This window comes from Heterodontus francisci, chromosome 38, assembly GCF_036365525.1.
Source record: "Heterodontus francisci isolate sHetFra1 chromosome 38, sHetFra1.hap1, whole genome shotgun sequence".
Classification (NCBI taxonomy): domain Eukaryota; kingdom Metazoa; phylum Chordata; class Chondrichthyes; order Heterodontiformes; family Heterodontidae; genus Heterodontus; species Heterodontus francisci.
In genome coordinates this window covers 9,142,389-9,286,567 of record NC_090408.1, presented here as the reverse complement: position 1 = coordinate 9,286,567, position 144,179 = coordinate 9,142,389, and the positions used below count along the sequence as shown (strand labels likewise).

Below are 144,179 nucleotides of genomic sequence, written 5' to 3'. Positions count from 1 at the left end.
ACAAAATTCAATTTGGGGATCCCTGGACCGGTACTAGCATTTAAATTACTGGATTGTGCTAAAGTGTCTCATATGGATAGACAACTGGTTCTAACTAGTGTTCAGTTCTTAGAGAGGGAGACCCTATTGAATCAAATGTCTGCTGCCTTAAAAAAAAAAGCCGGGGAAACCGCCATTTCTTTAAGCCTTCATGGAACAAATGAGACATTTTGCGGTGACACAAAGAATAGAGGACTCAATGATTGCCAGATTTCAAAATAGTCCAAACACCAGACGCAGGCATCAAAGCAACAGAATGATTGAAGACAGGGTGAAAACATGTTTAGCAGATCTGACTATTACAACAGAAGACAAATTGGAACAAAAATAAAGGGTGAATGAATCCTAGGAATGCCCAAGGAACAGTTAATAGGTGCTACAGCTGCGATTCAAAGTATCATTATACAGTGAATTGTCCAAAGCAAAGAGGCAGGGACCTCAAAATAACACATGATGCGGAGAATTCTGAGGAAGAGGACAAAGCAAATGATGAGTCCAAACAAATTATATGGGTCACAAGGTGTTTTAGTGATGTGATGAATGTGTTAGTCATGGACTGTTTTAACTGTTATCAAAGCTGAGGTCTTGGAGAAAATTTAGAGAGCACTGAGGCATCATATAAGAACATCTGAGGCAGAGTTCAATTCAGGAGATTTACTATACTATAAAAGAGAGGATCATAGGGAATGGAAAAGTCCTGGTAAGGTAATAGGTCATGAGGGTAAGAGAGTAGTTAGCCGACATGGCAATCAGAGTGTTAAGCTTCATTCCTCACGATTAATCAAAATTAATTACAAAATTTCGGCATCTGAGCAGCTGATAGAAGTAAACAAGGCACATTCTATTTCAAATGCTCATGTGTTTTGTGATGAAGGTTCTGAGGAACAAAATGTGGTAGATAAAGGGCTGGATAATGGTAATGTGAGTGATCATGACACACAGGACAGAGCTAGAACATCCACAGGCCAATTGCCCAGAGTGGGTACTCAGGTGATGTATGTTCCAGAGGTGCACTAGTGAATGGAGGGATGCAATGGACAATTGTGGAACATTCAGGAAAAGTTACTGGCAAGTTTAAACATTGGTTGAATATTCAGAATCATGGCCAAGAAGTGAGGTCCATGGACAGGGTGAAAGAGTGGCAAGTAAGAAAGCACAATGTAAGTATTGATAGTGGGTCCAGAAGTGACTCTTGCATCAGAAAATGATCACGTACCTGAGAGAGAGCTCCCGATTGTGCAAGACGGAGATCTTGCAGTAGTATTCCTGGCAGGCATATAAGTGCAAGTATAGGCTGTCACTTGAATAGATTAGACAATAAAATAAAGGACACAGAACTTTCTCGTGTAATAGAACTAGAAGCAGAAGTCCTCATGATTGTGAAGTTTTGGTGGCTGCCAATAAACTTAAAGATATACTAATTAAAGAGGCAAAACAAAGGGAGTTAGATAGTTGGAGAGAGTTTAGAGTTTATTCTATAGTACCAGATAAGGGTCAACCAGCCTTGTCACATAGGTGGATTTGTACTGAATAAGTCCTTGCAGAGGGGACTTATAAGTCTAAAGCGAGGCTATTTGCTCCGGGTTTTGAAGAATGCCTGCATGATACACATGTTAGAGTGGGTTTCCCACACCTGGAAAATTAATCTTAAAAATCTTTTTAGCTCTTTTGGCCACATTTTCATGGGAGTGCAGATCAATCGATATAAAAGCCACATTTCTACAGAGTGGAACTTTTCAGGGAGAAGTGCTTTTGAAACCACCTGAAGAGGCAGCAGATGCAGAAGGAAAACTATGGAAACTATATGTACTCCCAGCAGTACTGATGAGGCTACAGGTTACTCCAAACTGAACAACAGGACTAACCCCTTATGAGCTAATGACCAAAAGGACAATGAGACTCCGTGAGGGAGTAATAGCTGGGAATAGTGAATCAGGACCCCTGAAGGACAGAATTACACGGGACGTGACAAAACTGTGCAAGTAGCTCCAAGGAATGAAAGCAAACGTGAAGCAGCAGCAAGAAGCCACTGACAGGGATAGACAGGGACCCGATCTTAAGCTGCCGGAGTTCCCAGAGGTAGGGGACAGAGTAATGGTAAAGGTAATGCCATCTAAACAGGGACAGGCACCCCACTGGATGGTATCCTACACAGTCCTGATGACCAGTGACACCTGTATATGTTTGGACATGCCGGGAGGAGTAGATAGAAACACTGGTCTTGGGTTAAGTTATACGACTCACATTCTGTTTCTACCAATAGGAGGGCCAGCAACAGATCTCTTAATTATTTTGTTTCAGGTAAACCACTGGAAAATTGGCAGCCTGGTGAACGACAGTGACATTAATCACCCTCCTAACAACCGTGGCAGCATGGAAGGTGCCCACTGTTTATATTAGCAGTGACACTTGTGTGCATTCGAGGCTGGGAGCTTCAGCTCCCAAAGGGGGTAAGGGAGAATGCAAAAGAACCAAGACGGATGTGAGTCATGTATGGATAAGTGATGTGTTGACAGAATTTTACAAAACCAAGGTACTGAAAATAAATAAATCCTGGACCAGTCCTGCAGATTAACTAAGTGGGGATGCTCACAGGACCTGTCAGACCACTGTAAAAATGCCACCCCGAATGGGTGGTCTTTTACCCCGCAAGGAGATGACCACATGTAGGCTCTCGATTTGGGACCATACCAAAAAAGAACAAAGAACAGTACAGCACAGGAACAGGCCATTCGGCCCTCCAAGCCTGCGCTGATCTTGATGCCTGCCAAAACTAACACCTTCTGCACTTTCGGGGCCCATATCCCTCCATTCCCTTCCTATTCATATATTTGTCAAGATGTCTCTTAAACGTCGCTATCGTATCTGCTTCCACCACTTCCCCTGGCAGCAAATTCCAGGCACTCACCACCCTCTGTGTAAAGCACTTTCCTCGCACATCCCCTCTAAACTTTGCCCCTCGCACATTAAACCTATGTCCCTCGCCTAAAGGCTAGCAATGATACGAAGGGAGACCTGACTGTTATAAGAGTATATGGGAAGGTTACTGGAGTGGGCGAATGGGTATTCGCCTGTTCACAAGGACGAACCTTGGCTCTGGGTAACCGGAAGAGGTTGTGTACGATAAGTAAGGATGCTAGAGGAAGCATAAAAATCTCCTCAGGATGGACCAGTTTGCCCCCGTTTGTCTGGGAGCTGGGACTTGAGGGACAATGTTGTCAAGGATTGTGTACTGACGTTATTAACTGATAAGGATGTACTGATGTAAGATGGTTTAATCTAACAACATGGGGTTATTGGAAGCTGACACGATGTCCAGTCACTGTGTTGCCTCCCGAGGACAGCATGATATGGATAGGAAACCCAAAAATATTATTACATGATGTTGCTATGATCACATTAGCAGTGACCTGTAATTTGAGTAGTGTAATCCCTGCATTGAAGGCCAACTGCGATAACCATCCTGAGTCAGTTGTCTGGGCAGAGTGCAAATTGTGGCAGCTGATCAGTGACTATAAGAATCCGATAGCCTCTGAAACAAAGAACCCACGGGGGACGAAGAAGCAGAATGTACTTGGGGATGTAGGGGGCCTGTTCAGCAGTGCTAATTCAGTCCTAAAATTCATGGGGTATTTCTAATATCAATGATTATGGGAAAACGCTAAAGGCTTGCAATTTGCGGCCCGAGGGACAGAATATGTACTGACAGCGCAGGTTTACAAGGAACATGGTTAGTAAAAGGGTTAACTCTGTTGGGAGGAGTTACAATGAATTCAATTGATTCACAATCCAAGGGATGGGCCTGCAATGTACTGGCTCAAGACTTAATTGGCACTGTAGAATTGGATATTGAGGATATTCAATTCGGCACTGTGCCCAGACATGCACACAGGAAGGTTAGTGGCCTGAGTTTGATTAATTTGGAACCAGGTAGAGAAGAACTACTGATATCCCGACCAACAAGTGGCAGTAGGGAAAACACGCTCAAGTTTTTGCTGATAATGCCACAAGGCACCAGGACGATACATATCCAGGGGGATGTAGAACAGAATCTCTGGGAGTGGTCAAGGATGAATCAGTATATAGGGTGGGGTCACATGGATATGTGACAAAAGGCACTAATGGCACCTTGCTCGTGACCATGGACCAAATCACATTACGTAGTGTGCACATGTAACACTTTAAGACCTATAGATGGCAATTCCGCGGTAGTGGTTACGGTTGAGCCCGTACAGGGAGCTCTTAAGGCAGTACAGGCGTCTGCAACCCAGTGGTGTTTCCTGACCAATGAAAAGTGTTACCTCTATGGAGGATTGGTATGTGAAAATAATCACACGGTATGTTTTCAAGTCACTTTGGGAGGCTTTCACCTGGCAGGAAGGACCCTGACAGGTATGGTCTTTGGCCCTTGGTGGGATGATAAGTTGAACGTAGATGATGCACCCAGAAAGGTGGTCCAAGAAGCAGTCAAAAGGGCTTTGGCTACAGTCATAAATCATGTTGATCGGAGTCGGCAAGCCATCACACAGGAAAGGGTACAGGTGAACCTAACCAAGGGGACTGCTAAGGTATTGGGGGACTCAGCCAGCACTAGTACCATGACCAGCCGTATGCAGTACAGTTGGTGAGAAATAGGCAGAATGGCTGCCACTGTTGCTTCGGTACTCGTCCTGATCATCAGGATGTTGCTAAAAATTGATGATTTCGCTCACTGTATGGATGGTAATGATGTCCAGCCGGGGATACACCCCAGTATCAACCTTCCCGAAACCCCCTCCAGAGAAGGGGAACCAAGACAACATTTGTAGTATATAATTTGATTCACCATGTTCTGAGCCTAGTCAGGCATCAGCAAGATGACCAACAAAGCTGTGAGAGAATTCTAAATTATTGAGGATTTTACACCCACAGGAGTCCAGTGGGATGCCTGGATGACACTGTTGGCCGAGAATTCTACTAATAGGTTGTGCCCACCTGCGTCAGATACAATCTGTCTAGGGGCCAACAAGATGAACTGATGTGGAAAGTGAAGGGTTACCAGAGTTCATTCTGTTAAAGTTGTTTTTTTTCTCACTCTGTATTTTTCCATCAGGAACTCTGGGTGTGCTTACCTGTGTGTACGGGATAAATGTGATTATACAAAGGGACACAAATGTGATTATACAAAGGGACACATTCCGATAAGATGCTGTATGAATCGCCCTGTTGTAACTGATGATTTTTGAGACACTTCGGTCTGCTGAAGGCTCTCCCCCTACGTGCTTGAAATAAAGATTTTCTGATTTTGGCTCACTCCTGACTCTGAAGTGGTTTTATCCCACAACAGGAGTCAGGCTAATGGGCTTTTTAAATATATTGGTTTAAATACTTAGCGAAGTAGGTCTGGATTAACTTTAAATCAGTAATCCTTTCTAAAGAGTGTTATTTCCATCCCGGCTAATCGTGCTAGGTCATCATAGAAATATGCTGTTATATCTAAAGAAAAGGCAGAGCAACTGCAAACCTTGATTGGTCAGTTGAACTGGTTGTGCGCTCAGACAAGACCAGATGCTATTTTTGATGTGCTGTAACTACTACGATGAAATACCCTAAAATCCAGAATGTTTTATGAGCAAATAAAACATTAGGAAAGTTAAATCTGGATAAATGCATACTTAACTTCCAATCCTTAGGTGACTCAAAGAACAGGAAGCTAGTCATTTTCAGTCATGCTTCACATGTTAATCTTCCTGTCGACTATTCGAATGCAGCTGGTTTCATAATATTTCTGTTGGGTGAGAATTGGAAATGTTGTCCTTTAACTTGGGGGACTAAGATAGTAACAAGTGTTACTATAAGTACTTTGGCTGCCGAAACACTGGCTCTTGCGATGGCAGTGGATATGGGATTCTATTTGTCAAATATTTTAAATGCGATTCTGTACTATGGGCATACTGAAGACATTATAGCATTGAATGTTATGGAGATAATCGTTCATTGTGGGCTAATATACACTCTACGAAAAGTGTGAGTGAGAAAAGGTTGCACATTAAACTTGCTGGCTTGAAACAAATGCTGGAGAGAAAGGAAATTAAATGGATGGATGCATCAGCTGTCTGATTGTTTTACAAAAAAGAATACACATATGAAGAAATATCTAGGGGTCTTAGAGGAGGGGTGTCTCACGATATACTGCTTGTAATTTAATTTGTTTTGAAATTTTGGTTGACAATATAAACTTTATTTTTTACTTAGAGAGAGAGAGAAGGGAGCCTGTTAAGTGTATATTAATTGTACTTAATTGTGCACATTTTAATGTGTGTCTTTTTAAATAAATGCTTATAAAAGTGTGTAAAGATTGGCTCCAGTTCTATCCTTCACCATCCGGCTTTCTGGAATATAACAAGCTGACTAAGCCCGCGTTCCTGCCAGAGTCACCACTTGAGTTTGCCAAAGGTGGAGCTGATCCTGCCAATTCAGTCAGTGATGTCATTTTAAATTATATTTTTTGTGAGACAATGCTACCAAGATAGCAAAATGTAGCCATGACCTTAAGTGGTATGATACTGGATATAACCATGTGATCAGGTATGGGCAAGACTTCAGTCTTTTTTATGTTGATTGTAGTCTAAAACACTCATAGCAGTCATAGAGCAGCTGGATATCCTTGAGATCATTGGACATTCAATTGAAAAAAGCAGCTGGTGAATGGTTATCTGCATTACTTATGATTTTGCACACATTTAATAACTGTCTACATGTTATTAAATTTTGATTCACTTATCAGAGTTCTAGAATGCCTTGAGCAGTATTGCAGCAAATAGTAGGCTTAACAGGTTTGGTGCAAGATCTCAACTTTGTCTCACTCCATTACTGACTACAAATGACACACAATCTTAATCTATTACTCTGGCCATCATCCTAATGTGCAATTGCCAAGTAATCTTTTCAAGGGGCACCAAACTTTAGAAGATTAGCCTACGTCATGATTCACAGAACCAGATGACTTTGTCAATTCAACGAAAGTCACAAAGATTTTTGTACTCTCTTCTACACATTTCCTGGTGTAAGCTGGGGCTCAGTGGGAGCATTCTCACCTTTGAGCTAACAAGTCGTGGGATCAAGACTCACACCAGAGACTTCACAAAATCTAAGCTGACACTCCGGTGCATAAGTGAGGGAGTGCTGCACTGCCGTCTTTTGGATGAGTTGCTAAACTGAGACCCCACCCACCCCCCCCCCCCACCGCCCCCCTGCCCTCTCAGGTGGATGTAAGAGATCCCACAGCGCTATTTTGAAGAAGAGCAGGTGAGTTCTACCAGTGTCCTGGCCACTATTTATCTCTCAAACCACAACACTAAACAGATTATCTGGTCATTATCACAGTGCTGTCTGTGGAATCCTGCTTTGCACATATTGCTGGCCTGTTTCCAATATTACAACAGGGACTACACTTCAAAAAGTAACTCATTGGCTGTATTAGGGTATGAAAGGCGCAATAAAAATGCAAGTCTTTCTTATATGTCAGATGTTCTGCGACCATCCTGAAAACTGTGTCAACTTTCTGGGAATGTTTGTTCTGCTAATTGTTTGCCTAACTGGGAGAGCTTTATTTTAACATGCAGGAATACATAGCACTTTAAACACCACATTTAAAGGTAACTTTTTTTAGAAAAACACCATCTAGCTTTCTTGAAGATAACAGTGCTCATGTCCTTACACCCCTGTGCGCACTGATCTACATTGGCTTATAGTTATATTAATCCCCTCTTTGTCTCAGTGACTACAGCTTGTGGCTGTAAGGAGTATTCTAAACCTGTGTGAACCTTCATTTGTTTCAAACAAACCACTTAAAGATAACTTACTTTCCAGGTCTTTTTGACACTATTTTGGAGATGACATAAAATTGAGATCCTATCTCCACCTTTCAGGTGGATGCAAAATATCCCAAGGCACTATTCAAAGACGAGCAAAAATATGCTCCCTGTGTCATGCTCAATATTTATCCCTCAACCAACATCACTAAAAATAATTATTTGGTCATTAAAACATTTATGTTTGTGGGATCTTGCAGTGCGCAACTTGGCTGGCATGTTCACTACATACAACAGTAACTACACTTCAAATGCGCTTCATTGGCTGTAAAGCAATTTGGGACGTCCTGAGGTCATGAAAGGCACAACACTCAAGACTTCCTTTTCTTTTTGTGGGGAAAATGGAAAAAAAATCCAAAGTATGACACTTACTTTCTTATTGACATCATATTAATTAATTTCTTCAATGTCACTGGGTCAAAATCCTGGAACTCCCTTCCTAACAGCACTGTGGATGTACCTACACCACATGGACTGCAGCAGTTCAAGAAGGCGGCTCACCACCACCTTCTCAAGAGCAATTAGGGATGGGCAATAAATACTGGCCTAGCCAGCGATGCCCACATCCCATGAAAAAATAAAAAAAAATTCAGCTGTGTGGATAAGGAAAAACAGAGGTAGGACTTTTACAGAGAACTCCCAAAATTTACCACACTGAAACAGGCCATTCAGCCCAATTTGTCTGTGCTGCTGTTTATGCTCCACACAAGCATCCTCCCACCCCTCTTCATCTGACCCAATTAGTGTATCCTACAATCATTTCTCCCTCATTTTCTCATCCAGCTTCCCTAAATGCATCTACACTATTTGTCTCATACTCCATGTGGTAGCGAGTTCCACATTCTTATCACACTTCGGGTAAATAAATTTCTCTTGACTTTCCCATTAAATTTATTAGTGACTATCTCAGATTAATGATCTCTAGTTTTGATCTCCCCCACTAGTCGAAATAGCTTCTCCTTGTAAAACCCCTTCGTAATTTTAAGACCTCTATTAAGTTGCCCCTCAGCCATATCTTTTCTAGAGGAAAGAACCCAAGCCTGTCCAATCTTCCATAACAGTTATAACCTCTCAGTTCTGGTATCATGCTTGTGAATATTTTTTGCACCTTTTCCTTTTCATAATATAGAGACCAGATCTGTGCACAGTACTCTAAGTGTAATTTAACCAAAGTTATATGCAAATTTGGCATAACTTCTCTGCTTTTCAATTCTATCCCTCTGGACATGAACTCCTGTTTTCTATGGCCTAATTAACCTGTGTCGCTACTTTTAGTGATTTGTGTTTCTGTACCCATTCTTTCCCTTGCTTCTTCACCCTATTTAGACTCTTATTATCCAAGCAGTATGTGATCTCCTTATTCTTCTCACCAAAATGTAACCTGTTCTGATGAAAGGTCATTAACCTGAAACATTAACTCTGTTTGTCTCTTCACCGATTATGTCTGATCCGCTGAATTTTTCTAGCATGTTCTGTTTTTATTACGGTATTTACTAGTACCCTGGTACATGATACATACTTTCTAGCTGTATATTCTGGGCTTTAATAAAGGGTAGAAATAAAATGAAACATATATGCAAAGGAACATAATGGCGCAGATTTTGCAGTCAATGGTGAATCAAGGGTGCTCGATGTAAACCTCAAAGAAAACATAGCTGAGAGATTTATTAATCTCTGTGGTAAGAACTTTAACTCGCATGACATGCAATTGATTGTTGTGTAGGTTAATGGGGATTCCCAACATCGAGTTGCAGCAATGTAATCAAGCTGTCCAAGCAGCCAAACACAATAAAGAATTCTCACACACAGCCAACCAGGAAATGAAAGGCACAGAAATCAAATCACTTTTTAAAAAATTTACACAGCACGATATAAAGATTGGGGCATACACCCGGGGTTAAGATAGAAGCTGAAATATCATGAACAAACTTTACTTTTTAATTATTTCAAGTTTAATTTAAAAATCTAGTAATTAATCATGCTGGGGACATTTAACAACCTTCACCAAATATATATTTTTTTCAGGGCCAGATCAGTTGTTCATCAATAGATTACCGTTAAAAGCCCAGTTACACCTTACTGAACAAGTCTTAACTCTTTATAGTGTTTTTAACAGCAATGTGACAGCAGAAAAGGGGAAGGTCTTGCCAAATCAACTGATTTCACTGACTGCCAGCTCTGGTTGGGTGGGGGTGGCGGGGGGGGGGGGGGGGGTGGGGCGGGGGTGGGGGTGGCATCCATAGTGCAACCCGTGGCGGAGCTGTGATGACAGATCACAACTTCAGGATTTCCACATGAATCAGCATGTGCTAAATCCTGTTGTTTCAGTCAAATTCAGAGGAGTAAAGAAATCACAAGTGTGCAGGAAGTGTCTCCTGCTGTTTAAACTCGAGCTTAGAGTTTCCAAGCTTGAAGGGCAGCTGGAGTCACTGCAGCCTATCAGGGAGGTTGAGAGTTTCCTGGTTTGTATGTTCCAGGAGGTGGTCACTCCACAAGCAGTGTGAGTTCAGGATGGTAGATGGGTGGCCATCTGGACGAGTAGGAAGAGGCAAGAGTGTGATGATGTAATATGGAGCAGGAGGCTCTGGGAGGCCTTCCTGACCCGCTCCCACCCTCTGGTCAATGGTAACCCCCAGGATGTTGATAGTCAGGGTTTCAGTGATTGTAGTGCCACAAGTCGTGGGAGTCAGTTGCCAGCATTCGCCAGAGCTGGCGGGCAGCCATAAAGACAGGGCTAAATTGTGGCGAGTCGAAGAGACTTAGTAGTTGGCAGGAAAAAAGACAGAGGCGCAAGGGGAGAGCCAACTGTGCAACAGCCCCAACAAACAAATTTCTCTGCAGCACCTGTGGAAGAGCCTGTCACTCCAGAATTGGCCTTTATAGCCACTCCAGGCGCTGCTTCACAAACCACTGACCACCTCCAGGCGCGTATCCATTGTCTCTCGAGATAAGGAGGCCCAAAAGAAGAAGTGCCATTAAATGTCAAGGGGAGATGGTTAGATTCTCTCTTGTTTGAGGTAGTCATTGCCTAGCACTTGTGTGGCGCCAATTTTACTTACCACTTATCAGCCCAAGCCTGGATATTGTCCAAGTCTTGCTGCATTTCTATTCGGACTGCTTCAGTATCTGAGGAATCGCCAATGGTGCTGAACATTGTGCAATCATCAGCGAACATCCCCACTTCTGACCTTATGATTGGGCCTAGGACACTACCCTGAGGAACTCCTACAGTGATGTCCTAGAGCTGAAATGAATGACCTCCAACAACCACAACCATCTTCCTTTGAGCTAGGTACAACTCCAACCAGCGGAGGGTTTTCCCCCCGATTCCCATTGACTCCAGTTTTGCTAGGACACTTTCATGCCACACTCGGTCAAATGCTGCCTTGATGTCAAGGGCAGTCACTCTCACCTCACCTCTTGAGTTCAGCTCTTTTGTCCATGTTTGAACCAAAGCTGTATTGAGGTCGGGAACTGAGTGGCCCTGGCGGAACCCAAACTGAGCGTCACTGAGCAGGTTGTCGCTAAGCAAGTACCGCTGATAGCACTGTTAACAACACCTTCCATCACTTTACTTATGATCAAGAGTAGACTAATAGGGCGGTAATGGCTGGGTTGGATTAGTCCTGCTTTTTGCGTACAGGAAATAAATGGTCAATTTTCCACATTGCCGGGTACATGCCAGTGTTGAAGCTATACTGGCTAGGGACGCAGCTAGTTCTGGAGCACAGGTCTTCAGTACTATTGCCGGAATGTTGTCAGGGCCCATAGCCTTTGCAGAATCCAGAGCCTTCAGTCATTTCTTAATATCATGTGGAGTGAATTGAATTGGCTGAAGACTGGCATCTGTGATGCTGGGGACTTCAGGAGGAGGCCGAGATGGATCATCCACTCTGCACTTCTGGCTGAAGATTGTTGCAAATGCTTCAGCCTTATCTTTTGCACTGATGTGCTGGGCTCCCGCATCATTGAGGATGGGGATATTTGTGGGTCCACCTCTTCCAGTTAGTTGTTCAATTGTCCAACACCATTCACAACGAGATGTGGCAGGACTGCAGAGCTTAGATCTGATCCGTTGGTTTTGGGATAACTTAGCTCTGTCTATTGCATGCTGCTTACGCTGTTTGGCATGCAAGTAGTCCTGGGTTGTAGTTGCATTTTGAGATATGCCTGCTGCCGCTTCTGGCATGCCCTCTTGCACTCTTCATTGAACCAGGGTTGATCCCCTGGCTTGATGGTAATGGTAGAGTGAGGGATTTGCTGGGCCATCAGGTTACAGATTGTGGTTGAGTGCAGTTCTGCTGTTGCTGATGGTCCACAGCACCTCATGGATGCCCAGTTTTGCGTGGCTAAATCTGTTCAAAATCTATCCCATTTAGCATGGTGGTAGTGCCGCACAACACGATGGAGGGTATTTATTTATTTAGAGATACAGCACTGAAACAGGCCCTTCGGCCCACCGAGTCTGTGCCGACCAAGAACCACCCATTTATACTAACCCTGCAGTAATCCCATATTCCCTACCATCTACCTACACTAGAGGCAATTTACAATGGCCAATTTACCTATCACCTGTAAGTCTTTGGCGGTGGGAGGAAACCGGAGCACCCGGCGAAAACCCACGCGGTCACAGGGAGAACTTGCAAACTCTGCACAGGCAGTACCCAGAATTGAACCCGGGTCCCTGGAGCTGTGAGGCTGTGGTGCTAACCACTGCGCCACTGTGCCGCCCAAATTGCTGATATTTCCTGCAGTCCTGGAGCAAAGAACTCCCAATATGGTTCCCATTGAGGGAGAACACAGCAATGGGGAACACAGCAACAGAGATCCCACTGCTGGGAAACAGAGTGAATTACTGTCAGTGCCACGTAATAGCAATAGAAATAGAAAGATAGGAAGGATCTATGCCTGGCTTGAGACATGGTGCAAAAGGGAGGGCTTCAGATTTTTGGAGGCACTGGGACCAGTTCTGGGGCAGGAGGCACCTAAAAATTGGCTGAAGGACAGAAAACAGAGAGTTGTGGTAAACGGTTGTTTTTCAGACTGGAAGATGTTAGTTGGCGTTGTTTCCCAAGTGTCAGTGCTAGGACCACTGCTTCTTTTGTTATATATAAATGACTTAGATATTGGAATATAGAGTAAAATTTCAAAATTTGTTATCAGAATGGGCAGACAAGTGGCAGATGGAATTTTCCAAAGTTATTAAAGGATACAGATTTAGGTTTCAGATTGGCCATGATCTTGTTGAATAGTGGAACAGGCTCAGGAGCTAAATGGCCTACTCCTACTAAATGGCCTGACACTGAAAACTGACAGTTCATCATGAGAAACCCCGCAAATTCTGGGCTATAATAATCAAGACCACTAATTTACAGTATTCATGGAAAAATGGACAGTCATAGAATTCAACCCCAAATATGCTGGTAAAAAGCCCAGAAATTTGCATTAGCCTGATATTAGACAGTCTAATGAACCACTTATTATTTAACATACATATGGAAATGGAGAAAACTAGCTGATTAGCATTTTAATTACCTAAATCTCAGAGCTTTTTTTTTAACAATACACAATATTTTAAAACATCACATTTATAAGTAACTCTTTAAAAATAAAACCTTCATGTGGAAAAATAGTCTAACAAACCCAAACTGTGATGCCTGTATATGCCTACCTAGATCTCAGGAAGTACTTGAGCAGTGGTCTTAAAGGGACAGATCAGTTTAGCAGATAAACATTACCAACATGATCCAGAACCCAAAGTATCCAGCCAGTAGTATGGTCCATGTAGGGGTTTAGTGACAAGGGGAGAAATCATGGAGTGGTGCACACAAACACACATCCGAATCACCTCAAAACTTTACAATTGGGGTCGTAAAGAGATGTTGTGAGTGGTAGACCTGTTGGTTGGTAAGGAGATGTGTTTATCAGAAGTATAATCTGTAAATAAACGCTGGCCAACTGGTGTAATAATAATTATAATAACGAAAATTTCATTTTCTGAGGTAATGGGTTATTTTGAGAATAAATAGAATAGATTAGAAACATCATCTTGTACCTGAACAGAGCAAGAATGCAGAGACTAGTGAGGAACATAGAGGCAGCCATTTAAACTAAATGGTGGTAGAATGTGGCATGACAGAGAGGCAAATTGATCCTAAATGAGATTAGTAGAGTATTGGAGGTTAGCCAGCAGGAATTCACCAGCTCAGAGAAAAGAGGAAGAAAAGTTTGCATTTATTTAGCATGTTGCATAACCTCAGGAGATTCATAAGTCGACACAGCCAATGAGCTACTTTTGAAGTGTCGTCACTATTGTGCAATCAGGAAAAGAGGCTGCCAATTTGAGCAAAGCTAAGATGTAATAGGCATTGCCCCAACATTCCCCCAGTAAGTGGAGATGGATACAACACGGTGATGGGGGTGGTGCGAAAGAGCGGGTACAGAATGCTCAGGAAGGATAGAATAGATAGAGAAGGTGGGGAGTGGAATAGTTCCATCTGTCAATATACCCAGGAGGTAAAGGAAGTATATCCTGTAGGATGGGGAAAATGCCTTGTGAAATAGTGTGGCTGGAGATTTCTAATGCAAATTTGAGCACAGCTATTAGAGAAATGGTCAGTTAATCTATTTTTGGCATCTGAGGGATAAACACTGGCCAGGACACTGGGAAGAACTCCACTGCTTTTCTTTGAAAAGTGCCATGTGATCTTTTCCATTCAGCTGTGAGGGCAGATGGGTCTAGGTTTAATGTCTCATCCAAAAGATGACACCTTCGACAGTGTAGCATTCCCTCAGTACTGCACTGGGGGTGTCATCCTGGATTATGTGCTCAAGTCCCTTGAGTAGGACTTGGATTCATGAACTACTGACTCAGCCAAGGCTGACATCTAGAAATCCAGCCTCCAGCAACAGTCAGATACTGAAGTCACAAGGAGAAGGGAAATCTTTATTGTATGAATATGAGAAACAATCAGTCTCAAGTACTTGAATTAGATACAGTTGTGCAGTGGGAGCTAAGATGTAATTGGATTGCCCCAGCATGGATTCTGCCAGTGAGTGGGGATGGATACAACAGGGTACAGAGGGGGTACAGAATGCTTAGGAAAGATAGAATAGATAGAGAAGAGGGGGGAGATGGTATAGTTCCATATGTCAAAGACACTCAGGAGATAAAGGATGTAGATCCGGTAGTAAAGGAAAATACCCAGTGAAATAGCCTGGCTGGAGATCTCTAATGTAAGGAAACTAAAATAACACTCGGTTTGTTGCTGACCATCAGCTAGCTCCCAATTAGAGAAGGGACAGAATACTTTCTGTAGAAATAAGGAGAACATGTGAAAGCAGGGAAACTATACTAATGGGGCATTTCAATCAATGAAGTATAAAGAAGGAAGTAGTTTAGAGTCAGAATTAGTAAATGCAATGCATGAATCCACAAGACCCAGCACGTCAGCAATAATAGGGAAATTACAGAGAAAATGTATCCCACATGCCTAGCTAAAATGCACAGTTGATTGAAAAAATCAGAAGTGAAATGAAGAAGAAAAATTAGTGCCAAAAAGCATGGAGGAAGGAAGTGGGGGAAATGGGCTCTTGGTGGGTGATAGAAATTTCAGAATCACATCAAAGTTACATTAAAAGGAACTGAAAATTAATAAAGCTGTGGGTGCTAAATGTAACAACAAAAAATTCCTCCAGTACTGTAAGAATATGAAGGTTGTCAGGGAATGGGTAAGAACCAAAGGATGCCAATGGAACTAAAGATGAAGACAGAATATTTGTAACACTTAATGAAAGCTTACTTAGACTAATCATTACAAAAGATTTCAGCAACTTCCTCCTGTGATGAAAGTGATCAATACAGATTTAAGGACTCATCATCAACAAGATGGAAGGGTAAAGGGCTCAAAACAACTAAATCCCCTATCCCAAAGGATTAAGGGAGACATTTATGAAAAGCTAACAATCGTCATGAAACAGCCAGTGAATTAGGGGAGGTCCCATTTGCATGGAAATAAGCTAACAACAGGAAAGCAGACAAATCTCAACCAGGTAACTACAGACCCAATAGAGTAACATCATAATACTTGGTAAAATAATGGAATTGATCACCAGCAGTGAGCCTACTGAGACTCTGCATGAGAATGATCGAATAAATAAGTCAAATGGCTGTAGAAGCAAAATATTCTCTCCGACTGAACTTAGCTTTTTTGAGAAAGTGGTCAGTGGTAACATTAATAAGGCTCTTACTGAAAATGAAAGCAGTGAGAAAAACTGTTTTGTGGATAAGGAAGTAGCTGAAGCTTCTTTGGAGAATGATGTTATTGAATGGAGTGCTCCAGAGAATGGTGCCAGAACCTCTACTGTTCTCCAACTGTGCTAAAGAAACAATGCAAATAGATCAAGTTCACATGGTACTAAACTAGGAAGAGCTGTTGAGGTGGATGAAGCAGAGACCAACAATGGCTGTTAGCTAAAATTTGCAGTTGGGTATGTCACTAACAGGTGAAATTCAACCCAGACAAATACAATATGCTACACAGTGGGGGTTGGGGGGGCGGTGGGTGGGGGAACCAATGTAACAAGAATACTATGAATGGGATAGATATGAGAGAACGGGTTTGGTTTGTTACAATAGTTTTGTCGTGTAGCATATCAACTACAAACAACACCAATAGAATGTTCAGTTATAATGCTAGGTCAAATGAGTAAAATCTAAAAGATGTCATGCTTAAAAATAGTACACTTGCACAAAGAGGGAAAAGTTACTCCTGAATAGAGCAAACCTGAACTTCTAACCCCATAACCTCTCCATCATAAAGAGTAAAAGTACTGTAACGTCGATCACCAAGAGTGGTTCGATAGCACCACTACTGACCGAGCTGGCCGAGCCTAAAGGACATAGCTGCTAGACTGGGTCTGCGGCAGGTGCTGAGGGAACCAACAAGAGGCAAAAATATACTTGACCTCATCCTCACCAATCAGCCTGTCGCAGATGCATGTGCCCATGACAGTATTGGTAGGAGCGACTGCTGCACAGTTCTTGTGGAGACAAAGCCCGTCTTCACATTGAGGATGCCCTCCATTGTGTTGTGTGGCACCACCACCATGCTAAATGGGATAGGTTTTGAACAGATCCAGCAATGCAAAATTGGGTATCCACGAGGCGCTGTGGACCATCAACAGCAGCAAAATTGTACTCAACCACAATCTGTAACCTCAAGGCCTGACATATCACTCATTCTACCATTACCATCAAGTCGGGGGACCAACCCTGGTTCAATGAAGAGTGCAGGAGGGCATGCCAGGAGCAGCACCAGGCATACCTCAACATGAGGTGTCAACCTGGTGAAGCTACAACACAGGACTACTTGCATGCCAAACAGCGTAAGCAGCATGCAATAGACAGAGCTAAGCGATCCCATAACCAACGGATTAAATCTATCCTCTGCAGTCCTGCCACATCCAGTCGTGAATGGTGTTGGACAATTAAACAACAAACTGAAGGAGGTGGCTCCACAAATATCCCCATCCTCAATGATGGGGGAGCCCAGCACATCAGTGCAAAACAGAAGGCTGAAGCACTTGCAACAATCTTCAGCCAGAAGTGCCGTGTTGATGCTCCATCTCGGCCTCCTCCTGAAGTCCCCAGCATCACAGATGCCAAACCTCAGCTAATTCGATACACTCTGTGTGATATCATGAAACAACTGAAGGCACTGGATACTGCAAAGACTATGGGCCCTAACATCATTCTGGCAATAGTACTGAAGACCTCTGCTCCAGAACTTGCTGCCCCCCCATAGCCAAGCTGTTCCAGTACAGCTACAACACTGGCATCTACCTGGCAATGTGGAAAATGGCCCAAGTATGTCCTGCAACACATAACGCAGGACAAGTCCAACCCAGCCAATTACCGTCCTAACAGTCTACTCTCAATCATCAATTAAGTGATGGAAGGTGTCGTTAACAGTGCTATCAAGTGGCACTTGCTTAGCAATAACCTGCTCAGTGGTGTTCAGTTTGGATTCCGCCAGGGCCACTCAGCACCTGACCTCATTACAGTCTTGGTTCAAACATGGACAAAAAAGCTGAACTCAAGAGGTGAGGTGAGAGTGATTGCCCTTGACATCAAGGCAGCATTTGACCGAGTATGGCATCACATAGCCCTAGAAAAATTCAAGTCAAAGGGAATCAGGGGGAAAACTGTCTGCTGGTTGGAGTTGTACCTAGCGCAAAGGAAGATGGTTGTTGTTGTTGAAGGTCAATCATCTGAGCTCCAGGACATCACTGCAGGAGTTCCTGAGGGTCGTGCCCTAGGCCCAACCATCTTCAGCTGCTTCAATCATAAGGTCAGAAGTGGGGATGTTCGCTGATGATAGCACAATGTTCAGCACCATTCGTGACTCCTCAGATATTGAAGCAGTCCGTATAGAAGTGCAGCAAGACCTGGACAATATCCAGGCTTGGGTGAGGAGGGGTAAGTAACATTTGCACCACACAAGTGCCAGGCAATGACCATCTCCAACAAGAGAGAATCTAACCATCTCCCCCTAACGTTTAATGGCATTACCATCGCTGAATCCACCACTATCAATATCCTGGGGGTTACCATTGACCAGAAACTGAACTGGAGTAGCCATATAAAATCCATGGCTACAAGAGCAGGTCAGAGGCTAGTAATCCTGCATTGAGTAACTCACCTCCTGACTCCCCAAAGCCTGTGCACCATCTAATACGCACAGGTCAAGAGTGTGATGGAATACTCTCCACTTGCCTGGATGGGTGAAGCTCCAACAACACTCAAGAAGCTCGACACCGTCCAGGACAAAGCAACCCGCTTGATTGACACCGCATCCACAAACATTCACTCCCTCCACCACCGATGCACAGTGGCAGCAGTGTGTACCGTCTACAAGATGCACTGCAGCAATGCACCAAGGCTCCTTAGACAGCACCTTCCAAACCCGCGACCTCTACCAACTAGAAGGACAAGGGCAGCAAATGCATGGGAACACCACCACCTGCAAGTTCCCCTCCAAGTCACACACCATCCTGACTAGGAACTATATCTCTGGTCCTTCACTGTCACTGGGGCAAAATCCTGGAAATCCCTTCCTAACACCACCACCTTCTCAAGGGCAATTAGGGATGGGCAATAAATGCCAGCGATGCCCACATCCCATCAACGTATAAAAGAAAAATGTTTCCATCCATAACATCACCTGTTTCTACCCCTGCTTCAGTCTATCTTTTGCTGAAACCTCCAGACTAGACTATTTCAGTGCTCTACTCCCATCCTCCAGCCTCCATAAACTGCAGCTAATCCAAAACTCTGCTGTCCTTATCCTATCTTGTTCCAAGTTCCACTCACCCATCACCTTATCCTCACTGGCTTAGATTGGTGCCACAAAGTTAAAATTCTCGTCCGTATGTTCAAATCATGACCTCAAATCTATTTCTGTAACCTTCTCAAACCCTACAACTGTCTGAGAACTCTGTGTTTCTTGAACCCAGGGCTCTTGTTCATCACCATTCCCATCATCCCACTAGGGCAATTTGTGGAGATTTGTAACACACACCATGCCTCTTCCTTGCCAAGATTGCTGGGTTTATTACACATTGATAACAGTGTGGGTATTTTCCCAGCAAAATCTGATTTTTTTTTGTACTTTGATGTTTTATTTGCTTTTTATTTCCCTGGTTGTATTTTGTGAGTTTCTTAATTTGGAAAAAGCTGATCCTAGTGCTGTTTATTCATAAGTGGGTAAGTCCCAAACAAGAACACCAAGATCAGTTAGTATCAGCAACCTGAGATTTGCGCAAATTAAGGAGAACATTGTATATGTGGCTTGGTGGTGGAGACAACCCATGGAGACAAGAAACCTTTTTATAGAGACAGAAAATACTCATCACAAATCTCTTTGATGCTTTAGAAAAAATGTTAAATCTAAGAATCACACCGCCACTCACAGCAAGTTAAGGACCCTTCATGCCTGTGTCACTAACCTACAAAAGATGAGATTACTGGTACCTTGGTAGTACAGGGTACAGGTGCGCTACTGACCTGCAAGAACACAGCTTTAACTTTACAATTTACCGCACAGTAATTTCTCAGTCTTAGTTTCACCTTCTGAAAGCAGCAAAGTGCTTTCCCAGAATACAAGAAGCTGAGTGATTTCACCGGCTTGTTTATTTTAAAATTTATTTTGTGCCATTTTAATTTCAGATACGGTAAATGGGTCATGGAAATTATTTTGTTTGAGAATGTACTGTGTGTGGGCTGGGAGTTTTAATGCTGTAGGAGGTGTTTGGTTTCTGACCTTCTCAATGATCTCATAAATGGTTTCATATTTAAAATCTGAACGAAGATGCATACACATCTTGTTTTGTCACACAATGTTTTTTTTCTTCAAATATTCTACCCGACTTACACATGAATCAATTTTCAAAGGCACTATGAGATGGATAGTGGAAAACTGGAAATGGTCATTCATGCTGATATTTGAAAGAGATAGCTTGGATTTATATAGTGCCTTTGATAGCCTTAGAACATCTCAGAACATCTCAAAGCATTTCACGCTAATATTTTAATTGTAGTCACTGTTGTGTGTTGGCAAATGTGGCAGCCAATTTGTGCACAGCAAGCTCCCATAAACAGCAATGAGATAAATGACCAGATGACCTATTTTAGTGCTGTTGGTTGAGGGGATAATTATTGTTCAGAACATTAGCAGAACTCCCCGGCTGTCTTTCAAAAAGTGCCTTCTAAAGGAGCAGATAATGCAACAAAGCAGCATTCCCTCCATCCTGCACTGGAGTGTAAACCTAGATTTCCAATGGGAAGTTAAAATGAAAGCCCATCTGCCCTCTCAAGTGGATGTAAAAGGTACCATGGCACTGTTCAAAGAGCGCTCCCTGATATCCTGGTCAACATTTATCCTCAAACAACATCACTTTTTTTTTCTTTTTTACTAAAACAGATTACCTGGTCATTATTACATTGCTGTTTGTGGGATCTTGCCGTGCTTAAATTAGCTGACTGCTGTCCTACATGTTGCAATAGTGACGACACTTCAAAGGTTGTCTGGAAAGCCTTTGGGATGTCCTATGGTTGTGAAAGTCGCTGAAGAAATGCAAGTGTTTCCTTTTCTTTGCAAAATATTATTTTGTGAAGCCGATTGTATCTTCGGTCAATACAGGATTTATACTAAATAATATGTACACCGGCGAAAAGTTATCACAAGCCACATTTTGAACATTTCGGTGGCCAAGTGATCTTCTATGCGGTTTAGACTGGCCAAAGTTTCCGGCAGGGCAATTTCCACTTTCCATCTGAAGCGAAGAAACAAGAGTCGGTGCTGTTCCGAATCAGTCGCAATGGAAAATGTGCTTTGCAAAAGAAAAATGGGCGGTCCCATATAAACGGGTTTATCAAGATGGAAGTTCCCAGAATGTTAAAATAAAATGGTTCCTCGTTTCAGTTTTGGTGCGTAATTGGGGTTTCTAAAACCCAGGTATAAATTACAGAGACTGAAGCTGTACTGAGACTGAGCGAGCTTGTTGAGAAAGACCAGGAATGATTATGGGCCATGAAGATCCAGACTCCAAGGAGTTCGTCCACATTTTAGTGAAGGATTATTTAAGGTTTGCACTGGAAGGATCCCAGTCAGCTCCTGCAAGCAACACCGTGGCTGAAACTCTGCGAAGGTCTGGCTCCTTCTTACAAAGATATGAACAGAAATTCAAAAAGTACATCTGCAGACTCAACGTCGGTTCTATAGAGGAGGCGAAGCGAGCGTTTCCCATTCTGATGAGTGAGATCTACTCAGATGGGACTGATAACTGGGGCAGACTTGTGACTCTGTACGCTTTTTGTGGAGTATTAGTCAGACACTTGAAAAGCAAAGGCATTCCAGAGGAAGAACTGATTGAGGACATAGCTCAATGCGTGGCACAACACACCTGGACTCACAAAGCTGCGTGGATCAAGGAGAACGGTGGCTGGGTAAGGGATATTTTAAACTTCATCAGAAACTAAACTATCAGATTATTTTTATTTCCAGGTCGTGAAAGTTAGTGGATGAACCAACCTGTTCTTTAAGGAGCTCACTCATCATCATTTAAGTTTCAATATTTGGAGCAAATGTGCAAAAAATACTTGTCTTTCCATGGGACTAATTGTGGAATTTCATTTGCCACATATAGTCCTTGCTGAGTCATTTACTAATTATGTTATGATATAGTTGGCATATTTTGTTGAGGATATTCACTCAACAATGAAGGACACTTTTTCTCAGCTTACACCCCAGTCATTAAGTTCTGTGTCAAAGGAGCAAGCAGCTTGACAGCATTCACAAGAGATGTACAAAGGAGGGAGGTTATTTGGTCTGCTTTAATTCACTCTTCCAGAAACAAATCCTGTTTCCCCAGATAATTACATCTTGAATGAATTATTGCCAATCCATTCAAAATGATCGCACTTTGTACAAAGAAGTCTTTTCTGATATCTGCTTCTCACTGGTTTTCAGCCTATGATCCTCAGCCCTCATATTTTGCCTTACCTTGAAGTAGTGCTGTGGCCTTAGCTTATCTAAGTCATTTAGTGTCTTGTACACCTCTACAAGATATCCTCTTCAGTCTCCTTTCAAGCTGAAAGAGCTACAGTTTTTCTAATATAAAAGCAAAATACTGCGGATGCTGGAAATCTGAAACAAAAACAAGAAATGCTGGATTCACTCAGCAGGTCTGGCAGCATCTGTGGAAAGAGAAGCAGAGTTAACGTTTCGGGTCAGTGACCCTTCTTCGGAACTGACAAATATTAGAAAAGTCACAGATTATAAACAAGTGAGGTGGGGGTTGGGCAAGATATAACAAAGGAGAAGGTGCAGATTGGACCAGGCCACTTGGTCAGCTATGTGGCCTGGTCCAATCTGCACCTTCTCCTTTGTTATCTCTTGCCCAACCCCCACCTCACTTGTTTATAATCTGTGACTTTTCTAATATTTGTCAGTTCCGAAGAAGGGTCACTGACCCGAAATGTTAACTCTGCTTCTCTTTCCACAGATGCTGCCAGACCTGCTGAGTGAATCCAGCATTTCTTGTTTTTGTTACAGTTTTTCTAATCTCTCTTCACAATGCAATCCTGTGACTTCAGCGATCTCCCTTATGGCTCTTCTCTGCACTGCTGCAGGACTTCAATCTTTTACTGATGTCTTGGTGGCCAAAACTAATCACAGACGAGGTGTGACCAGGGCTTTGTACAGGTTTAACGTGACATAATCTGACTTACACTCATCTAACATAGCACTATAATTCAGCGTGGTTTTTTATTCATTGCTTTCATATGTTAAGTGACAAATCTACTAAATCCCTTTGTCACCCATGAAATATTCATTTTCCCTTCCAGTGGGCAGCATTTTGCACTTGACTTTAATAAATTTCATGAATTGGTGATGGTGTGAAAATTCAAATTCTTACAAACCTGCCACCTGCAAAGTGCCTGACCATTAAAATTTGCCCATTTACAGATTGTACCTAATTCCTTTTGCACTTCTGTCCCTGGTTTTGCAGTTCCTCTTTGGCCTGCTGCTGGAAGCCATGAAATGGCCACCAGTGACAGCATACCATTCAAATTTACTTTCACCTTGCAGAGAATTACCAATGCCTATTAGGTCCAACTCAGGCCAGCTGTTGAACAGAAGCTGTATTTCTCTACTTCATGGTTCTGTGTGCTTAGAATGGCAGACCTCTCCCCCTTCCTCATCTCGCTGTCCTTGGCAACACATCTGAAAAAAAGATACTGGAGAAATTTATTCGAAGTTGGGAGGAATTTTCTAGCTAAGAACCTCCTTACAGCGATACAGTAAAAGTCCCTTACTATAAAACTTCTTTTAAACCAAACTCAAAATTTGTCACCCTTCTATTCTACCTGATTTATATCTTAGCAAATAGAATGAAGTCAATATTCTGTCAATTTAAATGTTGTAGTATTTCACAGTTAATTTCTGTGTCCAGAAAGAATTTGCTCAAGAAGGAAATCTGCTAATTTTGAAGGTCAGGTACTTTGCAGGAGGCAGATTTGTAAGAATTTGCATTCCTTGAAGTTTTTAACACCATCACCAATCCATATAATCAAGATAAAGTTCATATTAAAAAGAATATCAGTCTAAGTAAAATGAAAAAAGAAGGATATCAAGGCAGCACAGTGGTGTCAATCCAGCATCAACTCCCAGCAGTGCAAGAAGTGATGCAGGTTTAACTGGCACCTCTGCTGAGTTCCTGTTCTTATTAGTACTCTGTGCGCCTCAGCTGGTTTAGCTGGTTGGTAACACATAATGGACACCCAGTAAGTTTTGGATCTTACCGACTTTCAGATACTTTCTCTGGGCTTAGGTAACTGGGATACATCCCTGTCAGTAGTGAGTGCACTCTATATCAGACAAGCAGTTACTCTACTCAAGGGAATCTTAGACATGGTTAAGTTTTTTTTTGCACGTCATTCAACTGGATAACCAACAAAAATTCATCCTGTTCTCTAAAACTGCTTCAAATGCTGATATTTCTTTCGTGCTTGCTTCAAGAGGATGTTATACTACTTTTTGTTGCTCAAGCAGTAATGTGCAGACCGTATTTTCAACTGACATAAAAAGAAAAAGGGTAATTATGGGTAAGTACCATCACTGACAGGTACCTACAAACATCCTGCCAGGCAATGAGTTAGTTGCAGTTAGTTGTGTGTTGCAGCACCAGAACACAGTGCCATGGAGCGAAGTACTCTGCTTGTGATGGCACTCTATGAAGTTATATGGCAGCACCAAACTGGGACATAACATGCAGAGATGTAATATTCATTGCCCAAAGCAATAGGCAAAAGATTCTTGCCAACTTTCCTCCTTTGCCTCTCACTGGGGATATGGTTCTATAGTCACTGAGCACCTTCCACCCAGCAGCCAAGTGATCCTTGATAGTAAGTGTCAGTGGGCTAATTGACCATTTGGCATAAGAGGCAAGTGCAATTGTGTCTTCAACAGATGATCCATACACCTGCAGTCCCAGTAAGAGTGACTAAATGGTGATGAGGAACAATAACTTGATATTTTTCCCCCTCTTAACTCAGGAATATTCTGTTTTTTGAGCATCTCTTCCTGCAGAGAAATGCAACAATTTACATACGATTACATAGACAGTACATCAGATCCTTCGCTCCATGGCACTGTGTTCTGGTGCTGCAACACACAACTAACTGCAACTAACTCATTGCCTGGCAGGATGTTTGTAGGTACCTGTCAGTGATGGTACTTACCCATAATTACCCTTTTTCTTTTTGTGTCAGTTGAAAATATAATTATATAAGAATTAAGACTATATTATGCAGTATGTGCCTTCTAATTTCTTTGTGGCTGCATAGCTCTATGTCTTGTTCACATTGATCATTGAATATAGATAACCAATTCACAATTATATACGAAACAGGTTGAGTGGGGAAAATTTTATAAATTAGTGCTTTCAATATATTGCTACACCCAGCAGGTGCACAAATCAAGAATGTGGCCAGGCTAGTCTTACACACACATTATTCACAGCCTGCATGACTTTCCATTCAATAAAGTAATTGCTGCAAACTCACGGCCTGCGAATCAGGTGTGCATAGACCTCCATGCCCAAACTCTCAACTTGCACTCTACCATGTAAAACTGCATCAGGATTACAATTATAAATTAACTACAAAACTGATCCTACTGTGCACATACAATAATGTCCTGAAAGCATGTAGAAACGTTAATGCTGCTGAATTCTTTTAACAAAATGTATTTTTTTTGAATAGGAAAAAGGGTTTGTGGAATACTTTCGGCAGAAAAGCCCCCGATTTTCTTATGCAAAGATAGCTGCTATCACGGGGATTGTTGCTGCATGTTCCTTTGTGATCTACCAGAACTGAAAACAGTGAGAGTGAGCTCTACATATGGGAAGCCAGACCAGCATGCGAACATTGAACCTTAAAATGATACCTGGTACTGGAGTTGGTTTAATTATAACCTTTTGTAAAGCTTGTTGAATCCCAGCAAAATACAAAAGGTGAAACACAGTAAACACCCTGACTTATATTATAATAAATAGAATGTACATTCTTTATTTAAATAAAAGTTCCAATAAGAAAGACTTGCATTTATGTAACACCTTTCACAACCTTAGGATGTTTCAAAGCAATTGACAGTCAGTGAAGTACTTTTGATGTGTAGTCACTGATGTAATGTAGAATATTCCCACCAACAGCAATATAATGACTAGATAATCTGTTTCAGCGATGTTGGTTGAAGGATAAATATTGGCCAGGACATGGGGGATAACTCCCCTGTCGAGTCAAAATAGTGCTGTTGGATTTTTTAAATCCACATGAGAGGGCAGCCAGGGCATCAGTTTAAGGGAGTGGAAGGATATCGGGGGTAGGTGGAAATGTGGAGTAATCAGTTCAGCCATGCACTTATTGAATGGTGGAGCAGGCTGGAAGGGCTGAGTGACCTACTCCTGCTCCTAATTCGTATGCTCGTATGTTCATAAAGTCTCATCCAAAAGACTGGGAAAGACATAGCACTAACATAAGAAATAGTAGGTATTAGGTGGGGTCAGAGTGAGAGGGAATGCAATAAGGTCTAAATTAGGTTTACTATTCATGTATGTGAACATGTGGAGAGTAGTAAATAAAGTTGGTGAGCTGCAGGCACAGATAGCCATGTGAGAATATGATGTTGTGATAAAGGAGACCTGGCTCAAAAATGGCAGGACTGGGTACTAAATATTCCTGGTGTTCAGGAAAGATAGGGAAGGAAAGAAAGGAGGAAGGGTAGATGTATTGATTATGGAGAACATTACAGTGCTGGAGAGAGATGATATCCTAGAGCGGTCAAGGACAGAATCTATTTAGATAGAGCTAAGAAACAATATAGGTACCAATATACTACTGGGTGCATTCTACAGGCTACCAACTAGCGGGAAAGATATGGAGGAAAAAATTGCAAGGAAATTACAAAGGAGTGCAAGAATTATAGAATAGTTATAATGGGGGACATTATCCTAATATAGACTGGGATAGTAATAGTGTAAAGGGGAAGAGTTTCTGAAGTGTGTTCAAGAGAATTTTCTAGATCAGTGTCTTTGTGGCCCAGCGAGAAAGGAGGCATTGCTGGATCTGGTTCTAGGAAATTAGGTGGGTCAAGTGGATCAAGTGTCAGTAGGGCAATATCTAGGGGACAGTGATCATGGTATCATAAGGTTTAGATTGGCTATGGAAAATGATAGGGAGAAATCCAGAGTAAAATAATTAATTGGGAGAGGACCAACCTCAGTGGGGTGAGAACAAATGTGGCCCAGGTGAATTGGAATCAAAGATTGGCAGGCAAAACTGTAATGGAACAATGGGCTGCCTTTAAAGTGGAGATGGTTTAGTTCCAGTCAAGGTACATTCCCACAAGTAGGGGGAAGGTAAGACAACAACGCCAGAGCTCCCTGGATGATGAAAGAGATAGAGCTTAAGATGAACCAGAAAAAGGGTCCAAATGACAGATAATGTGGCTAATACAATTGAGAACCAGGCTGAATATAGAACGTTCAGAGTGGTAATGAAAAAACAAATAAGAGATCAAGGAGAGAGTATGAGAAGAGACTGGCAGCTAACATAAAAGGGAATCCAAAAGTCTTCCATAGACATATAAATAGTAAAATGGTGGAAAAGAGGTGGGGCCAATTAGGGAACAAAAAGGGGATTTACACATGGAGGCAGAGGGCATGGCTGAGGTACTAAATGAGTACTTTGCATCTGTCTTTACCAAGGAAGAAGATGCTGTCAACTCCATATTGAAAGAGGAGGTAGTTGAGACACTGGATAGGTAAAAATTGATGAAGAGGAGGTATTAGAAAGGCTGGCTGTACATAAAAATTGATAAGTCACCAGGACTTTATCTGATGAATCCGAGAACACTTGGAGAAATAAGTTCTAATGAGTTCTAGTTATTTCTTGCAAAGCTTGGGAACAGTTAAAAAAAATTAATTTGAAGAAGCCTCAGAGAAACTTAATGAGTTTTCTGAACTGTGCAATCTGATGTGAGGGCGTGGTTGGGATTTGAACAACACATTGATAGTGGAACCTTGCAATCCAAAATCTCCAAATTTTATTCCTTCCCCCTATTCTATGGTTCCTATTAACTATCCGTGAGTCCTCCGAGAAAATATAGGATGGATTATTCAGCCCCAGATGAATGCTGTAGGATGTTGTTTTTGAGTCACGGTTGGGGTTACCCCAACCCTCCCTATATCATTCTATTCAGCTTGTGCCAAGTAATGGGTCTAGAGCTATTTGAATCCTCATTCATAGAATCATGGCACAGTTAGAGGTCATTCGGTCTATGTGGGCTCTTTGAAAGAGCTATCCAATTAGTCCCATTCCCTGCTCTTTCTACATAGCCTTATACATTTCTCCTTTTTAAGTAAATATCCAATTCCCTTCTGAAAGTTACCATTGAATTTGTTTCTACCATCCTTTCAGGCAGTGCATTTCAAATCATAATCCGCTGTGTAAAAAAGATTCTCCCCTCCCCTAATTCTTATGTCAATCACCTTAACTGTGTCCTCTGGTAACCTTACTGACCCTCCTGCCAGTGGAAACAGTTTCTCTCCATCTGCTTAATCAAATACCCCCCATAATTTTGAACACCTTTATTAAATGTCCTCTGAAACTTCTCAGCTCTAAGGAGGATAGTTTTTCTGGTCTCTCTACATAACTGAAGTCCCTCATCTCTGGTACCATTCTAGTAAATCTCCTTTGCACTTATTCACACCTTTTTTTTCTCTCAGGAAACTTGAGTTTGTCCTGGTGCTGTGACTCTCATGGCTTCACTGGTAATGTGGTTGGATGAATCTTGCTGCTGATAATGGCCATTGCTCAAGCCATTATGGCTTTGGTCAAGGTTCCAGATGGCGTAAGGGTTTGGACAGAGTTAGTTTTAGGGCTTACATCGGCTTTAGATTTAGAGTTATTACTAGAGTTTGTGTTAGGGTTTTAGTTACTGTTGGAACAGCAGCAAGTGAAAAGCATATTTTGGGTTTTGATGCGGGTTCAGGTTACTTTTATTATTCTTTCATGGGTTGTTGGTGTCACTGGCATTTGTTGCCCATCTCTAATTGTCCTTGAACTGAGTGGCTTGCTGGAACATTTCAGATGGTAGTTCATAGTCAACCACATTGCTGTGGGTCTTGTGTTACATGTAGGCCAAACCAGGCAAGGTTGGCATATTTCCTTCCCTAAAGGACATCAGTGAACCAGATTGGTTTTTACAACAATCGATGATAGTTTTATGGTTACTGAGACGAGCTTTCAATTCCAGTTTTTTTTAATTAATTGAATTTAAATTCCACCAGTGTTGGGATTTGAACCCGTGACCCCAGGGCATTAGCCTGGGCATCTGGATTACTAGTCCAGTGACGTTACCACTACACCACCATCTCCCCCATTTTTGTCAGTGGGAATCTAAAAGCTCTACTCTTTTAATTGGACCAATAACAATGGGTTGCCCAAGTGTCATCAAACAAAAGGTCGAACAAGTGTCCCCTTTTTAAAGAGGCACAACTAGCAAAAGCAAAATCATAAAAGAGACGAAAAGAATCTTATAAAATTAAATCCTCGTGTTATTTGCCATGTCTGCTAACACTGTGGTGCCCACTGGTTGCAGACTATTTGAATTTTTTCTATCAAAGGTTTTATAGCAGAGCACTTGGAGAACAGTGATAGAATCGGACAGAGTCAGCATAGATTTACAAAAGGGAAATCATGCTTGACAAATCTACTAGAATTCTTTGAGGGTGTAACTAGTAGAGCTGCTGAGAGGGAGCCAGTGAATGTGGTTTATTTGGACTTTCAGAAGGCTTTCGACAAAGTCCCACATTAAGAGGTTAGCGTGTAAAATTAAAGCGCATGGGATTGGGGGTAGTGTATTGCGATGGATAGAAAATTGGTTGGCGGACAGAAAACAAAGAGTAGGAATAAATGGGTTTTTTTCCGAATGGCAGGCAGTGACTAGTGAGGTACTGCAGGGATCGGTGCTAGGACCCCAGCTATTCACACTATATATTAATGATATAGATGAGGGAACAAAATGTAATATCTCTAAATTTGCAGATGACGCAAAACTGGGTGGGAGTGGGAGTTGTGAGGTGGATGCAGAGAGGCTTCAGGGTGATTTGGACAAGTTGAGTGAGTGGGCTAATGCATGGCAGATGCAGTATAATGTGGATAAATGTGAGGTTATTCACTTTGGTAGCAACAACAAGAAGGCAGATTATTATCTGAATGGCTATAAACTGAGAGAGGGGAATATGCAGTGAGACCTGGGTGTTCTCGTACACCAGTCGCTGAAGGTAAGCATGCAGGTGCAACAGGCGGTAAAGAGGGCAAATGGTAGGTTGGTCTGCATGGTGAGAGGATTAGAGTACAGGAGCAGGGATGTCTTGCTGCAATTTGGAAAGATGTAAAGGTAACAGGGTTGTGGTGGTGGGTGATTTTAACTTCCCCAATATTGACTGGGACTCACTTAGTGCTAGGGGCTTGGATGGGCAGAATTTGTGAGGAGCATCCAGGAGGGCTTCTTGAAACAGTATGTAGATAGTTCAACTAGGGATGGGGCCATTCTGGAACTGGTATTGGGGAATGAGCACGGCCAGGTGGTCGAAGTTTCAGTGGGGGAGCATTTCGGGAGCAGTGACCATAATTCCATAAGTTTTAAGGTACTTGTGGATAAGGATAAGAGTAGTCCTCGGGTGAAGGTGCTAAATTGGGGGAAGGCTAATTATAACAATATTAGGCAGGAACTGAAGAATTTAGATTGGGGGCGGCTATTTGAGGGTAAATCAACATCTGACATGTGGGAGTCTTTCAAATGTCAGTTGATTAGAATCCAGGACCAGCATGTTCCTGTGAGGAAGAAAGACAAGTTTGGCAAGTTTCGGGAACCTTGGATAACGAGGGGTATTGTGAACCTAGTCAAAAAGAAAAAGGAAGCATTTGTAAGGGCTGGAAGGCTAGGAACAGATGAAGCACTTGAGGAATGTAGGAAGGAACTTAAGCAAGGAGTTAGGAGGGCTAAAAGGGGTCATGAAAAGTCATTGGCAAACAGGATTAAGGAAAATCCCAAGGCTTTTTATACATATATAAAGAGCAAGAGGGTAACCAGGGAAAGGGTTGGCCCACTCAAGGACAGAGATGGGAATCTATGTGTGGAGCCAGAGGAATGGGCGAGGTGCTAAATGAGTACTTTGCATCAGTATTCACCAAAGAGAAGGACTTGGTGGATGATGAGTTGAGGGAAGGGAGTGTAGATAGTCTCAGTCATCTCATTATCAAAAAGGAGGAGGTGTTGGGTGTCTTGCAAAGCACTAAGGTAGATAAGTCCCCAGGGCCTGATGGGATCTACCCTAGAATACTGAGGGAGGCAAGGGAAGAAATTGCTGGGGCCTTGACAGAAATCTTTGCATCCTCATTGGCTACAGGTGAGGTCCCAGCGGACTGGAGAATAGCTAATGTTGTGCCTTTGTTTAAGAAGGGTGGCAAGGATAATCCAGGAAATTATAGGCTGGTGAGCCTTCCGTCAGTGGTAGGGAAACTATTAGAGAGGATTCTTTGGGACAGGATTTACTCCCATTTGGAAACAAATGGACTTATTAGCGAGAGACAGCATGGTTTTGTGAAGGGGAGGTCGTGTCTTACTAATTTGATTGAGTTTTTTGAGGAAGTGACGAAGATGATTGATGAAGGAAGGGCAGTGGATGTTATCTATATGGACTTCAGTAAAGCCTTCGACAAGGTCCCTCATGGCAGACTGATACTAAAGGTGAAGTCACATGGGATCAGAGGGGAGCTGGCAAGATGGATACAGAACTGGCTCGGTCATAGAAGCCAGAGGGTAGCAGTGGAAGGGTGCTTTTCTGAATGGAGGGCTGTGACTAGTGGTGTTCCGCAGGGATAAGTGCTGGGACCTTTGCTGTTTGTAGTATATATAAATGATTTGGAGGAAAATGTAGCTGGTCTGATTAGTAAGTTTGCGGACGACACAAAGGTTGGTGGAGTTGCGTATAATGATGAGGATTGTCAGAGGATACAGCAGGATATAGATCGGTTGGAGACTTGGGCGAAGAAATGGCAGATGGAGTTTAATCCGGACAAATGTGAGGTAATGCATTTTGGAAGGTCTAATGCAGGTGGGAAGTATACAGTAAATGGCAGAACCCTTAGGAGTATTGACAGGCAGAGAGATCTGGGCGTACAGGTCCACAGGTCACTGAAAGTGGCAACGCAGGTGGATAAGGTAGTCAAGAAGGCATACGGCATGCTTGCCTTCATCGGTCGGGGCACAGAGTATACAAATTGGCATATCATGTTGCAGCTGTACAGAACCTTAGTTAGGCCACACTTAGAATATTGCGTGCAATTCTGGTCGCCACATTACCAGAAGGACGTGGAGGCTTTGGAGAGGGTTCAGAGGAGGTTTACCAGGATGTTGCGTGGTCTGGAGGACATTAGCTATGAGGAGAAGTTGGATAAATTCGGATTGTTTTCACTGGAACGACGAAGGTGGAGGGGTGACATGATAGAGGTTTACTAAGTTATGAGCGGCATGGACAGAGTGGATAGTCAGAAGCTTTTTCCCAGGGTGGAAAAGTCAGTTACTAGGGGACATAGGTTTAAGGTGTGAGGGGAAAAGTTTAGAGAGGATGTGCGAGGCAAGTTTTTTTACACAGAGGGTGGTGAGTGCCTGGAACCTGCTGCCAGGGCAGGTGGTGGAAGCAGATACGATAGCAACGTTTAAGAGACATCTTGACAAATATATGAATAGGAAGGGAATAGAGGGATACGGGCCCCGGAAGTGCAGAAGGTGTTAGTTTTGGCTGGCATCAAGATCAGCGCAGGCTTGGAGGGCCGAATAGCCTGTTCCAGTGCTGTACTGTTCTTTGTATACAGGGCCTTGGTGAGGCCACACCTGGAATATTGTGTGCAGTTTTGGTGTCCTTATCTGAGGAAGGATGTTCTTGCTCTAGAGGGAGTGCAGCGAAGGTTTACCAGACTGATTCCTGGGATGGCGGGACTGACATGAGGAGAGATTGAGTCAGTTAGGATTATATTTGTTGGAGTTCAGAAGAGTGAGGGAGGTGTCGAAGATATTTTAATAACTCGTAGTGAGACTTCGAGATTCGTTACTAGGAGTTTATTTGCGTGATATGACGGAGAGCCCGTACAGTCCGCACTGTAAGCAGCACTCTCTCGAACAGTGAAGAGTGCTTATATTTATACACCAAACTAAACAACTTTGCGCTATCAGTTCACATTCCCTGACATTTAGCATCCCAGACCCCATCAATTGTCCTTGAGTCTTCCTTTCATCCTTATCAAGCTTGCATTCCTGAGTGCTTCGTGCAATCTGCAGTTATATCAAAGCAGCTGTCGTATACTCTGATAAGAGGGGCCCTACATTCCTTATCAACAGGAATTGACAGCATACATTTCACAAGAGCCCATTGTTCCAAACCACAAAGTGTTACATGATTATACCACAAAGGAACAGATGTCCTTATAATTACAGGAATCACAGGCGTCAGCTAGTCTACTTTAACTATTTCATACCCACTTAGCAAGCATAATGCTTTTACTTATTTCCCATGATTATTATTTTCTTCCACAGGAGGATCTCATAGAAACCTATAAAATTCTAACAGGACTTGACCGGGTAGATGCAGGAAGGATGTTCCTGATGGTGGGGGAGTCCAGAACCAGGGGTCATAGTCTAAGGATACGGGGTAAACCTTTCAGGACTGAGATGAGGAGAAATTTCTTCACCCAGAGAGTGGTGAGCCTGTGGAATTCGCTACCACAGAAAGCAGTTGATGCCAAAACATTGTATGTTTTCAAGAAGGATTTAGATATAACTCTTGGGGCGAAAGGGATCAAAGGATATGGGGGAAAGCGGGAACAGGTTACTGAGTTGGATGATCAGCCATGATCATAATGAATGGCAGAGCAGGCTTGAAGGGCCGAATGGCCTACTCTGCCACTATTTTCTATGTTTCTATGAAGTGTACCGGTGGACACTTAGGTGTAGGGTTAGAGCAATGAGTCAGATAATTTCGGGTTAGAACCAGTAATAGGCTAGTGTTTGAAAGCAGTGAGGGAAATGTAGCAGTCAGATGAGACGAACACATGGAGAAGGTGCTTGAGACATGACAAATTCAATTTTCCACTTCTTAGCTGTGAACTGCAGAACATTACTAATATATTAGGGTGCAATTGCTCGGGCACAGTCAAGGTATAGTCTCATAAAAGGGAAAGGTAGGGCAAACAAATCTAGGGCTATCTGGATGATGAAAGAGATAGAGATTAAGATAAAGAAGAAATATGCTTATGACAGATGTCAGGTGGATAATACAAAAGAGAACCAGGCTGAATATAGACGGTTTAGAGGGGAAGTGAAAAAAGCAAATAGAAGCAAAGAAAGAGTATGAATAGAGACTGACAGCTAACATAAAAGGGAATCCCAAAGTCCTCTTTAGGCATACAAGTAGTAAAAGGAGGAGTGGGGCAAATTAGGAACCAAACAGGCGATATATGCATGGAAGCAGAGGCATAGCTGAGGTGTTGTATGAATGCTTTGCATCTGTCTTTACCAAGGAAGAAGTTGCTAACCAGGTCATGGTGACAGAGGAGGTAATTAATACACCAGAAGGATTTATAATTGATGAGGAGCTACTGGATAGGCCATCTGTACTTAAAGTAGATAAGGCACCAGGATCCAAGGATACTGAGGGAATTGTGGGTGGAAATCGCGGAGCCACTGACCATAATCTTACAATCCTCCTAAGATACAGGGGTGGTGCCAGAGGACTAGAGCATTGCAAATGTTACAACCTTATTCAAAAAGGGTGTCAGGATAAGCCCAGCAACTATAGGCCAGTTGGTTTAACCTCGGTGGTAGGAAAGCTTTTAGAAATGATAGTTCGGTCCAAATTAACAGTCACTTCGATAAATGTGGATTAATTAGGGAAAGGCAGCATGGATTTGTCAAGGGAAAATTGTGTTTAACTAACTTGATTGAGTTTTATGTTGAGGTAACGGAGAGGGTTGATGAGGGAATATGCTTGAGGTGGTGTCCATGGACTTCCAAAAGGTGTTTGATAAAGTGTTACATAACAGGATTGTCAACAAAATTAAAGGCCATGGAATAAAAGGGACAGTGGCAGCGTGGATATGAAACTGCGAAGTTGTTTTTTGGACTGGAGGCAGGTATACAGTAGGGTTTCCGAGAGGTCAGTGTTAGGACCACTGCTTTTCTTGATCTTATATTAATGACCTAGACTTGGGTGTTAAAGACACAATTTCAAAATTTGCAGATGACACAAAATTTGGAAGTATTGTGAACTGTGAGGAGGATAGTGATAAACTTCAAGAGGACATAGGCTCGTGGAATGGCAGATGGAATTTAATGCATAGGAGGAACGAGGAGAGACAATATAAAATAAAGGATACAATTCTAAAGGGGGTGCAGGAGCAGAGCGACCTTGGTGCACATGTGCCTAAGTCATTGAACGTGGCAGGACAGCACAGTTAATAAACATACAATATCCTGGGCTTTATTAATAGGGCATGGAGTACAAGAGCAAGGTGGTTATGTTAAACCTGTATAATACACTGGTTCGGCCTCAACTGGAGTATTGTATCCTGTTCAGGGCGTCGCACTTTAGGAAAAGATGTGATGGCATTGGAGAAAGTCCAGAAAAGATTCACGAGAACAGTTCCAGGGATGAGGAACTTTATTTATGATGATAGATTGGAGAAGTTCGGAAGGCTGAGAGGTGATTTGATGGAGGTATTCAAAATCATGAGGGGTCTGGACAGAATAAATGGAGAGAAATTGTTTCCACTTGTGAAAGGATCAAGAGGGCAGATTTCAGGTAATTGGCAAAAGAAGCAATGGTGAGCGAATAGCTGGGATCTGGAACACACTGCCTGAGAGTGCAGTGGAGGCAGGTTTGACGGAGGCATTCAAAAGGGAATTAGATAGTATCTAAAAAGTTAGAATGGGTAGCATTACGGGGAGAAGGGGAAATGACACTAGGTAAATTATTCTTTTGTAGAGCCAGTGCAGTCACAATGGGTCGAATGGCGCTGTAACAATTCTGTGATAGGGCTCACAATGTATTGTTGGAGGTTCCAGTAGGGCGTGGGGCGGGGCCACAGTCAGGGGCAGGCTCCGGGGGGGGAGGGGCCACAGTCAGGGGCAGGCTCCGGGGGGGGAGGGGCCACAGTCAGGGGCAGGCTCCGTGGGGGGAGGGGCCACAGTCAGGGATAGGCTCCGGGGGGGGGGGGTTCTGAGGGAGGGGCCACGCCTACCCAGGCCTCGTGGCCAGTCTGCGTGCCCCCACTGCTAATGGAAACAGGGCCTGCGCCGCTTCCTCCAAGCCCGGGAAACATGGCCGCGGTGAGAGCCGCCAAGAAGGCGCTGCGCCTGGAAATGAAGCGGAGGGTGGCGGCGCTCAGCGACACTGAGAAACGGAGACAGACGGAGGCCGTGAGCCGGCGGGTGAGTGACTGCAGAGGGCGGCCTAGCCACCGCCACGTCCCGCTGCTCGGGTAAGGCCACCCGCCCTGTGACTGTGGAGCGTTTCCAGCAGCTTCCATTATCACCGGGAAGCAGCAATAGGCTCCGGCCAGCAAACCCCTCCCCCACACGGGCTGCGCCCCGACCCCTTCACAAGCTCCTTTCCTACTCGCCCCTCCTCCTAATGACCTCCTCCCCTCCCATCTCGGGCCCCTCCTCCTCTCCCATCTCGGGCCCCTCCTCCTAATAGGCTCCTCCCCTCCCCTCTCAGGCCCCACCTCCTAATGGGCCCCTCCCCTCCCATTTCAGGCCCCTCCTCCTAATGGCCCCTCCCCTCCATCTCAGGCTCCTCCTCCCAATGGGCTCCTCCCCTCCCATTTCAGGCCCCTCCTAATGGGCACCTCCCTTCGCATCTCAGGCCCCTCCTCCTAAGGGGTTCTTCCCTTCTATGCCCCTCCTCCTCTCTTCCCATCTGAGGAAAGGTCGATAGAATCATAGAATTGTTACATTGCAGAAGGAGGCCAGTCGGCCCATCGTGTCTGCACTGGCTCTCCAAAAGAGCAATTCACTTAGTGCCATTCCCCCAACCTCTCTCGGTAACCCTGCACATTCTTTTTTTTCATCCAGCAGCCTAATTTCCTTTTGAATGCTTCAATTGAACCTGCCTGCACCACATTCTCAGGCAGTGCAGTCCAGACCTTAACCACTCACTGCATGAAAAAGTTTTTCTTCACGTCATTTTTGCTTCTCTTCCCCAGTACTTTAAATCTGTGCCCTCTCGTTCTCAATCCTTTCACGAGTGGGAAAAGTTTTTCCCTTTCTACTCTGTCCAGACCTCTCGTGATTTTGAATACCTCTATCAAATCACCTCTCAGTCTTTTCTTCTCCAAGAGAAACAGTCCTAATTTCTCTGATTTATCTTCGTAACTGAAGCTCCTCATTGATTGCATAGAATGTACAGCACAGAAACAGGCCATTCAGTCTAACTGGTTTATGCTGGTGTTTATGCTCCACACGGGCCTCCTCCCACCCTACTTCACCTCGTTCCATCAGCAGAACCTTTCTATTCCTTTCTCTCTTGTGTTTATCTAGCTTCTCTTGAATTGCATCTATGCTATTCCCCTCAACTACTCATCCCTAGAACCATTCATGTGAATCTTTTCTGTACTCCCTCTAATGCCCTCACATCTTTTTTAAAGTGTGGTCCCCAGAACTGGAGACAACACTCCAGCTGAGGCCAAACTAGTGTCTTATAGAAGTTCAACATAACCTCCTTGATCTTGTACTCTATGCCCCTATTACTAAAGCCCAGGAAACTGTATGCTTTATTAACCGCACTCTCAACTTGTCCTGCCACCTTTGATGACTTGTGCACATATACCTCCAGGTCCCTCTGCTCCTGCACCCCCCTTGGAATTGTACCCATTATTTTATATTGTTTCTCCATGTTCTTCCTACCAAAATGAATCATTTCACATTTCTCCACATCAAACTTCATCTGCCACCTATCCACCCATTCCACCAACTTGTCTATGTCCTTTGCAGTTCTACACTATCCTCCTCACAGTTCACAATGCTTCAAGTTTTGTATCATCCGCAAACTTTGAAATTGTGCCCTGTACAGCAAGGTCTAGGTCGTTAATATGAATCGGGTAAAGCAAGGGTCCCAACACTGACCTCTGGGGAACTCCACTACAAACCTTCCTCCAGCCCGAAAAACATCCATTAAGCGCTATTCTTTGTTTCCTGTCACTCAGCCAATTCTGTATCCATGTTGCTACTGCCCCTTTTTTTCCATGAACTATAACTTTGCTCACAAGTCTGTTGTGTGGCATTGTATCAAATGCCTTTTGGAAGTCCAAAGAGCAAAGAAGGGGTGACCGAAATAACAAAGAAGGGATTGAGAGGAGCAGGCCAACAACAGTGACAGAGTAAAATAATGAGGAATTTAAAAATAAAGCACAACCCCCAACAACTATAAATGATCCAAACAAGACTCAGCCACATGTTGCTTTTACCTGTAACTGAGCCCCTTTTTTGTCATTATTCTCCACTTGAAGACAAATTCTCCCTTGCTTTTCATCACTCACCCGGAACACGACCATGCCGTGTACTTCCATGTTTTGCAAGCCGCCATCCCAGCTACATGTCAGTAATATCTTCTGTCCAATCTTCAGATGTACACTTTCATAGTCCAGCACAGGAGGTAAACACAGAATCAGCCTTGATTTTGTTCTCCAGTGTCTGGAGTGGGCTTGAATCCACCACCTTCAGGTGAGAGTCCTAGCACTCTGAATTAGGGGCAAAAGTAGCATCAGTGCTCACTATCTCTGCTGTTCCTCACTGTGCTCTCAATTCACATGGGTTCTGTTCCAGTCTAGCCATTTGAAGTTCACTGACTAGTCTGTGCTCAGTATTCCACCATTTGGAGGAAACACTGAGGGTGGCAAGGGCACAGAATGTACTCTGGGTGGGGGACTTCAATGTCCATCACCAAGAGTGGCTCGGAAGCAGCACTACTGACCGAGCTGGCCGAGTCCTAAAGGACATAGCTGCTAGACTGGGTATGCGGCAGGTGGCGAGGGAACCAACAAGAGGGAAAAACATACTTGACCTCGTCCTCACCAATCTGCCTGCTGCAGATGCATCTGTCCATGACAGTATTGGTAGGAGTGACCACCGCACAGTCCTGTGGAGACGGTCCCGCCTTCACATTGAGGATACCGTCCATCGTGTTGTGTGGCTCTGTCACCGTGTTAAATGGAATAGGTTTCAAACAGATCTAGCAATGCAAAACTTTGCACCCATGAGGTGCTGTAGGCCATCAGCAGCAGCAGAATTGTACTCAACCACAATCCATAACCTCATGGCCTGGCATATCCCCCACTCTACCATTACCATCAAGCCAGGATACCCACCCTGGTTCAATGAAGAGTATAGGAGGGCATGCCAGGAGCAGCACCAGGCATACCTCAAAATGAGGTGTCAACCTGGTGAAGCTACAACACAGGACTATCTGCGTGCCAAACTGCGTAAGCAGCATGCGATAGAGCTAAGCGATCCCATAACCAACGGATCAGATATAAGCTCTGCAGTCCCTGCCACATCCAGCCGTGAATGGTGGTACAATTAAACAACTAACTGGAGGAGGTGGCTCCACAAATATCCCCAACCTCAATGATGGGGGAGCCCAGCACATCAGTACGAAAGATAAGGCAGAAGCATTTGCAACAATCTTCAGCCAGAAGTGCAGAGTTGATGATCCATCTCGGCCTCCTCCTGAAGTCCCCAGCATCACAGATGCCAGACCTCAGCCAATTGGATTCACTCCACGTGATATCAAGAAACGACTGAAGGCACTGGATACTGCAAAGGTTATGGGCCCTGACAATATTATAGCAATAGTACTGAAGACCTGTGCTCCAGAACTTGCTGCACCCCGAGCCAAGCTGTTCCAGTACAGCTACAACACTGGCATCTACCCTGCAATGTGGAAAATTGCCCAGGTATGTCCTGTACACAAAAAGCAAGGCAAGTCCAACCCGGCCAATTTTCGCCCCATCAGCCTACTCTCAATCATCAGTAAAGTGATGGAAGGTGTCGTCAATAGTGCCATCAAGCAGCACTTGCTTCGCAATAACCTGCTCTGTGAAGCTCAGTTTGGGTTCCACCAGGGCCACTCAGCTCCTGACCTCATTAGGGCCTTGATTCAAACATGGACAAAAGAGCTGAACTCAGGAGGTGAGGTGAGAGTGACTGCCCTTGACATCAAGGCAGCATTTGACCAAGTATGGCATCAAGGAGGCCTAGCAAAACTGAAGTCAATTGGAATCAGGGGGAAAACTCTCCGCTGGTTGGTGTCATACCTGGCGCAAAGGAGGATGGTTGTGCTTGTTGGAGGTCAATCATCTGAGCTCCAGGACATCACTGCAGGAGTTGATCAGGGTAGTTTTCTCGGCCCAACCATCTTCAGCTGCTTCATCAATGACCTTCCTTCAATCATAAGGTCAGAAGTGGGGATGTTTGCTGATGATTGCACAATGTTCAGCACCATTCGCAACTCCTCAGATACTGAAGCCGTCCGTGTAGAAATGCAGCAAGACCTGGACAATATCCAGGCTTGGGCTGATAAGTGGTAAGTAACATTCGCGCCACACAAGTGCCAGGCAATGACCATCTCCAACAAGAGAGAATCTAACCATCTCCTCTTGACATTCAATGGCATTACCATCGCTGAAACCCCCACTATCAACATCCTAGGGGCTACCATTGACCAGAAACTGAAGCCGTATATATACCGTGGCTACAAGAGCAGGTCAGAAGCTAGGAATCCTGTGGCGAGTAACTCAACTCCTGGCTCCCCAAAGCCTGTCCACCATCAATAAGGCACAAGTCAGGAGTGTGATGGAATACTCTCCACTTGCCTGGATGGGTGCAGCTCCAACAACACTCAAGAAGCTCGACGCCATCCAGGCCAAAGCAGCCCACTTGATTGGCACCCCATCTACAAATATTCAGTCCCTGCACCACCGATGCACAGTGGCAACAGTGTGTACCATCTACAAGATGCACTGCAGCAATGCACCAAGGTTCTTAGATAGCACCTTCCAAACCTGTGACCTCTACCAACTAGAAGGACAAGGGCAGCAAATGCATGGGAACACCACCACCTGCAAGTTCCCCTCTAAACCATCCACCATCCTGACTTGGAACTATATTGCCGTTCCTTCACTGTCACTGGGTCAAAATCCTAGAACTCCCTTCCTAACAGCACCTACCTTATATGGACTGCAGTGGTTCAAGAAGGCAGCTCACCACCACCTTCTCAAGGGCAATTATGGATGTGCAATAAATGCTGGCCTGGCCAGTGTCATCCACATCCCATGAATGAATTAAAAAAGCACTTGGGAGTAAAATGTATCTGGCTGAACACTCAGATTGCTTTCTCTCTTTCCTTCCGTTGACTGCAGCTCATTTCTCTCCTCCCAGTAGTTGCATTCTGTGCTTCACTCCCCTAAGGTTCATACAAAACATGAAGAAAAAGTTCATGTCCATAAATTTAGTGAGTCAAGCTACCTGGAGTATGACCATGGTTAATCACTGGTGGTGGTACTCAAAGATTTAGCTCAATCCAGACACCACATTGCAGTTGTCAGGAATGGAAATTGTAGTTTCCCACCTGCTATCTTTATTAGCTTGCCCAGTTTGCCTCCATGTGACCCATGCCAATGAAAAGAAAGAAAATGAAAGCCTTGAATTTGTACAGTGTTTCTCAATACCACAGGCATCCCAAAGTATTTTATAGCCAGTTAGGTACTTTTGAAGTCAAGTCACTATTGTAATGTAGAAAATGTGGCAATCAATCTGGACACAGGAAGCTCCCCCTCAAACAGCAATGAATGAGTACCCGCAATTTTGAGTGATCAAGTTTTTGGCACTTGCAAAAGTATCCACAAGCTCCATTGTCACCAACTGACGATTTTCTGAGCTCTCTATCGACTTCGTAAAAAGAGATGAAATTGTTGCTTTTTTGCTGCGTTTTCATTTTCCAGCACTTGGTGTCTGATGTTCTCTTTCTGCCACAATGGCTTTCGGACTCTAGGTGGTGCTGAACCATTCCCCGCCGTGTGATCAAACAAACAGTGCAGCTTGTACAAAACAGTATTCCACCACTAGCATACAGAATTCGGCTTCCAAATTCTTTCACTCGATGTGCTGCAGCAATGGTTGTGGCCGTTTTTGATTTGCTCATTCTGGCACTCTCACTTGTCTGCTAATATTTGAGACTGCTTCTCTCAAAACTGCACCGGCACCCACCCTCATCTACCAATCAGTGTCAATCACTAATACGCGTAATATTCACAACATGCCTAGCAATCAGCAAGGTGAGCCTTGTGTCAATTAACAAAATGCGCAACGTTTGCAAAATGGCCGATTTTATGGAAGACCCGAGATTTCACGGTCCATGACGCATTTTCCACAGCCATGAATTTGGTAGGGTGCTACTCATGAGGGACTTTATCAATGTCTTCTGGAAGTCCATATAAATAACATCCGCAGGCATTCCCCTGTCCACTACTTTAATCACCCATTCAAAAAATTCAATCTCTTTAGAAATAAATCCACGTTGGCTCTCTCAGCTCAGCTGAATATTTAAGGTGTTCTGTCACTCTATCCTTAATTATAGCTTCTATTAATTTCCCAACAACAGATGTTAGGCTAACTGGTCAATAATTCCCTAGTTTCCCTCTCACACCTTTTTTAAATAGCGGAGTGACATGCACAATTTTTCAATCTAAAAGAATGGTTCCCGAATCAGACTTCAATAACCCCATCATCTCCCCTGCTGATGGGAATCTAACAATTGAATAATATGAAAACTAAAAGAAACTTCAATCTTGGAATCATCAAATTATACAGCAAAGAAGGAGGCCATTCAGCCCATCATGCCTGTGCCAGGACTTTGGAAGAGGTATCTAATTAGTCCCACTCCCCAGTTCCTTCCTCAGAGCCGTGCATTTTTTTCTTCTTTTCCAGTTTTTATCCAATTCCCTTTTGCAAGTTATTATTTTCACCTGGAGTATTGCGTGCAGTTCTGGTCACCGCATTATAGGAAGGATGTCGAAGCTTTGGAAAGGGTGCAGAGGAGATTTACTAGGATGTTGCCTGGTATGGAAGGAAGGTCTTACGAGGAAAGGCTGAGGGACTTGGGGTTGTTTTCGTTAAGAGAGAAGGAGGAGGAGAGGTGATTTAATAGAGACATACAAGATAATCAGAGGGTTAGATAGGGTGGATAGTGAGAGTCTTTTTCCTCGGATGAGGATGGCAAACACGAGGGGACATAGCTTTAAGTTGAGGGGTGAAAGATATAGGACAGATGTCAGAGGTAGTTTCTTTACGCAGAGAGTAGTCGGGGCGTGGAACGCCCTGCCTGCAACAGTAGTAGACTCGCCAACTTTAAGGGCATTTAAGTGGTCATTGGATAGACATATGGATGTAAATGGAATAGTGTAGGTCAGATGATCGGCGCAACATCGAGGGCCGAAGGGCCTGTACTGCGCTGTAATATTCTAATTCTAATTCTAATTAAATCAGCTTCCTGCACCCTTTCAGGCAGTCCATTCCAGATCACAACAATTTGCTGAGTTGAAAAAGAGTCTCCTAACCTCACCCAATGGTTCTTACACCAATTGTCTTCCCAATTACTTGTTTTATTTAATTAAAGCCTTTTATGTGCCTTTTCTATGTGAAGGATGAAATCACTTCAATGATAAGAGGATATAACAAGAGGTAAACAGGAAGTGGAGACTTTACATGTAGAATTAAGAATAGAAAAGCTTTTAAGACTGTTGTGGGAATTGTATATCGGCCTCCTGGTAACAGCTATGAAGTGGTAGTTGGTATAAGTGAAGAGATTAGACAACTAGTAGCAAAGGCAAAGTGGTTTTAATGGGGGTTTTAAATTTCATATAGATTGGGATAAGCAGACAAGTACATGTCAGAAAGGCAGTGAACTTCTTCAGCATGCAGGGGAGTTTTTTGCAACAGTATGATCTAGAGCCAACGAGGGTATGCCATATTAGATTTAGTAATGAGGATTGAGCCAGAACCAGTGGCTAAAACACATAGTAAGAGCTACAAAAAGGGAAAATGTAAAGAAACCTGCAAGGGATATGAAAATCAACACAAAACATTTTTACAATTATATTAGGCAAAAAATGGTAGGAGCAATGTGGGCTTCTTGAAAACTGCTAACAATGATATTGCTAATGAAGATAAAGAAATGGCAGACATATTGAATAATTGAGTCACTATTTATGGTTGAGGAAGTGGTCAGCATGCCGGACATCCCAAGGAATCGGGGACAGGAAGTCACCAAGAATAACATAAACAAAACAGTAATGAAGAAAATATTGTCACTAAAGAGTGACAATACCCCAGGAGCTAATGGTTTTCATCCCAGGGTTTTAAAGGAAGTAGGTGAAAACATTGCAGATGCCTTAACTATAGTTCTATAATTTTCTAAAGTTTTTTTTTAGAGATACAGCACTGAAACAGGCCCTTCGGCCCACCGAGTCTGTGCCGACCATCAACCACCCATTTATACTAATCCTACACTAATTCCATATTCCTACCACATCCCCACCTGTCCCTATATTTCCCTACCACCTACCTATACTAGGGGCAATTGCTAATGGCCAATTTTAACTGCGACGAATAGATTTTTGTTAACTAAAGGTATTAAGGGATATGGAGTTAGCTTGCAGAGCAGCCATGATCTCATTGATTGGCAGAACAGGCTCCAATGGCTAAATAGCCTGTTCTTATTTCTATCTTCCTATGTTCCTGCTGACCTCATTTGTAATTCTCTTTAAGGTAATAGCTCACCCCAAGTACCAGCATTGCCAAAGAATTGCTGTCTTTTTAAGCATGGCTGATGAAATTCAGACAGAAGATATCATAAAAGATGTTTTCCAGCGTGGAAAAGAGTGCTTCATTCCCCGATACAAGTCTCGAAGCAATCACATGGATATGCTGAAGCTCAGCTCAGCTGAAGAAATCCACCACCTTCCTCTGACGTCATGGAACATTCGCCAGCCTACTGAAGATGGTTTGCTGGAAGAGGCTTTAACCTCAGGTTGGTAGCAAATATTAAATTTATAGAGTTAGGTTCACAACCTTTGGCATCCTATTTGACCTGGAGCTACGTTTTTGACACCATATCCACCCCATTATAAAGACCACCCACTTCCATCTCTCTAATATTACCTGTCTCTGCGCCCTATCAGCTCATCTGCTGCTGAAACCCTAATCAATGCCTTTATTCAAGTATTTTTCACCCTCCGTGAACTGATCCAAAACTCTGCTGCCTATATCCTAACTCCCGTTCACCCATCAAAGAACAAAGAATAGTACAGCACAGGAACAGGCCATTCGGCCCTCCAAGCCTGCGCCGATCTTGATGCCTGCCTAAACTAACACCTTCTGCACTTCCGGGGTCCGTATCCCTCTATTCCTTTCCTATTCATGTATTTGTCAAGATGTCTCTTAAACGTCGCTATCATACCTGCTTCCACCACCTCCCCTGGCAGCAAGTTCCAGGCACTCACCACCCTCTGTGTAAAAAAACTTGCCTCGCACATCTCCTCTAAACTTTGCCCCTTGCACCTTAAACCTATGTCCCCTAGTAACTGACTTTTCCACCCTGGGAAAAAGCTTCTGACTATCCACTCTGTCCATGCTGCTCATAACTTTGTAAACCTCTATCATGTCGCCCCTCCACCTCCGTCGTTCCAGTGAAAACAATCCGAGTTTTTCCAACCTCTCCTCATAGCTAATGCCCTCCAGACCAGGCAACATCCTGGTAAACCTCCTCTGTACCCTCTCCAAACCCTGTTCTCGCTGACTTACAATGGCTCCCAGTCCATTAACGTTTAATTTTTAAAGTTCTTATCCTTGTGTTCAAATTTCCCTTTCCTATCTCTGTGTCCTTTTCCAACCCTCTGAAAACTATGTTTCTCCAACTCTGACCTCTGCAATTTCAGCTGTTAAAACCTTTAAGCTAAAAGTAGGCGAGGTCCTCCCATGACTGGCTCAATTACCACATTGGCTGTGGGAAAATGTGGCTCTATTTAAAAAAAAAAGTAAAGAAATTTAAAGAAAACAAATAACTTAATGGATTTTAGTTTTTGTCCTTTTTGAAAATGTGCCGACTGGAAACCTGTTGTGTGTTTCGAGGCAGTAGATTGAGCAATACCTCAGCTCAGTTATATTTTCACCAAGCGTAGGAAATGCCTTCTAGTGATTTGACTTTTGGCTAGCTTGGTAAATTGGTAGCTAGAAACTTGTGTGCAACCACTAACACTACCTTATGATCCTAATAATTATAAGTATCAAAGAATTAAAATGTATTAATTCAGACCATGTTTACAATAGCCAATTATCTTGCATCCTGCTTCTGCTGGGACAGGAAGGCAGACAGGAGTACAGGTTCTTTGGTGATTGGGGTTGTTCATGCTGCTTTGTGTTTAGTCAGAGGGCGGTACTTTTTTTTAATTGTGTTTTTCCCTTCCAACATGAGTGCTGTTTGCTTTAGTACTCTGAACTTGCAACAAAACTGAACATTGACCAGTCTGAGTGTTTGATGAAGCTGAGACTGCACCTGTAACCACACAGCGAGACATAAGTTTATCAACCGCTATGCCATTAGTTTGCTTTTAAAGCTACAGGAAGGCTCTGCGAAGGGTAGGCACTAACTTAATTAGAATTTTTTTTGTGCTGAATGATTAAATGAACAAATTCATAACACCGCAGTGAACACATTTTTCATCCTTAAAAGTACAGGCTGAAGAGAGTTAACGGCAGCTTGAGTCTAAAGGAAGGTGAAGTTTACAACTCTGTTGGTTGGAGAGCCACATGTTGGCCTTCAAAGTGTCAGCTGAAATGGGAAGTACGTTTAATATTGCACAGAGTCTAAACGGTGCCAATTTTTTGGTTCATTTCGGAGTCTAGTGCCAGATGTGACAATGAAATTGTCCACAGATTGTTCAGTGCCTAAGGAAACCGGCTCCATAGAAATACACTGCTGGCGTCAGTTTACTTTCTTATTCACTTTTAAAATACATTTCAGCTGTGTTCCTACAGACAAAATAAAAGAAATTGTGTCTATTTCTCTGCCTCTGTCCATCGCTCCAATTCATTCTGTATTTCTCTCTCTTTGTTTTTCTATTTGTTTCATAGAATTAGAGAATGTTCCAGCACAGAATGAGGCCATTTGGTCAGTCATGTCTATGTCAGCATCATGCTTCGTGTGAGCCACCCAGTCTGATCCCACACTGCTTCTCACTGTCCATGCGGTTTAATCTCCCACCCCATCGAATCCCACTCTCCTCACTCCCCACACTCTTGAATACTCGTCTTTTACAAACAACTGTCTAACGTCCCTTTTAAAAAACGATATGAAGCCCAATTTTAACTCTAAGTGAATGGATTTTGAGTGAGATAAAATCTCGCCCATGGACTCTGCTTCAATAGTTGTTTGGAGCAGAACATTGCACATGCTGCTCCCTCTCTGGATTTACATCATCATAAACCATCACCATTTAAAGACCTCTCAGGTCATCCCATAGTGTTCCCAGGTCTAGTGAAAAAAACCTTAACTTTTTTAACTGTCTCTTTGTAACTAATCCCTCATCATTGGTAACACCCTTTAGAACCTATGCAACGTTTTTTCTATTGCTTTTATATCTTTCTACAACGAGGTGCTGAAAATTGCATATAATACTCTAAATAGGGCTGAACTAAAGCCTTGTACAAATTTAGCATTGTTCCCTTGCTTTTGTGTGTTCGTCTGGATCAAAACCAACAATTCCATTTTCCTTTCTTATGTCCTTATGCATTTGCACTGTCACTTTAAACAGCTGACACCTCAAAGTCCCTCTGCCCCTATTCTTATTTTAAAATGTTATTTTTAAAATGTATTTCCTTTCTCTAGTCTTGCTTCCTAAATGTATTACTTTAGAATTATCCACATTATACCACATCTGCTTGTCCAATTGGCTTATCAGGGCCCTCTTGCAGTTTTTCATAATCTTCACAATTTGCCACCTACCACCCTGCCCCAAATTTGGTATCATCAGAAAATTTCAATATTGTTCCCTTAATTCTTCAGCTCAGATTATTGATATATAAATACAAACAGCACAACCACAGACCCCCATGGGGCATCACTCACCACATCCTTCCAGTCTTTAGAACATCCTTTTGTGCCTACCTTGTGTGTTTGTCTGCCTCTCAGTGCCTCACATACATTCTGTTTCTACTTTTGTATCTCCCTGGTACCCTACCTAGTACTGGATATTTAGTTTAGTTTAGAGATACAGCACTGAAACAGGCCCTTCGGCCCACCGAGTCTGTGCTGACCATCAACCACCCATTTATACTAATGCTACACTAATCCCATATTCCTACCACATCCCCACCTGTCCCTATATTTCCCTACCACCTACCTATACTAGGGGCAATTGCTAATGGCCAATTTACCTATCAACCTGCAAGTCTTTGGCATGTGGGAGGAAACCGGAGCATCCGGAGGAAACCCAAGCAAACACAGGGAGAACTTGCAAACTCAACACAGGCAGTACCCAGAATTGAACCTGGGTCACTGGAGCTGTGAGGCTGCGGTGCTAACCACTGCGCCACTGTGCCGCCCTATTCAAGGAGTATTTTAAAATGAAATTCTTTCAAAAATTACCAGCTAGCAAATTACTTAATTTAAAGGTTAATTTTACAAGGTGCTTTCGAAATAGACTAATACACATCTAAATAAATTTCTCAATGCATTGAGGTTACAAAAGGGAACAGGCCTTGCAGCCTAACCAATCCATGGTGACAGTTATTCTCCACACAAGCAAATAGTCCTTATCACATTTACCCTCCCCAGTCCCATCTTCCTTCTACCTCTTTTCCTTCATCCACCTATCGAATATAATATTAAGTGTTGACAGTTTTGGCCTCAACCAGTAACCTGGAAGTGAATTTCACAGAGGGTACAGGGACAGAGGGACCTGGGGGTTTGTGTGCATAGATCTTTGAAGGTGGCAGGACATATTGAGAGAATAGTTGGCAAAGCAGGTGGGATCTTGGGCTTCATAAATAGGGGTATTGAGTATCAAAGCAGGGAAGTTATGCTGAATCTTTATATAGCTCTGGATTGGCCACAAGTAGGGTATTCGTTAACCAAACTTTAGGAAGGATGTGAGTGTCCTTGGGAGGGTGCAGGGGAGATTTACCAGAAAGGTTCCAGGGATGGGGGATTTTAGCTACAAGGTTAGCTTGGCGAAGCTGGGGTTGTTTTCCTTGGAGAAAGGGAGATTGTGGGGAGATTTGTTGGACGTGTATAAGATTATGACAGGTTTAGATAAGGTCGACAAAGAAAAGCTGTTCTCATTAGCTGATCGTGCAAGGACTAGGGGATACAGATTTAAGGTTTTGAGCAAGGGATGCAGGGGGAAATGTGAGGAAGAACTTTTTTACGCAGCAAGTGGTAATTACTTGGCACTTGCTGCTCATAAGTTAAGTTTAGTTTAGAGATACAGCACTGAAACAGGCCCTTCGGCCCACCGAGTCTGTGCCGACCATCAACCACCCATTTATACTAATCCTACACTAATTCCATATTCCTACCACATCCCCACCTGTCCCTATATTTTCCCTACCACCTACCTATACTAGGGGCAATTTATAATGGCCAATTTACCTATCAACCTGCAAGTCTTTGGCATGTGGGAGGAAACCGGAGCACCCGGAGGAAACCCACGCAGACACAGGGAGAACTTGCAAACTCCACACAGGCAGTACCCAGAATTGAACCCGGGTCGCTGGAGCTGTGAGGCTGCGGTGTTAACCACTGCATCACCCTAAGTGTGGTGGAAGCAGAGATGATGAATGAATTCTAAAGGAAATTGGATGGGCACTTGAGGAATGTGAACTTGCAGGACTACAGGAATGAAGTGGGTGAATGGGACTGGCTCGACTGTTCGATAGAGAACCAACATAGACTTGATGAGCAGAATGGCCTCCTTCTGTGTCGTGATGACGCTATGATTCTCCCGCTGTACTTTGTTGCTCTGCCGATTAGATTCCATTAGAGATTTTAAGTCTTATCAACCTGAGATGTTGCCTTTAATGTCCTGTTCCCCCCCACCAAATCTCTCTGTTTTTCCACAGCACCAAGCCTACTTCCATTCAGAATATAGTTACTGTTGTAATTTTTTTGTTCAAAATGCATCATCTCACATTTGCTAACAGTGAATTCTATCTCCCATTTTTAGCCGACTTACACATCTTTGCAGTTTCTATTTTGGTAGCATCTGCAAATTTCGATACCACTGTTAGCTTCATCCTTAATTAATGACTCTAAAATTATCCCTGGCACAGATGTTAAACTAACTGACCTGTAATTGCCTAGATTAGTTCTGTCTCCCTTTTTTTAAAAAAAGGGTAGTACTTTGGCCAAACTCCAGTCCTCCAAATCACATCCACATTGAATGGATTGCTGAAATACAATTTCTAGGGCTTCAGCAACTTCCTCAATCATCTCCCTTGGAATCCTTCCACCGCTACACCTCTGCAATCTCATTCCTCATCTTCTGAAAATATGCCCTAGTCCAGTTTGGTGCCTTTTTTTATACTGATTTTACCCCTTCTTGTGGGACTATCTTAGCTGTGGAATCTCCTCTAGCCCCACAACCCTCCAAGATCTCTGTGCTCCTCTAATTCTGGCCTCTTGAGGATCCCATATTTTAATTGTTCCATCATTGGTGGCTGCACCTTCAGCTGCGCAGGCCCTAAGCTCTGGAATTCCCTCCCTAAGCCTCTCCACCTCTCTCTTTCCTCCTTTAAGATGTTCCTTAAAACCTGCCTCTTTGGCCAAACTTTTGACCATCTGTTCTAATAACTCCCTATACAGATTATGTCAGATTTTGCTCCCTTGAAGTGCCTTGAGACATTTTATTTCGTTAAAGGTGCTGTATAAATGCAAGTTGTTGTTGTTGGACCTTAGACCTTATCATAATGTGGTTACTGCACAGAAGTTGCTCACCCACATTCAGCTCTTCCACCTGATCTATCTCATTACCCTGAACCAGATCGAACAATGCCTCCATCTGATAGAGGAAGGAGTCCTTCACACGTTTTAGGAAATGAATTCCCGTTTCAACTTTTACTCCCTCTCTGTCCCAATTGATCCATGGATAATTAAAATCTCCCAGAACAATAATTCCATTATTCTTATTGTTATCTGACATTTATACAATTTAGTGCTCTGTGATGCACAAGATGCCTTTTTTGTTATCTCTCAGCTCCCAGCACATTGACTCTGTATTCTATCCTTCTGTCCACCAGCCCTCTCTCCAGCATGGATTCTCTCTTTGACTAACTTTATCACTCTGTTTTCTTTCTTTGTCTACTAAATACGTGATATCCTTATATGTCATCTGACATGTGGGAGTCTTTCAAACAACATCTGACATGTGGGAGTCTTTCAAACGTCAGTTAATTAGAATCCAGAACCAGCATGTTTCTGTGAGGAAGAAGGATAAGTTTGGCAAGTTTCGGGAACCTTGAATAACGCGGGATATTGTGAGCCTAGTCAAAAAGAAAAAGGAAGCATTCGTAAGGGCTGGAAGGCTGGGAACAGATGAAGTCTTTGAGGAATATAAAGACAGTAGGAAGGAACTTAAGCAAGGAGTCAGGAGGGCTAAAAGGGGTCATGAAAAGTCATTGGCAAACAGGATTAAGGAAAATCCCAAGGCTTTTTATACATAGATAAAGAGCAAGAGGGTAACCAGGGAAAGGGTTGGCCAACTCAAGGACAGAGGAGGGAATCTATGTGTGGAGCCAGAGGAAATGGGCGAGGTACTAAATGAGTACTTTGCATCAGTATTCACCAAAGAGAAGGACTTGCTGGATGATGAGTCTAGGGAAGGGAGTGTTGGTCATGTCGTTATCAAAAAGGAGGAGGTGTTGGGCGTCTTGCAAAGCATTAAGGTAGATAAGTCCCCAGGGCCTGATGGGATCTACCCCAGAATACTGAGGGAGGCAAGGGAAGAAATTGCTGGGGACTTGACAGAAATCTTTGTCTCCTCATTGGCTACAGGTGAGGTCCCAGGGGACTGGAGAATAGCCAATGTTGTTCCTTTGTTTAAGAAGGGTAGCAAGGATAATCCAGGAAATTATAGGCCGATGAGCCTTACGTCAGTGGTAGGGAAATTATTGGAGAGGATTCTTTAGGACAGGATTTACTCCCATTTGACATCAGTGAAACCTTTGACAAGGTCCCTCATGGCAGACTGGTACAAAAGGTGAAGTCACATGGGATCAGAGGTGAGCTGGCAAGATGGATACAGAACTGGCTCGGTCATAGAAGCCAGAGGGTAGCAGTGGAAGGGTGCTTTTCTGAATGGAGGGCTGTGACTAGTGGTGTTCCGCAGGGATAAGTGCTGGGACCTTTGCTGTTTGTAGTATATATAAATGATTTGGAGGAAAATGTAGCTGGTCTGATTAGTAAGTTTGCGGACGACACAAAGGTTGGTGGAGATGCGGATAGTGATGAGGATTGTCAGAGGATACAGCAGGATATAGATCGGTTGGAGACTTGGGCGGAGAAATGGCAGATGGAGTTTAATCCGGACAAATGTGAGGTAATGCATTTGGAAGGTCTAATGCAGGTGGGACGTATACAGTAAATGGCAGAACCCTTAGGAGTATTGACAGGCAGAGAGATCTGGGCGTACAGGTCCACAGGTCACTGAAAGTGGCAACGCAGGTGGATAAGGTGGTCAAGAAGGCATACGGCATGCTTGCCTTCATCTGTCGGGGCATAGAGTATAAAAATTGGCAAGTCATGCTGCAGCTGTACAGAACTTTAGTTAGGCCACACTTAGAATATTGCGTGCAATTCTGGTCGCCACACTACCAGAAGGATGTGGAGGCTTTGGAGAGGGTACAGAAGAGGTTTACCAGGATGTTGCCTGGTCTGGAGGGCATTAGCTATGAGGAGAGGTTGGATAAACTCGGATTGCTTTCACTGGAACGACGGAGGTGGAGGGGCGACATGATAGAGGTTTACAAAGTTATGAGCGGCATGGACAGAGTGGATAGTCAGAAGCTTTTTCCCAGGGTGGAAGAGTCAGTTACTAGGGGACATAAGTTTAAGGTGCGAGGGGCAAAGTTTAGAGGGAATGTGCGAGGCAAGTTCTTTACACAGAGGGTGGTGAGTGCCTGGAACCTGCTGCCGGGGGAAGTGGTGGAAGCAGGTACGATAGCGACGTTTAAGAGACATCTTGACAAATACATGAATAGGATGGGAATAGAGGGATACGGTCCCTGGAAGTGCAGAAGGTTTTAGTTTAGGCAGGCATCAAGATCGGCGCAGGCTTGGAGGGCCGAATGGCCTGTTCCTGTGCTGTACTGTTCTTTGTTTATTTTCCATTCCAGTCCGGTTTGCAGCCAGGTTTTTGTTAATGTGTCCAAGCCCAGATCTTCCTGTAAAGCAGTTGTCAGCTGTGGTTCAGTTGGTAGCATTCTCGCCTCTCAGTCAGAGGTTGAGGGTTCAGGTCCTGCTCCAGGACTTGAGCTTATAATCTAGGCTGACAATTTAGTTCAGTCCTCCCTCAGTCAGTGCTGCTGTCGAGAGGTTAAGAGGTTAAAGTAAGGCCCTGTCTTCCCTCTCGAGTGAATGTAAAAGATCCCATGGCACTATTTTAGAGAAGAGCAGGGAAATTAAGCCAGGTTATCTGGTCATTATCACATTGCTGTTTGTGGGAGCTTGCTGTGTGAAAATTGGAACGTCTTGAGGTTGTGAAAGAGGCGTTATAAATGCCAGTGTTTATTTCAGATGGCCCAGTTTATTTCAAGTACTGGCTGTCCCAAGGAGAGTGGGGAGTCCCCTCCGTGGTTGGGGTTGTTGGGGGGAGGGAAGGATCAAACAGAAGATCAAGCATATAGAGTCTGAATTGGGGGGGCTGCTTTAGCATCTGCTACAGACCCTCTGGTAATTAGTGGTGCCAGTGAGAGGGAGGATGGGGTTTCCTCTACTGTGTGCTAAAGAAGAGAGGCACTGCTCCCTGGAAGCAGAGGTCAAGCAGCCCCAAATGGCAAAGGGCATATCTCGGGAGGAAAGCAAGCATGTCTACCTGGCACCGTTGCCCTCATGGTTGAGCTTGGGTGCACTGCAGGGGTGGGCAGTGGAGTGAGGGAGCATTTGTGCCATCAGTCCATGCAGGGATACCTTTACATGTAGGATCCACCAATATGGTGGACGCTGATGTGTTTTTCTTCCACTAAAAGCTGAACTGAATTGTGACAGGGAGCTCTTCATCAAACTGCAGGGAATCTTTGCATCTCTGCTCTGGCTTTTAACAAAGATGCAGGTCTGGACTTTAGTTCCTCCGAGAAATAGAACGTTCCTCGGACTGCTGTTCTCGCCGCATCCTGAGATCCACATTCAGTGCCATGCACTGCCACATTTACACACTGGATCTCTCGCTCCAGAAGCATTGCCTCACCTTATCTCAAAGCTGTTCTATTCCGCAGTTTCATTTCATCCTTCGTCTTATCCGACATGTTTTGAATGGACCTTAGTTGCTTCTGGCAGAGGCTCTCTCCCAACTGAGGCAGCAAGGATAAAGATGGAGCCGCTCCTCCATAATCCTCGACCATGTGCTTGGCTAGGTGACAAACAGATAACAGGAGCTAGGTGTGAAGATAACAGGAGTCAGGGGTGTACTGGATAGAGGTGGCGTAGGTTGGGTATTGTCAGATGTCTTAGCTGTAGTGGGATGACCTGGCATTACATCCAGCCTGTGGCTAAAGCCATCCAAGAACTGAAGTCAACACTCAGCCATCAGTCGAGTATATTGAGGCGATTCAAGATGTGGAGCAGCTCCATCTGATTTCACCTTTGTTTGGATGCAGCTGTTCATCGGGACCCTGAACCCCCCTCAGGGTGTTTGATCTCTCCAGCAAGAGAGAATCTAACCATCTTCCCTTGACTTTCAGCAACATCGAGAACAGCAGCCTGTGCTGTGTCCCTCCCTTCCACTTGCCCACTGGGCCAGACTTCCTCAAGTTCCTCCCTGCCCTAGCCCTGAATTAGGATCTTTCTCTAGTTTCTCTCCTAATTCCCCTCATGCCCTCTCTGAGCTCATCTTGTCCATGAGATCCACTTCCTGCTCCCTCAGTCCTATTCCCACTAAATTGCTGACTACCCAACTTCCCCTCGGTTCCCATGTAAGCCAATATTGTTCATGGTTCTCTCTCTTGAGGTGTTGTCTCTCTCCTTTCAATCCATTGTCTTAACCTCTCTCCTCAAAAAAATCAACCCTTGACCCCAGCAAACTACCTCCCTTTTGTCTTCAAAGTCCTTGAACGTGTTGTCGCCTCCCAAATCCGGGCCCATCGTTCCCAAACTGCATGTTTGAAGCCCTCCAATCAGGTTTCTGCCCCTGTCACAGTACCGAAACAGCTCCTACCAAAATCAAAAATGATATCTTATGTGACTGTGGCAAAGGTAAACTATCACTCCTTGTCCTTCTCGACCTGTCTGCAGTCTTTAACACGTTGGACTGCATGATGATCCATCTCGGCCTCCTCCTGAAATCCCAGGCATCACAGATGCCAGACTTGAGCCAATTCTATTCACTCTGCATGATATCAAGAAACGACTGAAGGCACTGGATACTGCAAAGGCTATGGCCCCTGAAAATATTCTGGCAATGGTACTGAAGATCTGTGCTCCAGAACTTGCTGCGCCCGTAGCCAAGCTGTTCCAGTACAGCTATAACACTGGCATGTATCTGGCAATGTGGAAAATTGCCCAGGTATGTCCTGTACACAAAAAGCAGAACAAGTCCAACCTGGCCAATTACCGCCCCATCAGTCTACTCTCAATCTTCAGTTAAGTGATGGAAGGTGTCATCGACTGTGCTATCAAGCGGCACTTGCTTAGCAATAACCTGCTCTGTGATGCTCAGTTTGGGTTCTGCCAGGGCCACTCAACTCCTGACCTCATTACAGCCTTGGTTCAAACATGGACTAAAGAGCTGAACTCAAGAGGTGAGGTGAGAGTGACTGCCCTTGACATCAAGGCAGCATTTGATCGAGTATGGCATCAAGCAGCCCTAGCAAAACTGAAGTCAATGGGAATCAGGAAGAAAACTCTCCGCTGGTTGGAGTCATACATAGCACAAAAGAAGATGGTTGTGCTTGTTGGAGGTCAATCATCTCAGCTCCAGGATATCACTGCAGGAGTTCCTCAGGGTAGTGTCCTAGGCCAAACCATCTTCAGCTGCTTCATCAATGACCTTCCTTCAGTCATAAGGTCAGAAGTGGGGATGTTCACTGATGATTGCACGATGTTCAGCACCATTCATGACTTCTCAGATACTGAAGCAAAACCTGGGCAATATCCAGGCTTGGGCTGATAAGTGGCAAGTAACATTTGCGCCACACAATTGCCAGGCAATGACCATCTCCAACAGGAGAGAATCTAACCATCTCCCCTTGACATTCACTGGCATTACGATCACTGAATCGCCCACTATTAGTATTCTAGGGGTTATTATTGACCAGAAACTGAACTGGAGTAGCCGTATAAATACCATGGCTACAAGAGCAGGTCAGAGGCTAGGAATCCTGTGGCGAGTAACTCACCTCCTGACTCCCCAACACCTGTCCACCATCTACAAGGCACAAGTCAGGAGTGTGACAGAATACTCTCCACTTGCCTGGATGGGTGCAACTCCAACATTCACTCCCCCCACCACTGACGCACAGTGGCAGCAGTGTGTACCATCTACAAGATGCACCGTAGCAACGCACCAAGGCTCCTTCGACAGCACCTACCAAACCTGCGACCTCTACCAACTAGAAGGACAAGGGCAGCAAATGCATGGGAACACCACCACCTGCAAGTTCCCTCCAAACCACACACCATCCTGACTTGGAACTATATCGCCGTTCCTTCACTGTCACTGGGTCAAAATCCTGGAACTCCCTTCTTAACAGCACTGTGTGTACCTACACCACATGGACTGCAGCAGTTCAAAAGGCAGCTCACCACCACTTTCTCAAGGGCAATTAGGGATGGGTAATAAATGCTGGACTGGCCAGGGACACCTACATCCCATGAATGAATAAAAAAATCTTTTGGACATCTGTTGTAGTCTCTCCTTTTGTGGCTCAGTGTCATATTTTGTTTTATAATGCTCCTGCGAAGTGCCTTGATACATTTTATTTCATTAAAGATGTTATATAAATATAAGTTGCTGCCGTTATTGTCGCTGAATCCCCCATGATCAATGTCCTGGGGGTTGCCATTGATCAGAAACTGAACTGAATCAGCCATATAAATATTGTGCCTAAAAGAGCAGGTCAAAGGCTGGGAATTCTGTGGCGCGTAAGTCACCTCTTCACTCCCCAAAGCTGTCCACCATCTAACAGACACAAGTCAAGAGTGTAGTGGAATATTCCCCACTTGCCTGAATCAGTGCAGCTCCAACACTCAAGAAGTTCGATACCATCCACGGCAAAGCAGCCCACTTGATTGTTACCCCATCCACCACTTTAAACATTCAATCCCTCCATCACTGGTGCACAAGATGCACTGCAGCAACTCACCAAGGCTCCATCGACAACACCTTCCAAACCCACGGCCTGTACCACCTTGAAGGACATGGGCAGCAGATGCACGGGAACACTACTACCTCCAAGTTCCCCTCGAAGTCACGTACCATTTTGACTTGGAACTATATTTCTGTTCATTCACTGTCGCTGGGTCAAAATCCTGGATCTCCCTCCCTAACAGCACATGGGTGTACCTACACCATATAAACTACAGCGATTCCAGAAGGCAGCTCACTACCACCTTCTTGAGGACAATTTGGGATGGGCAATAAATGCTGTCCTTGCCAGTGATGCCCACAGCTTATGAACAAATAAAACAAACCCAGACTTCCCTCCCCTCCACCCCAGCTGCAAGATCCCTAATTTTATAAAGAAGTATTAAATATATATTCAAGTTGATTTTGCTTCCTTTATAATTTTAATTTTTTTTGTAACGGCTGTGGGTGAGAAATTCTGCTCGTGTTGATGCGCGGGTGGCCCTTCTGCTTGGAATGATGCAACTTCTTTGGTCTGAGTCTAACCTTGCTGCACACCAGGGAGTGGTCGGTGTCGCAGTCCGCACTGTGGAAGCTGCGTGTGATTTGAACACTGTTTAAGGCGGCTCGCCTTGTGACAATGAGGTCTAGCTGGTGCCAACGACGTGATCTTGGGTGCCTCCATGAAACCTGGTGACAGGGTTTAGTGTGAAAGAACGAGTTGGTGATGCAGAGGTTATGATAGGTACACAACTCAAGCAGTCTCTGCCCGTTCTCATTCATCCTTCCAACGCCATAGCGCCCAAGGCAGGAGGGCCATGAGTCATGGTCGGCCCCAACCCTGGCATTAAAGTCCCCCAGCAGGAATAGGTGTTCGGTGTTGGGGATGCTGCTAATGATGTTATGGAGTTGTTCATAGAACTGGTCTTTAGCTTCAGGTGCGGAACAGAGTGTTGGAGCATAGATGCTGAGTAGGTGTACTGGACCAGAGGTGGTGAGCAGTCGGATGGACAGTATGCGTTCCGAGCCATTTGAGGGAGGCTCTATCATGCTGAGCAAGGAGTTTCTGATGGCGAAGCCCACTCCATGCTGTCTTGGTTCTTCAGGATCCCTGCCCTGCCAGAAGAAGGTGTAGTCTTGCTCTGCTAGAGAGCCACTCGCGGGGAGGCGAGTCTCCTGAAGTGCTGCAATGTCCACATTGAGTCTACTGAGCTCGTTGTTAATGATGGCGGTCTTCCGAGAATCGTTGATTTGTGTAAGGTCTTCCGACAGGCCAGGACACATAGTTCTGACGTTCCAGCTTGCAAAGCGAAGGGCTGGTACCTTCTTTCCTTTTTTCATGTTGTTTGGTGCGGTGTATCAGTCCACCTTTCGGGCAATGACCCTGAGCTCCAAGCACCCATTGAAGCAGGCAGACTGTGGCGGGACAGAACCTTATTGACCGGGGGCTGCCCGGTTTGAGGCGGGCGGTAGCTGTCCAGTGAGGTGCAATGACCTCTCCCACCGACAAAGGCAACCCGTGGCGCCCAGTTTCTACGACAATTTATCTGGACTTATAACCCGTAACTGCTGCCTTCCGTGTTGTTTCAGTCGCTGTGAGGCAACTATGGAGTGACCTCTCCATGGCGCATGCCTGGGCAAATTTATGGAGGTTGAGAGTTGCCCAGTCGTCAAAACCCCCCTCTCGGCCTTTCTGGTGGGGTCCAAAGGAGTGCAGGACACGACGTTTGGCACCAGTATGGCTGCAGGAACTGCCGGAAACATGCCAAAGGTGACACATGACCGCCTACGGGGTTCCGCTCCGGATTTTCTGTTAGGGTTTACTCCCTTAGCCTTGGTCTCTCCCGAGACGCCCACAAGGCAGTGGGGTTGTTGGGGCCCCTACACAGGTGTAGGATGGTGCCGGTGGGAGGAGGGGATGCAAGGGGGAGGGGTAGAGGGAGGGGGTGGGGGGGGGGGTGCAGGGGAAGGGGGTGCGGGGTGAAGATGGTGCGGGGGGGGAGCGGGCTGGGACGGGGTTGTGAGGGGGTGAGCTGAGAGGGTGGAGCAGGGAAGGGGACGGGGGTGGGGGGGGGGGGTGGAAGGGGGGTAAAGGGGGGGGGAGGGGGGGTGGAATCTGGTGCAGGTAATAAGCCATTTCCTCAGTGCCCACCATCGACGTCCGGAAAGCTCATCTACGTCCTTCGGGAGGTGAAGCATCATTTGGCAGACTTAGAGGTGGTTACATTTGCTAAGGGTTTTTTTTTTTGCAGTGGTTTAAATAAAGGCATGCAGCATTGCCGACAGTGCGCTGCAGATGCTCTCCGAGCCATCTCCCGCGGGCGCTTTGAAGTTCTAAATTCACTTGTAACAGCCCTTCAAAACATTCCCACAGGGGATGCTGAGACCAAGTGGGCCCACATCAGAGACGCCATCTATGAGTCAGCTTTGACCACCTACGGCAAAAGTGCGAAGAGAAATGCAGACTGGTTTCAATCTCATAATGAAGAGCTGGAACCTGTCATAGCCGCTAAGCGCATTGCACTTTTGAACTACAAGAAAGCCCCCAGCGATTTAACATCCGCAGCACTTAAAGCAGCCAGAAGTACTGCACAAAGAACAGCTAGGCGTTGCGCAAACGACTACTGGCAACACCTATGCAGTCATATTCAGCTGGCCTCAGACACCGGAAACATCAGAGGAATGTATGATGGCATGAAGAGAGCTCTTGGGCCAACCATCAAGAAGATCACCCCCCTCAAATCTAAATCGGGGGACATAATCACTGACCAACGCAAACAGATGGACCGCTGGGTTGAGCACTACCTAGAACTGTACTCCAGGGAGAATGCTGTCACTGAGACTGCCCTCAATGCAGCCCAGCCTCTACCAGTCATGGATGAGCTGGACATACAGCCAACCAAATCGGAACTCAGTGATGCCATTGATTCCCTAGCCAGCGGAAAAGCCCCTGGGAAGGACAGCATTACCCCTGAAATAATCAAGAGTGCCAAGCCTGCTATACTCTCAGCACTACATGAACTGCTATGCCTGTGCTGGGACGAGGGAGCAGTACCCCAGGACATGCGCGATGCCAACATCATCACCCTCTATAAAAACAAAGGTGACCGCGGTGACTGCAACAACTACCGTGGAATCTCCCTGCTCAGCATAGTGGGGAAAGTCTTTGCTCGAGTCGCTCTGAACAGGCTCCAGAAGCTGGCCGAGCGCGTCTACCCTGAGGCACAGTGTGGCTTTCGTGCAGAGAGATCGACTATTGACATGCTGTTCTCCCTTCGTCAGATACAGGAGAAATGCCGTGAACAACAGATGCCCCTCTACATTGCTTTCATTGATCTCACCAAAGCCTTTGACCTCATCAGCAGACGTGGTCTCTTCAGACTACTAGAAAAGATCGGATGTCCACCAAAGCTACTAAGTATCATCACCTCATTCCATGACAATATGAAAGGCACAATTCAACATGGTGGCTCCTCATCAGAGCCCTTTCCTATCCTGAGTGGTGTGAAACAGGGCTGTGTTCTCGCACCCACACTTTTTGGGATTTTCTTCTCCCTGCTGCTTTCACATGCGTTCAAATCCTCTGAAGAAGGAATTTTCCTCCACACAAGATCAGGGGGCAGGTTGTTCAACCTTGCCCGTCTAAGAGCGAAGTCCAAAGTACGGAAAGTCCTCATCAGAGAACTCCTCTTTGCTGACGATGCTGCTTTAACATCTCACACTGAAGAATGCCTGCAGAGTCTCATCGACAGGTTTGCGTCTGCCTGCAATGAATTTGGCCTAACCATCAGCCTCAAGAAAACGAACATCATGGGGCAGGATGTCAGAAATGCTCCATCCATCAATATTGGCGACCACGCTCTGGAAGTGGTTCAAGAGTTCACCTACCTAGGCTCAAGTATCACCAGTAACCTGTCTCTAGATGCAGAAATCAACAAGCGCATGGGTAAGGCTTCCACTGCTATGTTCAGACTGGCCAAGAGAGTGTGGGAAAATGGCGCACTGACACGGAACACAAAAGTCCGAGTGTATCAGGCCTGTGTCCTCAGTACCTTGCTCTACGGCAGCGAGGCCTGGACAACGTATGCCAGCCAAGAGCGACGTCTCAATTCATTCCATCTTCGCTGCCTTCGGAGAATACTTGGCATCAGGTGGCAGGACTATATCTTCAACACAGAAGTCCTTGAAGCGGCCAACATCCCCAGCTTATACACACTACTGAGTCAGCGGCGCTTGAGATGGCTTGGCCATGTGAGCCGCATGGAAGATGGCAGGATCCCCAAAGACACATTGTACAGCGAGCTCGCCACTGGTATCAGACCCACCGGCCGTCCATGTCTCCGTTATAAAGACGTCTGCAAACGTGACATGAAATCGTGTGACATTGATCACAAGTCGTGGGAGTCAGTTGCCAGCATTCGCCAGAGCTGGCGGGCAGCCATAAAGACAGGGCTAAATTGTGGCGAGTCGAAGAGACTTAGTAGTTGGCAGGAAAAAAGACAGAGGCGCAAGGGGAGAGCCAACTGTGCAACAGCCCCAACAAACAAATTTCTCTGCAGCACCTGTGGAAGAGCCTGTCACTCCAGAATTGGCCTTTATAGCCACTCCAGGCGCTGCTTCACAAACCACTGACCACCTCCAGGCGCGTATCCATTGTCTCTCGAGATAAGGAGGCCCAAAAGAATAATTTTAATTATTTAGATCGTTCTCAGTCATTGGAAATGATTAATTTCCCCACCAGATGGCAGTGTATTTCAATTTTTAGCGAGTTAATAATGTGGAGTTGGTGGGGTTTGTGTTACTCTGGTAAAATGGGTACTGCAACTGTACACCAGAAAATTTGAAGAGAATGCAGTTGGCAATGAGAGGACATTAATGCACAATGAGGTACTACACTCTCATCAATTAATCAATCCTTCAAAGGACATCTTGCTGCAGTCATAGAATGCAATGTAAACTTCAGCATTCTGGAACTAATTGGAACAATTAATTTTATGGGTATGAAACCTGTCACGTTCCGTATTCCACTCGAGAGTCTTGTAGTATTTTCACATAATCATGAATCCAGGTTTCACTTACTGGCTGGGAATTTCCTCAGAGCTGCTACCACTCTGTCGCCAAAACTCTGCCAGGGCTTCAGTTGCACTTCTGGGGAAGGTACAGTGTTGGAACAGAAGCAGCTGTAAAGAAATTCCTGGTCAAACTTGCATTTAATTGTTGCTTGTAACACAGCAGTGCTCCAGGGAACTTCACAAAGCTGAGGACAGACAATGTGCAGCAGATAGAAAGAAACAACTTGTACTTATATAGCCCCGTTCATGACCTCAGGACGTCCCAATGTGTTTTACAGCCAATGAGGCACTTTTGAAATGTAGTCACCGTAGCAATGTAGGAAACACAGCAGCCAATTTTAGCACAGCAAGCTCCCACAAAGAGTAATATGATAATGACCAGATAATCTATTTTAGTGATGTTGCTTGAGGGATAAATATTGGTCAGGACATCAGGGAGAACTCCCCTGCATTTTGCAATACTGTGATGGGATCTTTTACAACCACCTGAGAGGGCAGACGGGGCCCTTGGTTTAATATCTCATCAGAAAGATGACACCTTCAATAGTGCAGCATTCCCTAAGTACTGCACTGGAGTATCAGCATAGATTATGTGCTCAAGTCTTTGGAGTGGGACTTGAACCCACAAACTTTTGACTCCAGCAAGAGTGCTCCCACTGAGCCATGACTGACAGTGGGACTAATTGGATAGTTCTTTCAAAGAGCCTGCATAGGCACGATGGGCTGAATAGCCTCCTTCTGTGCTGTGAAATTCTATAATTCTTTGAAATAAAAGTCCTCTGTTAGTAGTTTTGTTTTGGAGAAGGTCTTTTTTGTGTCACTGAGGAGGACTGATAATTGTGTCAGGTGCAGAGGGGGAATGTTTTGATGACCTTATAAAATCTGGAGTCATTCTGTACCCATCCTTAAAACTGCCGGTCCCATTCCCAGTTGGCTCCAGCTCCTTTTTTAAAATGACTTATTCATTTGAGCCTTGGCTGTTTCTGCTGGGTATCTATAGCAAATCCAGTAGATGGGGAAAATGTTTCTTCTAATCTTTAGGCTCATCTAAGACAGATCAGAGATCCATCCTGTTTGTGGGTCACAGGAATCCATTGTATATGCTTTTGGTGTGATATTGTAGCTCTGTCGCTCCTGCAGCAATTTAAAATATGTCTTCTGTGACTTTTTTTTTTGGAGTTGAATCCACACTGCTATCGAGTGTGCAGATGGCAATTTCAAGTTGGGGTGGTGGGGCGGTGGTGACTCAGCTTTCTTATATTGAAAGTACAAAGCGGCATGGACAGAGTTGATAGTCAGAAGCTTTTCCCCAGGGTGGAAGAGTCAGTTACTAGGGGACATAGGTTTAAGGTGCGAGGGGCAAAGTTTAGAGGGAATGTGCGAGGCAAGTTTTTTACACAGAGGGTGGTGAGTGCCTGGAACCTGCTGCCAGGGGAGGTGGTGGAAGCAGATACGATAGTGACGTTTAAGAGACATCTTGACAAATATATGAATAGGATGGGAATAGAGGGATATGGGCCCCGGAAGTGCAGAAGGTGTTAGTTTCGGCAGGCAACAAGATCGGCGCAGGCTTGGAGGGCTGAATGGCCTGTTCCTGTGCTGTACTATTCTTTGTACTTTATTCCAGTTGCTGCACAGCTGCAGCTTACAGAGAACATTCACTCATGAGGTGTGGAAGCTGCTGGCAAGGCCAGGATTTATTGTCCAACCCTAATTGCCTTTTACAAGGTGGTGAGCCGCCTTATTGAGGTGTAGGTACACCCACAGTTCTGTTCGATAAGGAGTTATTATCATAAGAACATAAAAACATAAGAAATAGGAGCAGGAGTAGGCCATTCGGCCCCTCAAGCCTGCCCTGCCATTCACTAAGATCATGGCTGATCCGCCCCAGACCTCAACTCCTCTTTCATGCCAGCTCCTCATAGCCCTCAACTCCCTGATATTTAAAAAATTTATCTACCTCCTCTTTAAATACTTTCAGTGATCTAGCCGCCACAACTCTCTGGGTAGAGAATTCCAGACATTCACTACCCTCTGAGAGAAGAAAATCCCTTGCATCTCAGTTTTAAATGAGTGTCCCCTTATTCTGTAACTATGTCTCCTAGTTTGAGATTCCCCCACTAGTGGAAATGTCTTCTCAACATCTACCCTGTCGAGCCCCCTCAGAATCTTGTGCGTTTCAATAAGGTCACCCCTCATTCTTCCAAACTCTAATGAATAAAGCCCTAACCTGTTTAGCCGTTCTTGATAAGTCAACCCCTTCATCCCAGGAATCAGCCTGGTGAATTTCTTTTGAACTGCCTCCAATGCCACTATATCCTTTTCTTAAATACGGGGACCAAAACTGTACACAGTACTCCAGGTGTGGCCTCACCAACTCCCTGTACAGTTGTAACAAGACTTCCCTCTTTTTAAACTCTAACCCCCCTAGCAATAAAGGCCAAAATTCCATTTGCCTTCTAAATTACTTACTGCACCTGCATGCTAACTTTTTGTGTTTCATGCACAAGAACACCCAGATCCCTCTGTACTGCACTTTTTTGGAGTCTCTCCATTTAAATAATAGTCTGCCTTTTGATTCTTCCTACCAAAGTGCATGACCTCACACTTTCCTACATTAAACTCCATCTGCCAAGTTTTTGCCCACTCACTCAACCTATCTATATCCCCTTGCAGATTACTTATGTCCTCATCACAACATGCCCTCCCACCTATTTTTGTATCGCAGCAGTTTGATATAATTGAGTGGCTTGATAAGCCATTTCAGAGGGCAATTAAGAGTCAGCCACATTGCTGTGGTTCTGGACTCTCACATAGGCCAGATTGGATAAGGAACACAGATTTGAACCCATGTCTCCAGATCAGTAGTCCATGCCTCTGGATTACTAGTCCAGTAACATAACCACTACGCTACTGTTGCTTCGAAGTAGTGACTGCTGTTATGTGGGATTGATCACCTACTTATGTTTTTGACCTCCGGTTGGAGGAAGATTCTCTCCAGTTGTTGGCAGTTTTTCTGTTATTGATTCTAAGCTTGGGTTTTAAAACCCTGATGATTATTGAAAGAAGACAAGACTGAGGCAGGTAAGGAGTTACACAGTTGTGTAGTGGGGAAGAAAGAGAGTAAGAGGCATTGCAAAGCTTGATTTAAGTGCAGTGAGGACGGAGCAAGGAGGAAAAACAAACTGACTGCTGTATCTGGGATGTGGGAGGGCCGAGAGGAACATTCAGGGTTCTACCGATAAAAGAGGAGCCGAGTGCTAGAGGGCGAGTCAGTACTCGAAGGCCAGAAGTGGAACCGAGATTACCTATCAGGCAAAAGCTCTTCCTTGTATCTGGCCCCGGAGTGTAAGAGGAATAACTGAAGCTATCCTTTTCAGCGGTTGCAAACACGCACGTCTCAGGCCTTGATCTTCCTTGTCGGCTGCCACCTCCATCTTGGCTCAGAGATACATATTGATCGACTCTAATTTTACCTTCCTTCCCCATTACCACTGTATCATCAAGACCGATTTCTTGCCATCTGCAGCATCGCCAGCCTCAGCCCCTATCTGGTCCACTCCACTGCTGAAACTGTAATCATCAACTTGTGTCAGCACTTCTGACACCGTACTTCCTTGTCCCCACACTGCTACCATTTATAAACTACAAAGGATACACAGTGCTAGAGCCACGGACTCATCTATACTATGATCTGCATCGCTGTCCCCCTTCCCCTCTCTTATCCCCAATATTTTCATACTTCCTCCTCCTCCATCTCTCACTTTCTCCCTTTCCCGGTCTAGTTTCCTCCTCTCCTTCCTTCTCTGTTGACTTGGAAGTGTTGTTGACTCCCTGTGTAGAACAGCACAGGAGATCAATTGGTGTAGTATAAAGTTCTATGGCAATAGTTGCCACAGGTTTCTGCTCGTGTGCTGTCCAGCAGAGAGTCAGTGGATAGTAAACAGTAGCTGCAACCCTGGCTGATTTCTTTTTATTCCCTCACTAATCCAGGGACACTGAATCCAGTTGCAGCTCCCATGCCCATCGCATGAGGGAGACCAGCTAAATCCACTCAGGCTAGGGATGTAAATCGGGCTTTTCCTGCTTGTGGGTCAGTACGACACATTTACCCACATGGGGCAATTTGTGCTGTTAACGTTCTTGTTTAAAGAGTTTAACTTTACTCTGATTCCTCTAGGTATAATTTTAATCAATTATTGCCTGAATTCCGACACTGAAATAATGAAGCACTTGAGACAGAAGGGAGCAATAGCTGAAAGCTTTATTGAAAAATCTGATGCACACAAGCGTTTGAACTGATTATAAATTGTTTTGTGTTTGTTGTCCCCCACCCACCCCGTACCTACAGGTACGGGAATCGTTAGACAAACACCTAAGCCTGGCCTTATAAATGGTTGAATTGCATATCGTGAAAGCTCTTCTCTGTATTTAAATACCAAAAGCATGTTGTTGTGCTCCTCTTGTTCAGAGTTTTCGGAATTTGATACCGAGAGAGAACATTGATTGGTCATAAGCTTTACCAGTATTGTGTCAATTCTCTAATCTTCACTGTCCAAACACAGCTCCTGCCTGGGAGCGCTGAGTTTATTCTCAATGCTTTGTATTTCCAAAGAATCTATTTCCCTTCTAAACACCTTGAGTGACATGTTTTTGCATTCAGGAGCTGTATGTTAACCTTCTCGCAACTTGTGTGAAGAATTTTTTCTGCGTTTGTTTTAACCGGCATAGTTTAAAGGCTAAGATTCTGTCCCTTTGTTCTGTATTCCCTGTTCCAGAGGAAAGTCATTTCCTATCTCCCCTGTCAGTTCCCTTTATTACTTTGAACATCTTGATCTGACCACACCATAACCTTCTCATCTCCAGGGAGCAATAGTTTCTCATCATGGCTCAGTCCCTTCATCACCTTCCATCCTGGTGAACTGTTGCTGCAGTTTGTCCAAGGCCAGTGATCATCTTTATAAGGTGGAGTGCCCAAAACTAAATGCAATTTAATTCTCCTTTCATCAGCTGTTGCTAAAATTTGGATTAATGAAATTAATTTGTCATTTTAGATTTGATAATGAGGTGCGATTGTCTACTTTTTTTTGCTTCTCTGTTCATCAGCCCAGTATTTTTTCTCTGCCCCTTCTACAGTCACTGTCTCTCTGTCTCTCATCTTGGTCCTTTACTCTATCTTACCCTCTTTCTCAGCCCCTGTGTCTTGGTTTCTCTCTCTCTCACCATGTCTCTAACCCAGGAATTATCTACTAACTGGTTCAGCTGCTGGAGCACGTTCTATTACAGCGCAGATAGAAAGCAGTTTTTAATTCACATAACCTCTTGAAAGCAACTGTGACAAACAGGGTACATTTTCCTCTTTAGCGGCAGAGCATATGAGCTTGGTGGGACAGAAGCCCTTATCGTAAAGTCCGGCACGGTTGCTCACATCATTGGTGAGCAGTTTGTGCCTGATTGTGATAAAAGCTTCTGGACCACAAGCATGGAAGAGAAAAATCTACCCTGACCTTTTCAGCCCATTATTTAGTGCTTGCATGTCAGCAGAAATCCCAGGAAGCTGAGCGATCCATTCCGGCTCCAGAGAAATCCCTTAACAAGCTTGACCCACACTTGATCTCCCTTGTGGAGATCCAGGATCAAACACTTGGATGAGAGCTGGGAACTTTCTCCGACCAGTACGCTATGGATCTGAGCGACTGTCACTTCATTCTTTATCAGAAACACGTCTGTCTCCTTCCCTTTGTTTGGCAGTGCGGAGTAACAAAAAAAGTACAGCCCGCACCTAGGGCATGTAAACTTTCCAGTCTCGTTGCTATACGCGCCTCCCACATTCACATTGATCTTATCGTAAAGAATGGTAGCCCCAGGAGCCAGCACATGATTCAGTGTAGAGCGCTGCACATCAAAGACCACATCTGATTCTGACAAAATAGAAAATGTAGATTTAATACAATAACAATATAAGCAGTTTAATTTTTTTTCCCCTGTCCCTTACTGAGGTACTTGTTTCGGGGAATGGAACAGTTCCTCTTTCAGGCACCGCAATCAGCAAACAGCAATTCCAGATTAAGTACAGCACAGTCTGATGCAGAGTTGATACAACAAAACGCCTCTGCCTCAATCTCTCAATGTCAATGCCTCTACTTACTCCAATGTTAAATTTCCTTTCACTTTTCCCAGCAGACCTTCAGCTCTGTCTGCTGTTGCCAGTTTTGTGCTGTAGGCTCAGCCATTTGGAACTGGACCGAGATGAGCCAAACTTGTTTCACAGTCCAGCAGACACAGGAGACTTTTATTCCATCTGTCTGGGCTGGATTTAAACCCAGAAGTGAAAGGCCAATCAATGTCTTTTCCATTGCACCATCTAGTTCCCTATTAAGGTGGATGTGGATATTCAACTATAGGAGAACGGGACAGCAATCCTTGAACATTTCCTTGTCCGCCATCTGCACCTTCCAACAGGTGTCAGTGGATGTTGATCAGAGACAGGAACCCTGGATGATTTTCCTCCCTCCCAGCCCAACCTAGAGATACTGAGGCTAATTTTAGCACCCCTGATTGCCATTGCCACCAGGTCTGCATGTTTCAGTACCTGGGTAGTGCATGTAACCATTGAGCCACTCAACTCACGGGCAGGGGAAATTTGTTAACGCCTCTACACCCCATCCTTTATCTTCCTAATGTTTTTAGTTGAAACAGTTAACACTCGGTGTCTGGTAAAAATCCTGCTGTCGGCAGTGTTGCCTCAACTCACCAGAGCTCCAAGTATAAGCAGCTCCCAGCCTGTCTTTTGCCTCTTTGATCAATTTCAATGGGTCTCTTTGTCCTATTTCTTCATCAGCTGCTCCCTGAAAACAATTTTTAAAAATTGGAATAAAATACTTCACATTTGCTTGATCAGACATGGTCTCTGATATGATGTAGGACCCTTAACAAGGGATCAAGGTTTACAGGATGTTACACTGGGAGGCATTACACAAAGGAACAGGAGAGAGTATGAGGGAAGGATAGGATAGTGTAGTAGGTAAGGCAGATGAACTTAGGGCTTGGATTAGTACCTGGGAGTATGATGTTATTGCTATTACTGAGACTTGGTTGAGGGAAGGGCATGATTGGCAAATAAATATCCCAGGATATCGATGCTTCAGGCAGGATAGAGAGGGAGGTAAAAGGGGTGGAGGAGTTGCATTACTGGTCAAAGAGGATATCACAGCTGTGCTGAAGGAAGGCACTATGGAGGACTCGAGCAGTGAGGCAATATGGGCAGAACTCAGAAATAGGAAGGGTGCGGTAACAATGTTGGGGCTGTACTACAGGCCTCCCAACAGCGAGCGTGAGATAGAGGTACAAATATGTAAACAGATTATGGAAAGATGTAGGAGCAACAGGGTGGTGGTGATAGGAGATTTTAATTTTCCCAACATTGACTGGGATTCACTTAGTGTTAGAGGTCTAGATGGAGCAGAATTTGTCAGGAGCATCCAGGAAGGTTTTCGAGAGCAGTACGTAAATAGTCCAACTCGGGAAGGGGCCATACTGGACCTGGTGTTGGGGAATGAGCCCGGCCAGGTGGTTGAAGTTTCAGTAGGGGACTACTTTGGGAATAGTGATCACAATTCCGTAAGCTTTAAAATACTCATGGACAAAGACGAGAGTGGTCCTAAAGGAAGAGTGCTAAATTGAGGGAAGGCCAACTATACCAAAATTCGGCAGGAGCTGGGGAATGTAGATTGGGAGCAGCTGTTTGAAGGTAAATCCACATGTGATATGTGGGAGGCTTTTAAAGAGAGGTTGATTAGCGTGCAGGAGAGACATGTTCCTGTGAAAATGAGGGATAGAAATGGCAAGATTAGGGAACCATGGATGACAGGTGAAATTGTGAGACTAGCTAAGAGGAAAAAGGAAGCATACATAAGGTCTAGGTGGCTGAAGAAAGACGAAGCTTTGAAAGAATATCGGGAATGTAGGACCAATCTGAAACGAGGAATTAAGAGGGCTAAAAGGGGTCATGAAATATCTTTAGCAAACAGGGTTAAGGAAAATCCCAAAGCCTTTTATTCATATATAAGGAGCAAGAGGGTAACTAGAGGAAGGATTGGCCCACTCAAGGACAAAGGAGGAAAGTTATGCGTGGAGTCAGAGAAAATGGGTGAGATTCTAAACGAGTACTTTGCATCGGTATTCACCGAGGAGAGGGACATGAAGGATGTTGAGGTTAGGAACAGATGTTTGATTACTCTAGGTCAAGTCGGCATAAGGAGGGAGGAAGTGTTGGGTATTCTAGAAGGCATTAAGGTGGACAAGTCCCCAGGTCCGGATGGGATCTATCCCAGGTTACTGTGGGAAGCGAGAGAGGAAATAGCTGGGGCCTTAACAGATATCTTTGCAGCATCCTTAACCACGGGTGAGGTCCCAGAGGACTGGAGAATTGCTAATGTTGTCCCCTTGTTTAAGAAGGGTAGCAGGGATAATCCAGGTAATTATAGACCGGTGAGCCTGACGTCAGTGGTAGGGAAGCTGCTATAGAAGTTACTGAGGGATAGGATCTATTCCCATTTGGACGAAAATGGGCTTATCAGTGATAGGCAACATGGTTTTGTGCAGGGAAGGTCATGTCTTACCAACTTAATAGAATTCTTTGAGGAAGTGACAAAGTTGATTGATGAGGGAAGGGCTGTAGATGTCATATACATGGACTTCAGTAAGGCGTTTGATAAGGTTCCCCATGGTAGGCTGATGGAGAAAGTGAAGGCGCATGGGGTCCAAGGTGTACTAGCTAGATGGATAAAGAACTGGCTGGGCAACAGGAGACAGAGAGGAGCAGTGGAAGGGAGTTTCTCAAAATGGAGACGTGTGACCAGTGGTGTTCCACAGGGATCCGTGCTGGGACCACTTGTTTGTGATATACATAAATGATTTGGAGGAAAGTATAGGTGGTCTGATTAGCAAGTTTGCAGACGACACTAAGATTGGTGGAGTAGCAGATAGTGAAGGGGACTGTCAGAGAATACAGCAGAATATAGATAGACTGGAGAGTTGGGCAGAGAAATGGCAGATGGAGTTCAATCAGGGCAAATGCGAGGTGATGCATTTTGGAAGATCCAATTCAAGAGTGAACTATACAGTAAATGGAAAAGTCCTGGGGAAAATTGATGTACAGAGAGATTTGGGTGTTCAGGTCCATTGTTCCCTGAAGGTGGCAACGCAGGTCAATAGAGTGGTCAAGAAGGCATACGGCATGCTTTCCTTCATCGGACGGGGTATTGAGTACAAGAGTTGGCAGGTCATGTTACAGTTGTATAGGACTTTGGTTCGGCCACATTTGGAATACTGCGTGCAGTTCTGGTCGCCACATTACCAAAAGGATGTGGATGCTTTGGAGAGGGTGCAGAGGAGGTTCACCAGGATGTTGCCTGGTATGGAGGGCGCTAGCTATGAAGAGAGGTTGAGTAGATTAGGATTATTTTCATTAGAAAGACGGAGGTTGAGGGGGGACCTGATTTGAGGTGTACAAAATCATAAGAGGTATAGACAGGTTGGATAGCAAGAAGCTTTTTCCCAGAGTGGAGGATTCAATTACTAGGGGTCACGAGTTCAAAGTGAAAGGGGAAAAGTTTAGGGGGGATATGCGTGGAAAGTTCTTTACGCAGAGGGTGGTGGGTGCCTGGAACGCGTTGCCAGTGGAGGTGGTATACGCGGGCAAGATAGCGTCTTTTAAGATGTATCTAGACAGATACATGAATGGGCAGGAAGTAAAGAGATACAGACCCTTAGAAAATAGGCGTCATGTTTAGATAGAGGATCTGGATCGGCGCAGGCTTGGAGGGCCGAAGGGCCTGTTCCTGTGCTGTAATTTTCTTTGTTCTTTGATATACAGCCTTTCCACACACCAAGTATGATCTACCCTAGAGTGGACACTACCCACTCAGTCGATCTTTCACACACAACGGACTAGATCTTATTTTCCTCTAGAATGCAGGTTTGGTGGGGGGCCCAGAGAATTGGAGCGTCAGTGCTCGCCATGGTGCCCAACGCCGGGATTACTGGTTCCGATTCTTCCAGGGGTGATGACGACCTTCTCGGCCAGAGGCCAATTGAGGCCTTTAAATAGCCTATTAACAGCCCCTTAAGGGCCTCTTCCTGCCGCCGCTGGGATCTTCCGGGGTGGTCGGCCATCTGCTGCGTGGGAAGGATGCCTTGGAAAACGAGGCGTCCTAAATGCGGGTTTGGGGGAGGGGAGGGGACTGACCTTTGTGGGCAATTTGTGGCCCAGAGAGGACCCCCACTGGGGACAAATGTACCCCCTGGGATCCCCCCCCCCAACTGAAAACCCACCCCCTCCCCATCACTGGGACCTTCTGGACTGGCCCTGGCAACCCCACCTCACCTCCCTCTTCTCTGGGGTTCCAGTGCTGGGCCTGGGTCTGAGGCCTCTGCAGTACTGGCAGTGGCCACCGCTCCCAGTGGCACTGCCGATACTGCTGAGCTGCCAGCCCTGTGATTGTCTGGCAGTTGTTGGGGTGGGATCCCTGTCCTTATTCAGTGTTTAAAGAGATGGGGATCCTGTGTCCTTAAACTTTGACCCCAGAAGACCGGAGGATCGCTCCAGGGTCAGAAAAAATGCAGAGGCGGGGTTCCCCTCGACTTTTCGGCCTGGCGCCTGGAGCCCCACCTCTTGCGCATAATCCTGGCCAATGTGTTATAGATTCCTCCACTCTTTGGCGTCCACACACCATTAACCATCTACCCCATGATAGACTGTACCCAACTCCTCCAGCCCAAAGGGGTACATCGTCTTTTTTATATTTCAGTAAGAGAAAATGAGCTCAAAATTAATATGATCAGTGCTCCTAAGAAAATTTCTCTGTCGTTCTTCCTGTGCTTCCATGCTACACATTCTTCCACCTGCATCCTCACTGCTTTGAAAGCAAGGCTCATCATCTCCTAATGTAACTCATTTTTTACTGGAACCTCAAATTTGTTCCTCCAAAGCTCCCTCGTTCTTCCATTCCTCTTGCAACCTACAAGTTTTACAACCTAAATTTCATCTCATAATCAATACTCCTTCAGGTAATCCATTTTCTCTCTTACTTTTTCCAACCTTTGGTGCCCTGAACCGGGGATTGTTGCCCATCACTTGGATTCTCAATTAAGTAAAAAGATCCAAGCTGCTTTATCGTGGAGGCTGTCCAAACCATTTCATATCCTGAGGGAAGGTTCAGTAAATTGTCGCCCATCTACCCAAAGAGAAACCAACTAAAACCCCAGGCTATTATATCTAGCGAACCATCCTACATTATATATCTTTAACTGCAATCTTCATATTGCTTGCTTGGTAGCATCAGTTCGAATGCCATCGAGCAGGGTTTTCCTCTCGAGCTTTTGGACAGCAAAATTGGGGAGGTTGTGTTACGGGCACCTGATCCTCCCTGCCTGATTTTCCGATATGTTATCTACTCATGAGAAGCTTTACACTCAGATGCTCAAGAGGAAGATCTGCCCCATCATGCTCCACGCAGCATTCAATCACCTCCTTATGTACTTAATCCTCTAACTTTCAGTCCCATTCCTAACCAGATATTCATCTGTTTCATAAAGATATTAATAAAAAATACTGCCATCGTTGCTCCACTTACCCACTATTGGGTGGAGGAAGAAATTTGTTTTCTTTCTTAAAGCTTGTTAGTGTTATTCCCTCAAACCTTAATATATTCACCCAGATATTTCTGTTTTGCTTCTGTGATAAATTGTAACTTTTATGCTGGAGGAGATTACAGGGATAGGAAGGAGCATGACCATGTAAGGATTTAAATACAATGATGAGAATTTTAAAGTGGAGATGTTGAGGGCCAGGAGCTGAAGTAGGTGAAAAAAGATAGGATTAGTGGGTGAGTTGGACTTGCTCATAGGGATGGGCGGCGGCTCCTATGGAGCACAAACACAGGCATGGGCCAAATGGCCTGTTTCTGTGCTGGATGTATTTGTAAATAATTTCTGACTCACTGACCTTTCACAGAACAAAGCAAGCAACAAATGTTCCTATTAACATATGAAGTAACCTTTTTATCCCAGTCAGTTTGAGTTTCCTGGTGATCCTGTATATTCACCATCAGTCGAGGAAAGAAGCTGAATGTTATCTTTGTATTCCAGGATAATCCTGGAATTGTGAGCAGTTTTGGCAGATGAGAGCAGGACCTGATAGTACCTTATGTGATCCAGCCAGATCTGGCCACGAATGGCTAAGCAAGTATTGATACGTATCTGTATTGTCATAGCGACCAAAGGGGAAAGAGTGTGAAACAGAACAGGAGAAGGTGACAGGCAGGGAGAGACAGAAAGAGGGAGAAAAAAAAATAGAGAGAAATAAACATTTGCTGCAAGGCAAAGGGAGAACAAAAGAAATATAAGAAAGACAGACACATACAATTAATTTTTAATGCTTACCTGCAAATCTCCAAGTACATTCTCCAAGGTACTGATCTGATGGATACAGAGTAGAACGATCAAGCACAGCAAATTGCCCTGAAATAAAGTAAAACAAACTCCCCTAAATTAGACAGGAGGAACAGTGTGTGTAAAACATTGACAGAGTCATTGCAGCTTGCACCTACCAACCCAGATGAGTCCATTCTTAGTGCCTTCAGGATCATAATGCCTTCTCTCCAATGTTTTTCTCAACTTGGTGTAGTTGACCCTGTGCTAGATCTCTAGATTTTATGGTTCTTAACTCTGTCTTTCTGTATCTCACTGTTCTCTTATAGTGTTAGAAAGGGGGAGTGCCCAATTCTGACAAGTTCTTGCCCCTTCCTTCAAATTAAAAAAAAATCTCCCTAGCAGCAAACCACTGCCCAACATCATTCAAGATCTTGATAAACGCACACTGTGAAAACCAAAACCTGTAAGGCACGGCCTACAAACTCCAACACCTCAAGGTGCTGTCTCCAATAGCAACCAAGTTGCATTCAGTCATTCAGTGAATCATTTTCACCTCACACATTGTACAGCACATCGTTGTATCATAATCATTCTATCACCTTCATCCTGAGTCCTCTGTTAGATGATCCTTCTCTCAATGATAGCTTCCAATTTCTTTCTGTCCCAACCATTTTTGTCCCTCATTAATTTTTCAATACTACTATGGCCTTTGCTCCTCTGAATGCTCTTCACTTGTTCCTTTTAAGTTCTAAATCCCTCATCCCATATTCTCTTCCTTCCCCTGCATCCTCATTGTGCTGACATTGAGGCTCATTGCACCATCTCCCACTCTCGCTCATCCTTTCACAAGTCGTCGCACAGAGTTGTCATAAAAAGAGTGCAAAAGTCAGGAATTTGGTGAGAGTAGGAAGGAGATGTTGCTTTTTTGTCTCCAATCCTTTTATTGGTTTGTGGAGATGTTGGCGTAGTGGTAATGCCACTGGACTAGTAATCTAGAGTCCCAGACTAATGCCCTAGGGACATGGGCTGAAATCCCATCAGAGCAGCTGGTGGAATTTAAATTCAATTAATTAATAATGATCTGGAAAGAAAGCTGGTCTCAGTAATGGTGCCATGAAGCTATCATTAACTGTCATAAAAACCCCTTTAGTTCATTAATGCTCTTTAGGGAAGGAAATCTGCTGTCCTTACCTGGTCTCACCTACATGTGACTTCAGTAACACCAATGTAGTTGACTCTTAGCTGCCCTCTGAAATGGCTTAGCAGGCGGCTCACCACAACTTTCTCAAAGGTAATTAGGGATGGGCAATAAATGCTGGCCTTGTCAGCGATGTCAATATCCCATGAAAAAATGGGAAAAAACTTGAGGCAGTAAGTATTTAAAATTATTGTCCAGTGTTTCATGCTTAGTGCAACTTACAGTGTAGGGAAAAAGCTGAAAACAAATTAAAAAGTGGTTATAAATAATATAAATAATCTAGACTAGGATATGGCAGAGCAGGTTGTGTGTCTGGGCTGCTGTATGTGGGAGTTTGTGGACAGTAAGTCTGTTCCTGACTAAACACATTTGCAATCAATATCTCCATCTCAAACCTCTCCACCCTGGAATCTTTGAACTGGAGTGCAAATTGGAGATATTCCAACACATAAGGGATGGGGAGAAGTATCTGGACAGTTTGCTCCAGAAGTTGGTCACACCTTGTAGAGCAGTGCAGGTTCAGAACGTGTTTGGTATGGTTGAATAGTGTGCAGTGTATGGGGGACCCAGGTGAGATAGAGAATGAGGAACCACAGAAACTAATCCTGTCCAGCAGCCAGAAGTATTGAGTGGATGACCTATCTCAACCTCCTGCTGAAGTCCCCATTGTCATAGTTGCTAGTCTTTAGCCAATTCACTTCACTCCACCTGATATCAAGAAATGGCTGAGCGCACTGAATACAGCAAAGGCTATGGGCCATAACAACATCCTGGCTGTAGTGTTGAAGGCTTGTGCTCCAGAACTAGCTGCTCCTCTAGCCAAGCTGTTCCAGTACAGCTACAACACTGGCATCTACCCGACAATGTGGAAAATTGCCCGGGTATGTCCTGTTCACAATAAACAGGACAAATCTGATCCGGCCAATCACCGTCCTATCAGTCTACTCTCAATCATCACGTAATGGAAGGTGTCATCAAGCAATACTTACTCAACAATAACCGCCTCACCGATGCTCAGTTTGGGTTCCGCTAGGACCGCTCAGCTCTAAACCCCATTAGAACCTTGCTCCAAACATGGCCCAAAAAGTTGAATTCCAGAGGTGAGGTGAAGAGCGACTGCCCTTGATATCAAGGTAGCATTTGACTAAGTGTGGCATCAAGGTGCACTAGTAAAATTGAAGCCAATGGGAATAAAGGGGAAAACTCTGGACTGGCTGGAGTCGTACCTAGCACAAAGGAAGATGGTTGTGTTCATGGGAGGCCACTCATCTCAGCCCCAGGATATGTTTGCAGGAATTCCTCAGGGTAGTGTTTAGTGCCAGCCATCTTTAGCTGCTTCATTAGTGACCTTCCATCATAAGGTACAAAGTGGGGATGTTCGCTGATGATTGCACAATGTTCTGTTCCATTTGCAACTCCTCAGATAATGAATCAGTGCTATCTGCATGCAGCAAGACCTGGACAACATTTCAGCTTGGGCTGATAAGCAGCAAGTAACATGCACGCCACACAAGTGGCAGGCGATGACCATTTCCAACAAGAGAGAACCTAACCATCTCCCCATGACATTCAACAGCATTACCATTGATAGATTCCCCCAACATCATCATCCTGAAGAGTTATCATTGACCAGAAGCTTAACTGGACCAGCCACATAAATACTGTGACTACAAGAGCAGGTCAGAGGCTGGGAATTCTGTAGCGAGTAACTCACCTCCTGACACCTCAGAGCCTGTCCACCATCTAGAAGGCACAAGTCAGGAGTGCGATGGAATGCTCCCCACTTGCCTGAAAGAGTGCAGCTCCAACACCACTCAAAAAGCTCGACACCATCCAGGACAAAAAACCTGGTTGATTGGCACTTCTTCCCTAACAGCTCTGCGGGTGTATTTACACTGCAGAGACTGCAGCAGTTCAACAAGGTGGCTCTCCACCACCTTCTCGAGCAATTGGGGACGGGCAATTAATGCTGGCCTTGCCAGTGATGTCCACATCCCATGAATGAATTTTTCAAAAACAGGTATGATGTACTTACTACATGTGAGGATAAGGATAAAGACTGTCGGAGTTCAGCCAGAACGTGGACCAGAGCAGGAGGCTGTCCAAAGTAAAGAGGAGGAGGGGAAGTGTAATATGGTAATTGTAGGGGATTTGATAATTATGGAGACAGTTTGCATCCTTTATACGCAGGATTGAGAGTCCCACGGGGTATGTTGCCTTCTGGTGCCAGGGTGAGGGCATCTCGAACCAGCTTGAAAGGATATTGTAGAGGGAGGGATCCAGTTGTTGTGGTTCATGTTATGATCAACAGCATAGGGAAAGAGTCGGCAAGAGGTCTTGTTTGGAGAGTATCAGGAACTGGAAACTAAATTAAAGTACAGGACGTAAGGGTTATAATCTCTGGATTATTACCTTTATTAATTCATTTGTGGATGTGGCCATCTTTAGCTAAGCCAGCATTTATTGTCGATCCCTGATTGCCCTTGAACTGAGTGACTTACTAGGCCATTTCAGAGGGCATTTTAAGAGTCAGCCACATCGCTGTGGGTCTGGAGGAATATTCCCTAAAAGACATTAGTGAACCAGATGGGTTTTTACAACAATCGATAATGATTTCATGGTCATCATTAGACTGGCATTTTTTTTTTAAATTCCAGATTTTTAATGAATTGAATTCAGATTTCTGCTGTGGTGGGATTCGAACCCATGTCCCCAGAGCATTAGCCTGGGCTTTGGATTACTATTCCAGTGACATTACCACTATACTGCTGCCTGCCCGCCCCTGAGCCACATCCAAATTGGTGTAGGGATAAGCAGATTAAGGAGGTGACCAGGTGGCTGAAGGAGTGATGTGGGACAGAAGGGTTCCATTTCATGGAACATTGCACTAGTACTGGGACAGGAAGGAACTGTACTGTTGGGACGGGCTCCACCTGAACTGTATTGGGACCAGGGTCCAAGCAGAAAGGATAAATAGGACCATGACAAGGACTTTAAACTAGTAAGTGGGCTCATGTGGAAAAGATAGTATAAATAATGTTCAGAATAAACAAAAGGGAAGAGATTGGAGAAACAGCCAGAAAGTGTACTTGTGGCACTGCAGGTAAAGGAAAAACTAAAAGATGTTAAAGTACATAAGAACATAAAAATATTAGAAATGTGAGCAGGAGTAGACCATTCTGCCCCTCGAGCCTGCTCCACCATTCAATACAATCATGGCTGATGTTCTACCTCAACACCACTTTCCTGCCCATCCCCGTATGCCTGATACCCTGAGAGATCAAAAATCAATCTCAGTCTTGAATATACTGAATGATAGGGCATCCACAACCCTCTGGGGTAGACAATTCCAAAGATTCACCACCTTCTGAGTGAAGAAATTTCTCTTCAACTCAGAACTGAATGATCAACTCCTTCTGAAACTGTGCACCCATTTTCAAGATTCCCCAGCCAGGGGAAACAACCTCTCACTGTCTACCCTGTTAAGCCCTTCAGAATTTTGAATGTTTCAATGAGACCATCTCTCATTCTTCTACCTCCAGACAGTATAGGCCCAATTTACTCAGCCTCTCATCATAAGACAACCTTCTTATCCCAAGAACCAATCTAGTGAGCCTTTATTATACCACCTCCAAGGCAAGTATATCCTTACTTAGATATGGAGACCAAAGCTGCCCACAGTCCGCCAGGTGTGGTCTCACCAAAGCCCTAGTAAGACTTCCTTATTCTTATACTCCAATCCCCTTGCAATAAAGGCCAACATGCCATTTGTTTCCCTAATTGCTCACTGTACCAATGTGCTAACTTTCTGTGTTCCTTGTACAAATACACCCAAGTCTCTCCTAACATCAATATTTAGAGGTTTTATGCCTTTTTAAAAAATATTCTGTTTTTCTATTCTTACTACCAAAGTGTCGAACCTCACAGTTCCCCACATTATATTTCCTCTGTCACCTTGTTGCCCACTCACTTAACCTGCCTATATCTCTTTGCACCCTTTGTATTCTCCAGCTCATATTCCTACTTAACTTTGTGTTGTCAGCAAAGTTAGATGCAATGCTCTCGATCTTTTTGTCTAAGTCATTTATATAGATTGTAAACAGCTAATACTCCAGCACTCATCCTTACAACCTGCCAACTTGAAGATGCCCTGTTTATCCCTACTCTGCTTCCTGCCAGTTAACCAGTCCTCTATCCATGCTGATATATTACCCTCCAACTCCAGCCCTTATCTTACATAACTAAACAAGGGGAGAGAAATAAGAAATGTGCGATTAAAACAATAGAGCAGAAGCACTGGTTAGGGTGTGTGGCCAAAATAATATTTTTACAAACACATAGAGTGTAAGGAATGAATTGAATAAATTGCAGGCACGGATTCCACTTGGAGGGTATGACATGGTACCCATTACCGAAATATGGTTGCAAGACAGTCAGGACTGGGAACTAAATATACCAGGTTATAGTGTCTACAAATGGACCGCTGGGTGGAGCACTACCTAGAACTGTACTCCAGGGAAAATGATGTCACTGATACCACCCTCAATGCAGCCAGTCTCTGCAAGTCATGGACGAGCTGGACGACCAGCCAACAAAATCGGAACTCGGTAATTGATTCCCAGCCATTGATTCTCCAGCCAGCAGAAAAGCCCCTGGAAAGGACGGCATTACCCCTGAAATAATCAAGTGTGCCAAGCCTGCTATACTCTCAGCACTCCATGAACTGCTTTGCCTGTGCTGGGATGAGGGAGCAGTACCACAGGGCATGCGCGATGCCAGTATTATCACCCTCAAAAGAACAAGGGTGACTGCAGTGGCTGCAACAACTACTATGGAATCTTCCTACTCAGCATAGTGGGGAAAGCTTTCATTCGAGTCATTTTAAACAGACTCCAGAAGCTGGCTGAGCGTGTCTGCCCTGAGGCGCAGTGCGGCTTTCGAGCAGAGAGATCCACCATTGATATGCTGCTCTCCCTTCGCCAGCTACAGGAGAAATGCTGCGAACAATGGATGCCCCTCTACGTTGCCTTCGTAGATCTCACCAAAGCCTTTGACCTCGTCAGCAGGCATGGTCTCTTCAGACTACTAGCAAAGATCGGATGTCCACCAAAGATACTAAGCATCATCACCTCGTTCCATGACAATATGAAAGGCACAATTCAACATAGCGGTGCCTCATCAGACCCCTTTCCAATACTGAGTGGCGTGAAACAGTGCTGTGTTCTCGCACCCACACTGTTTGGGATCTTCCTCTCACTGCTGCTCTGTCATGCATTAAAGTCTTCAGAAGAAGGAATTTTCCTCCACACAAGATCAGATGGCAGGTTGTTCAACCTTGCCCGTCTTAGAGCGAAGACCAAAGTACGGAAAGTCCTCACCAGGGAACACCTCTTTGCTAACAATGCTGCATTAACATCCCACACTGAAGAGTGTCTGCAGAGACTCATCGACAGGATTGCGGCTGCCTGCAACGAATTTTCGCCTCACCATCAGTTTCAAGAAAATGCACATCATGGGACAGGACGTTAGAAATGCTCCATCCATCAATATAGGTGACCACACTCTGGAATTGGTTCAAGAGTTCACCTACTTAGCCTCAACCATTACCAGCAACCTGTCTCTCGATGCAGAAATCAACTAGCACATGGGAAAAGCGTCTGCTGCTATGTCCAGACTGGCCAAGAGAGTGTGGGAAAATTGTGCACTGACACGGAACACAAAAGTCTGAATGTTTCAAGCCTGCAGCTTCAATACCTTGCTCTACAGCAGCGAGGCCTGGACAGCGTATGACAGCCAAGAGTGACGTCTCAATGCATTCCATCTTCGCTGTCTCCGGAGAATCCTTGGCATCAGGTGGCAGGACCGTATCTCCAACGCAGAAGTCCTTGAGGCACCCAACATTCCCAGCATGTATGCTCTACTGAGCCAATGGCGCATGAGATGGCTTGGCCATGTGAGCCGCATGGAAGATGGCAGGGTCCCCAAGGATGTATTGTACAGCAAGCTCGTCACTGGTATCAGACCCACCGGCCGTCCATGACTCTGCTTTAAAGATGTTTGCAAACACAGCATGAAGTCTTGCGACATTGACCACAAGTCATGGGAGCCAGTTGCCAGTGATTGCCAGAGCTGGCGGACAGCTATAAAGGCGGGGCTGAAGAGAGGCGAGTCGAAGAGACTCAGCAGTTGGCAGGAAAAGAGACAGCAGTGTAAGGAGAGAGCCAACTGTGTAACAGCCCCGACAACCAATTTTACCTGCAGCGCTCGTGGAAGAGTCTGTCACTCTAGAATTGGCCTTTATAGCTACTCCAGGCGCTGCTGCACAAACCACTGGCCACCTCTAGGCGCTTACCCATTGTCTCTCGAGACAAGGAGGCCAAAAGGAGGAAGGATAGTGTCTACAGAAAAGATAAGGAAAATGGTGGAGGGGAAGGATTAGCCTTGGAACATAGGAATATAGGAGCAGGAGTAGACCATTCGGCCCTTCGAGCGTGCTGCGCCATTCAGTTAAATCATAGCTGATCATTACTTCAACGCCACTTTCCTGTGCTATTCCCATATCCCTTGATGTGATATCTGTGATTCAGGATGAAATCACTGCAATGATAAGCAAGAATACAATGAGAGGTAAGCAGGTAGTGCTGACTTTATTAGGCGAATTAAGAAATAGAAAAGGATTTAAGATTGTAGTGGGAGTTGTGTATAGGCTCCCTGGTAGCAGCTGTGATGTGGTAGATTGTAAAATGCAGAGAACAGACAAGCATGTAGCAAAGGCAGTGTTATTTTAAAATGGAAGTTTTAACTTTTATTTAAATTGGGATAAGCAGATCGGTAATAGATTTCTTGACTGTGTCTGGGATAGTTTCCTGCAGCAATATATCCTAGAGCCAGCTAAATTACAAGGAGAGATGACACAAACTAAGGTTATATTTCTTAGAATTTAGAAGGTTAATGCGTGATTTGTTTGAAGTTTTCAAGATATTAAGGGGAACACGTAGGATAGATAGAGAGAAACTATTTCTTCTGGTTGGGAGATTAGGATTGGGGACATAATCTAAAATTAGAGCCAGACCTTTGAGGAGTGAAATTAGGAAACACTTCTTTGCACAAAGGGTGGCAGAAGTTTGAAACTTTCTTCTGTAAACAGCAATCGATGCCACATCAATTCTGAACTTATAACTGAGATTGATGGATATTATTGAGTGGCAGAACAGGCTTGAGGGGCTAAATGGCTTCCTCTGTTCCTATCTTCCTTCTTCCTACTGTCTCCAGCCTTTCAAAACCCAGACTTTGTGAATCCAGATCTGTACTTCCTGACTTACCTCACCTTCTCTCCTAATTTTATTAGCTTTCAAATTCTTCTGCGCATTTTGTTAAAATGTATCGACTTACTCATTCATCTCTTCATTTCTCTGCTCTGGTTCAGTCATGAGTAGATATGGAACTTAGTTATGAATGCAATAACTTGTGCAGTACAACACGTTAGAATCAGCGTATTGGCCTCATGCTTTCTAGATCCAATAGTAATCTCACTTCTTAATTATCTCTGTTAAAGGGCTTGCATTTATGTAGTGCCTTATCATATCTGAGACATTGTTTAAGTCTTCCACAGTCATTTACATTCAAATGCAGTTACTGGTGGGTAAGCTAATATATCAGATTTTTTATGCACAGCAAAACCTCACAAACATCAAATGAGATTAATAACCAATCGATATAAGTTTCCCGCATTACAAAAGTGACTACACTTCAAAACGACTTTATTGGCTGTAAAGGGCTTTGGAGTGTCTTGAGGTTGCAAGCTCTTATTTTCTAATAATCAGGAGCAGAAGCTGTAGCCTCTGGCACTTGTTCTCAGCACAGACCAGGATGGACCCTGGGATCGTGCCGTGCTGCATGCATCAGTGCTACATTTGTTGAGGTCTAACTTTAAACCAAATGCATTCATGTATAGTCCCAAGTGCAAATGTCTTTTCCTTTCACTTTCAGCAGATAACCGCTTAGTTTTCACACCTAGGGTGTATGCTCAGATTCTGTGAATCTATAATATAGGGTGTTTGGGTCGTGGGTGGCAGGTGTTTATTTGCCTCTGCACAGTTAACAGTGACAGCAAACCACAGGAACTGTTTCACTAGTTTTATGAGAATTTTTAAGTCACAACCAGGTTCTGTGTTGTAAACAGCTATCAAACCTCAATAAATGATCGAAAATAGACTGTTGGATATTTTAGACTTGACTATTTCAGCTTTGTGGTGGAATTTATCAACCTTTTGTGCACTGCAAGATGGAGGATGACAGAGCAGTGAATTCAGCCACCCAAGTCAGCATCATACATTCCCGGGTTGGGGGCAGATACAGAGTATAACTGTCTATCAGGCACCCCAGGTCAGATATAGCATGGGTTAGATACAGAGTAAAGCTCCTTCTGCACTGTCCCATCAAACCACTCCTAGGTCAGAACCAGATATAGTGTAAAGCTGTTAACCCCTTCTGCACCTGAGGTGCTCAATTAAGTACAGAGTCAGTTGCATTCTACACTTGCACAGGACAGCAGCAACAGCAAGTTGCATTTATATAGGGCATGATGGTGAGACCATGGAGGGATTTGAAAACAGGGGTGAGAAGTTTAAAATCAAGGCATTGCTGGACTGGGAGCCAATGTAGGCCAACAAGCGCATGGGTGATGGGTAAATAAGACTTGATACAGGCAGCAGAGTTATGGATGGGCTCAAGTTTACAGAGAGTACAAGATGGGAGTCCACCCAGGAGAGTATTGAAATAATCGAGTCTAAAGGTAACAAAAGCATAGATGAGGGTTTCAGCAGCAGATGAGCAGAGGCAGGGGCAGAGATGGACAGTGTTGCGGGGGCGGAAGTAGGCAGTCTTGATGATGGAGAGGATTATTGTGTCAGAAGCTCAGTTCGGGGACAAATAGGATGGCAAGCTTGCAAGCACTCTGGTTCGGCCTCATACAGTGCCAAGGAGAGGGATCGAGTCAGTAGCTAGAGAGTGCAGTTTGTGGCGGGACCCAAGCCAATAGCTTCGGTCTTCTCAATATTTAATTGGAGGAAGTTTCTGCTTAGCCAATACTGGATGTCAGACAAGCAGCTTGACGAATCAGGCAGTGGGAGGATGAGAGGTGGTGGTAGTTAGATAGAGCTGGATGTTGTCAGTGTGATTGTGGAAACTGTACAAGTGCAGCACTGGTTAGAGTCAGAGTATAGCTCCCTCTATGCTAACCTATCAAACGCTCCCAAGGCGTTACAGCTTTGGTTAGATATAAAACAAAACTCCCTCTGAACTGCCTCATCAAACACACAGGTCTGAAGATTATTTTCCCTTTTACCTGTTTATACCATACATACTGGGACTGAGGTTGAGATGCACATGAGCTGTAAGTATCAGACAGGAGGTAATCATTTCCTTTTTCTTGGAATATATGGTGCATTTACAGGGACTGCAGGAAATAGAAACACCAAATCTCTCACCACACAATATATAAAAATATTTTGTATACGTACACTTTCTCTATACAAAACCTTACTTATGTTAAGGTTAATGAAAACTGCCTATGTAAACATGTCGCGTTGTAGTTACACGGTCCCACCAAGCATGATGCTGTAACACCTTGATTTTGCAGTTCCTGGCTCCTCAATCTGGGGTGCAGCAGAACTCCTCTGCTCCAAACAACTTAACTTCTCAAATCGCCCACAAAGTTTTGCTGCTTAACAATATGAGTAATAATACTACATCGCAGTATTACATAAGAATAAGAATGCATAGCTTGAAGATGAGAACCTATTTACATCTGGATGCCTTGGCCCTCTAATCCACTTTACCTGAATATTAAACTTGATTGAAAGCCACAGAAGATCTACTAGTGCATTATTAAACATTATATCCCTCCTCCTTTTCTCATGACTTTTGGTCATGCTTTTATGTCAACATTTAACTCTATAAACATTTGGATTGGAATCCTGGATCGAAACAGCTACCTGTAACAATTTAATAATTCCATACATTACAACAGTGACTAAACTTTCAAAAGTATTTCATTGACTGTAAAGTGCTTTGCAATATCCTGAGGCAGTGAAAGGCACGATATAAATGCAAGTCTTTTTTTATTATTTGCAAGCTTTGGTCCATACGTGGTGCTGTGGAGCAAAAATCTGAAGTCTCATTCCCAACTCCTGGTATACTGAAAAAACTTCGAGTCTAAACTGACTGTGGGTAATGATTTAGGCAATTTTTAAATATTAGCTATTCCTGTACTGGGAAGCCTGTATTTACAGGCAGCACAGTGGTTAGCACCACAGCCTCACAACTCCAGTGACCCGGGTTCAGTTCTGGGTACTGCCTGTGCGGAGTTTGCAAGTTCTCCCTGTGACCGTGTGGGTTTCCGCCAGGTGCTCCGCATTTCCTCCCACAGCCAAAGACTTGCAGGTTGATAAGTAAATTAGCTATTGTAAATTGCATCTCGTGTAGGTAGGTGGTAGGAGAATTGAGGGAAGGTGGGGATTTGGTAGGGAATATGGGATTAATGTAGGATTAGTATAAATGGGTGGTTGATGGGTGGCACAGACTCGGGCCTGTTTCAGTGCTGTATCTCTCTATGACTCTATAGCCTGTTTCCATTAATGTTGACAACTTTAAAAAGCAATTTCTGTTATACGTACTGACAGGAAAAAGGCTTACTTGAATAGTGCCAACAGGAAGTAATGTTTATAGGACAGTAGCCTGTGACCACCAGATTTAAACCTTTGTGAATTTTAAAAGCTGCATTCGTGTTGTCTGGCTGAGTGAAGCTGCAAAGTAATTTCTCCCCCATTGATGGCAGCTGGAGAGAAAATAGCATTGCAGGCAATTCAGCGGGAGAGGGTAAAGGCCCTGAAGGGAGACACATAAGCTTAAATAGGGAGTGTCTACCAATTCAAAATTGATAGCATTTATTATGTGATAGGGAGAAGTCTTTGAAAAAGTGATGAACGAAAGCTGCTATTTTGTCTGCTGTTGAGCGAAAGGAACAAACATCTTTACAAGTGTATGTGTTGAAATAGTTCTTCAATTGCATTAGAATATATACAGGACAGAATCATTGTGTATGGTAGTTAGAGGAGGCACAGATACTAGGCATGTGCCTAGTATGCGCACCAGCAAACCAATGCTGCAGGGAAATTCCACAAATACCTCACACACCTCTTAAGTGTTTTATTTTATATTGTGTAACTAGATCCATTTTCCTGATTTCCATTTAACATATGTCAGAGTGAGTTCACTATAAGAAAAGAAAGAACCTGAATTTATATAGCACTTTTAAAAACCTCAGGATGTTCCAAAACGTCTTGCAGCAATGAAGGACTACTGTCGTGTCATACTGTTCTAATGTAGGAAATGTGGCAGTTAAGTTGCACACAGTAAAGTCCCACAAACAGCAATGTGATAATCTGTTTTTAGTGGTGTTTGAAGGATAAATATCGGTCAGGACACCAGAGAGAACCTCCCTACTCTTCTTTTAAACAGTGCCATGACATCTTTTAGTCCACCTGAGAGAGCAGATGAGGCCTCAGTTTAACATTTCATCCAAAACATAGCACCTCTGACAGTGCAGTGCTCCCTCAGTACTGCAGAGGAGTGTCAGCCTAGATTTTGTACTCAAACAAGTGTTTTTTTTTGTCTTCAGGAATCTAGTTCAGAGGCAAGAGGAGTGTTATCTGGTAAACATGCAAATCTGCAGGAAACCAATCTGTACCTCCTGTTATAACATTAATGTCTTATGACACTGCAACTTAAAATGGCAACTTAACAAAGGCTACTCCAGTTCAGTTTCTGGTCAATGGTAGCCCCGAGGATGTTGACAGTGGGGGATTCAGCGATCGTAATGCCATTGAATGTCAAGGGGAGATGGTTATATTCCCTCTTGTTGGAGATGGTCATTGCCTGGCACTTGGGTGGCGCGAAAGTTACTTGTTACTTATCAGCCCAAGCCTGGATATTGTCCGGGTCTTGCTGCATTTCTACACAGACTGCTTCAGTATCTGAGGAGTTGCGAATGGCGCTGAACATTCTGCAATCATCAGCGAACATCCCCACTTCTGACCTTATGATTGAAGGAAGGTCATTGATGAAGCAGCTGAAGATGATTGGGCCTAGGACACTACCCTGAGGAACTCCTTCAGTGATGTCCTGGAGCTCAGATGATTGACCTCCAACAACCACAACCATCTTCCTTTGCATTAGGTATGACTCCAGCCAGCAGAGAGTTCCCCCCCCCACCAATTCCCATTGACTCCAGTTTTGCTAGGGCTCCTTGATGTCATACTCGGTCAAATGCTGCCTTGATGTCAAGTTCAGTCACTCACCTCACCTCTTGAGTTCAGCTCTTTTGTCCATGTTTGAACCAAGGCTGTAATGAGGTCAGGAGCTGAGTGGCCCTGGCGGAACCCAAACTGAGCATCAGTGAGCAGGTTATTGCCAAGCAAGTGCCGCTTGATAGCACCGTTGACGACACCTTCCATCATTTTACTGATGATTGAGAGTAGACTGATGGGGCAGTAATTGGCTGGGTTGGGCTTGTCCTGCTTTTAGTATACAGGACATACCTGGGCAATTTTCCACATTGCTGGGTAGATGCCAGTGTTGTACGTGTACTGGAACAGCTTGGCTAGGGGCATGGCAAGTTCTGGAGCATTGGTCTTCAGTACTGTTGCCGAAATGCTGTCAATGCCCATAGCCTTTGCAGTATCCAGTGCCTTTAGTCATTTCTTGATATCACACGGAGTGAATCGAATTGGCTGAAGACTGGCATCTGTGCTGCTGGGGACTTCAGGAGGGTGCCGAAATGGATTATCAACTCGGCACTTCTGGCTGAAGATTGTTGCAAATGCTTCAGCCTTATCTTTTGTACTGATGCGCTGGGCTCCCCCATCATTGAGGATGGGGATGTTTGTGGAGCCACCTCAAGTTAGTTGTTTAATTGTCCACCACCATTCATGACTGGATGTGGCAGGACTGCTGAGCTTAGATCTGATCTGTTGGTTATGGGATCCGTCTATCACATGCTGCTTACGCTGTTTGGCATGCAAGTAGCCCTGTGTTATAGCTTCAGCAGGTTGACACCTTATTTTGCGGCATCCCTGGTGCTGCTCCTGGCATGCCCTCCTCCACTCTTCATTGAACCAGGGTTGGTCTCCTGGCTTGATGGTAATGGTAGAGTGGGGGATTTGCCAGGCCATGAGGTTACAGATTGTGGTTAAGTACAATTCTGCTGTGGCTGATGGCCCACAGCACCTCATGGATGCCCAGTTTTGCACTGCTGGATCTGTTCGAAATCTATCCCATTTAGCATGGTGGTAGTGCCATGCAACACGATGGAGGGTATCCTCAATGTGAAGATGGGACTTTGTCTCCACAAGGACTGTGCGGTGATCACTCCTACTAATACTATCATGGACAGATGCATCTGCGGCAGGCAGATTGGTGAGGATGAGGTAAAGTAGGTTTTACTTTTTATTGGTTCCCTCACCACCTGCCACAAACTCAGTCTAGCAACTATGTCCTTTAGGACTCGGCCAGCTCGGTCAGTAGTGGTGCTACTGAGCCACTGTTGGTGACAGACATTGAAGTCTCCCACCCAGAGTACATTTTGTACCCTTGCCACCCTCAGTGCTTCCTCCAAGTGGTGTTCAACTTGGAGGAGTACTGACTCATCAGCTGAGGGGCTGGGTGGGGGGGGGGGGAGGTGGTGCAGTACGTGGTAATCAGCAGGAGGTTTCCTTGCCCATGTTTGACTTGATGCCATGGGACTTCATGGGGTCTGGAGTCGATTTTGAGGACTCCCAGAGCAACGCCCTCCCGACTGTATGCCACTGTGCCGCCACCTCTGCTGGGTCTGTCCTGCCGATGAGACAAGACATACCTGGGGATAGTGATAGCGGTGTCTGGGACATTGCCTGCAAGGTATGATTCAGTGAGTGACTTGGAGGAGAACTTGTTGGTGGTGTTGCATGTGCCCACTGTCCTTGTTCTTCTAGGTGGTCGAGGTTGTGGGTTTGGAACGTGCTGTCGAAGGAGGCTTGCTGAGTTGCTGCAGTGTATCTTGTAGATGGTACACACTTTAGTTTAGTTTAGTTTAGAGATACAGCACTGAAACAGGCCCTTCGGCCCACCGAGTCTGTGCCGACCATCAACCGCCCATTTATACTAACCCTACACTAATTCCATATTCCTACCACATCCCCACCTGTCCCTATATTTCCCTACTACCTACCTATACTAGGGGCAATTTAGAATGGCCAATTTACCTACCAACCTGCAAGTCTTTGGCATGTGGGAGGAAACCGGAGCACCCGGAGGAAACCCACGCAGACACAGGGAGAACTTGCAAACTTCACACAGGCAGTACCCAGAATTGAACCCGGGTCGCTGGAGCTGTGAGGCTGCGGTGCTAACCACTGCACTACTGTGTGCCAGTATTGGAGAGAGTGAATGTTATGGTGGTGGATGGGGTCCCAATCAAGTGGGCTGCTTTTTCTTGGATGATGTCAAGCGGTTTGAGTGTTGTTGGAGCTGCACTCATCCAGGCAATGGAGAGTATTCCATCATACTCCTGCCTTGTGCCTTGTAGATGGTGGACAGGCTTTGGGGAGTCAGGAGGTGAGTTACTTGCTGCAGAATTCCCAGCCTCTTAACTGTTTTTGCAGCCACAGTATTTATATGGCTGGTCCAGTTAAGTTTCTTGTCAATGATAACCCCCATCATGTTGATAGTGGGGGAATTCAGTGATGGTAATACCCTTGAATGTCAAGGGGAGATAGTTAGCTTCTCTCTCGTTGGAGATGGTCATTTCCTGGCACTTGTGCGGCGTGAATGTTACTTATCACTTATCAACTCAAGCCTGGATGTTGACCATGTCTTGTTGCGTGAGGGCATGGACTGTTTCAGTGTCTGTGCAGTTGTGAATGGTACTGAACACTGTGCAATCATCAGCGAACATTCTGACTTCCAACCTAATGTTGGAGGGAAGGTTATTGATGAAGCAGCTGAAGATGATTGGACCTAGGACTCTACCCTGAGGAACTCCTGCAGCAATGTCCTGGGGCTGAGATGATTGGCTTCCAACAACCACAACCATCTTCCCTTGTGCAAGGTATGGCTCCAACCATTGGAGAGTTTCCCCCTTATTTCCATTGACTTCAATTTTGCTGGGGCTCCACGATGCCCCCATAATTGGTCAAATGCTGCCTTGATGTCGAGCGCAATCAGTCTCACCTCACCTCTGGAATTTAGCTCTTCTGTCCATGTTTGGACCAAGGCTGTAATGAGATCTGGAGCTGAGTTGGCTTGGCTGAACCCAAACTGAGCAAGTGCAGTCACTGTTGTAATGTAGGAAATATGCGCACAGCAAGGTCCAACAGCAGTACGATAATGGACAGATTATCTGCCTTAGTGATGTTGGTTGAGGGATAATTATTGCTTCCTGGACACCAGGGAGAACTATACTGCTCTTCTCCCATTAGTGTCACAGTATCTTTTATATCATCTGAGAAGGCACATGAGTATTTCAGAGGCCCAGGCTAATGCCTTGGGGACACGGGTTCAAACCCACCACAGCAGCTGGTGGAATTTAAATTCAATTAATTAATAAAAATCTGGAATTGAAAACTAGTCTCAGTAATGGTGCCATGAAACTGTCATCAATTGTCTTAAAAACCCATCTGGCTCACTAATGGTCTTTTAGGGAAGGAGCTCTGCCGTCCTTAGCTAGTCTGGCCTACATGTGACTCGACCCACAGCAATGTGATTGACTCTTATCTGCCCTCTGGCCCACATCCCATGACACAATAAAAAAAAACGATGCCTCAGTTTAACATCACATTCAAAAACCAGAGCACTCCCTCAGTACTGCATTGGAGCATCAGCCTAGATTTCATGCTTAAGTAACTGGAGTGGGGCTTGTACCCACAACTTTCTGAATCGGGCAAGAATGCTACCACATCATGACTGACACCTAGTCAGTTGGAAGCTTGTGCAAATCTGAAAGAATATGGGAAAAGGTAGTGGTATATGCCCACACTTGCAGCATTATTAGGAACAGCACCTATGCCACCACACTGTGAATCCAACAAGGAATTGGTGTCACTGTTATAATGGTTGCTGGATGTGAATATTCAGTGCTTTCATTCTAATAATCTGTGCCATTGCTCACAGTCTCAATTGTCTCTGCTTGTTTGTCTGTTTAGTAGCACAGGGTACACAATAGGAAGCTGAGACCAGCTGTGGAGAGGCCATCTAGTAACTGCAGTTATGTGTGCAGGTGGAATAGAAATTGGGTGCCAGGAGGAGCCCGGCCCAGGGCAGATTAGTAAATGATGGGAGGCAAAAGGCAGTCTGAGGCCTAATGTTAGGAAAGAGTGGGGAGTTGAGAGTTGGGGGTGGGTGGTGGAATGGGGAGCAGGTTGTGGGAGGGAGAGATGGAAAGGAAGTAGGGTGTGGAGAGAGAGAGGGAAGGTGGAGCAGAGTGTGGGAGGGAGAGAGGGAGGGTGGAGCAGAGTGTGGGAGGGAGAGAGGGAGGGTGGAGCAGAGTGTGGGAGGGAGAGAGGGAGGGTGGAGCAGGGTGTGGGAGGGAGAGGGAGGGTGGAGCAGGGTATGGGAGGGGGAGGAGGGCGAGAGAGGGAGAGATGGAAGGGGAGCAGGGTGTGGGAGGGAGAGATGGAAGGGAAGCAGGGTGTGGAGAGAGAGAGGGAAGGTGGAGCACGGTGTGGGAGGGAGAGAGGGAGGTTGGACAGGGTATGGGAGAGAGAGAGGGAGGGGTGGAGCAGAATGTGGCAGGGAAGGAGAGAGGGAGGGTGGAGCAGAGTATGGGTGGGGAAGGAGGGCGAGAGATGGAAGGGGGTGCAGGGTGTGGGAGGGAGAGAGGGAGGGGTGGAGCAGAATGTGGGAGGGAGGGAGAGAGGGAGGGTGGAGCAGGGTGTGGGAGGGAGAGAGAGAAGATGGAGCAGAGTATGGGAGGGAGAGAGGGAAGATGGAGCAGAGTATGGGAGAGAGAGAGGGAGGGTGGAGCAGGGTGTGGGAGGGAGAGAGGGAGGGTGGAGCAGGATGTGGGAGGGTGGAGCAGGGTTTGGGAGGGAGAGAGCAATTCCTTGCTTTCCATCTGTGACAAACTGCACTTAGTGTGTGAGGGACAGTATATGCAGCTTACTATATACAGTAGATCTCCTGTGATGCGACTCACGCTGTGTAAGGATTCACTACAATGTGACAGCAAAAGTGTGATGGTAAAAATGAGACAAAGATCGATTTTGTACTTGTTGCAAGCTTTTTGATATAAACATAAGTAATAAGATATTTATATAGACGCAGATCTCCAGTGTCATTGCTCACAATAAATTATAAATACAGGAGTGTTAGACTGTGTACTGCTCAATGCACTGAGACTGTAAGAAAATATATGCTTAAGCCATACTGAGAGAGGACAGAAAGATTTTGCATGTGGCAGAGAAGGAGAGATAGTCACAGGAATAGAGAGATTTCTATTTCTGTTTTTTTCCTTTAGCAAATGCCACAGGAGCTCAATTAGTATCATGTAAATTATAAAATATGCATTTCTGGGTTTTGTAGTACAGTTCTAACATGCATAACATCATTTGAACTCAGATGTTGCTATCTCAAAGCTCCTTTATACCTTCCTATTATTTTGTCTTCAGAATAAGCTACACAAATGTAATAGAAACAGATTAGACAGCTGCCCAAACAGCACTTGAAAGAGAAGGCTATAGGATATGTTTGGCTATAATCCTTTACTGCACACTTTTTTCTGTTTTTTGGTATTTGCAGCTTTCTCTCTACACAATAATGAACCTAACATTATTTCTCTTTCAAACAGGAGGCCTTGATCTGATCCTAATGCCTGGCCTGGGGTTTGACAAACATGGTAACAGGCTGGGCAGGGGCAAGGGTTACTATGACACTTATCTGGAGCGTTGCCTGCAGTACCCGAAGGGCAGGCCCTACACCATTGCCCTGGCCTTCAAGGAGCAGATCTGTGACCAAGTCCCAGTGGCTGAAACTGACAAGCAAATTGATGAGGTATTGTATGAAACCCCATAGGTGGGTTCATCTGAAGCACAGAGGAGCAGACCTGACATTTGTTTTAAATCAAAGACAGCAATTATCCATGAACAATGAAGAGAATAATGCACCAACTCCTTTTGAAGAGGAAAATAATATATTTTTAACAGGAAAGAAGCTGATTTTTTTCCTGATAATTATCTGCTGATACAAATATTAATGTCAAGACTGATGAGCATATTTTGTACCTTGGATTGCTTCAGAAAACAGTCAAAATAGGTATTGATATAATTCTATATTTTCATGTAATGAAGGTATTGTAATTTATCTTTAATTCACTTTGTAATTTAATAAAAAGACCACTTCTTGTCTGGGCATCTGTCATGCAGTGCAGGAACATGTCTGGTTATTTTTTGGTTCTGGGCCAGTTAAATTCTTGAACAGTGATTTGGGCATTACACATCTCAGTAAACGTAGAACTAATCTCTGTCATACTCCTGTGCACCCTCAATACCTACATCCCCATTCTCCACCATCTCCTTTTAGCGAGTGAGCCAGTAGAGCATAACCAAAACTGATCTGATGCTAATAGGACTAAAACTAAATTGGGATTAATGGGAATAAATCTGCGAAGGGGTTAACGAGTAATGGGAGTAACGGGAGATAAACTGAGCTTGTGCTAATGGGATCAGGACTGAAGCACGGTACAGTGGTTAGCACTGCAGCCTCACAGCTCTAGGGACCCGGGTTTGATTCTGGGTACTGCCTGTGCGGAGTTTGCAAGTTCTCCCTGTGACCGCGTGGGTTTTCGCCGGGTGCTCCGGTTTCCTCCCACAGCCAAAGACTTGCAAGTTGATAGGTAAATTGGCCATTGTAAGTTGCCCCTAGTGTAGGTAGGTGCTGGGAATATGGGATTACTGCAGGGTTAGTATAAATGGGTGGTTGTTGGTCGGCACAGACTCGGTGGGCGGAAGGGCCTGTTTCAGTTCTGTATCTCTAAATAAATAAAATAAATAAATAAATAGGAACTGAAACTGAACTGGGACTAGTTTTTCCCAGCTTGGACACCTATAGGTTAGCCTTCAGGCTCTTCCAAAATGGCAAATTCGATGAAATTGATTGGTGCTACTCCAGGACCTGGAGGTTCCATGTGGTACACATCATTCAAGGAACCCAGAATAAGTGGTTTTTATGGAAGGTTTTGAATACCTCACAAACAGCGAAGGCCCGACAGCACAGCAGAGATAAAAAGGCAAAGAATAATCAATGAGTAATGTCACAGGACAGCAGTCCTTGAATGTTTGGTGAGTATTAGTTTTTTGCTGTCAAAGTAAGGGAAGTGGGTTAAACATAGACCTGAAGAGGTATAACTTGCTGTTACTTTTTAAATTAATAACAAACTGGATAAACTAATGAATAAAATTAAAATAATTGAACAAAAACTTAAGTAATTCAATAAATGCGGAGAGGAAGAAGCAGCAGGACCCAAGGGAACTAAGATCAGTATCAAGGGTAAGTATTCAGATGAGGAACTAGAATAATTAAATTGGGTTTTTAAATCTTAAGTTAGTTTTTAAAGTCTTAAGTTTAATTTCTGATAAATTTAGTTCTTTGGCCTCCTTGTCTTGAGAGACAATGGGTAAGCGCCTGGAGGTGGTCAGTGGTTTGTGGAGCAGCGCCCGGAGTGGCTATAAAGGCCAATTCGAGAGTGACAGACTCTTCCACAGGTGCTGCAGATAAAATTGGTTGTCGGGGCTGTTACACAGTTGGTTCTCTCCTTGCGCTTCTGTCTTTTTTCCTGCCAACTGCTAAGTCTCTTCGACTCGCCACGCTTTAGCCCCGCCTTTATGGCTGCCCGCCAGCTCTGGCGATCACTGGCAACTGACTCCCACGACTTGTGATCAATGTCGCAGGACTTCATGTCGCGTTTGCAGACATCTTTAAAGCGGAGCCATGGACGGCCGGTGGGTCTGATACCAGTGGCGAACTCGCTGTACAATGTGTCCTTGGGGATCCTGCCATCTTCCATGCGGCTCACATGGCCAAGCCATCTCAGGCGCCGCTGGCTTAGTAGGGTGTATATGGTGGGGATGTTGGCCGTCTCGAAGACTTCTGTGTTGGAGATACGGTCCTGCCACCTGATGCCAAGGATTCTCCGGAGGCAGCGAGGATGGAATGAATTGAGACGTCGCTCTTGGCTGACCTACGTTGTCCAGGCCTCGCTGCCGTAGAGCAAGGTACTGAGGACACAGGCTTGATACACTTGGACTTTTGTGTTCTGTGTCAGTGCGCCATTTTCCCACACTCTCTTGGCCAGTCTGGACATAGCAGTGGAAGCCTTTCCCATGTGATTGTTTAATTCTGCATCAAGAGACAGGTTACTGATGATAGTTGAGCCTATGTAGGTGAACTCTTGAACCACTTACAGAGTGTGGTCGCCGATATTGATAGATGGGGCATTTCTGACGTCCTGACCCATGATGTTCGTTTTCTTGAGGCTGATGGTTGGGCCAAATTCATTGTAGGCAGCCGCAAACCTGTCGATGAGTCTCTGCAGACACTCTTCAGTGTGAGATGTTAATGCAGCATCATCAGCAAAGAGGAATCCCCGATGAGGACTTTCCGTACTTTGGTCTTCGCTTTTAGACGGGCAAGGTTGAACAACCTGCCACCTGATCTTGTGTGGAGGAAAATTCCTTCTTCTGAGGACGTGAATGCATGTGAGAGCAGCAGGGAGAAGAAGATCCCAAACAGTGTAGGTGTGAGAATACAGCCCTGTTTCACGCCACTCAGGATTGAAAAGGGGTCGGATGAGGCGCCGCTATGCTGAATTGTGCCTTTCATATTGTCATGGAATGAGGTGATGATAGTAGCTTTGGTGGACATCCGATCTTTTCTAGTAGTCTGAAGAGACCACTTCTGCTGACGAGGTCAAAGGCTTTGATGAGATCAATGAAAGCAACGTAGAGGGGCATCTGTTGTTCATGGCATTTCTCCTGTAGCTGGCGAAGGGAGAACAGCATGTCTATGGTGGATCTGTCTGCTCGAAAGCCACACAGTGCCTCAGGATAGACACCCTCAGCCAAATACTGGAGCCTGTTTAAAGCGACACGAATGAAGATTTTCCCCACTATGCTGAGCAGGGAGATTCCACGGTAGTTGTTGCAGTCACCGCGGTCACCCTTGTTCTTATAGAGGGTGATGATATTGGCATCACGCATGTCCTGTGGTCCTGCTCCCTCATCCCAGCACAGGCAAAGCAGTTCGTGCAGAGCTGAAAGTATAGCAGGCTTGGCATTCTTGATGATTTCAGGGGTAATGCCGTCCTTTCCAGGGGCTTTTCTGCTGGCTAGAGAATCAATGACATCACTGAGTTCCAATTATGTTGGCTGTACGTCCAGCTCATCCATGACTGGCAGAGACAGGGTTGCATTGAGGGCGGTCTCAGTGACAAGTACAGTTCTAGGTAGTGTTCCACCCAGCGGTCCATTTGCTTGCATTGGTCAGTGATTGTTGTCCCTGATTTAGATTTTAGGGGGGCAATCTTCTTGATGGTTGGCCCAAAAGCTCTCTTAATGCCATCATACATCCCTCTGATATTTCCTGTGTCAGAGGCCAGCTGAATATGACTGCATAGATGTTGCCAGTAGTCATTTGCGCAGCGCCTGGCTGTTCTTTGTGCAGCGCTTCTGGCTGCTTTAAGTGCTACGGATGTTAACTCGCTGGGGGCTTTCTTGTAGTTTAGCAGTGCAATGCGCTTAGCAGCTATGACAGGTTCCAGCTCTTCAAAGTGAGATTGAAACCAGTCTGCATTCCACTTCACACAATTGCCATAGGTGGTCATTGCTGAGTCATAGATGGTGTCTCTGATGTGGGCCCACTTGGTCTCTGCAACCCCTGTGGGAATGTTTTGAAGGGCTTTTTCAAGTGAATTTAGAAACTTATGTAGCAGCTGTGGATGAGAAATTCTGCTAGTGTTGATGCGCGGGTGGCCCTTCTGCTTGGAGTGATGCAGCTTCTTTGGTTTGAGTCTAACCTTGCTGTACACCAGGGAGTGGTCAGTGTCGCAGTCCGCACTGTGGAAGCTGCGTGTGATTTAAACACTGTTTAAAGAGGCTCGCCTTGTGACGATGAGGTCCAGCTGGTGCCAACGACGTGATCTTAGGTGCCTCCAAGAAACCTGGTGACAGGGTTTAGTATGAAAGAATGAGTTGGTGATGCAGAGGTTATGATAGGTACACAACTCAAGCAGTCTCTGTCCATTCTCATTCATCCTTCCAATGCCATACCGCCCAAGGCAGGAAGGCCATGAGTCATGGTCGGCCCCAACCCTGGCATTAAAGTCCCCCAGCAGGAATAGGTGTTTGGTGTTGGGGATGCTACTAATGATATTATGGAGTTCCTCATAGAACTGGTCTTTAGCTTCAGGTGGGGAGCAGAGTGTTGGAGCATAGATGCTGAGTAAGTGTACTAGACCAGAGGCGGTGAACAGTTGGATGGACAGTATGCGTTCCGAGCCATTTGAGGGTGGCTCTATCATGCTGAGCAAAGAGTTTCTGATGGTGAAGTCCACTCTGTGCTGTCTTGGTTCTTCAGGATCCCTACCCTGCCAGAAGAAGATGTAGCCTTGCTCTGTTAGAGATCCGCTCGCAGGGAGGCGTGTCTGCTGAAGTGCTGCAATGTCCACATTGGGTCTACTGAGCTCATTGTTGATGGCGGTCTTCCGAGAATCGTTGATTTGTGTAAAGTCTTCCAACAGGCCAGGACACACAGTTCTGATGTTCCAGCTTGCAAAACGAAGGGCTGGTACCTTCTTTCCTTTTTTGGTCGTGCTGTTTGGTGCGGTGTTACAGTCCACTTGTCGGGCAATGACCCTGAGTTCCAAGCACCCATTGAAGCAGGTGGACTGTGGCGGGACAGAACCTTACTGACCGGGGGCTGCCCGGTTTGAGGCAGGTGGTAGCTGTCCAGTGAGGTGTGATGATCTCTCCCACCGACAAAGGCAACCCGTGGCGCCCAATCTCTATGCCAATTGAGCTGGACTTATAACCTGTAACTGCTGCCTTCCGTGTTGTTTCAGTCGCTGTGAGGCGACTATGGAGTGACCTCTCCATGGCGCATGCCCGGGCGGATGTATAGAGGTTGTGAATTGCCCAAGCGTCAAAACCCCCGTCTCGGCCTTTCTGGTGGGGTCCAAAGGAGTGCAGAGCACGACGTTTGGCACCGGTATGGCTGCAGGAACCGCCGGAAACATGCCAAAGGTGACACGTGACCGCCTTTGGGGTTCCGCTCCGGATTTTCTGTTAGGGTTTACTCCCTTAGCCTTGATCTCTCCCTAAATTTAAATTTAAACTAACTAAATTTAGTTAGTAGTTCAATAAATAGAGGCACAGCAGGGCACCTCATTCCTGTGGAATGCGCATCCTTTTCCACATGGGTGTCATGCAGGCCCCCACCTGCCAAGAATGAGGCACATTAATTTTGCCACATGGATATTAGATTTCAAATTGTTGCTGGGAAGAAGAGAAGGCCTGTGACCAGGGGTTGCCAGGCCCCTGGCTGGAAAGACATTTTTGCATATTAACAGACAGTGTTTGGGAACAAAGGAGCTACCCCCTGTTCCAATACAATTCACAAACAGACGTGGTCAAACCAGTTAGTCACATGACTAACCTGCTTGGCAGTCTGGGTTTTTCTCTGAATTGTAGAGTTTTGAACTGAGAGCCGGCAGAAAGCTCTTTGCTGCTGGATTGAAAAGACCTCTCCTGGCTGGCTCGCCACAGCCTCTCCAGTCTGCTCCCATCTCTTTCTCATGGAACTCCAAAAACCCACCGAAGACACATGAACCCCAAGAGAGAAAAGTCTCCTACAGGGAACAAGGTTTAAGAAGAATACTGGGCCCCAAAGAAAAACAAGATCTACCTACAATCAAGGACTCTACAGTGAGCTCGAAGAACCGTAACAACAACTCTTCAGATATTGCCTCAAACCCTTCCAGTTTCATTTTTCTTCTCTTTTCTGGCTTTATTTGCATATGTGTATTGTGTATGCATGCTAGCGTGAACGTGTCGTGTATCCATAGGCGTCAACCAAATTAGAGTTTAAGTTTAGTAAATGTCACCTTCTTTAAACCTGAAAAAGCCTGTTTGTGCTCGTTTCTTTGCCTTATAATTGGAAAGTGGTGAACAAGGATTCACCATAATGGCAGCTAATAACAGAGTGTGTTTCAAAAATGAAAATCCTGTTACAGTAAGACCAGGTGAAGGCTGAAAAGGAGCCCTAGACCTCTTTCTCACCTGGTCACAACGGAGAATTCCAGGATGCTTCTCATGTCCTGGAGAACTATATGTGCAAGAAGTGTCATCTGCTGAAAGAGCTTGACTCTGGGTTTTGGAGTTTGAGCGGCAGCTGGAGTCACTGCCGTATATCTGCGAGTTGAGAGTTTTGTGAATAGCACGTTTCTGGAGGTGGTCACCCCACAGTTTAAGGATGTGCAGGCAGAGAGGAAAATGGGTGAGCATCAGACCATGAAGCAGGAGCAGGTAGTGCAGGAGTCCTACGACTGCATCTCACTCTCCAACCAGTATTCAATTCTGAATACTGGTGAGGATGATGGTTCCTTTGGGGAGTGCAGCTACAGCCAACTCCATGGCACCACGGATGGCTCAGCTGTACAAGGGGGGGGGGGGAAGAGAAAGTTTGGGAAAGCAATAGTGACAGCCGATTCTATAGTTAGGAGAATAGACAGGTATTTCTGTGGCTGCAGATGTGATTCCAGGATGCTGTGTCGCCTCTTTGGTGCCAGGGTCAAGGATGTCATTGAGTGGCTACAGAGCGCTCTTGAGGGCAGAGAGCAAACAGCTAGAGGTTGTGGTCCGCACCAGTACCAATGACATGGGTAGAAAGAGGGATGAGGTCCTGTAGGCAGAGTTTAGAGAGCTAGAAGGGAGACTAGCAAGCAGGACTTTAAAGGTAATAACCTCCAGATTACCACCAGTGTACGTGCTAGTGAGTATAGAAGTAGGAGGACAGAGCACATGAATGTGTGGCTGGAGAAATGATGCAGGAGGGAGGGTATAGATTTCTGGGACTTTGGGACTGCTTCTGGGGGAGGTGCAACCTATTGAGGGTTATACCTCAACAGAACTGGGACATATATCTTCATGTTTGTTAGTGCTTTTGGGGAGGGTTTGAATTAACTTGGCAGGAGGATGGGAACCAGGATTTAGCATTAGAAAGGATTGGGAGAGACAAATAGCACTAGAGTAAGAAATAGTGATGTATTTGGGGGGGTCGGACTAAGAGGGAATTAATAAGATCTAATTTAGTTTTACCATGCATGTATGTGAAAATACTTAATTGGAGGAGGGCCAATTTCAGTAGGGCGAGAACGGATCTGTCCCAGATAAATTGGTGTGGAAGATTGGCAGGCAAAATTGTAAAGGAAAAATGAGCTGCCTTTAAAGAGGAGGTGCTTCAAGTACAGTCAAGGTTCAATCCCACAAGGGGGAAAGGTAGACGAGCACATCCAGAGTTCCCTGGATGGCAAAAGAGAAAGAGAGTAAGATGAAGCAGAAAACGGAGTGTATGACAGCTGTCTGGTTGATAATACAAGTGAGAACCAGGCTGAATATAGAAAGCTCAGAGGGGAAGTGTAAAAGGAAAAATGAGGTAAAGAGAGAGCATGAGAAGAAATGGACAGATAACATAAAAGGGAATCCAAAAGTCTTCTATAGGTATATAAATAGTAAAAGGGTAGTAAGAGGAGAGGTGAGGGCAAATTAGTGACCAAAAGGGGGATCTACGCATGGAGGCAGAGGGCATGGCTGAGGTACTAAATGAGTACTGTGGAACTATATTTACCAAGGAAGAAGATGCTGCCAAATTCATAGTGAAAGATGAGGTAGTTGAGGTACTGGATGGGCTACAAATTGATAAAAGGTAATCGAAAGGCTGGCTGCATCTGAAGTTGATAAGTCACCAGGACAGTATGCAAGGATGCTGAGAGATTTAAATGTGGAAACTGCAGAAGTACTGGCCATAACCTTCCAATCCCCCTTAGATGTGCAGGCGGTGCCGGGAGACTGGCAAATTTTCAAATGTCCTTGCTCAAAGAAGGGTGTAAGAATAAGCCCAGCAATTACAGGCCAGTCACTTTAACTTCAGTGGTGGGAAAGCTTTTAGAAACGAGAAACCAGGACAAAATTAAGAGTCACCTGGACATGTGTGGATTAATTAAGGAATGGATTTGTTAAATGGAAATCGTGTTGAAATAACTTGATTGAGTTTTTGATGAGGTAATAGAGAATGTTGATGAGGGTAATGCAGTTGATGTTGTGTACATGAATTTCCAAAAGGCGTTGATAAAGTACCACATAATCAGCTTGCCAGCAAAGTTGAAGCCCATGGAATAAAAGGGACAGTAGTAGCATGGGTACGAAATTGGCTGAGTGACAGGGAACAGAGAGTAGTGGTGAATGGTTGTTTTTTGGACTGGAGGATGTAAACAGCGGGATTCCCCAGGGGTTGGTATTACGACCACTGCTTTTCTTGATGTATATTAATTACCTAAATTTGGTTGTACAGGGCACAATTTCAAAATTTGCAGATGCTACAAAATTTGTAAGTATTGTGCAATGTGAGGAGGATAGAGATAGACTTCAAGAGGACATAGACTGGCTAATGAAATGGGTGGACACGTGGCAGATGACATTTAATACAGAGAAGTGTGAAGTGATTCATATTGGTCGAATGAAGAGAGGCAATATAAATTAAAGGGTACAATTCTAAAGGAGGTACAGGAACAGAGAGACCTCGGGGTATATGTGTGCAAGTCATTGAAGGTGACGGGCAGGTTGAGAAAGTGGTTAAAAAAGGCATATGGGCTTTAGAAATAGAGGCATAAAGTAAAAAAGCAAGGAAGTTATGATGAATCTTTATAAAGCACTGGTTCAGTCTCAACTGGGGTATTGTTTTCAATCTTGGCTGCACATTAGAAAGGATGTGAAGGCTACAGAGAACAAAGAACAGTACAGCACAGGAACAGGCCATTCGGCCCTCCAAGCCTGCGCCGATCTTGATGCCTGCCTAAACTAAAACCTTCTGCACTTCCGGCGTCCGTATCCCTCCTTTCCCATCCTATTCATGTATTTGTCAAGATGCCTCTTAAACGTCTCTAAGGTACCTGCTTGCACCACCTCCCTCGGCAACATGTTCCAGGCACTCACCACCCTCTGTGTAAAGAACTTGCCTCGCACATCCCCTCTAAACTTTGCCCCTCTCACCTTAAACCTACGTCCCCTAGTAACTGACTCTTCCACCCTGGGAAAAAGCGTCTGACTATCCACTCTGTCCATGCCGCATCATAACTTTGTAAACCTCTATCATGTCGCCCCTCCACCTCCGTCGTTCCAGTGAAAACAATCCGGGTTTATCCAGCCTCTCCTCATAGCTAATGCCCTCCAGACCAGGCAACATCCTGGTAAACCTCTTCTGTACCCTCTCCAAAGCCTCCACGTCCTTCTGGTAGTGTGGCGACCAGAATTACACGCAATATTCTAAGTGTGGCCTAACTAAGGTTCTGTACATCTGCAGCATGACTTGCCTATTTTTATACTCTATGCCCCGACCGATGAAGGCAAGCATGCCGTATGCCTTCTTGACTATCTTATCCACCTGCATTGCCACTTTCAGTGACCTGTGGACCTGTACGCCCAGATCTCTCTGCCTGTCAATACTCCTAAGGGTTCTGCCATTTACTGTATACTTCCCACCTGCATTAGACCTTCCAAAATGCATTACCTCACATTTGTCCGGATTAAACTCCATCTGCCATTTCTCCGCCCAAGTCTCCAACCGATCTATATCCTGCTGTATCCTCTGACAATCCTCATCACTATCCGCAACTCCACCAACCTTTGTGTCGTCCGCCAACTTACTAATCAGACCAGCTACATTTTCCTCCAAATCATTTACATATACTACAAACAGCAAAGGTCCCAGCACTGATCCCTGCGGAACACCACTAGTCACAGCCCTCCATTCAGAAAAGCACCCTTCCACTGCTACCCTCTGTCTTCTATGACCGAGCCAGTTCTGTATCCATCTTGCCAGCTCCCCTCTGATCCCACGTGACTTCACCTTTTGTATCAGTCTGCCATGAGGGACCTTGTCAAAGGCTTTACTGAAGTTCATATAGATAACATCCACTGCCCTTCCTTCATCAATCATCTTCGTCACTTCCTCAAAAAACTCAATCAAATTAGTGAGACACGACCTCCCCTTCACAAAACCATGCTGCCTCTCGCTAATAAGTCCATTTGTTTCCAAATGGGATTAAATCCTGTCCCGCAGAATCCTCTCTAATAATTTCCCTACCACTGACGTAAGGCTCACCGGCCTATAATTTCCTGGATTATCCTTGCTACCCTTCTTAAACAAAGGAACAACATTGGCTATTCTCCAGTCCTCTGGGACCTCACCTGTAGCCAATGAGGATGCAAAGAGTTCTGTCAAGGTCCCAGCAATTTCTTCCCTTGCCTCCCTCAGTATTCTGGGGTAGATCCCATCAGGCCCTGGGGACTTATCTACCTTAATGCTTTGCAAGACACCCAACACCTCCTCCTTTTTGATAATGAGATGACTGAGACTATCTATACTCCCTTCTCTAGGCTCATCATCCTCATCAGAAGTTGCAGAAAAGATTTATGAAAATGGTTTCAAGGATGAGGGACATCAGTTACATGGATAGGTTGGAGACGCTGGGCTATTTCTGCTTAGTGAATAGAAGATTGAGGTGAGATTTGATCGAAGTGTTCAAAATCATGATAAAAGTCTGTCTAGAGACAGAGTAGATAAGGAGAAACTGTTCCCATTGGCAGAACATTCGCAAAGCAGAGGACAGGGATTTAAGATGATTGGCAAAAGAACCAACAGCAGCATGAGGAAAAGCTTTTTTACGCAGCGCGTGGTTAGGATCTGGAATACACTGCCTGAAATTGTGGTGGAGGCAGATTCAGTGGTGACTTTCACATAAGGACCCGAAGAGAGAAAATTTGCAGGGTTGGGGGAAAGGGCAGGCGAGTTGGACGAGCCGAGTTTGCTTTTGCAGAGAGGCATAGGCACAATGGACCAAATGGTCGTCTCTTGTGGTCGAGTGCTGGCAGGCTGTATGGAGCAGGCCATTTGTGGTTGTTCTGCAACACATCATGACACCAAAACAAACGCTAATGAAAATGTAAGACACAGCTCAGATCTAACCATTTAACCTCGGCATAAATAGCAGCAGCAGAGCTGGGGGCACTTCATTGTCATTTAAACCCCTTGATTGATCTAAACAGCCAGCATTTTTCATATTGCATGGTCATTTTGTGCACTTATGTTTTTATATTATATCATCCTTTATATCATCTAATAGCAGGTCCATTATAAAATCCCCATTCCAGAAGTATAGTGGAGAATTAATGAAGCAGTTTACAGAAGTCAGATGGAACAGAAGTTGCAAATGTACAAAAAAGAGGGACAGAGAAAGATCAGCTGGCCCATCGAGCTGTCCCATTCAGTCAAGCTGCATCTAACAATTGTGACCCCCAATGCCCCTCACCCACCAGCAGCCATCTAATCTCCTGGGAGAGGTGAAGCTATCACCTGATCCACAATTGACCCCTCAGTTATAGCAGAGATCTTATCTTGAGCAGTGAATACTGGGTGGAGGAAGTGCAAGTAAATCACTGTCTCAGAAGGAGTGTTTAGTGCTATGGACAGTGATGTGGGAAGAGGTGAATGGACAGAGGTTTCATCTCCTGCGATCATTGGTTAGGTGCCAGTGGAAGGAGAGAAGATGTTGAAAGTGATGAAGGAGTCCTCTCTCTTGACATTTCTTCGCGGGCAAAGATTTTGGGAAGGTTGTACTCATCGGTTGCAGGCCCGCTGGTGGCTAGTCAGGCCTATCCATGGCCGGCAGATTCTCCCACAGTGGGTGCACGTGAGGGTGTAGTCGCTACTGGGGGCAAATGGATCTATCCTCCTTTTCTCTTTCATGCTGGTTCCTTGCTCAGTCTCAAAGGTTTCTGTAGCCAGGCATCATGATCTATGGCCTGTGCGTCCCACTGGCGATGGTCGATGGGGCACACAGAGAGAGACTTCTTCAGGGAGTCCTTGAAACGTTTGCATGGGGCACCTCTTTTGCTTTTACCCATGGTCAGCTCTCCATACAACACGATCTTGAGCAGGCGACTGTTGTCCATTCGGACAACGTGACCCGCTCAAAGCATTTCGCTTTGCAGGGGGATGGCCTCGATGCTGGTGATATTGGCTGTTTCCAGGACTTCAATGTTTGAGATGTGGTCCTGCCAGTGGATCTTGAGGATGCTGCGGAGGCAGCACTGATGGAAGAGCTCTGGAAGGCGTACATGACGGCAGTATAGGACCCATGACTCGGCGCCATACAGAAGGGCAGTGAGGACTGCGACTTTGGACAATTTTTGAGTTTGGTCTGTGCTCTGAGGTTCTGGTTGCTCCACACTCGTAGAGTCTTCCAAATATACTGTTTGCTTTTGAGAGCCTATTGTCCAGTTCCTTATCTATGGTGGCATTAAACGACATGATGCTCCCCAAATAAGTAAATTGCTTGACGGCATTCAGCTCGGTTCCCTCGATGACTATGCTTGGTGGTCTATATTCTTCTTGGGGTGCAGGCTGATGCAGGACTTCAGTTTCTTTTAAACTGATTTTTAGTCCGCAGAGTTGTGCTGCCTTGGAGAAACGTGTTGCTGTTCGTTGCAGGTCTGACTGATGTGAGCCAAGAGAGTGCAATCAACGGTGAAAAGAAGTTCACAGATGTGTTTTTCTTGTGTCTGTGTGTGAGCCTGAAGATGCCTGATGTTGAAAAGGCCTCCATCAGTCTGGAAGCGTATGTAAACTTCCTCCTTAAGGTCTTCCGTTGCCTGCTGCAGCATCATGCTGAAAAAGATGGTGAATAAGGTTGGAACCAGCACACATCCCTGCTTCACGCCATTGGAGATTCAGAAGGGGCTCGAGAGGCCGCTGTTTTGCTTGACTTGTCCGTACTCATTTTCATGAAACTGCTTCACCATGGCCAGGAACCTGGGTGGGCATCCAAGTTTTTCAAAGATTTTCCAAAGTCCATCTCTTCTCACAGTATCGAATGGCTTGCTGAGGTCTAAGAAAGTGACATACAGGCCTTGGTTTACTCATAACACTTTTCTTGTAATTGTCTGAGTGCAAGTACCATGACTGTGGTGCCTCTGTTTGCTCTGAAACCACACTGGCTCTCTGGGAGGCTTTCTTCCACAATGGTAGGCACAAGCCTGTTCAGAAGTATTCTAGCCAGGATCTTCCCAGCAATAGAAAGGAGGGTGATCCCACAGTAGTTGGAGCAGTCTGATTTTTCTCCACTGTTTTCGTACAAGATGATGATAATGGAATCACGAAGATCCCGTGGAATCCTGCCCTGTTCCCAGCAGGCCGTGAAAAACTCATGGAGTTTGGTAAAGATGAAAGAGTAGACTGGAAGTTTCAGTCGGTATGGTCTATTCAGAATGGTAAAAGCAGAGGGGAGGGGAAGATGTGCTTGCTGGAATTGTTTGAAGTGGTGGAAATGGTGGTTGATCTGTCAAATGCGGAAGGTGACCCTATCACAGTTCTGGGAGAGGGGGTGAAGGTGAAAGTACAGGTAATGAGACAGATTCATTAGAGGGCCTTGTCTACCACGATGGAGGGGAATCTTTGAGGAAACGTGGGGTTTTGGAGTTTCTGCCATACTTCCTATGAAGCTTCGGTCGCAGATTGGATACAGTTCCGAGGATATTCCTTATTCAGATTTTCTTTAAATGAAGCACTTTTGTTAGGCTAAATGTTTACAGTATGTTTAATATTGTATATACTCTTCTATATTATAAAATTATACTTCCATTTTCTGAGTGTGGGCAGTAATTCAACACAACAGTGAGACTGCACCTTACAGTTGGTCAATAACAGCATATTCTCTCCACCGTATCACTCAAATTGTATATTTTGAATAAACAAATATAATGCTGGCAACAAATTCAGAGCTACCAATTAACTTTCAATATAATAAAAACATCAACTTTTTTAGTGTCTTCAATGCAGGAAAGCATCTCAAGGCACTTCTCTCAGCCGACAAAGAAGGTGATATTAGGAGTGTTCACCAAAAGCTTGGTCAAAGAGTTTTAAGGAGAGTCTTAAAGTAGGAGAGAGAGATAGAGAGGCTTGGGGAAGGAATTTCAGAGATTCAGACCCAGACGGCTGAAGGCATGGGGTCTTGAGCTCATCCAAATCTCTGTAATCCATAATCTGACCCACCCCAAGTCCCATTTGCCCCTGTGCTTGCTGACCTATGCTGGATCCTGCTCTGACAGCACCTTAATTTTAAGATTCTCATCCTTGTGTTCAAATCCCTCCATAGCCTCACCCCTTATCACTGTAACTGCCTCCAGTTCTACAACCCAAAGAATTCTGTATTTCCTCCAACTCTGGACTCTTGTGAATCTCCCCCACTCCTTTCACACTGCCATTATTGGCTGTGCCTTCAGCTATATAAGCCCCAAGTTCTGCAATTCCCTCCCTTAATCTCTTTCTTCTCCTTAAAGCCTTCCTCTTGACTAAGCTTTTAGCCACCTGTCCTATTAGAGTCATAGAGAGATACAGCACTGAAACAGGCTCTTTGGCCCACTGTGTCTGTGCCAACCAACAACCCCCATTTATACTAATCCTACATTCCCTACCACCATTCTCCTACTACCAACCGACACTAGGGGCAATTTACCTATCAACCTACAAGTCTTTGGCTGTGGGAGGAAGCCAGAACACCCAGCAGAAACCTACACCGTCACAGGGAGAACTTGTAAAGTCCACACAGGAAGTACCCAGAACTGAACCCGGGTTGCTGGAGCTGTGAGGCTGCGGTGCTAACCACTGCACCACTTTGGCTTGGTATCATTTTTTTGTCTGAGTGCTTCTGTCAAACGTCCTCGGATGTTTTACAATCTTTACAATGTTAAAGATGCTATATCTTTCAAGTTGTTGTAGAGTTGAATGAGCAAGGGTAGAGTAATATTCAATATTGCTAGGGTACACCACCAGCCTCTCTCCTTTCCTGATGCTCATTATTCTGCCTGGGCTAGTTACGTCCCATAAAACATAGAAATAGGAGTAGGAGTAGGCCATGTGGCCCCTCAAGCCTGCTCCATCACTTAAGATGGGGCAGCACAGTGGTGCAGTGGTTAGCACCGCAGCCTCACAGTTCCAGCAGCCTGGGTTAAGTTCTGGGTACTGCCTGTACGGAGCTTGCAAGTTCTCCCTGTGACCATGTGAGTTTCCACCAGATGCTTCGGCTTCCTCCCACAGCCAAAGACTTGCAGGTTAATAGGTAAATTGCCCCTTGTGTAGGTAGGTGGTAGGAGAATGGTGGGGATGTGGTAGAGAATATGGGATTAATGTAGGATTAGTATAAATGGGTGGTTGTTGGTCAGCACAGACGCAGCGGGCCGAAGGGCCAGTTTCAGTGCTGTATCTAAATAAAATAAAAAGATCATGGCTCAACCTCAAGTCCACTTTCCCACCCAATCCCCATATCCCTTGATTCCCATAGAGTTAAAAAGACTCAACCTTGAATATACTCAAGGACTAATCATCCATAGTCCTCTAAGGTAGAGAATTCCAAAGACTCACAACCCTCTGATTGAAGAAGTTGCTCCTCCTCTTAGTAAGTTAAGTGTAAGTTAAGAGTAAATGGGGGCTGGCGGTGCGCAGGCTGGGAGGGTTACCAGCAGCCATGTCTTTCAGTGTTGTTAATGAGAAATGCAAACGTTGGAGGCAACATCATTTTAAGAGGTCTATCCTGGGAAATGTGCTGGAAATTGTGCCGTTCACGTGGGCGAGCTGGCCCATTCTGCCCTTCAAATGTTAATCAGGCTCGGGAATTAAAATGGCCGGGGCCTAATGCAAAAAATGTCATGCAGGCTTCTTGGCAAAGATGTGGTGAAAGATACGTGGCAGGGTAGGGGAAAACAAAGGCTCTCACCCAATGTTAGATATTCTTTTAAAGTCTTGCAGACCTGCCCTGCATTTTCTGGTATTTCAGATTTCTAGCATTTCTGTTTTAAACTCTGTAGTTCATAATAAAGATGCTTTAAGCTGCAGTTTAAGTGGAGCTGTCAGTAGACTAGTAAATGAAATATTATACTAGTGTGAGACTGTAAGTGTAGGATGGCTCACAAACACTCAGCACTTCAAATTGATGTTAACATGAACCCAATTTGAACGTTACTTTAGATTCATTGGTGTGCAGGTTAGCGCTGGAATAGGGGTTTAACTGGATGAATAGATGGCACATCAGTTACAAAAGGGAATTTCAAAATAACCTTCCACTCATCTTGAATTGAAATGAATCTACTGCCATTTCTGTAATACGCAAGATACCTACACAGCATAGTACTTCTTTAATAGAAAGATTTACATTTCTATAGCACCTTTCACAACCTCAGGATATCCTAAAGCCTATGAATTACTTTTGAAATGTCATTGTTGTAATGTAGGAAAGTGCAGCATCCAATTTCCACACAGCAAGATCCCACAAACAGCAATGAGATAAATGATGAGATAATCCATTTTTAGATCTGACAAACTCCGCTGCGTATCTTCCAGTAGTGTCATGGACTCTTTAACATTCAGCTAATGGCAGATGGGGCCTTGGTTTAATGTCTCATCCAAAAGACAGCACCTCCAACAGTTCAGTATTCTCCAATTACGGCACAGAAGTGTCAGCCTAGATTATGTGCTCAAATCTCTGGAATGGGGCTTGAACTCACAGCCTAATGACACTGAGTTCAAAGTGCAACCACTGAGCTAAGGCTGCCACCTAAGTGCTCCCAGTTTGCCTTTATTATGAGCGGAGATATAACCCTTGTGTTAATGAAGCATTGTCCACTTGCTGCTGATGCTATTTCAGCCAGGATCTAAGTGAATGGCAGGAGCATGCTCAATGGACTGACGGCCTACTCCTGCTTCAGTTCCTGCATTGCGTATTTCAGTAGTCAGGGTAAACTGGAGCACAGCAAGGACCGGGTCCAGGCAGAACAAAACTCATGTGCAGCAGAAGGCAATCCAGGGAGGCTCTTAGGCAATGGTTAAGAAAGGCTTTTTAAAGGGGTTACCTGTTGAATTTATTGGATGGCATCAATAATATGTCTTTCGTTTTCCTCAACCGAGGATTTCCCCCCACTGTGGTTGACAGGGCCCTCAACCGTGTCCGGCCCATTTCCCGCACCTCTACCCTCACCCCTTCCCCTCCCTCCCAGAACCATGACAGGGTTCTCCTTGTCCTCACTTTCCAGCCCACTAGCCTCCACATCCAAAGGATCAACCTCCGCCATTTCCGCCACGTCCAGCGTGATGTCACTACCAAATGCATCTTCCCCTCCTCTGTCAGCATTCCAAAAGGATCGTTCCCTCCGCGACACCTTGGTCCACTCCTCCATTACCCCTGACACCTCGTCCCCTTCCCACGGCACCTTCCCATGTAATCGCAGGAGGTGTAATACCTTCCCCATTTACCTCCTCTCTCTTCACGATCCCAGGCCCCAAATACTCCTTTCAGGTGAAGCAGTGATTTACTTGTACTTACTAGCTACGTCCAGGGAGAAGACTCGGAGGGCGGCGTTCCGGACTGGTAAATTACCTCGGGTGGAAAAAAAACTGAAAAAGTGATGTCACAAGAAAGCTGTGACCTGATTGGCTGGCAGGGAATCTACTGAATTTGAAAACAAAACATTGATTAAAATTGATTAAAAGTCTAATTAACTAATTAATTAATAAGTAGAGGAGTAACTAAACTGGAGGGAGGAGATTACTGTCTTTAGCATTAAATATTTATATTAGAAATCTAGCACTACGGACCATATAGTTAATTGTAACATAATTTAGTAAGGATTTAATAAGTATTTAAGTATTTATTTTAAATTAATTTATTAATTAGTGCTAGAAATGTCAGTTAGAGGGGTGAAGTGCTTCACCTGTGAGATGTGGGAGGTCCGTGATGCTTCCAGCGTTCCGGACGACAACATCTGCAGGAAGTGTACCCAGTTGCAGCTCCTCACAGACCGCATGGATCGGTTGGAGCAGCAACTGGATGCACTTAGGAGCATGCAGGTGGCAGAAAGCGTCATAGACAGGAGTTTTAGAGAAGTGGTTACACCCAAGGTGCAGGCAGATAGATGGATGACCGCTAGAAGGGGCAGGCAGTCAGTGCAGGAATCTCCTGTGGCTATCCCCCTCTCTAACAAGTATACCGTTTTGGATACTGTTGGGGGGGATGGCCTATCAGGGAAAACAACAGCAGCAGCCAGAGCAGTAGCACCACGGCTGGCACTGTTGTTCAGCAGGGAGGGATAAAGCGCAGAAGAGCAACAGTTATAGGGGACTCTATAGTCAGGGGCACAGATAGGCGCTTCTGTGGACGTGAAAGAGACTCCAGGATGGTATGTTGCCTCCCTGGTGCCAGGGTCAAGGATGTCTCTGAACGGATAGGGGGCATTCTGAAGGGGGAGGGTGAACAGCCAGAGGTTGTGGTACACATTGGTACTAATGACATAGGCAGGAAGAGTGACGAGGTCCTGCAGGGGGAGCTCAGGGAGTTAGGTAGAAAGTTAAAAGACAGGACCTCTAGGGTTGTAATCTCGGGATTACTCCCTGTGCCACGTGCCAGTGAGGCTAAAAATAGGAAGATAGTGCAGCTAAACACGTGGCTGAACAGCTGATGTAGGAGGGAGGGTTTCAGATATCTGGACCATTGGGATCTCTTCAGGGACAGGTGAGACCTGTACAAGAAGGACGGGTTGCATCTAAACTTGAGGGGCACAAATATCCTGGCTGCGAGGTTTGCAAGCGTCACTCGGGAGGGTTTAAACTAGGGTGGCGGGGGGTGGGAACCAGAGCAGTACGTCAGCAGGTGAAATAACTGAGGGGGCACTAGTAAATAAGGCCAGTAAGACGAAGAGGAAGAGCAGGCAGGGAGATGTTGCGGAGCACAGCGGGACTGGTGGTCTGAAGTGCATTTGTTTCAATGCAAGAAGGAGGTGTTGGGAGTCTTGAAAAACATTAAGGTAGATAAGTCCCCAGGGCCTGATGGGATCGACACCAGAATACTGAGGGAGGCAAGGGAGGAAACTGCTGGGGCCTTGACAGAAATCGTTGTATCCTCATTGGCTACAGGTGAGGTCCCAGAGGACTGGAGAATAGCCAATGTTGTTCCTTTGTTTAAGAAGGGTGGCAAGGATAATCCAGGAAATTATAAGCCGGTGAGCCTTCCGTCAGTGGTATTGAAATTATGAGAGAGGATTCTTTGGGACAGGATTTACTCCCATTTGGAAACAAACGAACTTATTAGCGAGAGGCAGCATGGTTTTGTGAAGGGGAGGTCGTGTCTCACTAACTTGATCGAGGTTTTTGAGGAAGTGACGAAGATGATTGATGAAGGAAGGGCAGTGGATGTTATCTATATGGACTTCAGTAAAGCCTTTGACAAGGTCCCTCATGGCAGACTGATACAAAAGGTGAAGTCACACGGGATCAGAGGTGAGCTGGCAAGATGGATACAGAACTGGCTTGGTCATAGAAGACAGAGGGTAGCAGTGGAAGGGCGCTTTTCTGAATGGAGGACTGTGACTAATGGTGTTCCGCAGGGATCAGTGCTGGGACCTTTGCTGTTTGTAGTATATATAAATAATTTGGAGGAAAATGTAGCTGGTCTGATTAGTAAGTTTGCGGATGACACAAATGTTGGTGGAGTTGCGGATAGTGATGAGGATTGTCAGAGGATACAGCAGGATATAGATCGGTTGGAGACTTGGGCGGAGAAATGGCAGATGGAGTTTAATCCGGACAAATGTGAGGTAATGTATTTTGGAAGATCTAATGCAGGTGGGAAGTATACAGTAAATGGCAGAACCCTTAGAAGTATTGACAGGCAGAGAGATCTGGTTGTACAGGTCCACAGGTCACTGAAAGTGGCAACGCAGGTGGATAAGGTAGTCAAGAAGGCATACGGCATGCTTGCCTTCATCGGTCGGGGCATAGAGTATAAAAATTGGCAAGTCATGCTGCAGCTGTACAGAACCTTAGTTAGGCCACACTTGGAATATTGCGTGCAATTCCGGTCGCCACACTACCAGAAGGATGTGGAGGCTTTGGATAGGGTACAGAAGAGGTTTACCAGGATGTTGCCTTGTCTGGAGCGTATTAACTATGAGGAGAGGTTGGATAAACTCGGATTGTTTTCACTGGAACGACGGAGGTGGAGGGGCAACATGATAGAGGTTTATAAAGTTATAAGTGGCATGGACAGAGTGGATAGTCAGAAGCTTTTTCCCAGAGTGGAAGAGTCCGTTACTAGGACATAGATTTAAGGTGAGAGGGGCAAAGTTTAGAGGGAATGTGCGAGGCAAGTTCTTTACACAGAGGGTGGTGAGTGCCTGGAACTTGCTGCCAGGGGAGGTGGTGAAAGCAGGTACGATAGCGACGTTTAAGAGGCATCTTGTCAAACACATGAATAGGATGGGAATAGAGGGATATGGTCCCCGGAAGTGCAGAAGGTTTTAGTTTAGACAGGCATCAAGATCGGCACAGGCTTGGAGGGCCGAATGGCCTGTTCCTGTGCTGTACTGTTCTTCGTTCTTTGAATGTAGTATTCTGTATTCACTGCTCACAGTGTGGTCTCCTCTACATTGGGGAGACCAAACGCAGACTGGGTGACCGCTTTGCCCAACACCTCCGCTCTGTCCGAAAACATGACCCCAAGCTTCCTGTCGCTTGCTATTTCAACAACCCCCCTGCTCTCATGCCCACATCTCTGTCCTGGGCTTGCTGCAATGTTCCAGTGAACTGCTGGAGTCTATAATCAAGGATAGGGTGACTGAACACCTCGAAAAATTTCAGTAAATCAGGGACAGCCAGCATGGATTCCTGACGGGAACGTCATGCCTGACAAATCTCATCGAATTTTTTGAAGATGTGACTAAGGTAGTGGACAGGGGAATGTCTATGGATGTTATTTATATGGACTTCCTGATGGCATTTGATAAAGTCCCACATAAGAGACTGTTAACTAAGGTGGGAGCCCATGGAGTTGAGGGCAAATTACTGACATGGTTAGGAAGTTGGTTGAGTGGTAGGCGACAGAGAGTGGGAATAATGGTTAAGTACTCCGATTGGCAGGATGTGACAAGTGGTGTCCCGCAGGGATCTGTGTTGGGGCCTCAATTATACACATTATTCATTAACGACTTGGATGATGGCATAGTAAATCATATATCCAAATTTGCTGATGATACAAAGTTAGGCGGCATTGTAGACAATCTAGATGATAGCATAAAATTACAAAGAGATATTGACAGACTAGGTGAGTGGGCAAAACTGTGACAGATGGCTTTCAATGCGGGCAAGTGTGAGATTATCCATTTTGGACCAAAAAAGGATAGAGCAGGGTCCTTTCTAAATGGGAAGAGGTTAAGTACTGTGGATGTCCAAAGAGACTTGGAGGTTCAGGTGCATAGATCTTTAAAATGCCACGAGCAATTGCAGAAAATAATCAAAAAGGCTAATGAAATGCTAGCCTTTAATATCTAGAGGATTGGAGTACAAAGACACAGAGGTTATGCTGCAGCTGTACAAAACCTGGTTAGACCCCACTTGGAGTACTGTGAGCAGTTCTGGGCACCACACCTTAGGAAGGATATATTGGCTTTGGAGGGAGTGCAACGTAGGTTTACAAGAATGATACCTGGACTACAGGGGTTAAGTTACGAAGAGAGATTACACAAATTAGGCCTGTTTTCGCTAGAATTTAGGTTAGGGGGTGATCTGATCGACGTCTTCAAGATATTAACAGGTAAAGACAAGCTAGATAAAGATAAACTATTTCCACTGGTTGGAGATTCTAAAACTAGAGGACATAGTCTAAAAATTAGGACCAAACCGTTCAGGAGAGATGTTCGGAAGCACTTCTTCATGCAAAGGATTGTAGAGGTTTGGAACTCTCTCCCACAAACAGCAGTTGAAGCTACAACAGTTGTTAATTTTAAATCTGAGATAGATAGATTTTTGTTAAGCAAAGATATTAAAGGATATGGGCCAAAGGCAGGTATATGGAGTTAGGCCGTGGGTCAGCCATGATCTCATTGAATTGAGGGACAGGCTCGAGGGGCTGAATGGCCTACTCCTGTTCCTATCTTCCTATGTTCCTATGTCCTATGTTCCTAACAGCATCTCACTTACCGATTAGGCTACAGCCTACCGGACTGAACATTGAGTTCAATAATTTCAGGGCATGACAGTCCCCCATTTTTTAATTTGTATTTTTATTTTTTTATTGTACTTTTTATTTTATTTTAGTTTCTTTCATCATCTTTTTACCATGTGCCTGCCCACTTTTTGTTCATGTTTATGCTTTTGGCCAGGGCTGTTCATTATTCTGTCATTTAACACCCCCTCTGCACTCATGCGTTGTTTTTCACCACACCATTAACACACCCTTTGCCTTTGCTCCCTGACCTTCTTGTCAGTTATTCTCTGTGGCCCTCTGTCCTATCAACACCTTCCCTTTTGTTATCTTTTGCCCCACCCCCGCTTTATTTGCTTAAAACCTATTACATTTCTAACCTTTGCCAGTTGTGATGAAAGGTCACTGACCTGAAACGTTAACTCTGCTTCTCTCTCCACACATGCTGCCAGACCTGCTGAGTACTTCCAGCATTTTTGTTTTTATATCAATGAATTAGTGTCTGTCGTGCTAATCCTATTCACTGTATTGATTGCTTTGTGATTAATTTATCATTCTCACCCTCAGCTTCCTGCCCTGTCAGGCTGCTGGGTTTTGCTCATATGCTGAGGCTTCTTTGCAGAATAAAGCTGTGAGGCATGCAGCAGGCAATAATCATTTTTGCAGCTTTGAGGGTGATGGTGCACAAGACTCCTAGACCATTCAGATATCTGAAGCGCTACTTCAGGATCCCATGCTTATGTTCAGTGATCATTTTTGGAGTTGCACGTTCTCGTAGTCCGTGTGTGCTGCTGTGTGCATGTCGTGTGTCAAACTTAGGACCAGGAGGAGGCCATTTAGCCCCTCAACCTGGTTCTTTCAATGAGATTGTGGTTGATCTGTGACCTAAATCTATATACCCACCTTTGCCTCATATCCCTTAATACCCCTGGTTAGCAGAAATCTCAGTCTCAGTTTAAAATTGACAATTGATCCAGCATCAATTGCCAAAGACTTGCAGAGTGATAGGTTAATTGGCCATTATAAATTGCCCCTAGTATAGGTAGGTGGTAGGGAAATATAGGGACAGGTGGGGATGTGGTAGGAATATGGAATTAGGGTAGGATTAGTATAAATGGGTGGTTGATGGTCGGCATAGACTCGGTGGGCCGAAGGGCCTGTTTCAGTGCCGTATCTCTAAACTAAAAAAAAACTAAACTTTATGGAAGTGTTCCAACTTCTACTACCCTTTGCTTGTGTTTTCTAATTTCATTCCTGAAAGGTCTGCTCCAATTTTTAGATGATGGCCTCTAGCCCGAGACTCACCAACTAACAGAAATAGTTTCTCTCTAGCTACCTTCTATGTTTTCCTTAATATCTTGAAAACTTCAATAAAATCATCCCTTAACCTAAATTCCAGGAATACAACCCTAGTTTGTGTAATCGCTCCTTGTAATTTAATCTTTGGAGTCCAGGTATCTATGTTAGCATAGGAAGTCTGGACTAATGATCCAGAGAAATGAGTCTTGAACTGACTTCATATGAGTGAAGCTATCCTACAATTATCAAATAAACTGTTAGAGCAGAAGTATATTCTTAACAACACAAAAGTCCCAGAAAGTAAATTATCTGCCTTGCATTTCTTTCTATATCAAACACAATTGGGTGTGAATCTTTCCTTATTGTCGTAACTTTGGCAGAAGAGGTGCAGAATTCACACAGAAATGGCATTAATGTGTGTAAAGAAAGAGCTTACACCTCTATAGTGTCTTTCATGACTCTGGGATGCTCCAAAGTGCCTCGTAGCCAATTAAGTAGTTCTGAAGTTTAGTCACTGTTGTAATGTCGGAAATGCAGCAACCAATTTGTGTACAGCAAGGTCCGACAAAGGGAAATGTGATAATGATCAGATAATTTATTTTAGGTATTGGTTGAGGGATAAATGTTGGCCAGGGCAGTAGTAAGAATTCCCTTGCTCTTCTTTGAATTGTGCCATGGGATCTTTTACATCTTCCTGAAAATGTGGACGGGGTCTTGGTTTAACTTATCATCCAAAAGATGTCATCTCTGGCAGTGTATTCTTCCTAGGTATTGCATTGAAGTGTCAGCCTAGATTTTTGTGCTCAAGGGCTTAATTTTTGCTTTGGAGGTGGGAAACAGGAGTCAGGACAGTTTCCAGGTCCTGAACCTGCCCCTGGAGGGAAGCAGTCACTCTTTGGCATTTTGACCGGAGCGCACCTTAATTGGTATGGCGACAGCTTCCCTTTCCCATTAAGGGTGGTGGGGAGGCTCTCAAAGCTGGAGGGCCAATTAGAGGCCTGTCAGCTTAAGAGAAGCAGCAGGCTGCAGTAAAGGGTAAGTAACTGAGAGGGTGCTTCAACATGGAGGCACCTCTCATCAACCTTCTTAAAGGTTTAATTAAACAACATAAAAAAGCAGCCAGGCTACCATGGTGGTGGTGAGGGGGTGGCGGGGGTGGGGGAGGGGGGAGAATTCCTCTACATGGTGACCTTTGCCTGCACCCACACCTAAGCAGGCAGAGTGGGCCTCTAGACCTGCCGGGAGTACTGGCCCCCTGGTCTGCTGCTGGGTGCATGCTCCAGGCAGTTAAACTGTCCATCATCGCGACAGGAAACTGGAGGCCAAATGGAAAATCCCAATCGGCCTCCTTTACCCTTGCTTAACAAGGCTCTTAATGAGCCTAAAATAAAAATAGAAAGTGCTGGAAATACTCAGCAGGTCTGGCAGCATCTGTGGAGAGAGAAGTAGAGTTAACGTTTCAGGTCTGTGACCTTTCATCAGACTGGCAAATGTTAGAAATGTAATAGGTTTTAAACAAATGAAGCAGGGATAAGGGGGGAAGGGAACAAAAGGGAAGGTGTGTGTTACGACCAAGTGAGCAATGTCTAGGGGTCTTTTGCTATCTTTACTTGGTCTTATTGTAACAGGGTTTTATTTTTTAAACACACTGTGTTTTGAGCTCCCCTTTGTGTGAATCCTTGTTCACAGTTTCCAATTATAAGGCAAAGAACTGAGCATAAAGAGGTTTTCTTTGGTTTAAAACAGAAAGATGAAATTTATTAAACCTTAAACTTAAACTTTAGAACAGTGCACGCCTATGAATATATGATGCACTTCTGCTAGCATGCACACCCGATATAAACTTGCAAAAATAGGGACAGAAAAGAGCAGAAGAAAAGATAAATAGAACAGTTTGAGGCAATCTCTTGTCACTGTTTCTCAAGCTTGCTGTAGTCCTTGATTGAGATATGGTCTTGCGCTTTGTTGGGGCCCAGTCATCTTCTTAACCTTGTTCATGTAGGAAATCTTTCTCTCTTTTAGTTTCACGTGTTTTCACAAGATTCAATTCCATGGGAAGAGATGAAGGCAGGCAGACAGGAGAGGCAGTAATTCTTGCTTCAGTTCCAGGAGAGGTGTTTACTCCATGAGCACATGGCTTTGTCTCATGATCCCTTTGTTGGTAGTTTAAAATTTAAAAAGCTCCCAGGGTGCTCAGCAGGTTAGTCATGTGACTAGCTCCTTATATGGAACAGTCTCTTCAACATCCTTTGTTGGAAGTTCAAATCAAAAAGCTCCAGCTAGCTACACATGTGACTAGAACTGTTCTGACCACTTCTGTGTATTGGAGAAACAGGGACTGGCTCCCTTTGTTTCCACATTGTCTTGGATTATGCAAATGTCCTTCCAGTCAGAGATTGCAATTTTTTTACATTTTAATGTTCCTGTGGCGAAATAATGTGTGCCTCAGTCTTGGCAGGTGGGGTTTGCCTGACATGTGTGATGGGCAGAGGGCCGGAGAGATTAACTGACAAAGAGGTCATGTGGCCAAGGCAAAGGGAGTGCTAATGGCGTGGTGAAAGACAAAGCATTAGTGCCGAGAGAGTGATAATGACAAATTATGAACAGCTCTTTCCAAATGCACAAACATGAAAAGCCAAATTTAAGGCAGGCACATGGGGGAAAAAAATGATAAAACAAAATAAAATAATAATAACAAAGGGCCAGACATGCTCTGAAATAATTGAACTTAATGTTCAGTCCGGAAGGCTGTAGAGTGTCTAATCGGAAAATGAGACTGCTGTTCCTCGAACTTGCGTTGATGTTCACTGGAACACTGCAGCAATCCCAGGTCAGAGATGTGAGCATGAGAGCAGGGGGATGTGTTGAAATGGCAAGCAACCGGAAGCTCAGGGTCATGTTTTCAGACTGAGCGGAGGTGTTCCTCAAAGCGGTCACCCAGTCTGCATTTGGTCTCTCCATTGTAGAGGTGACCACACTGTGAGCAGCGAATACAGGAGACTAATTTGAAAGAAGTACAAGTAAATCGCTGCTTCACTTGAAAGAAGTGTTTGGGGCCTTGGATGGTGAGGTAAAAAGGCAGGAATTACACCTCCTGCGATTGTATGGGAAGGTGCCGTGGGAAGAGGATGAGGTGTCCAGGGTAATGGAGGAGTGGACCAGGATATTGTGGCGGAAAAAATCCCTTCAGAATGCTGACAGAGGAGGGGAGGGAAAGATGCACTTGGTGGTAGCATCACGCTGGAAGTGGCCCCTCCAGATCTTCCTTCCCCTTCACTTCCCTCTGACCCCATCCCTTCTCCTAATCTGACCCCTTGCCGTGTATTGACAATACCCTCTGACCTACCCCTGTCTGACGCTGAACGATCTGTATTCAACAAAGGACTCAGTTTTATCCCCTTGCGCCCCCACCTCAATGAATTTCATGCTCGGCATGACATTGAGCTCTCCTTCCATTGCCTTTGCCTCCAGGCTCACTTCTTTGACCAGGAGTCCTTCCCCCGTCTAGCAGACCCATTCACCCTCCTCGAGCACTCTCCCTCCACCTGAACCCCACCCTCTGGCCTCTTATCCACTCTTGATCTTTTCATTGAGAACTGGCGTTGAGGCATTGGCCGTCTCAATTTCTCTACTGGTCTCACTCACTCTAACCTATCTCCCTCTGAACTTGCTACACTCCATTCTCTCAGATCTAACCCTGACATTGTGATCAAACCTGCTGACAAGGGTGGTGCTGTTGTCATCTGGCGTACCGACCTCTACCTTGCAGAGGCTGAGCGCCAACTCTCAGACACTTCATCCTACCTTCACCTGGACCATGACCCCACCACCGAACATCAAACCACTGTCTCCAGGACTGTCACTGACCTCATCTCCTCCTACAGCTTCCAACCTCATAGTCCCACAACCCTGGACAGCCCGCTTCTACCTCCTTTCTAAAACCCACAAACAGGACTGTCCTGGTAGACCCATCGTTTCAGCCTCTTCCTGCCCCAATGAACCTATTTTTTCCTATCTTGATTCTATCTTTTCTCCCCGGTCCAAGCTCTTCCTACCTACATCTGCAACTCTTCTGACGTCCTATGACTTGTCGAAAATTTCCAGTTTCCTGGCCTTAACCGCCTCCATGGACGTCCAATCTCTCTACACTTCTATCCCCCACCAGGAGAGTCTGAGGGCTCTCCACTTCTTCCTTAAACTGAAGCCCAAAAGTCCCCATCCACCACCACCCTGTTCTGCCTGGCTGAACTTGTTCTCACATTGAATAACTTCTCCTTCAACTCCACTCACTTCCTGCAAATAAAAGGTGTTGCTATGGGTACCCGCATGGGTCTTAGTTATGCCTGTCTTTTGTGGGATTTGTCAAACATTCCTTGTTGCAGTCCTACTCAGGCACCCTCCCCCAACTTTTTTACAGGTACATTAATGACTGTATCAGTGCTGCTTCCTGCACTCGCCCCGAACTGGAAAATCTCATCAACTTTACTTCCAATTTCCACCCTTATCTCACCTTCACATGGTCCACCTCCGACACTTCCCATCCCTTCCTCGACTTCTCTGTCTCCATCTCTATCTCTGGCGATAGACTGTCCACTAATATTCATTATAAGCCCACCGACTCCCACAGCTACCTCGACTACACTTCGTCACACCCTGCTTCATGTAAGGACTCCATTCCATTCTCCCAGTTTCTCTGTCTCCGATGCATCTGCTCTGATGATACAACCTTCCATGACAGTGCTTCTGATATGCCTTCCTTTTTCCTCAACTGAGGATTTCCCCCCCAATGTGGTTGACAGGGCCCTCAACCGTGTCCAACCCATTTCCCACACTTCTGCCCTCACCCCTTCTCCCTCCCAGAACCGTGACAGGGTTCCCCTTGTCCGCACTTTCCACCCACCAGCCTCCAAATCCAAAGGATCATCCTCCGCCATTTCCGCTACCTCCAGCATGATACCACTACCAAACACATCTTCCCCTCCCCTCCCCTCCCCAGTCAGCATTCCGAAGGCTTTGTTCCCTTTGCAATACCCTGGTTCACTCCTTCATTACCCCTGATACCTCATCCCCTTCCAATGCAATCGCAGGAGGGGTAATACCGGCCCTTCTACCTCCTCTCTCCTCACCATCCAAGGCCCCAAACACTCCTTCCAGGTGAAGCAGCGATTTACTTGTACTTCTTTCAGTATAGTATACTCTATTCACTGCTCACAATGTGGTCGCCTCTACATTGGGGAGATCAAACGCAGATTGGGTGACCGCTTTGTGGAACACCTCTGGTTAGTCGCAAGCATGACCCCGAGCTTCCGATTCCTGGCCATTTTAATATATCCCCCTGCTCTCATGCCCACATTTCTGTCCTTGGCTTGCTGCAGTGTTCCAGTGAACATCAACGCTAGCTCGAGCACCTCATTTCCCGATTAGGCACTCTACAGCCTTCCGGACTGAACATTGAGTTCAATAATTTCAGAACATGATTGACCCTTTGTTATTATCATTTTATTTTATTTTGTTTTATCATTTTTTTTTTACCATGTCCCTGCCTTGAACTTGGTTTTTCATGTTTGTGCATTTGGACAGAGCTGTTCATTACTCTCTCTGGACTAATGTTTTGTCTTTCACCACCCGTTAGCACAGTCCCTTTGACAGATGCTGCAAGACCTGCTGAGTGTTTCCAGCACTTTCTGTTTTTATTTCAGATTTCCAGCATTCACAGTATTTTGCTTTTTATCTTAATGAGCCTGATTGGCTATCCGCCTCGTGGGGCTGGCTGGTGCTGCCAACCCTGAATCCTCTTCAGCAAAAATGGCCAGCACCGGGAACAGCGTTGGGAAACCAGAGCACTAGCTAGCACCTGTATTTTCAAGCCCATCCACTTCCATTCCTAACCTAGGGCGGCGTAGTGGCGCAGTGGTTAGCACCGCAGCCTCACAGCTCCAGGGACCCGGGTTCGATTCCGGGTACTGCCTGTGTGGAGTTTGCAAGTTCTCCCTGTGTCTGCGTGGGTTTCCTCCGGGTGCTCCGGTTTCCTCCCACAAGCCAAAAGACTTGCAGGTTGATAGGTAAATTGGCCATTATAAATTGTCACTAGTATAGGTAGGTGGTAGGGAAATATAGGAACAGGTGGGGATGTTTGGTAGGAATATGGGATTAGTGTAGGATTAGTATAAATGGGTGGTTGATGTTCGGCACAGACTCGGTGGGCCGAAGGGCCTGTTTCAGTGCTGTATCTCTAATCTAATCTAATCTAGGCGGGGCCCAAAAATTCAGCTACATGGCTCTGGTATGGGACTTCAACGCACGACCTTCTGACTCAGAGGTGTGAATGCTGCCAGGAAGCCACATGTGACTGCTAATGCTACCAGCCAAGGGTGTGAGCAGCAGAAAATTGCAAGCAACAAAATCCACCTAATATCTGTGTTTAAGGTGGAACTATTGCACTCCAATAATGAATTAGTGGTTTAATTTTGGGATTGTAAAACACCTACAATGGAAAGAGGAGCTGCAACTAAGCCTGAAACAAGGCCTAAATGATGGAATAAGCAGCCTTAACGGATGGATTCTCTTCTAGCTTGACAATCTGCATGTTCTGGAAATGGCAGATGTTCCAATAATGCATATGTGGGCCAACAGGGAATAATAACCAGCAATTATGAATAGCTCAAGGTATAATTACTCGATTGTGAAGTTGAATCAATAAATTTAACTAATGGAGAATAGTGAGTGATCTGTTAAGAGTAAGTGGGTCTGAGCTGTGAGGTGAAGCCACTCTAGATTCAAGGGTCATAGATTTAAAGGAATTAAAGGAATTAAAGAGGATGTTGGATAAATTTCTTTGCACAGAGGTTATTTAGAATATGGAATTCTCTGCAACAAGTTGAAGCAGAGTCCACTTAAAATGTGATTAGATGGTTGCTTGAAAAAGAGGAATGTGAAAGGTTGTGGGGAATGAGCAGAAGTCAGATTACATTGTGTGGATTGTATGGAATGAGCAAAATAGGGACAGGTGGAATTCAATACCAGTAAGTGTGAGTTGGTACATTTTGGTTAAATATGTAATAATTATACTTTGAATGGGGAAAGGGTGAGTGTTGTGGAAGAGCAGTGGAATTTAGGAGTTTTTTAATTCATCCTTGGAATGTGAGCGTCACTGGCAAGGCCAACATTTGTTGTTTAGGAACATAAGAAATTAAAAACAACACCTCAAGTGAATAAGGCCATAAAGATGGAATACTGGGTTTTATGGGGAGTAGTCTAAAGTATGATAGTGAAGATGTAATGGTGAATCTGTACAAACCCTTTGTAAGACAACAGTAGGAGGATTGTGTGCAGTTTTGAGCTCCACACAATAGGAAGGATATTAAGGATTTGCAGATGGTGCAACAGATTCTCTAGGATAAAAGCAAAATACTGCAGATGCTGGAAATCTGAAATAAAACCAAAAAAAGTGCTGGAAATACTCAGCAGGTCTGGTAGCATCTGTGGAGAGAGAAGAAGAGTTAACGTTTCAGGTCAGTGACCATTCATCAGAACTGGCAAAGGTTAGAAATGTACTAGGCTTTAAGCAAATAAAGTGGAGGTGAGGCGAAAGAGAACAAATGGGAAGGTGTTGATAGAACAGAGGGACACAGAGAATAACTGACAAGGAGGTCATGGGGCAAAGGCAAAGACAAAGAGTGTGTTAATGGTGTGGTGAAAGACACAGCGTTAATGCAGGGAGGGTGTTAAATGACAGAGTAATGAAAGCAAAGACATGAAAAAAAACAGTGGGCAGGCAAAGTGTAAAAAAAAAATTGTGATGATAAAACAAACTAAAATAAAATGAAATGCAAATAAAAAATACAAAGTAAAACTAAAAAGAAGCGGTGCCAAACATGCTCTTAAATTGTTGAACTCAATGTTCAGTCCGGTAAGCTGTAGTGTGCCTAATCGGTAAATGAGGTTCTGTTCCGCGAGCTTGCGTTGATGTTCACTGGAACACTGCAGCAATCCCAGGACAGAGATGTGGGCATGAGAGCAGGGGGGAGTGTTGAAATGGCAAGCGGCAGGAAGCTCGGGGTCATGCTTTTATACTGAACGGAGGTGTTCTGCAAAGCAGTCACCCAATCTGCATCTTGTCTCCCTTGTGTAGAGGAGACCACATTGGAAGCAGCGAACAGAGTATACTATATTGAAAGAAGTACAAGTAAATCGCTGCTTCACCTGGAAGGAGTGTTTGGGGCCTTGGATAGTGAGGAGAGAGGAGGCAGATGGAGGTATAGGCCCACCGACTCCCACGGCTATCTTGACTACACTTCCTCACACCCTGCCTCCTGTAAGGACTCCATTCCATTTTCTCAGTTTCTCCATCTCCGATTCATCTGCTCTAATGATGCAAACTTCCACAACAGCACTTCTGATATGTCTTTCTTTTTCCTTAATCAAAGACATCCCTGCCTCTCCCCCTGCCCCCGCGCCCCCCGCGCCCCCCCCCACCCCCTGCCGCCACTATGGTTGACAGGGCCCTCAACCGCGTCCAGCCCATTTCCCACACCTCTACCCTCACCCCTTCCCCTCTCTCCTAGAACCCAGACAGGGTTCCCCTTGTCCTCACTTTCCACCCGACCAGCCTCCACATCCAAAGGATCATCCTCCGCCATTTCCACCACCTCCAGCGTGATGCCATTACCAAACACACCTTCCCTTCCCCTGTCAGCATTATGAAGGGATCATTCCCTCCGCGACACCCTGGTCCACTCCTCCATTAACCCCACCACTTCATCCCCTTCCTACAGCACTTTCCCATTCAATCGAAGGAGGTGTAAGACCTGCCCTTTTACCTCCTCTTTTCTCACTATTCAAGGCCCGAACCACTCCTTTCAGGTGAAGCAGCGATTTACTTGTACTTCTTTCAATGTAGTATACTGTATTCGCTGCATACAATGTGGTATCGTCGACATTGGGGAGACCAAACGCCGATTGGGTGACCGCTTTGAGGAACACCTCCGCTCAGTCTGAAAACATGACCCTGAGCTTCCGGTTGCTTGCCATTTCAACACTCCCCCCTAGCTGTCATGCCCACATCTCTGTCCTGGGATTGCTGCAGTGTTCCAGTGAACATCAACGCAAGCTCAAGGAACAGCATCTCATTTACCGATTAAGCACACTACAGCCTGCCGGACTGAACATTGAGTTCAATAATTTAAGAGCATGTTTGGCCCCCCTTTTTTTTAGTTTTACCTGTATTTTTTTGTTTGTGTTTCATTTTATTTTAGTTTGGTTTATCATTACACTTTTTTTACACTGTGCCTGCCCACTGTTTTCATTTATTTTTCATGTTTTTGCTAAGGCTTTCATTACTCTGTCATTTAACATCCTGTCTGCACTAATGCTTTGTATTTCACCACGCCATTAACACACTCTTTGTCTTTGCCTTTGCCCCATGCCCTCCTTGTCAGTTATTCTCTGTGACCCTCTGTTCTATCAACACCTTCCCATTTGTTCTCTTTTGCCTCATCCCCACTTTATTTGCTTAAAACCTATTACATTTCTAACCTTTGCCAGTTCTGATGAAAGATCACAGACCTGAAACATTAACTTTGCTTCTCTCTCCACAGATTCTTTAGGATACTATCTGGAATAAGGAAACAGAAATATGAAGTAAGGCTTGGAAAATTGAGGATATTTTCATTGGAAGAGATGAGACTATGAGGTTATTTGATAAGAGATGTTTAAATTATGAAGGTATGGGATAAAGTAGACAGAACCTGGCTATTTCCAATGGCTGAAGGGTCCAGAATGAAGAGATACAAGATTGAATGCAAGCGATTTAGGACAGAAAGCAGGAGCAACATTTTTACACAGAGGGTTGTGAGACTGCAGAATGCACGGCCAAAGTTAGCGATTGACGCAAATCACCATTTAAGAAAGGGTTAGATAGGTGGGTGCAGGAAAGGGGAATAACGGGATATAAGAACAGGGTGAGTGTGTGGGATTAGGGTACTGGTTATATGGAAGATAAACAACACAGGCTGGTTGAGTTGAACAGTCTGTTTTCATGCTGTAATTTCAATGTTATTTGATACAAAACATTCTATGTGGTAACACCAGTGTAGAAATTAAAAGTCGATTGGTCTGTTTCCATGTTAGAATGTTCTATGATTCTATTAAAATAATATTAGGCTTCAAAAGTCCATTTACAAAACATTACATTTTGAATGAAGTCACTGAACTAGAAAGTATTGTTCATGGGAAGTAGTTTTAGTTGTTAATGCAGCAGTGTAGCTATTTTAAACTTATGTTTAGTCTGCTGTTGCCAACTGGACCCACTTCACCCTTTGAAGAACTTCAGGATGTCCTGAGGATGTGGGGAAAAGCAATATAAATGCAATTTAAATGCAAGTTAATTCAATCCCTCCATTTCTCTTTCATTACAGGAGGATGAAATGGATTATTAATGACTCCTGGTCTTTGAAGGGAGTTGGCACTTTGTCTAAGTGCAGCTAGTGGGCTCAGATGGCAGATTGGCTCCCTGCACTGTCTCCTGGTGGCAAGGATTGATTAGCCTGCTGATGGTGCAGAGTCAGCAGGCCATACTAGCACAACAAAGATCCCAGATTGTTTGATAACAGCACCTTGCTGAGCACATGACATTGTTAAGGTGCAATAGAAAATAAATTGGTCTCCCATCCTAAACGTTAATGGAAGATAGAAAAGTTGAAGCAAAACATTTTGAGAAAACTGATTTTATATAGTATTTGGGAATGGACTTACGGTGAATCCATAATTACTGGGAGTTCACACTTAGAATTGCATTGAATATACATCCCAGAAACAGGCCATTCAGTCCTCCCAGGCTATGCCAGCATATGTGCTCCACTCAAGCCTCCTCCTATCCTTTCTCATCTAACTGTTTCAAAATTAAAAATCCCAGCAGTGAGTTCGGGGCATCCGCTAACTAACCACCATTACTGATTGAGACTCGGGACTGCGGTTCGCTATGCCAGTTGTCGCTGTTACTGCCGCAGCTGCTTCCCGCAGATGGACAAGGGAACCCTCTGTTCCCTTCTCCCTCATATGCTTATCCTCCTTCCCTTTAACTGCATCCATACTATGCTGAAATAGGGCAAATCAAAGACATCCTATGTGACAATAGCTACCCTGATCCGATCATTTCTCACTGTATATCGTGCAAACTTATGAAAGGGCCCAAGGCTGTCATATTCGACCCTGAAAAATGCCCAGTCCACCTCAAATTACCCTGGAAGGGTAATTAGATTAGAGATACAGCACTGAAACAGGCCCTTCGGCCCACCGAGTCTGTGCCGAACATCAACCACCCATTTATACTAATCCTACACTAATCCCATATTCCTACCAAACATCCCCACCTGTCCCTATATTTCCCTACCACCTACCTATACTAGTGACAATTTATAATGGCCAATTTACCTATCAACCTGCAAGTCTTTTGGCTTGTGGGAGGAAACCGGAGCACCCGGAGAAAACCCACGCAGACACAGGGAGAACTTGCAAACTCCACACAGGCAGTACCCGGAATCGAACCCGGGTCCCTGGAGCTGTGAGGCTGCGGTGCTAACCACTGCGCCACTGTGCCGCCCTAATGTATCCCAAATATTTGAGCAACAGGTGAAGCTACCTGTTTCATGCTGCTACTATGCAGTAGTAACACATGTGGTGTTCACTACTAAAAGGATACTGCCGTCCAGCCAAAAAGACGTCCTGCCGATCATACAAATGAGTAATGTGATATATGACTTTCAATGCCTGTGTGATGCTAGGTATATATATCCCAATGATTGGCGGATCATATCAAACAACATGTCCCTTCCGCTGTTTGCAATGGACAAGGTACAGGCCGTACCCAACCAGCCCGTGCTTGCAAAACTCAAAACACAGTGTCCAACATTAGATGCGATTGCATGATTGGACAACATTTGCTAAATAATCCTCAGTATGCTAAGAATTCACTAACAACCAATTTAAGATTATTAGTGGGATTCGCAGTGTGGCACATCTGCGTGTTCAGGAAGCTACATATATTAATACACAGGGCCCTGTTCTTTGCACACAGAAATAACATGTACAAACATTGCGCCTGTTTCAGCTAAACAAAATAAGTGACTGCCATTCACTGGTTCATTCTTCAGGGCATTGCCTTGAACAATCCGAGTCAAGCTGCCTGGTTTAAATTTCAAACTAAGTTTGGAAGTTAACTGGTCAGTCACCATAAACTGGTGCATTCTCCATGGCAACGCCTCTACCAATCAGAGTTCACTTGCTAACCAATCAGCACTCTCTTCGCATACAGTGTAAAGTTGTTGTTTTCCTTTACATTGGTATTCTTGTGGATTGTCCTGATGAGTACAAGACAAAAAGCTTCGGCAACATGTCTCTATTTTCAGCAATACTATACTTTTCTCCTCAACCACTCCTGTGGTAGCGAGTTCCATATTCTTACCGCTTTCTGGGTAAAGAGGTTTCTTGGTGACTATCTTCTCTTGATGGCCTCTACCTTTGCTGTTCACCACAAGTGGAAATGCTCTCTCTGTGTCTACTCGATCATTTACTGGGAGTCTACACTCAACTGGAAGTGTCCACACTTACTGGGAACTCACTGGTTTACATTTGAAGAAGGGGAACTTGCAGTGGGGGTGTTTCCGTGTGCCTATTGTCCTGTTCCTCTGAACGATAGAAGTTACAGTCAAGGTGTTTCAAAGAAACCTTGTACAAGTTACTGCAGTCCATCTTGTGGATGGTATGCACTGCAGCTAATACGCTGCTGGTGGTATAGTAAATGTTTAAGCTGGTGGTTAGAGTACCAATCACGCATTCTCTGAACTTACATGTCCTGAATGGTGTTGAGCTTTTTGAGTATTGTTGGAGCTGCATTCATCCGGGCAAGTGGAGAGTATTCCATCACACTCCTGATTGTGCCTTGTCGGTGGTAGAGAGGCTTTTGGAAGTTAGGAGATGAGTTACTCGCCACAGAATCCCCAGCCTCTGACCTACTCTTGTAGCCACAGTATTTATTTTGCTAGTTCAGTTAAGTTTCTGGTTAATGGTGACTCTCACTATGTTAATGGTGAGGGATTCAGCAAATGGTTAGATTCTCTCGTTGCAGATGGTCATTGCCTGGCACTTGTGTGGCATGATTGTTACTTGCCACTTATCAGCCCAAGCCTGAATGTTGTCCAGGTCTTGCTGCATGTGGGCACAGACTGGTTCAGTATCTGTGGAATTGTGAATTGAACTGAACACTGTCCGATCATCAGTGAACATTCCACATCCCCACTTCTCACCTTATAATGGAAGCAGTTGAAGATAATTGGGACTTGGACATTACCATGAAGAACTCCTGCAGCGTTGTCCTGGGCTGAGATGATTGACCTCCAACAACCATAACCATTAAGGCACCCAGTGCTTGGCACCAATGGTTGAAACATGCGTTACATGCACTATTGTTATCTTAAATGGGATTGGGTCCTATGTAAGTTTTGGGCTCCTGCCTGAAACAAGCATGGGCTGCTCATGCAGAAGCCCTTGGAGAGATGGCGACAGTTGGAAATGGCATGGGCATGGGGCAGTAAGTGTATCCAATCCCCATGATTTCAGGGGTACTGCTGCCTATTTCTACTGCATGTACTCAGTTAAAATCAATCATCCAGTGAGTTTCAGTTGACATGATTTTGTAACTGCTCAGTTCTGAGTTTATGATAACCATCCCTTTGTTCTTGATTCCCATACCAAAGGAAATAGTTTCTCTGTATCTATCCTATCAAATTTTTTAAGAATTTTAAACAGCTCAGTCAGATCATCCTTAAATCTCCTATATTCAAGTGAATGCAGGTCAAGTTTATGTAACCCATACTCTTAACTTAACGTTCTATGCCCAGGTACCATTCTGGCGAATCTCTGCTGCACTCCCACTAAACAGAAGTGCGGTGCACAGAACTGAACACTGTTACTCCAGATAAGGTCTGATCAAGGCTCTATACAACTGAAGCATAACATCCTTCACTTTACATTCCAGCTCCGTTTAGTTAAAGGCCAATATTTTGTTACAAAAGCAAAATGCTGCGGCTGCTGGAAATCCGAAACAAAAACAGAAAATGCTGGAAATACACAGCAGGTCTGGCAGCATCTGTGGAGAAAGAAACAGAGTTAACATTTCAAGTCTTTGTGACCTTTCGCCGGAACTGGCAAAAGTTAGAAATGTAATAGATTTTGAGCAAGTGAAAGGGGGAATGGGGTGAGGGAAAGGAGAACAAAAGGGAAGGTCTGTGATAGGGTGGAGGGCAGGAGAGATTAAATGACAAAAGGTTTCAAGGTACAAAGCCCATTACATTTCTAAATTTAGCCAGTTCTGATGAACGGTCACACAGACCTGGAACATTAACTTTGTTTTTCTCTCCACAGGCACTGCCTGACCTGCTGAATATTTTCAGCATTTTCTGTTTTTGTTCTAATATTTTGGTTTTTTTTGAGCCTGTGCACTATTGCTGATTTGTGGGCTTGGACTCCCAAATCTCTTTGCTCCTCCACTGCTCCTAGTTTTACACCAGGGGCTAGAAATTTATTTGCGTGGTTCCCGGGTGCTTCTTGTGCGGCCTGCGGGTTGTGATGGCAGAAGAACGGTGCATGCAGCTGCATCCCCTGCGTGTGCTGTAACAGCTAGATGCTATCCTGATGTCCCACAGCCAAATGGCCTGATGCAGTGCCAGGATTGGAAACTTCATTCACAAACGTCCAGCCCACGAATTCGTACATCACTCAGCAAAGATCAGGCACGCAACTGCAAGATGAGACCTGAACCTGTGCAAATTAAATGGCCATTCCACAAGTTGCAGGTGAGGTAGTTTTAAATAACATTTCCTTACGGTGAGTTGGTGGGAGCACTGAAGGCATTTGATGCCACTTTAGGATTGGTGAAAGCTATGGGGTCAGTTCTTTCATTGTCTCCTGGTCTGTAACACCAGGGAATGGGACGGAGAAGGCAGCGAGGCCAAGGTCCATGAGGATGGAGGGAGGGAGGAGGAACAGGAGGATGCAGGGAGGAGACATCCTGGACTCTCTGTAACTGCACAGAATGTCACACAGTGGATTGTGGGACTCCGCTTCCCCTTCAAACAACTTCCCCATCCTATTGTGGAACCACCAATCACCATCCTCACACCCATTTCACACTCAATATCACCATGCGTCTCGCTCAATATTCAGTAATAAAAGCCACCAACAGGAACCTTCACAAAACATCTTTGTTTAGTAACCACATCTAATTCTACAAGCAAAAATGAACTATCCGCCCTTGTGCTTTCCCTTAGTGCCTGTCTTGCAGGTGCCTTTGCCTGCCCGAGTGCTCCTACACAGTGGCTACAGCCTGGCTGATGGAAGGTTGCTGACTTTCAGTGGGGAAAACTGAAGGTAACCTTGCTGGATGCCCTTCAGCAGCTCTGGCCCTAGAAGGCCTGACTTTGGACTGTACCATCTTAGCATGGGTGGCAGCACCCTGGGCTGGCTGGCTGGCAGGCAACGGCAAGGGCATTGGCGGAATGGCAGTGTTGGGAGCATAAATGCTGTCACACTGGGGGAGGACAGCAGGTTCATGCTCCATGGAGACACTGGCACTCCCACAGGGCAGCACCTCAGCTATCCTTGTAATCTAGAGTGTCAATATATGAGCTAGGCTGGGATTGTATGGTCAAGTGCTGGTGCCTTCTCATCGCTTTTGTGGTGTCGATCTTTCTCCTGCCTGTACTGAAGTTGTCCAGGCAGCAGTTCATCTATATATGAAAGCATACAAACAGAAGAGGATGGTTGGGATGAAGGATGGAGGTGAGTAGGAAAGTAAGAGTTCCATGGTCTCACCAACTTCATCTTCCTCTTTTTGCCACATCTCAGGATGGGGTGAGGAGGGAGTTGAAAGTAAGGGTGTCACTTACCATCATCCTGGACAGCCATTGCTTTGCCAGATGCCATGGGCTGGGCTCAGGATGCACAGCACTATCTCCTCTAGAGGAGTGGGATGGAGTCTTGGAGCCCTACCCCCTCCATCAGTCATCTGCCTCTGCCTCCTATTATGGGCAATCTTCTACAAGAGAGAGGGCAGGGTGTCAGTGATTGTGTGTCACTGTGCTTGGATGATGTGTGTGCCACAATTGAATTGCTGGGGATGTGCAGAGGCAGGGGTAAGTGGGAATGTTGTTGGCAGTATTGGTGAATGTATGTGGGTGAGGTGCAGTATGTGAATGATAGGCATGAGTCTTGTGTGCCAGGGAGTGCAGCTAGGTGTGTGATGCGGGTGTGATGCAGAGATGAGTGTGAGGTTGCTAGTGTGCTGGGAATGAGATACACCATGGAACGCATGCACTCACCTTGGCCACATGTGTAAGGTGATTGCATTTCTTGTGGCATTGCTGCCATGTCCATAGAGCCACACTCTGGGCATTAACCTCGTGGGCAACATGCTCCCATTCTTTCCTCTGGCTGAGACTTGAGGGCTTCCTTCTGACTGGGGAAAACCTTTGCCTTCCATCTAGACACCACCATGGAGACTGGAGCCTCCAGTATAACATCACTAAACCAGGGAGCCTTCCCATTTTCCAGCTGAGCCATCCTTGAAATGGCAACAAACGATTTTCTGTCATGCATCATTGCAGGTGTGAAGTCTCCCTTTAATAGGCCGTGAACTTTTAAGAGGAGCAGGCTGCCTGGAGCATGTGAGGGACAATCAGTGCTACTGGACCCTCCTGCTGTGCAGAGAGGTTACAGGCAGCATAGAGATTGGTGAAGCAGTGTGTCAGCCGCTCGGCTCAGCACCACAATCAAGAAAGTGAAGTGGGTAGACCAATTTTGTTTCATACCCACCTTGATCTGAAAGAGTCGGGCAAGTCATGAATCACAGCCTCCATTGCCCAGAAATCAGGACAAATGAATTTCTCGTCCCTTGTGCTATACTGAGGTAAGAAAGAAAACCTTGCATTTATATATCACCTTTCACAACCTCAGGACATGCCAAAGCACTTTCCAGCCAATGAAGTACTTTTGCAATGGAGTCATTATTGTAATGTAGGAAATATGATAGCTAATTTGTGCACAGCAAGATCTCACAAACAGCAATCTGTGACCAGATAATCTTCAATGATGCTGGTTGAGAGATAAATATTGGCCAGAACGCTGGGGAGAATTCCCTGCTTTTCTTTTAAATATTGCCATGTTATCTCTTACACTCACCTGAGAGGGCAGTCGGGGCCTTGGTTTAACGTCTCATTTAAAAGAAGGCACCTCTGACAGTGTGGCACTGGAGTATCAGAACAGTTCTGATGAAGGGTCACAGACCTGAAATGTTAACTCTGTTTCTCTCTACACAGATGCTGCCAGACCTGCAGAGTATTTCCGGCATTTTCTGTTCTCATTTCCTATATAATCCATCCTTTGTATAATCTATTCTCTGTATAATCAATCATTTGTATAGTAAAATTTTTGTAAAATCCACTCTGGAAAATATGCCAATGTACAAAACCATCAATTCAAGTCTTTTTCTGAACTCTCCCTTGAGCTGCTTTTGTTGGGAAATCTGTTTTCTAATACTGTATACAGAGCCAACACAGACACAATGGGCCAAATAGTGAATAGTGTGAATAATGAATGCTTTTTTCGTGAGAGGTGTCCAGTTGAAGTGAGTTAAGTGAGGCATTTTGTAATGAGTTTTATCTGGCATTTCTGCAGTGGATTAAATGATAGCAGGATGTCAAAAGATTCACATTTCCACATTCAGTTTCACAATGAGAGATAGCCATTGGTGGTACAGTTCCTGTCACACTGTGGAAAGTGAGGCTTCCCTCAGGGATTATAAAGATCAATTTGTATTATTGATTGGGCCCATTTACACAGTTTTTGAAGATTTAGAGTTAATAGCAAACTGCTGTATAAGAAGTCAAATGGAGATTGACTCAATCCAATTATATTTGCTGTCGGTGCCACTGAATGTGACCTCACTGCCATTTTGCAGACACCAACAGAATAATTGTGCCCATCAATCAACACAGTCCCAATTAAGCTCTCGCATCACAATTGCACATCACAATAGTCAGTTTAATAAAATCCCTCTGGCAGCAGCAGAGACCAAAGATATTGATGACGTATCCAATATCTTTGGATCTATCATTGCATACATCAACTGCATCCATCCTGTGCAGCCCACCCTCTGCATCCACTCACTGTATCCATCTACTACATCCATTCACTGTATCCATCTACTACATCCATTCACTGTATCCATCTACTACATCCATTCACTGTATCCATCTACTACATCCATTCACTGTATCCAGCAGTAGTGATGTCAGCAAGTAGAGTAAGCAGCCAATCATATTGAAATATTCTCAGACAGGCAGTTTAAAGCATCTAAAATCCTTCACTTTTCATTAAAATTTTCCAATAGTGAAATAAATGTATGACTGTATTAAGATAGAAGCTAAAATAAAGATAAGCAGACTTGAAAAAAAATTAAAAGCAAAATACTGCGGATGCTGGAAATCTGAAATAAAAACAAGAAATGCTGGAACCACTCAGCAGGTCTGGCAGCATCTGTGGAAAGAGAAGCAGAGTTAACGACCTTCCACAGATGCTACAAGATAATTGAAAAAAAATTATGTTTTTTTAAAATATGTGAGATTTTTAATTATTGTGAAGAAATTTGACATTCCTCAATTTGCAGTAAATATGAAGTTGGTAGGCTGTAAAAAAGCCAGTTACACCTCATTCAACAAGGTGTAGCTTTTTCCAAGGTTTTTACAGCAAGACTAACAGCATTAGAGTGGAAGTTCTCATGAATTCATGATTGCAAAGGAGACTGCAGTCTGTGGGAACCTCTACAGCATATACTCTGGAGGAATGTAGACTCACTGACAGCAACATTTGAATTTCCACAGTATTCCACATGTGTCCGAGCTCCTGAAGTTGCTGTCAGTTTTAGTGGAGTAATGATGTCGAACATTGACAGTTTTGCCGTCATAACCACTGAAAACCCCGGGCCAAGATCATGCACTGGGGGCTATGGCCTGAAGCCATGATTGACGATGCCAGCCTGTTCCATTGTCAAAGATACGATGAGTCTCGCACTGTTGCAAGGATAGTCCTGTATATATGGCATCTCAGTTTTGCTGACACCTAATTAAGGCCTAAGGCAGTATTATAGGTCAAAACCTTTCCCATTTTTGGATCTGCACCAAACGTTAATTCTGTTTCTAAAACGCAACTCTGTTTCACACAAAAGGAATAGTTTTGCAAGTCCTTGGACCCTCATCCACCAGCAACCACATCGAAAATTCGGCTGCATAAGGCCTCACCGGAAAATCATAAGCAGCGTGTAGCTAAATTTTCAATATGTTCTGGTGGTAGGACTGGGCTTGTAAAGTGACCCTCATGTTATATTTGATTTCAGCAGTATTACTGTGTGAGGAAAACAACAATCCTAGAAACTTCAGTTTATGATATTAATATTTGAATGTTTTCAAGTGTGTGACATTCCACTGTTTGCTATTTTAACAGAGACACAAGTCTGTTTATTTCAACAGGTTAATGCTGCTGTTAAGTCAGGGGTGGAAGAAGGTGCAATGATATGATGTGTGTGCATCAACTTTTAGACTTCACTCTTCAAATTGAAATGATGTTCTTCGTCAGAGTCGCATTTTTAAATCGATTCTGAGAGTAAGATCCTTACACACTTCAATGTCTACCAGTTGTACCTATCCCTCCTTGCATAGTTGCAGGTCATGTAGAAAAGGGAAATATCTCTCTGCAAACAAGAGTGTATGAATTTTTTCTTGTAAACTAGCATATTTGAATTAAGGAGCCTGACTTTATCTCTGTGTAAGTGAGTGGGTTTTGAGTGAGTCTGAAATTCTGGGTGGGGAGACAGGGTGGAAATGTGTCATGATCCAGGCGCAGTGGCCACAATTTAGAGTGAAAATAGATCTGTCGGGTTTCCTCCCGGTCTATGGTTTGTGATTGTCTTCAGCCCCCGTCACAAACTCTGCCCCTTGACATTGATTCCAGCCCCTTCCCCATCTATTGTCTCAGCTGGAATGTAACTGTTTACATTTGGGGTGCCCCATTCAAGCCCAAACTAAGCTTCTGACCCCACATCCTCTCCATTACAAAGACCACCTACTTCCACCTCTGTAACATCATCCATGTCACATCCCTTGCCTCAACTCATCTGCTGCCTTAAACCCTCATTCAATTTTTGATCACCCTCAGAGTCAACTATTTTAATGCTCTCCCCCATCCTCAACAATCTACAACTTATCAAAACTCTGGAGTTCATATCCAATCGCACACCATCTACCCCGTCATTCTTCACTGATCTACATTGTCTCCTCGTCCTCCGATTTAAAATTCTCATCCTTTTGTTTAAGTTTCTTCATGCCTTGCCCTCCCTACTTCTGTAATCTCCTCCAGCTTTAATAGCCTCCTAGAACTCTCCATTCCTTTAAATTTAACACATATCACCACCTCTCTTCAGCCCATCATTAGTGACAATATCTTTAGGCATCTAGGCCCATGTTCTGGAATTCCCTTCCTAAGCTCCGCCATCCTTCCAACACCTTCTTCTCTTGGAAGATGATCCTTAAACCCCACTTCTTTAGTGGAGTTTTTGGTTACCCCTCCAAATATCTTCTTTGGCTCAGCATCCATATTTTCTTTACGCCTCTGGGGCTTTTCCTTGTTAAAGGAGCGACATAAATGATGCTGTTGCATTGGACATTTCAATCCTGGAAGGGCCAGGCATATCTTCCACCTGCACTATCTTGCCTCCCATCAGGAGTTTGGGGACAAGTCTGGGAGACTCCTAGGGCTAGCCTGAGAATTCTACCTATGTGATAGGCCCTATGCCATTGTCTTCAGTCCCCACGACAAATTCTGTTCCAGAGCTACTTAAATAATGGAGGCGTGTAAGAAGGGCACTGCAATTATTGTGGGTGATTTTAATCTGCATATAGACTGGACAAATCAAATTGGCAAGGGTATCATGGAAGATTAATTTGTAGAGTGCCTCAGGGCTTGTTTCTTAAAACAATACATTGCAGAACCTACCCAGAACAGGCTATTTTAGATTTGGTAATGTGTGATGAGGTAGGATTAATAAGAGACCTCATAGTTAAAGAATCTCTAGGCAGAAGCGATCATAACATGGTAGAATTTAATTTAGTTTGAGGGTGAGCAACTCGGGTCTCAAACTAGTGTCTTCAACTTAAACAAGGACAATTACAGAGGTCTGAAGAAAGAGTTGTCTAAAGTGGGCTGGGAAAATAGACTACAGGGAAAGTCAGTACATGAGCAGTGGCAGACTTTTAAGCAGATATTTCATAACACTCAGCAAAACTTTATTCTGGTCAGAAGGAAGGACTCGATGAGGATGATGAACCACCCGTGGATAACAAAGGAAGTAAAGGAGAGTATCAAATCAAAAACAGAGGTGTGCAACGCGAAGAAAGCTAGTGGTAGGCCAGAGGATTGGGGATTTTTTAGAAACCAGCAGTGGATGACTAAAAAACTAATAAAAAGGGAGAAAATTGATTATGACTGTCTTCTTTGGCCTCCTTATCTCGAGAGACAATGGGTAAGCGCCTGGAGGTGGTCAGTGGTTTGTGGAGCAGCGCCTGGAGTGGCTATAAAGGCCAATTCTAGAGTGACAGGCTCTTCCACAGGTGCTGCAGAAAAATTTCTTTGTCAGGGCTGTTACACAGTTGGCTCTCCCCTTGCGCTTTTGTCTTTTTTCCTGCCAACTGCTAAGTCTCTTCGACTCGCCACACTTTAGCCCCGCCTTTATGACTGCCCGCCAGCTCTGGCGAACGCTGGCAACTGACTCCCACGACTTGTGATCAATATCACAGGACTTCATGTCACGTTTGCAGACGTCTTTGAAGCGGAGACATGGACGGCCGGTGGGTCTGATACCAGTGGCGAGCTCGCTGTACAATGTGTCTATGGGCATCCTGCCATCTTCCATGCAGCTCACATGGCCAAGCCATCTCAAGCGCCGCTGACTCAGTAGTGTGTATAAGCTGGGAATGTTGGCCGCCTCGAAGACTTCTGTGTTGGAGATACGGTCCTGCCACCTGATGCCAAGTATTCTCCGGAGGCAGCGAAGATGGAATGAATTGAGACGTCGCTCTTGGCTGACATACGTTGTCCAGGCCTCGCTGCCATAGAGCAAGGTACTGAGGACACAGGCTTGATACACTCTGACTTTTGTGTTCCGTGTCAGTGCGCCATTTTCCCACACTCTCTTGGCCAGTCTGGACACATCAGTGGAAGCCTTTCCCATGCGCTTGTTGATTTCTGCATCTAGAGACAGGTTACTGGTGATAGTTGAGCCTAGGTAGGTGAACTCTGGAACCACTTCCAGAGCGTGGTCACTAATATTGATGGATGGAGCATTTCTGCCGTCCTGCCCCATGATGTTCATTTTCTTGAGGCTGATGGTTAGGCCAAATACATTGCCGGCAGCCGCAAACCTGTCGATGAGACTCTGCAGGCACTCTTCAGTGTGAGATGTTAAAGCAGCATCGTCAGCAAAGAGGAGTTCCCTGATGAGGACTTTCTGTACTTTGGACTTCGCTCTTAGACGGGCAAGGTTGAACAACTTGCCCCCTGATCTTGTGTGGAGGAAAATTCCTTCTTCTTGAGGACATGTGAAAGCAGCAGGGAGAAGAAAATCCCAAAAAGTGTGGGTGCGAGAACACAGCCCTGTTTCACGCCACTCAGGATAGGAAAGGGGTCTGATGAGGTGCCGCCATGTTGAATTGTGCCTTTCATATTGTCATGGAATGAGGTGATGATACTTAGTAGCTTTGGTGGACATCCGATCTTTTCTAGTAGTCTGAAGAGACCACGTCTGCTGACGAGCTCAAAGGCTTTGGTGAGATCAATGAAAGCAATGTAGAGGGGCATCTGTTGTTCGCGGCATTTCTCCTGTATCTGACGAAGGGAGAACAGCATGTCAACGGTCGATCTCTCTGCACGAAAGCCACACTGTGCCTCAGGGTAGACGTGCTCGGCCAGCTTCTGAAGCCTGTTTAGAGCGACTCGAGCAAAGACTTTTCCCACTATGCTGAGCAGGGAGATTCTACGGTAGTTGTTGCAGTCACCGCGGTCACCTTTGTTTTTATAGAGGGTGATGATATTGGCATCGCGCATGTCCTGAGGTACTGCTCCCTCGTCCCAGCACAGGCATAGCAGTTCATGTAGTGCTGAGAGTATAGCAGGCTTGGCACTCTTGATTATTTCAGGGGTAATGCTGTCCCTCCCAGGGGCTTTCCCGCTGGCTAGAGAATCAATGGCATCACTGAGTTCCGATTTGGTTGGCTGTGCGTCCAGCTCATCCATGACTGGTAGAGGCTGGGCTGCATTGAGGGCAGTCTCAGTGACAACATTCTCCCTGGAGTATAGTTCTAGGTAGTGCTCAACCCAGCAGTCCATTTGTTTGCGTTGGTCAGTGATTATGTCCCCTGATTTAGATTTGAGGGGGGCGATCTTCTTGATGGTTGGCCCAAAAGCTCTCTTAATGCCATCATACATCCCTCTGATGTTTCCGGTGTCTGAGGCCAGCTGAATATGACTGAATAGGTGTTGCCAGTAGTCATTTGCGCAGCGCCTGGCTGTCCTTTGTGCAGTGCTTCTGGTTGCTTTAAGTGCCACAGATGTTAACTTGCTGGGGGCTTTCTTGTAGTTCAACAGTGCAATGTGCTTAGCGGCTATGACAGGTTCCAGCTCTTCATTATGAGATTGAAACCAGTCTGCATTTCTCTTTGCACGTTTGCCGTAGGTGGTCAAAGCTGACTCATAGATGGCGTCTCTGATGTGGGCCCACTTGGTCTCAGCATCCCCTGTGGGAGTGTTTTGAAGGGCTGTTACAAGTGAATTTAGAAATTTTTGTAACAGCTGTGGATGAGAAATTCTGCTCGTGTTGATGTGTTGGTGGCCCTTCTGCTTGGAATGATGCAACTTCTTTGGTCTGAGTCTAACCTTGCTGCACACCAGGGAGTGGTCAGTGTCGCAGTCCGCACTGTGGAAGCTGCGTGTGATTTAAACACTGTTTAAGAAGGCTCGCCTTGTGACAATGAGGTCTAGCTGGTGCCAACGACGCGATCTTGGGTGCCTCCATGAAACCTGGTGACAGGGTTTAGTGTGAAAGAACGAGTTGGTAAAGCAGAGGTTATGATAGGTACACAACTCAAGCAGTCTCTGCCCGTTCTCATTCATCCTTCCAACGCCATAGTGCCCAAGGCAGGAGGGCCATGAGTCATGGTCGGCCTCAACCTTGGCATTAAAGTCCCCCAGCAGGAACAGGTGTTCGGTGTTGGGGATGCTGCTAATGATGTTATGGAGTTCCTCGTAGAACTGGTCTTTAGCTTCAGGTGGGGAGCAGAGTGTTGGAGCATGACAATAAATTGACAAGAAATATAAAAACAAACAGTAAGAGCTTCTACGGGTATATAAAAAGGAAGAGAGTAGCTAAGGTAAGTGATGGACACTTAGAGGATGAGACTGGGGAACTAATAACAGGGAACAGGGAAATGGCAGATAATTTAAACCAATATTTTGCATTGGTCTTCATGGTGGAGGACATTATAAACAGCCCAACAATAATAGATGAGCAAGGTGTAAATGGGAGGGAGGAACTTGTAACAATCTCTATCACGAGGGAATAGGTGCTGGACAAACTGATGGGACTAAAGGCAGACAAGTCACCAGGACCTGATGGCCTGCACCCAAGGGTTTTAAAAGAAGTGGCAGCAGAGATAGTGGAAGCATTGATCATAATATACCAAAACTCACTGGATTCCGGTAGGGTACCCAGTGGATTGGAAAACCGCTAATGTGACACCCCTATTCAAGAAAGGAGGGAGACAGAAAGCAGGAAACTATAGACCAGTTAGCTTAACATCTGTCATTGGGAAAATGCTAGAGTTGATTATTAAGGAAGAAATAGCAGGACATTTAGAAAAACATAATGCAATCAAACAGAGTCAACATGGTTTTATGAAAGGGAGATCATGTTTGACAAATTTGTTAGAGTTCTTTGAGGATATAACAAGCAAAGTGGTTAAAGGGGAACCGGTAGATGACTTGGAGGAAGGGACAGAGTGTAGCACATCCAAATTTGCTGACGATACAAAAATAGGTGGGAAGTCATGTTGTGAAGAGGACACAAAGAATCTGCAAAGGGATATAGATAGGTTAAGTGAGTGGGCAAAAACTTGGCAGATGGAGTTCAATGTGGGAAAGTGTGAGGTCATCCACTTTGCTTGGAAGAATAAAAAAGCAGATTATTATTTAGTTAAAAACAAAATACTGCGGATGCAGTATTTCAGATTATTATTTAGATGGACAAAAACTACAAAATACTGCAGTACAGAGGGACCTGGGTGTTCTTGTACATAAAACACACAAAGTTAGCATGCAGGTGCAGCAAGTAATTAAGAAGGCAAATGGAATTTTGGCCTTTATTGCTAGAGCTTTAGAGCTTAAAAATAGGGAAGTCTTGTTACAACTGTACAGGGTGTTGGTGAGGCCGCACCTGGAGTACTGTGTACAGTTTTGGTCCCCGTATTTAAGAAAGGATATACTGGCATTGGAGGCAGTTCAGAAAAGGTTCACTCGGCTGATTCCTGGGATGAAGGGGTTGTTTTATTAAGAACGGCTAAACAGGTTAGGCCTTTATTCATTGGAGTTTAGAAGAATGAGAGGTGATCTTATTGAAACATATAAGATTCCAAGGGGGCTCGACAGGGTAGATGTTGAGAATATGTTTCCACTAGTGGGGGAATCTCGAACTAGGGGACATAATTACAGAATAAGGGGGCACACATTTAAAACTGAGATATGAAGGAATTTCTTCCCTCAGACGGTGGTGAATCTCTGGAATTCTCTGCAGAGGAACTTGGAGTGGGAGGGGAAAGATCCAGTTGTCGTGGTCCACATTGGTGCCAACAATATAGGTAGAATGAGGTTAGAGGTTCTGCTGAGGGAATATGAGCAGCTAGGAGCTAAATTAAAAAGCAGAACCAAAAAGGTAGTAATCTCCAGATTATTACCT

The 144,179-nt window shown here is 44.8% G+C and overlaps 3 protein-coding genes across 4 annotated transcripts; 2 read left to right on the top strand and 1 right to left on the bottom strand.

Moving 5' to 3' along the window:
- The first annotated feature begins 21,043 nt into the window (after nt 1-21,043).
- On the top strand, nt 21,044-26,052 carry LOC137352298 (bcl-2-related protein A1-like). The gene is made up of 2 exons (XM_068017585.1): nt 21,044-21,900; nt 25,720-26,052. Exons 1-2 carry the CDS (start codon nt 21,472-21,474, stop codon nt 25,831-25,833), a joined length of 543 nt encoding a protein of 180 aa, XP_067873686.1. The 5' UTR covers nt 21,044-21,471; the 3' UTR covers nt 25,834-26,052.
- A 10,238-nt stretch (nt 26,053-36,290) lies between these two features.
- mthfs (5,10-methenyltetrahydrofolate synthetase (5-formyltetrahydrofolate cyclo-ligase)) lies at nt 36,291-94,846 on the top strand. Of its 2 annotated transcripts, none has more exons than XM_068017583.1 (3): nt 36,291-36,508; nt 44,903-45,164; nt 94,274-94,846. In XM_068017583.1, the coding sequence occupies exons 1-3, from the start codon at nt 36,356-36,358 to the stop codon at nt 94,495-94,497; spliced, it is 639 nt and encodes a 212-aa protein (XP_067873684.1). In that variant the 5' UTR covers nt 36,291-36,355; the 3' UTR covers nt 94,498-94,846. The 2 variants fall into 2 exon arrangements, with proteins under 2 accessions (XP_067873684.1, XP_067873685.1); XM_068017584.1 differs by having other exon boundaries at nt 36,420-36,508; nt 44,910-45,164.
- Nucleotides 67,005-75,529, bottom strand: LOC137352296 (complement C1q tumor necrosis factor-related protein 3-like). The gene is made up of 4 exons (XM_068017581.1): nt 75,371-75,529; nt 75,204-75,281; nt 69,514-69,607; nt 67,005-68,680 (listed from the first exon to the last, which is right to left on the bottom strand). The coding sequence occupies exons 1-4, from the start codon at nt 75,407-75,409 to the stop codon at nt 68,283-68,285; spliced, it is 609 nt and encodes a 202-aa protein (XP_067873682.1). The 5' UTR covers nt 75,410-75,529; the 3' UTR covers nt 67,005-68,282.
- Nucleotides 94,847-144,179: the final 49,333 nt, after the last annotated feature.

Bases quoted from the DNA above. Each gene is read 5' to 3' on its own strand.
- LOC137352298 (XM_068017585.1), top strand. From the start codon at position 21,472: ATGATTATGGGCCATGAAGATCCAGACTCCAAGGAGTTCGTCCACATT. The intron at 21,901-25,719 runs GTAAGGGATATT...TTTTTTGAATAG, and splicing joins TCAAGGAGAACGGTGGCTGG to GAAAAAGGGTTTGTGGAATA.
- mthfs (XM_068017583.1), top strand. From the start codon at position 36,356: ATGGAAACAGGGCCTGCGCCGCTTCCTCCAAGCCCGGGAAACATGGCC. The intron at 36,509-44,902 runs GTGAGTGACTGC...ATTCTCTTTAAG, and splicing joins CGGAGGCCGTGAGCCGGCGG to GTAATAGCTCACCCCAAGTA. The intron at 45,165-94,273 runs GTTGGTAGCAAA...TCTTTCAAACAG, and splicing joins GGAAGAGGCTTTAACCTCAG to GAGGCCTTGATCTGATCCTA.
- LOC137352296 (XM_068017581.1), bottom strand. From the start codon at position 75,409: ATGATCCTGAAGGCACTAAGAATGGACTCATCTGGGTTG. The intron at 75,282-75,370 runs GTAGGTGCAAGC...ACTTTATTTCAG, and splicing joins GAATGGACTCATCTGGGTTG to GGCAATTTGCTGTGCTTGAT. The intron at 68,681-69,513 runs GTGAGTTGAGGC...CTATTTTGTCAG, and splicing joins TGCTTATACTTGGAGCTCTG to AATCAGATGTGGTCTTTGAT.